Below are 105,924 nucleotides of genomic sequence, written 5' to 3' on the forward strand. Positions count from 1 at the left end.
TTGCCAAGCGCTTGAATCTGTGAATGATGTTTCTTCAAAATCGAAGAAAACTAAAGTTTTTTAATTTCAAATGTGGCGCGTTATAATCGCATCCTACTCTTATAGTACAGTATTCTATATTCAATTCAGTCTGACGGCAAAGAAAATTGTTATATAATCTTTCGAAACATATTTGAATACATAGGTGTTATAGAATATGATATATTCTATACATCGATGCAAGATTTAGAGTGACTTTGAAAACCAGAATGAAATAACATTTATTTTTTAATTATAAGAAGCAAAATGTAAAATATAATTCTTTTTTTCAGAAATCCAAAACTTATGATGTTACAAGAGTTTTTTTTTTTTTTCTTTTCTCAGTAACTGTACAAATTTCTTTACCCGCCGTTATAGATTTAAGGTGTATAAGAGTGGTGTACAAAATTTTTATACACCATTCTTTTGGTATACTCTATAAGGCCAATAGCACGGTTGACGATTGTCTTATGGCTCCCAGCTACAATAGTGCGTCCGCTTGTTAATTTTAAGCAAATAGAATATTGAAAAAATATAGTTTTAGTATTCTAGAACGCACCGCCCCCAGTTCGCTCTGTTCACCTACCCCCGTGGTTGCCATTCATTCCCTAATGTTTTTTTTTCCTTAAAAATCGTTACAAAAAATAGTTACTTAATATAGTTACGACGAGTTTAAAATAGTTATTAAAAAAATAGTTTATAAATTAATTTTTTTTTCTTCTATTTCCTTATCGGGCTTAGTAAAAGTATGTATTTTGTTTCTCCTTTTGGACTAAGTTAAAGTAAGCTTGAATAAAATTCAAATTAAATTTAAACAACATGAAGATTTGCATGTAACTTAATTATGTTTAATATTTGCAAATTAACTATTGACCGATATATATGTTAGACTAAGCTTAATTCTTAGAATAATAATCTCTGTCTGACTTCAATAAAATGGCAGGCAGATTCGAATTTCTTAAAATAGTGCGGCAGAATTCTATTAATTCTGCTGTTGGGTCTGCATCTTTAATTAAGAAGTTTGAGAACCTTTTTCTTAGGATATGTGTATGGTTTCATTTAATTGCAATAGATGGCAACACCATAAGTTTTCCCAGGATGACGTCAGAAAAAGGTTTCAGACGATTGACTCCTGCCACATTTCGGAACCGGCTTCCCGCGTTCGTGTTTCGTTTCATTATCGTGCGCATTTGTTGGAACTATTTGGTGAACTGAGTGCTTGCTGAAAGCTAGCTTCTCTGCTATCTACATTTACCGGTGTTTCTCTGCTCTAAAGAGAGAATTAAAGGTTATCTTTCCATCGCTTGAACATTTTTTGATTCTTTTAAAAAGTGGTAAGTAGAATTTTATCTACCGTAAAATATTTTCTCTTGGTATAAAATGTGTTAGTAAATATGAAGTTAACTGGGAGCGAAGTTAATAATCATCAATATTTACCTTATTTTACCCGGGTATCGATTGCAGCAGTCCTGAATTATTTTCTCATGCCGCACGGAGCTATTTTCTGCAACTCGATGCCACGGAGTTGCAACATTGTATCAATTCGTAAAGATTTATTGTAGGAATAGTATTTATATCGCTCTTGTCAAATTTTTTTTGCAGAAAATTAACTATGGGCTGGTTTTAAAATATTACGTAAGTACGTTTGGTTTTTTTTAGTATGCTTTTTTTAAAAATTTTTAACTGAATTGTTTAAAGCAATAAAAATATTTTTGGATAAAAGGAGAAATTACCTAAAACAATTTTCCTACTCCCATTTTTCTCTAATTATAATTCGCCGTTTTTTCTTCATTTAAGACTCATTGCCTTATTAGTTACATTGTTATATCATTAATTTTAAATGATTTATTTTAAAATTATTGATTTTAAATTTAACCGTTTTGGTGCCACAGGATATAATCATAAGTTACACTATTAAAATATTTATTTTAAATTTAACAGTCTGATTTATATATTTATAAAATTTATGAAAATTTGAATCAACTGTTAAATTATGTTCAATTCCAAAAAAATCTTGATCATTATATTAACATTATGAATTGATATATTTGTTAGATTATCATAAAACTCTTTTGTCAACTCATAATCATTGTAATCTTGTTAATTTATTCATTTGAATTATTTTTAACAAAACTCTCTCGGTAACTCGTCATTAAATGAACTGCATGAAATATTTTATTGTAAATTTTAATAAGTACCATTTTATTGTTAATTTTAATTGAACTTTCTTTATGGCTTATGATTTTTTTTTAGAATTTTTTCCATCTTACATTCTTTTACTTTTCCTATTAAATTAAACGATTGAGTAACACATTTCTAATTGCAATAAAATTTTTCCTATTTGGTCCAAAAAAATCAGAAATCCGCGTAATACTCACTTTCTTATTATTAATTTAAGCTGTGATTGTTTGAATTTAGAAATTTATAAAAAAAATCCCACTAACCTATTGCATCCACACTAAAATATCATTACATTATTATGAAGAAATGCGTAGAAAAGATACTGACAAGATAATAGTAAAAACATGGAGGGCACGGAATTTCGTAAATTTTTACACCCATCGAAATAGTATCTTTTTGTAGAAGGTAGGAATTTTCATACCAAGTTTTGCACAACTTATAAATTATATCATATTTTTACGCAATTTCTATTTTGAAAAAAAGAAAAAAAAACGAACGGTTAAGTATTAATAGTTATTGTTTTGAAACGCGAAAAAAAAGTGCTTAATCATGCAAGGGATTTTATAAAAAGCAAATTTTCGAAATAGTTTTCTATTTAAAACTTTTTTTTTTTTTGAAGTGATAGTTTGTAAAATAATATTTTTTATTCCTATAATAAAGTTTAGAGTAAAAATGAGAAGTTTAACTTAGTTTTCTTATTTCCTAAGAAACTAAATAAGATATAATAGTAAAAAATAGCAAGATGATCCAGGATAAAAAGAGGGAAAGCTATAAAAATCCGAAATTTTTAAATAGTTTAAGAGCTATAGATAATAAACCAAACGATTTTAAATAAGGTGAGTTTTTATAATCGTTTTCTATTTTAAACTCTTGTTTTTGTTTGAAAAAACATTTATACTTCTCAACTCATTAGTTTTAAGTTGCTCTACAACAATCGCTTGCGGAAAAAAAGGAAGATGTATGTAAAAGAGATGGATAGGAAAAGAAGATGAAACCTAATGAAATTCGTAAAAATACGATTCCTCCGTTTTAAGGGCAGTGATCTTCTTATCAATGTGTGAAAAAAATAATTTTTGCGAATTATGTATTTCATATTTATTTTCATCCTTTATATTTTAAAATTATAAATAGGGAAAAAATATTTTTTGTTAAATTTTAAAATTTATTTCTGTGTTTAAAGATTCCATTGAAACTGGGTAGAAATAACTTTGTTTTGTGAAATCGTATGAACTATGAAACTACTTTTGTTTATTCTAAGTTACCAATTGTTAAATTTTAGAAAACTATTGAACTAATAAAATAATTGTTGCAATAATTGCAAAATAAACACATAATAATTATTTTAATAGTGTAATAATTATTGCAACTGTTATTTTATGGCTCATTACGTTTTTAAAATAATTGTTGTAAATTGAAATCAAATACAATTATTTAGTTTATATGATTTTTTTAGTTTTTTCAAGCATTGAGAAAAGTGTGCTTATTATGATCGTGTATTATTGGTTATTACAATGTATGTTACTCGCTTTGTATATTTTTCAAATTAAATAACGCATTTTTCTATGTAACAGAATAATGCTTATATGCATTGTAGCACTTTATGCATAATCAATTCCTACGAATTATATTTTATTGCTTAAATTAGTGTAGAAAATGTCATAATACCTGACTGTATAAGTACTTTTGCTATTAAATTTTAACGCAAAATAGTAATTTAAATATTTTGATGTGTTATAAGTTTTTTATTTTTATTTATAAAATTAAAACGCATTTATAATGCTCCTCACAAAAATAATTTTTTTAATTATTATCACTATTCGTGATTTCAATGGAAAAAAATTGAAATATAAATCATACTTTATTCCTTCGATCATCAGCGGTTCCTAATTTTTTTCAGCCACGGTATCCTTAACGATCAAACTTATTTTGGCTGAACGCTGACTTTTAAAAAACGTTTATTAGCAAGGGTAAAAATTGCGAACGAAAAAAAGAAAAAATACTTTAAACTGTTCAGAAAAATTTAATGCGAATGAAAGTTTTTCATTGTTTTGTCATTAAGTCAAAAAAATAAGAAAGTCTGCAAAGGCTACGTTTTTTTTTTTTTTTTTTTTTTTTTTTTGCTGTATGTAGTAGTTGCTGTAAAATCGAGTAGTTTTTGCCGTTTGAGTTGAAACTTATTAAAATAAGCTGCATTATAATTTTTGAAAAAGAACTGTTATAAATTGTAAGAAAGGGCATCAGAGAAAGATGAATTTGGTTAATTTATTTTGAATTTAAAAGTTCGATGTGAATTACTAATGCAATAATTTATAAATTCATATTGCTTAGTAATTTTGTTCCTTGCATTGTTATTTAAAGTTTCCTATTTCAATTTTATATAAATAGTTTCATAAAAATAACCTCAATAATAATAAAATAATGGAATATTGTTTGGATACAAATCTGTTACAGGTTTCAAAAAATCAGTACTGGTTAAAAAAAATCCTAACTTTACCAGGAACTCTAGGGAACACCATTTGGAATTCGCTGCTATATTAGATCATAATTATCCAAGAGATTATCTAATTATCTTCAATTCATATTTTAAATGTGCATTGTTTCACGCATCTTTTCACTGCGTGCAGATTGCATTTTTAATCATTCCATCACAGTGAATGGAAAGCCGCTGATACCTTAAAAGCAACTTTCGTTTGTGGCAACTGATGTGTAAAAAGGAGAAACACCCGTGATGATATAGGACTATCCTGCCATCAAAAGTCAAGGTTATTGAAGTAAAAGATGAACAGTGGAGCGTTCGACTCACCCACAAAATGGATTAGAGCCGTTTTTGGAGAGAGTCACGCTTCGAGGAACTTCGGATACTTTCTTTTTCCCATAACCAATTGTTTTTTTTTTATATCACCATGAGTCCCGCTCCAAGAATTTTAATAATTAATTAATTGCTAATGGGTGGAAAGGGTTATTCACAATCTGGCTGAAAGGTACTGGTACTGATAGTTAAAGCTGTTATCCCCTAATGCTAAATTTCAGTTAAAATTCTGTATTTGGAGCTATAATATTTCAACAAGAAGTAAATTAAGGTTATTTTAGGTTATTTATTTTATTTATATTATTTTAAGGTTATTTAGTAAATTAAGGCCACAGGATGAAGTTTTGGAAGATTTAGCCTATTTCTATGTTAACATTATTTCTATAGCATATTTCTGTTAAAGGGAAGCTCTATTCCCAATTTTTTTTCTACTATGGAACCCTAAATGATCAATCTTCTTTTGGTGGAACCCCGACTTTATAAATGCAGTATATAAAGGCAATTGTGAGTGTATTGACTAGTAAAAGGCTTTTGTTTTTAAAATACTATACAAAAGTAAGAAAAAAAATCTTCTTTTCATCATTTATAATTCTAATTTTAGTTTTATGTCTGACAATTAAATTCTCAGTCCTGGATATGTATCTAATCTATAGTTATGAATTTATTTTTGGTGCATTTACATAACCTGAAAATGAATAAAATTTGAACTAAAAACTAAAATAAAAACTAAAAAGAACTTCTATAAATCTTTAAAACCGTTATTAAAGATTCTTTATTAACGAACTTAGTTATTTTATTTTGAGTTGAAAAGCGGAATAAAAGATACTAATACATTTTTATTAAATGCATGTCCTTTTTATATTTTTTTTAAATATATTGTTACCAGAAAAATTATAAATTGTTATTTCTTTTTCATTGGCATCTTATTTAAAATAATTTCTTAAAGGCAACCACAATATTAAACAAAGAACGGATTATTAATTGGATCTAAATTTAATTAACAGTTTCAAAACTCATTACTGGCAAATAAACCCGTTTAACTCTTCTCTCTATGGAACCCTAAGGTTCTACAGAATACCATTTGGGAAATACTGCTCTCTATCGTGTTGTCTTATTAAATAATATGATTTTTTTTATTGTTGATGTTTATTCATGACTGTTAGGGTACGTTTTGTCCATCCCTAGACAGCGCCCTCAATGTTAATTATGAAAATGGCGCAAAATGTTTTAACAGTTTTGAGGAAATAAAAAGTGTTTGTGATCGAATTTTTTGATATTAAAAAGTTACTGTATCTCTTAATTGCTCGTAAAAAATAGTCAAAATCCTGGAATTATTCTTCAATCTTTCCCATTTCTAAAACTGACAGTTTTTTTTATTATTATTTATTTATTTATTTATTTATTTATTTATTTTTTTTTTTTGAAAGTTAAATGTTGTCCCGGGAGCATTCTGTCAATTCTGTAAAAATAAGAAGGAAAAAAAATTTTTTTCTTCAAAATTTTACTGTGTTTTTAAGAAATAAACCATAATTATTTCTATTAATTATTTAAAAATATCCAACGACGATTGTGTCAAATATCAGATTATTTGCTTGATATTACCGTTGATTAAATATCAACTATTTTAAAAAGTGAGATTAAAAATTTTTTTTTTACGATTATTTATAATTGGATCGCTGTTACGTTTCAAATAGTGTGTGCTTAAAATTTATTTACATATAAATCTCTAATAACAGGTTACCTATTAATAGCGTTACTTTAAATAATAATACACCTATTAATATTGTTGCCGTTTGGAATACTATTGATAAGAGAAAATATTATTACCATGAAAATGCATATTTGAAAATGTTGTTACCGCTTTGAATACGAGGGGGTGAACGTCAGTATGATAAGTTAGTCAGCAAGAACGGCAGCAAAAAAAAGTAAGTGCCCATTGAGGCCTCAATCACATTATTATGTAAGTGAAATTTATTGCTAAAACGTAATCACTCCTACGCCCCTTTCTATATTGAAGCACTGTCGCTAGTTTTAATATCAAAGCATTCCGATTCTTAAATTGAAAACTAAAAAAACGAAAAGTAAAATCTGATTTATGACAATCATTGAAAATATGTGATCGGTCCCTTTATGATGGGAGGTACCTGATGCATCTAGTGGAGAGGGGAGGTGGTAAGAGGGCGAGGAGCACCCATCGTGACCTTCCGAATGAAAAAAGAAAAAAATAAATAAGAGGGGTGGAAATTTTGTTGGGTCATAATCTCTGCAGTATATCCAAAACGCCTCATCCCCTCTTTCAAAATCTGGGCTTAGAACTTTTTTTTTCTTTTTTACACTGGACGGATTTCACCACAGTGCACGTGTTCTGCTCCTTTCGTTCACTCTGTTCCAATATTCGAAGTTTCCATGTAGAGAGGGGGGAGGATGTGAAAGCAAACGATGATCCTTTTTACAATGAATAAAATGAGTTTTTGCACAAGGAGGCGAATGCGGGGAAGGATGTAGGAGGTAGAAAGTGCATTATTTTCCAATTATTTTTCCCTCGGAAAACCTTTATTTGTACTCTTTTTCTTTTTGTTAATCTTTTTTTTTTTTTTTACATATTTAAATCAGTATTTTCTCTTGGGAAGTCTTAGATGGGTTTAGGAGAAATTAATTTGTGAGTGCTGTATATTTGTATTTTATTAGTTTACGTTTTTATGTTGCAAATCTGTTATAATTAAAAAAAAATGGTTTGCCTCTTTACGCTCTTATTTTTCACTTAAGTATTAAGATAATCATTTTTCTCTAATTAAGATAACATTTTATGATTAGATAAAAAGATAAGGGCGAAATTTTTTAGTGTCAGTTTTTTTTAATGTATTTTCACAGAATATTGTGCATATGTTAGCTTCCTGTTTAAATATGTTTTTAATTAGTCGTGAATAAATTGTAACTGTCGGCCAAAATTTTAGAACTTTCTCTCATTGTTTAATGAACGCTTCTTATAAATGGTAGTCATACTAAAACTCTAAAATAATTATTAAAAAAATAAAAATAAAAAAATAAAAAACTCTTAATCATTGAAAAGCTGTGTGGATGAAAGTTCTAAATGAAGTTTTCGTGAATTTGAGTGAATGAAATTAGAAGTTGATGTGTCGTCAGTAATAAATGAAGATTTTGACAATTATTTCTGTTTCCGATTGCTGAAATCTATAAAATCCTAACAACCATTCAAACGGTTCGCGTCTTAAGAGGACGCCATACTAAGGGAGAAACTTTTCATCCCAAATTCTCTTTCACCTCTTATTACTAATTTAAATGAAGGAAAAAGTGAGTTCCTAGAATAAGTCTTAAAGTTTCATTTGCTGTAAAAAAATAAAAATAAAAATTCAAAATGCAAACAAATTATTGGAAGACAACTTTGCCAATGCGTAATAAGTTATCTTCTCATGATTTATTTTCATTTTGATATTATGCAAATTTCTTTTGAGTACTTGAAACTTACTTTAGGTTTGTCCTGAACTCACTTTTTTTTCATACTTTATGTTTGTCCTGAACTCACTTTTTTTTATACTTTAAATTTTAAATTTGTTATGGTCGTGAAAGAGAAATAGTGACGAAAAGTTTCTCCCGTGGTATAGTGTCCTCTGAATGTTTGCACTCTTTACGTTTTAATTCGCTACCAAAAGAGACGATACTTTCATTCACTGATGTCTGCGAAATTCAAAGGCTTAACTGTTAATTTACAACATATAAATACATGTGTGTTGTACAATCAAATAAAACTTATTAAAAAAAAAGAAAGAAAATAGGTTATAAGTGACTTAAAAAAAAGATTCCACAGGTATAACCACCGTCGTTGAACAGTTGACCCAATTACGGGTTTACGACTACTAAGGCTCAACTCCGTTGCCTTGTGATTTTGAACCAATCCAGAAGACAAGGAAACTCCTGGATCAATACCCACAGAGGTATTGATTTGCTTAGTTATGGAAACATGGAGGACTTTGCAATTCGACAGATTTAACGTGCATCAGTCACTATTTTACTACACGGGGAGTCTTCGGCCGGCGACGAACGAACCCACAAACTCTTGGACATGGGCCCAGTGCCCTACCAACCAGGCTATCCCGGCCCACTTGTAGCCTTTTGCCGCCAAGATCTCCATTTGAAACCTGCACTCAGAATTTTGTAGCATGGAAAAGTTGTCATATAGTTGAATATAATTTTTGTGTTCTGCCGCCATCAGAACTTACTTTATTGCGACGTGTTAATAACAATTTGTTATTCTAAGCAGCCCAAAAGAAAATTCGAACAAAATGTAACACAACTTTTCAAGTTAGGTAACAGTAATTTCTGAGTTAATTGCCTCAACAGTGAAACAGTAAAGCGTGCGAGAGCCTTAAATATGTCCATTAACATTCTGCATTAACGGAACCTCCCTCCCAACCCTTGTTACGAAGCTTTTGTTTTAAGTGCTAAATCGTTTCCCTGGCACTTTAATTCGCTCCTTCGTCAACATGATATAATTTGCACTGCCGACTGATAATATGTCTTCACCCTGGAAAACGGTAATTTGCTTTTCGTTGTTAAGTACTATAAAAGAGATTTGGATTAGATTCTCAACTGGTGGTTTAAAGTTTAATTCTTAACTTAATTAAAGTCGCTCCTCATTTATATCGTTCCTGTCAGGAAACAAGGAAGGAAAATCGCGATATATATCTGATGATTGTTATGAAATAAAACGGAGGCGTATGTTATGGAAAAAAAATTTCATGAAAATAACGATAAGTATTTATTCTTTATCTTATTGTTATTTTCTTCGTTGTGCAATCTTTAAGCTGAGAAAATCTGAAGGGCGGTCATTGGAAAAAACACCTGATTTTTATTAGGCAATCAAACTGGATTTTAAATATTTTCCGTTCGGTCTCCCTCTCTTAAAAAATTCGTCTAATCTAGATAGAGTTTTTATTTCTTCCTTGTTCGAATATTACATAATTTGAAAACCTTAATGTGTGTACTTAATTTTTGGCAAGGATTCTAAAATGTATATTAAGGTTGGTGATTGCGGAACACCATATTTTATGTATGCCTATTATGTAGAACATATGTAAATAAGAAATAGAACATATGTAAATAAGAATGTGAATAAGAAATTTTTTTTCTTCTCTTTTTTCAAAAGCTTTGCGAACTTTAGATTTTATTTTTAATTTTTTCAAAAATTTGAAAGTGAAAAAACTTTTTACATATGTCTCAGACATACAGCTAAAACTCCACGTGATATGCAACAGGATTAGATGGATATACTGTTTCGTAAAGATAATAAAAGAATGAAATCATGAGGGGAATCCAGTGGGCGTGTGGAGGCCCTGGCAAAATTTCTTGACTTCATAACCCCAAAATGAAGAGCGTAGTATAATAATAATTAGAGATGGCTAAAAATCTTACTATTAAAAAAAAAGAAGAAGAAGAAAGTAGCACGTTAGAAGGATATATTCATAAAAATTTAAATCCATATTTTAACTTCATTTTTTATAGGTATGTGGAAATTATTGTTTTTTGAAAATTCATTATTTATAAAATATTCCTAAATATGAAAAAAAAAGTAAAAAAATAATGATCTAAAACTTCAGTATGACATTTGTATTCATAGGAATTTTATTCTTATTTTTTTTAACCCAAGTACATACATTTTATCTATTATTAAAATTAAAAGTAGTAATAAAATAGTTTTGTATCCTTAGTCGTGGATTGTATCGTGGTGGGGCAACGGTACTTAGTTAGTGTAAGCTGGGGCCGTTGCCCCCCTCCCCTGCACTGGTGGAACCATAACATAGAGGAGGGGCGCATTTAGGAGTGTGTTTCCATGAATATATTACAATCCATAGACAAATAGAATTATTGAAGTGGCCAATTGTTCTCTTGAAAAGTGTTGTAAGGACTCAAAGCCCCCCAGGCTCAAGGTAGCTTTTGAAACATCAAACTAGTACTTTTCATTCTTTTATTCTACATTGTAAAACTTCACTAAATTTCGCATTGTTGATAAAATGAAAAATTATAAAAATGGAATATAAAAATTGCGAAATTTGTTGTAATTTAATGATGTATTAGATATAATTATTATTATTTATTCATTTATTTTTTTTAAAATTTGAAACTGTATTTTAACTAACTCAGACACAAAAGATCTGCTAGAGAAAATAACTGCAGATTGTCATATTTCATAAGGGTATTAACATATTAAAACTATAACTTTGTTGCTGCATTATATAATCAAATGTGATGATCACAATCTGGTTTTTTCCGCCAACGATTGTCAGCGATGACTCATAGATCAGACTATAATTTACTCGCATCAGAGATTATGATAATAGCTCCTTTGCCCACAGGTCTCAATCCGTCTTTTCTACCTCCTTTCCTATTCTTTATATGTTCAGTTATTTTTTTAGATAAATTAACTACATATTTTGGCTCGTTATTTATATGTTTAGTTATTTATTGAGATAAATTAACTACATATTTTGACTCGTTATTTATATGTTTAGTTATTTATTGATATAAATTAACTACATATGTTGACTCGTTATTTATATGTTTAGTTATTTATTGAGATAAATTAACTACAGTTAACTCGTTTTTTATATGTTTAGTTATCTATTGAGATAAATTAACGACATATGTTGATTCATTCTTTATATGTTTAGTTATTTATTGAAATAAACTACAGTTGAATCGTTATTTATATATTTAGTTTTTTATTGTTATAAATTAACTACATATGTTTACTCGTTATTTATATGTTTAGTTATTTATTGAGATGAATTAACGACATATGTTAAACTCGTTATTCATATGTTAAGTTATTTATTGAGATAAATAACTGCAGTTGAATCGTTATTTATATATTTAGTTTTTTATTGTTATAAATTAACTACATATGTTTACTCGTTATTTATATGTTTAGTTATTTATTGAGATAAATTAACGACATATGTTAAACTCGCTATTCATATGTTAAGTTATTTATTGATATAAATTAACTACATATGTTTACTCGTTATTTATATGTTTAGTTATTTATTGGGATAAATTAACAACATATGTTGATTCGTTATTTATATGTTTAGTTATTTATTGATATAAATTAACTACATATGTTTACTCGTTATTTATATGTGTAGTGATTTATTGAGGTAAATTAACTACATATGCTGACTCTTTATTTATATGCTTAGTTATTTATTGAGATAAACTAACGACATATGTTAATTCGTTCTTTATATGTTTAGTTATTTATTGAGATAAATTAACTACATATGTTGACTCGTTATTCGTGTGTTAAGTTATTTATTGAGATAAATTAGTTACATATGTTGACTCGCTATTTCAAAACGTAACTTTGGATAGATTTTAAAAATCAATTATATTTTTAATTAAGAAGTTGATTTTTTTTCTTCTTATTTTATGGTTTCCGTAGAATATTAAGTTGTATTTCTGACGCTAAATACCTTGCTTTTTTTTCTTCTTTTAAGGTAATTTGCTATCAAATTAGGATATAAAATTTAATAAAAGGCTTAAAATCAGTTCCTTCCCACCTCTTTAATCATGCTGTTGTTTGGAATTTATTTTTTGTTATAACATCTGCAATTTTAAATTGAGTTTCTTTCACGCTTTGTGTACGTAATATTTAAATTAACTCTTAGTTTTCTAATTAAGCTTTTTGTGCGTTTTAATTGGAGAAGTTCCAATTCAAAATGAAATTATCTTGTTGAAAACGTGAATAATTATATCAACTAATTAAACCTGTGGCTTTTTTAAGGGGTATTTGGTAAATTACGTAATTTGTTATGACTTAGTACTATTTTTATATTTTATTCTGTTTGATGGGTCTATTTATAGTCTCTAATGTATTTGCCAAGAGTTGAGTTTGAGATAAGTTTTTTTCTTTTCTTATTTAGGCCACATTTATGTAGGAAATGAAAAAAATATATATATATCTGCGACAATGCATAATTTCAATCTTTTAGATATTTAATGTTTCATTTATTTATTAACTGGAAATAAAATTATGTTCTGAAATTATTTTGAATTAATTCGACAGTAAAATAGGAAGTTCGTTTTTATTAATTGAAAATTAACTTTTAGTTTATCTGTAATTAATATTAAAAAAAAAACAGTGAAAGACCGACAACTTGCAAATAATGGTGATTCAGTTTGAATTTCTAAATGATTTATTTATATTTAAATTTCCCTTATTCCATATCTATAACAGGACGAATTAGTATAGGACGAATATTATATTATTCTATAACAGGACGAATTAATATAGACTGCAATGTCACAATAAAGCTAAAAACTTCATTCCTTACTGAATCAATTTCATTAATTGATTTTTTTTTATAATATATTTTAAAATAAAATAAAAATTGAACAAATATGCTAACTGTCACTGTAATTCGTGCATTCTAAAAAAATCGTCTGCTAATATACTTAATAAATACAATTAACAGTATTAAAAAATAACTTTACTTTTATGTTATTCACATATTAATTTTTTGTATAACTTTATTTTTAGGTATTAAGTTTAATTTAGTTAAAAGTTATTCTAAATTAAAATAATTCTCCATTAATAGGCTCTTTATGTGTAACCTTATGATCAACCTTTTCTTTCGTTCCTTAAATAATCGAATTATAAATTTTATAATTTTTAAATTTGTCTTTCAAAATTACTCGACATGCTTTTTTATAATAAAATTTTATTTTTTTAAAATTGTATATTCTGTGTAAAATTTACTTGCTAATTTTAGCAGATTCTTATACTGAATGTTGTAGATTTGTCTTATACTTAGCGGTGACCATATCGATCTGCATTTGTAAAATGGTTTCTGAGAGTTAAACAAGTTTTGAATTGTTTCAATTAATGCTGTTTTCTCTCTTACAATCGGACCCTCGTTCATTTTAAAAGGATTGTTGAAATTGTAAGATTGAATTCAAATCCTCCCGATTAGTAACAACGGCGATTAAATTCTTAGCAGAATCAATGAAAGAATAAACAGTATATGAGAATTAACGGGTGGGAGGAATTGTATTGGAAAACTATCTAAGCAAAGATTATTTGCTTGTGCTTTATTGAAAGAATTTCGTATTTTAGAAAATTCAATTAGTTTGCTGGCGAAAAGATGTTGTTTTCCATTAGATATGTCACTAAAAATTTAAGTGATTACTTTGTTTACTCCAAACAATTAGAATAAAATATTTGTAACGTATCAAGGTATATTAAGAAATAGTTCTTTGTTTTATTAAAAAAAAACATTTATTTCACACCACAACAAATATAAAGTACTCGTAACGGGGTAGTTAAATCTTATAAAACAAACTAGAAAAACCCGTAGCGGGTTATAAGAAAACTCAAATTCCAAATCAAACTAATCTCTAAAAAAACAACTCTGTTGTTCTACAAAAAATCTTCTAATTTTATCGTCTGCTTTTATTTTATTGTTTATCTCTTTATGTGTTTAGTTTATTTTATTCATGCTTTTGCTAGCCCGTTATTTTTAATATTTTTGCGTTTATTCGTGCTTTTGCTAACCAATAATTTTTTAAATATTTTTAGACTTTATATATTTATCATTGTCTGTTTCATGTTTTTGGCCTGTATATAATTTGCAAATCTACGAGTCAGTTTTAATATTCATGCATTGTGCATAATATTAATTCAAATGATTAAGTATCTTGTTGAGTCTAAGAACCGCTGATTTAGGTAATCGTCTAATTTGCTGAATGCATTGCTAGTGGATTTAGAAATCCTTTTAGATTTAAAATACCTCAGCTTAAAAGTGAAGTCTCAAAATTTTTCGAAAATTAAAAAATTCTCTTATGGCCAACGAACTGTCGTTAAACAAAAACTTTTTTTTGTCACTGCTGCTAAAGACAAGCGTTCTTTGGCAAATTAAAAATTGTTAAAAACTTGATTCATTCATTCTTCGGAAATGAAAAACTGAACAGTTCACTGCGCATTTCACGAAAAAAAAATTATTTAGAATTTGGTAAAAAAGGAATTTTATTTGGTGAATAAAGAATATTTCCCCCTTCCAAAACATAACCAGGCGGCTCCTTTGATCTCTCCTCAGAATGTGTCCATTGACAGCAAAATATCTCGCTTTTTTCTATAACTTTTTTTTAGCAAAGTTAGGTCTTGGTATCCAATGAAATATTTTGTCGCAGCCTCACGCGTGTCAGTTTTGTTCTAATCTATTTGGGAAAATATTATTTTAGCAACTACTTTCATTATTCGTCACTCATTGAAAATATTTTCGCTAAAATTCTACTAAATAATTAACTCTTTGATGCAAGTGGGCCATCGGTGTCCCTTTCATCTATTTTTTCCTGGCGCTCTAATTACAAGAAAAAATATATTTTGTTATTTTTCAAATATAAAAACAGTCTAACAGTTACTAAAAGAATATGTTAGATTATCGGAATCATGTTTATACCGAAATATAAATACCAAAAAAAGCAGTTTGAAATTTTTTGTCACATTCATTTGAAAAGTTACTGTTTGGAAGTGAGCCGTGTTAGAAAATTTCACCTTTGAAAACACACCGGTGTTTCATGCTATAACCATAAATTATTAAATATAACCATAAAATTTCATAACCATGAATTTTTAAAATGTTAAGTATGATATTTTTCATTGATTTTGACCTAAACTAATACAAAATATTGGAAAATAGGCTTTATTAAAAATTCTGGAACAAAGAGTTAAATAATATTAGATATTTTGAAAATAATTTCATCTGGTAATACCATTATTGCTAATTACAACATAAACCCGTACGTTTAAAACACAAACAACATTGTTGCAAAATTTAATTTTGTAGGGAACAACTTTCCAACTCCGATAAGCCTTGAGTATGAGAGGGAGCAAACTAGTTGAGTGCTAGAAACTCATTTGAAGAAAGAAGTCGCCTCGGGGCTTTGGAACATTAACTTAATGTCTCTTTCTCATATACTCTGCAAAATTCTGAAGGAACATTTCTGTGCGACTTCGACGGCAATAACATGATGCCTGCTTCCCTCACATTTCGAAATGGTTCCCACCTTAATGTCACCGAGGTGAGCCAACTTTGATGAGATGTATATTTTCGACGAAATGGCTCAGAGAGTTGAAATAGCCCTGCGTGTTCTCCAGCAATTTTCAAGAGAAGATTTTTCATTTCATTTGATGACTTCCTCCGGCGAGGGTCGAATAGTAACCCAAAGAGAATAAACACTGCAGGCTAAAGATTAGAACGAGACCAATGTTTGTGGGAAAATTGGTTTTTGATGTCTAATGGTGCATTTTGTTCTGACCCTCAATGTTTCCCTTTTTTTTCCTGAATTATTTTGGGAACATTAAATTTTGAAGTATTTACGAATTAACGAAGTATTTTGTTCTGACCAAATGCTTTACTATTTTGTTCTAAATGATTTTAGAATTATTTTGGGAACATTAAATTTTGAAGTATTTACGAATTAACGAAGTATTTTGTTTCGACCATATGCTTCACTATTTTGTTCTAAATGATTTTAGAATTATTTTGGGAACATTAAATTTTGAAGTATTTACGAATTAACGAAGTATTTTGTTTCGACCATATGCTTCACTATTTTGTTCTAAATGATTTTAGAATTATTTTGGGAACATTAAATTTTGAAGTATTTACGAATTAACGAAGTATTTTGTTTCGACCAAATGCTTCACTATTTTGTTCTAAATGATTTTAGAATTATTTTGGGAACATTAAATTTTGAAGTATTTACGAATTAACGAAGTATTTTGTTTCGACCATATGCTTCACTATTTTGTTCTAAATGATTTTAGAATTATTTTGGGAACATTAAATTTTGAAGTATTTACGAATTAACGAAGTATTTTGTTTCGACCATATGCTTTACTATTTTGTTCTAAATGATTTTAGAATTATTTTGGGAACATTAAATTTTGAAGTATTTACGAATTAACGAAGTATTTTGTTTCGACCATATGCTTCACTATTTTGTTCTAAATGATTTTAGAATTATTTTGGGAACATTAAATTTTGAAGTATTTACGAATTAACGAAGTATTTTGTTTCGACCATATGCTTCACTATTTTGTTCTAAATGATTTTAGAATTATTTGGGGAACATTGAATTTTGAAGTATTTACGAATTAATGAAGTATTTTGTTCCGACCAAATGCTTCACTATTTTGTTCTAAATGATTTTAGAATTATTTTGGGAACATTAAATTTTGAAGTATTTATAAATTAACGAAGTATTTTGTTCTGACCAAATGCTTCACTATTTTGTTTTGAATTATTTTAGAATTATTTTGGGAATTAACGGCTGACTCATCTTCACTTGCTGTTCGGAGAACCGCCTCCTCGATGCGATACTTGTAACGTTTCACTTTCAATTCATCATATTTTAATCGCTTGCCCATGTTTTAACCAACAACGCCTCACCTTTTTTGGAAGCACGATTTTATATATAAAAGACTTGTTAGATAAAAATCACCATCCTAACATCTTTGCAGTCTTACGCGCTATTGGAATTTTAAGTTGTATATAATTGTTTCATACTATTTAGTGTTTTAGTAAATTTACCATGCAGTTTTATTGATTTTAATGTATGTAACTTTATAACATTGTTTTAGAATTTTCACTATCTTATCTGATTTTATACGTGTGCTTTACTTAACCTTTTAATCTGTTTTTAAAACCGTGTGGTTGGCGCAGTATGTCCTTTTTTGGACCATTTGCCACTAAACCCCACATTCAATTCAATTTTTTAAGAATTAACGAAGTATTTGGTTCTGACCAAATGCTTCACTATTTTGTTATAAATTATTGTACTAGAAAGACAGGATTTCGATATCTAATGAAGAATTTTGTTCTGGTTATCTAACCTCAGAATATTGTTAAAGAATATTAGGTATCTAGCGAGAGTTCGAAGTGTAATTAAGGTTGTTTTTTGGAAGGCTCCGTCGTAATATAAAACGACGCTTTTTTGCGAATAATATGCTAGGTACATGTCCAAAGCTTGAAGGAAGGAAAAAAACTACTATGAGTTTGTAACTGTTACTCATGACTGTTAGGTAAAAGTTTAGCCTATCTAAAGCCAGCTCTGTCAATGCTTTTTTTTAAAATGGCGCGAAACGTCAAAATGGTAAAAGCCACAATTTTGTGAAAATGAAAAGCGTTTGTGGTCTACTTTTTTAATACTTAAAAAGTTACTCCAATGCTGCATTACCTGGGATCATAAAAATTTGCAAAAACTGAGAATAAGGCAGTGATTTTGATAATTTTCATCTCAGTGGAAATTAATTGCCAAATTAGCGATTTTTAAAAAAGTTTAATAACTTTTAAAATATTTAAGTTATTTGTCTGTTCTAAAGCCCAGACAATTCTTCACCGTAAGGTGATATATATATATAGTTTATAATCATCACATTCTAGTGTAAGGCACTTAAACTATGGCGGCAGAGCTTCGAAAAGCAGTGTTAAGAGAGAACAACCACTATAACAGATATTAGAACGAGATTAGTGTTTTTTGATAATTTGATTTCGATATCTAATAATACACTTTGTTATGAACAAATATTTAATTTTTTTCCTGTCCAATCTGGGAGCATTAGATTTCGAATATTTCGTTCTGACCAAATGCCTCACTATTTTGAACTAAATTATTTCAGACGAACTAGATTTCGATATCTAATGAACAATTTTGTTCTGATCATCTAACCATAGAATACAGTAAAAGAATATTAAAAATAAAGTTCAATTAAGGGTGAATAAAAGGTCGAAGTTCAATTAAGAGATTACAAGTACTGTAGCAGATATTATAGATTAGTGTTTGTAGGATAATTTGATTTCGATATCCAACAATACACTTTACTGTGAAAAAATATTTAATTTTTTTTTCCTGACTAACTTTGGGAGTTGTAGATTTTTGAAACTTAACAATTTGTTCTAAGTAAATTTAGTAAGACTGGGTACCGATATTTAATGAAGAATTTTGTTTTGATCATATAATCACAGAGTACTGTTAAATAATATCAGATATGTAATGAGGGTAATTCAGAGAGAACAAATACTGCAGAGGAAATTAAAACGAGACTATTTTTTGCAGGAAAATTAAGTTTCTACGGCCTGCGCGGAGGACTTCAAACCACTAGTCAGTAAATTAGCCAAAGTGTTAGCCAAATTTCACACGTCTTAAGGTCTGGTTTCTTAGAACTAGCTCCTTATCTGGGTGTCAGCGGAAAGTTGACGTAGAGCTGACGCCAAAAAAATACTTTTTTGTTAGCTCAGCGTAAGCAGTCGGTCCAACGCAGACATTATCTCTCATTGCGCATGCGTTAATAACGTAAACAAATATTTATTTTGAATTTGTATTGATTTTGTTACTGTCGACCAGTGTTTTAGAGAACAAATAATGACTTTGTCCAAGAAAAAACACATTATAGCTGAGCTAAATGAAGAGTGCTATGTTTAATGAAGAAGCTATGTTTAATGTCAAAATCAAAATCTTGGCTGATTTCAATGTGCTGTTGGATGTTGTCCGCCATTGCTTCTGTGGTTAACGTCACGTTGTAATCCAACTACAGTTGACTTGGACGGCAATTGTAGTTCAAGATGAGCGCTCGATGACGTATACTATCTAAGTCACAAATGGACCAATCAGAGGTTAGCGCTGATTTCCAGCTGACGGCGTCCTGTCCTAAGAAACCAGGCCTTTAGCCAAAGGCAAATGTTATTAAATTTTTATGATTAATTTTTCTCCATAGAAACCTTTAAGTCAAAATTTACTATAAATTGAACTACTAGTTAATTGAACTGGAAATTCAACTATTATTTAAAAATGCAAATACAAATTAAGAGTCATTCTACAGTTGGGAAGGAGTAATGAATGGGGGAGAGAATCAAAAATGTTAATATTTTATCGTCTTTGATGAAAAGAATTAAGAATAGGTAGGGGTTAATTTTTGATAACTTCCAAGAATAGAGCAGTAATATTAAAATAAACCTGAAGCAACATTTGATGTTGTTCTTTTTTCACTGTTTCGCTTATTTTTTTACTGTCGGCGATTGTAATCATTCAGAAAAAGAAAAAACATCGCTGTAGAAGATAAGTTATTTGAATAATTTAATTCAGCTTTATTCTGTTTTATTGGATTTTATACTATTCAAAGATTTTAAAACGAAAATTGGGCGGTAGTTTAACACGTTCGTTTGCCAGCCAAGTGGAAGTGGTTATACTATATCATTGAAAAGTGGTAATCTATAAAGATAAAATCAAAATTAAATTATCTTATTTTAGCAACCATTTTAATTTTTACATTTTTACGATAAAATTATTTTAATAAACAATATGTCATAGTCACGAGAACACATATTTTTTGAGGTCTGTTGTTATATTTAGCTCTGATCAAGAGCTTCACTATTATTTTGTTCGAATTTTTTTTTATAGGTCTTAGAAGTTTAATGAACCCTTTCATTCTAAAGAAACTCCTATTTTGTTCTAGTACGTTTGTTTTAGTAAATTGAATTTCCTTGACTGATGAAGCATTTTGTTCTGGTTCATGTGACCACACAAAAATTAATGAAGCAGTGGAAAAGGGCAATCCTTATATTGAAATTATTAAAGATTTCTTGCGTTTTCCAAATCAACCATTCGATTGTTTCTAACTGCATGAATGAAAGATTATGTCATATGATTTTAAATAGAGTGTTTTTTTCTTTTATATTATTGATTTATATAAGCATTTCTAATTATTATTTACTTTTTTTCCGATCATTTATATGTATGTTAAGCTTGGACAAAGGGTAGAGGTACAAAAAGAATCGGGGCATCGCACATATTGGAGAAAATAAAACCACGAACTCGATGAACGAGCACATATCTTTTTCTTGGCAAGAAAAGTTGTAGTAAATGATTTTGATTTTAAGACTGTGGATATAATTTTTTTTATCTTCGCATGAACTAATATATGACAAATGTTAGGAGATGGCAATTCCATAAAACTAATATTAAGGCTTTAAAAAAAAATTCATTCTTCTAAAAAGTATTTCATGTACATAAAGTATAGATATAATGTGAAATAGAATATTTTAAATTTCAAAACTACAATTTTATTTGCTCCTTTATGTAAATGATTTTATATTATTATATATTAATTATGCTTTTGGTGGTAATCTAATTTTACACAAAATAAATACACAGTATGATAGTTAAGTCATTGAAACACGTAGTTAAAATTTAAAAATAAAATGTACACTATAATCTATAAGGTAGTGTTTTGTTGCTGAACTGTTAGTATATGTTTATGTGATATAGTAGGATATGGGGCTAGGGTGAAGTGTAACACTTTGTTCAAAGAGGAAAATGGATCAAAAATATTTTATTTTATAACCATCGTTGAACAGTCGGTTTACGACTATTAATGTTCAACTCAGTAACCTTGTAATTTTGAACCCAACCCAGGAAACTGCTGGATGAAGCAATGGGACAAACAAGCCTTCGTGGAGGACTTTTTGATGGAATTAACCCGCATTTGCGTTACATAGAGAGGAAAACCACGAAATCTTCACATTGTCGGCAAGGGGATGATCTTAATGAAATAACGAAGTCATTAGGTCCCCTTAATTGGGTGAGAGCACCAGGCTTTCAATAATTTCGCGATTGCAGTTTTTTAAAAAAAGGAGAGAAAAAACAGAACCGAAAATCTTTTGCTAAACACTGGATTTTGTTCTCAGTTACACAATCATATTGAAGTGGGGTTATGGAATAAAATAGTTATAATTTATTTTTATAAGCGAAAAATATATTTATAAGTTATTTATAAATCCTTTTTCGTCAGAGCAAAGAGAAATATTCCGAAACAATTCATAAAAACATGGAGGAGAGCATAACCTAACTCCAATTCTCAGTTAAATTTCATTTTAGATTTTGAAACCATGCTAGCTGTAAATGGTTACAAAACCGTATAACTTTGCATTAATGGTTTTTTTTCCCTCCACCGTACCTGTTGTAAATGGTGTCTTAACCGTAAAGGTAAAGAAATATTCCTAACCGTAACATTTTAGGGTTAATTGTATGGGCATACCGCTGCCGGTTATTTTTCTATTATTGAATGAAAATTCTAACAGTGTGAGTACTGCAAATAACTGAAATACATGCTTTGAAATTATGGGATTCGTATGAATTATGATAATTCTTTGAAATTATGGGATTCTTATGAATTATGATAATTCTTTTAAATTATGGGATTCTTATGAATTGTGATAATTCTTTGAAATTATGGGATTCTTATGAATTATGATAATTCTTTGAAATTATGGGATTAAGTAATTCAAATGGCTTATTACATCAGAATTAAAATAAACACTTTTTTTTGTTTTTAAAAAGTTTTCGACGATCTGACAAATAAATAAATGAAATATCAGAAAATTTGTTCAATTGTTATTCACTTCATCCGTTGATTTTTATCGGTTAAATTAATAAAAATTGATATCACTTAATCGAGGTTTTCTCACATTCGAAAAACGTACTGTCGCCTTCAATCAACGAGCCAGTTCTCGAACGTTATCGCACGCGATCATAAAGATGGCGATCTTCTTTTCCCAAATCTATCCACCCCCACATTGCCAGTTTGTTGCTATGGTGACAGACGGCACCATCCCTGATGTCTGCTGCATCCTCTGTAGCATCCCCATGCTTCCTGCCTCTTATTTTGCCCCTTGTTAAACAGAAGGGGAAAAAATTCATTCGCCAAACATACAGTTGCAAACTGTTTTGGCGAGTTTTATTTCGATAAAAAAGTGTTTGAGTACTTTTTTTTCCTTTCCGTCTTTCCCCCCTTACGTTTGTTCGAAAGTACTCGAATCGGTAGGAAATAAAACTGAATTCAAAAGCAGGAAATTCGATCGATTTAGAAAGGTAAGAGCTAGTGAAAGTGCATTTGAGTAAAGGGTAGATTCCATTTAGCGAAATATAATTTAAAGAGACTGTCTTTTAAGTGCGTTTGATCTAGTCGAAACTTTTCTTTCAAACGTTCAGTTGCTCAGAATTACTTTGTTTTTAAAATTGCTCAGAACTATTTTGTTAATAATATTGTTAAAAAGAACTCGAGGTAGATGGAGGGCCATCATTCTCTTTTTAATAAAAAATAAAATTCTTTTATGTTTAAAATTTCACAAAGTGTCACGTCTTGTAGAAATTTATTTTAATTAATGGGTGCCATATACTCATAAATAAAATAGCCGATTTGCTTCAAAAAAATTTTCTTCATTTATTTTAAAAATTCTCAAGGGATAATACAAGAAATTGAATGATTTTCAGAAGAAGTTGACAGCATTTCCTTTGAAAAGTTTTGTAAATAGTTATTAAAATACACTTTTTGTGACTGATATAACAATTGGGGGCCGAGATAGCTTGGTTGGCAGGGTGCTGGACTCACGTTCGTGGGAATGGGAGTTCGAATCCAACAGGCTGAATACTCTCCGTGTAGTAAATGGTGACTGGTGAATGTTAAATTTATCGGATCACAAAGTCCTCCTTTCCCCCATGACAAATTATACCTCTGGGGGTGCTGAATTGGAGATTAATCGTTCTCTGGTTCAGGTCAAAATTACTGTGGATGAATGAATGGATACGTGAATGGGTCCGCCCTATAAAATGGATGGGACGTATGGGTGTGGCAAATTTTTGGGCATAAATGACTCCACTGAAAAACAGGAACAATCGCACCCTCTCTGCTTTAACGGTCGACGACAACAGCAACTTTCGCTTTTCAACTTAAAGCAATTCTAATAGGGTAAATACACCGAAGATTTATTACTATTTTTAGTGAATATATCCTTTTTCTCGTTTTCTTGATGGCACAGGAAAACTACTCAATAATTACCAAGGGGAAAGTAACAAGAATATATTTAAATCGTTAACATGATTAATACGGTACAATGGTAGGCATTACTACTACTACATTACAATGTAGATGTTCTTGCTTTTTAACTAAATCTTTTTTTGCGGTTACGGTTACAATCTAATGATAAACTCCGCCATCTATCGGTGGTTCAACAACAAGTATTTCTGCAGCAATATCATATAACAATTTGAATAGTTAAAGTTGGCAGAAATGTTGACTATTTTATTTGAATTATTCTATGGACTTATACTGCTTGGAATTTTTTTATTAAAATTTAAGTGTTATAAAACATTATTATTGAGTAAGAGAATTACTAAGTAGTATTTTAAACTGTGATGCTATTTAAGGATGTATTGATATGTTCATGATAGATGTGTTCAGTGTTCAGGCATAACGTTTTAGGACATTTTTATAGTACAAATATATATCAAACAGTCATTCATGAACTGGGGTATCAATTCCAGCTAGATCGCTGTAGATCTTGGGTAATATAGCTCTTAACTAGATCGTCCTAGAACCTCAATGAGTTCCAAGATCTTCGTTCGAGAATCTGGGTTGTTCTAGGTTAGATAGTTTCAAAAACCTGGATAAGTTCTCAGCCCTTACGTGGGCAGTTCCCAGCAAGGTCTGCTAGGGACCTCAACAGTTCCGAGTTAGATCGTTCTATGGTCAGCACTAACCAAAAGGAACATCAAATTAACGACGACCAACTTCGACTTTATTAGGAAATTAAATATTTTAATTGGCAAATATTTCAAGTGAAATTTTTGATAAAGAATAAAATATGATTTTCGAGCAAATTTAATAACGTATTTTTATATTATTACAATAGAAAAATTTGCATTTAAGAAAAAATAGATTAATATTTTGTTGTAAATAATGAATTTTTCCCCTTGAAGTATATTCCACTTGCATTTCATTAATGTAAAAATAATTTAACATAAGTATTTAGACTTTTATTTCCTATATTTCTCGTTTTGAAAAAAAAAAAACTTTTTTCCTTCTGTGAATGTACACCATCCTTTCAGGGGCATCAAACCAGCTAGTTAGCCAATATTTTTCAAGCATCTCTATATGCTACTGTTCTCGGTTAAGTTGTTTTATGACTGGAGTAATTCTAAGCTTGATCTTGGTAAAAAGTTTTTAAATGCTGAAATCTTCACTAAATATAGTTCTTTGCAGCTGATAAAAGCCACTCCTTTTTTATTCGAAATATATATACGGGAGAGTCGGGTAGCCCCTTCCAGCGGGTACCCCCGCCCAATGTCAATTTCATTTGTATAGAATATTTTTTCAAGTCAATGGGCCATCGGACATTAATTGTTATATTAAAAAAAATTGTTTTCGAAGTTTCAACTATTTATGAAACTGTTAACATGATAGACAATAGTTTCGAAAGTATGTTGAATACAGTAGTCATGAAATTAAGAAAAATTGGTTGAATGTTTCGATTAAACTTCATTTTAATACTAAAAAAATAATTTTTTCTATACATACAGCATTAAAGTATGTAGTCTTAAGTTTAATTTGCACAAAGAAAGAAGTTTATATGTGAGAAATTGTTCGAGTAATTACAAATTTACAAAAAAATTGGATTTCGGGTAGCCCCGCTCACATGAATGTCGGGCATCACCGCCCAATTTTATTTCGTCGATAAATGTACGGTTGCAAAGATTATTATTTTATTGCTTCAAATTTGAATGTTATAAGTATTTTTAACAACAAATATTGTTATTAAATGATAGAATTCACTAAAAGTATATAAATATGTAATAAATAAAATAATTTTGTGATAAAAATGATAAACGAGGTTTATCTATTGTCAATACATTGGTCATTTTCATTTACACCTGAAAAAATAGTCAAAAAACATAATTTTTGTAACTGAGCGGGGCTACCCGATACATTTTGAAAAGAGCTGTTTTTTTAAATTTCTATTTTTTTAAGTTAAACTATTCTTTTTTTGGTTTATTCTTTTTGCATTATTTAATTAGATAATAAAACAATAGAAACATACAAAAATATTGATTATTACTCAATATTATTCTGAAATATAAGCAATACTCCTTAAGTGGGCGGGGCTACCCGACTCTCCCCTATTTTTCAAAATTTCTATTTGAAAAGCTGTTCTCAACCCTAACCCTCAAAATTTACATGTAAACAACTCTAATGTTTTACTAGTCACATATGTATTTTTGCAACAGAATAAACATATCATACTTATTTAAATCATTATTCTTTAGCAAGTACTCATAACCACGTTTTGTTAACAGCCTGTTATTTTCATTTCAAATTTTCTTCAGAGCTCGTGCAAACTGTTCTTAAATTTCATTCGTTTTTTTTTATTTTTTTTATCAAAGATACACACCCATAAAATGTTTACCCAATCACAATGAAAAAATTTTTCCAAGGTCAAAATAATCTTTTTCAACTCGGCTTAGGTACTACAAGTAGTAACAACTCAACTCGACTCGATTTAAACTAGAATTATGTTCCTGGCGGAAGGCCTAGCTTCCTTCTTACCTTGCCTTCAGCCATCGAACTTCAAAATATAATTAAGGAATGAGTTGGGGGAGAGAAGGGTGGAAGAACGTGATGGTGTGGATGAGACACGGTCGCAGTTTATAATGACTTTTTATTTGGCCAGTAAATAAAATAAAAATTGACACTTGCAGTTCACTGACCGATGAGAATTGATATAATTATATTTTTGATTAATAGAGTTATTAGCATTTGATGTTAATTTATCTCTTGAGATTAATTTCATTATCCGTTTGATAATTGTTATTAGTTAGCATGTTAAAACAACTTCAATTGTGCCATTATAATACTCATTCTATTGTCTACCAATTGTTCCAGAACACATGCAATTAGTTTTAATAGGTAGTTATAATTAGTTAGAACAGACAACTGCATTTTTTTAATTGTGTTTAAATGACACATGCTTAAGTTTTTAACTGCCTCTTGCTGGTTAGTTTTTTTATCATTTTTTTTAAAAGAATAGGATATACTTTTTTACTTTTTTTTTCCAAATCATTTTTGTATTGTTACATTCACGTCTGTCAAGTCTTGAAAATGGGTGCCTATTTTTGATGCGCTTGAAACTTGTCAACTGTCATTTTGACAGTTTTCAATCGGGTAATATTAAACTATTATGTTCCATGCTTGGAGTTAAGGGAGAGGGTTTGTGGGATTGTGACACTTTGTTGCAAGAGGGAGAAAGGGGAAAGGCATCACGCATTTTGGCTGAATTAAAATAATTCGAAATCAGCAAATTAAATATTTTTATATTATTTGGTTTTATATGTTATTTCATCAAAATAAGTACACATTTAATCAGTATAATTGATATGCTCACTAATACCAGTAAAACACATAAGTGTAAGTTAAAGAATGACATTTGTAACGTAATCTATAATAAATGTTTTGTTTTTTAACTGTCAGTATATGTTTATGCAATATAGCATGATATAGTATGATGTAGATAGAGTATATATAGTAAGAAATATAGCGGGATATATGGTGGGAAGTATATGTTAAAGTGTGAAACGTAGTCGCAAAGGAGAAAAGAAGGGTAAAAATGTTGGGGGGAAATGTGATATCATTTAAGAACGGCCTCTTGGTTATTTTAATGTTCAACTTCAACTAATTTCTAAACAGTTTGCACAAACTTAAACCAATATTTATAGTAATACTATTATTACTATAATAACTATTTTAATAAGGATTAGATTTGCGGTTCCTAATTTTTTTCTGCCTTGCGGAACCCTGACTTCATAAATAAAGTAAATAAAGACAATTGTGTACGTATTAACCATTAAAAGACTATTTTATTTTAACTTTAAGACTTAATTTAATATAGTGAATGTAATTTTTTCATCGTTTTTAATTATCTATTCTTAATCGATTAATTATCTTAAATTTGGTTCGATGTTCGACGGTTGAATTCGCAGTCTTGGAGATGAATCTATCTTAGCTAAAAGTTTGTTTATATATTGTTATAAAAATCTGTTACATATAATTGTTTTAAATGTTGAAAATGGTTATTAGGGAAGCATATTTCTTTATTAAAGAATTCAGTTATTTTATTTTTGAATTGAAAAGCGCAATGACAAATACTATTGCATTATTTTAGAAATGTCTGTTTTTTTACGACTTAGTTTTTCATTACTGTTATTCAAAAAAAAAAAAAAAAAAAAAATAATTTCTTTCATTTTTCTCTTTTTGGCTTTATACTTTAAATATAATTTCATAAGGGCAAGCGAAATAATAAATAAATAATGGATTATTGATTGAACTTAAATATAGGTACAAATTTCAGAAATATTAAATAAAAAAATTCTTGACTATCGGAACCCTTTTTCCATCAAACTCAAGTGTTCCGAGAACACTATTTGGGAACTGCTGCATTAGATTATTCAAATATACACTAAGCTGAATGTAATATGAAACACATGGAATACAGTAGAAAATTATTTCTATTTTTGATGCATCGAAATAAAATCGAAAACATAATCTGTCATCAAAGGAAATTCCATTGGCATTCATGGTGAGGCATCGTTTTATTCCAAAATCGGAAATGTGTAGGAGAAAAGATGCATTTCTGCCACAATGAACATGTAATGGACGCACCTTTCGTGTCTCGAACATTTAATGGCCACAGTATCTTCTCCATGAGAAAAGAAAAGTAGCGTGACCAGCATACTTAGCGGGCGTAAAATTCAACATAAAAGACACAACTTTATTCTCAGGTACAAGTGCACGTAGCGTTTGTTGGATGAAAGATTTGGCCTTCGCCATCTCTTTTATATAAGCCCCGAGGTAATTGTGTGAAATAAAAAAAAAGGAAACATTGCCTCTCCTTTTATATGTGGAGAACACACACCTAGAGATGGAGTTTGTTTTGATGTTAGATTTCATTAATGAAGAATATGTAAATGTAAGTTCGCTGGCTTCAAGAGTTTTGATGAAGTTTGTTTTGTTTGTAGAGTTTTAAAAATAAATTTGTTTACGATTAAAAAATACTTAAGTCACCAATCTTTACAACCTATTCTAGTCTTGTTATCTTAATATTGCCAGGTTGACACAATGTTAATGTGGTTAAGGTACTAAGCGGTGTTACGGACTGGGGTTCTATCCTCGGTATTGGCTTTGAAGTTCACTCATCTTCAAGTCGATGGGTATCAGCGTGTGTAAAGGCAGTCAGTGCTTAAGATTGAACACATCATGTCGTTGGTCTCGGAATTGCAGAGCCCTTGATCTTTATTACCTCTTTCATCTACAACTGCGCTGTACTGTAAAACAGCCTAGGGACTGAAAAGCAGAAAAACTTGGTTGTGTTTAAATATTTCAATAAAAAGAAATAAATAGTGACTTTCTGATATTTTAAATTTAATGAAATTGTCATGACACTTGAGATTAAGTTTGTATATTACATTTTAACAAGTTCCAAAAATATGTTTTATTTCTTTTTGTGAATCTTATTTTTTATGCTGTTTTATTTGGTAAAATTTTGTTGATTACAAAAAAATTGAATCATATAGTGAACATATAATGGAATTATTTATTAGTTGAAAGTCGACACATTTTGTAGATATTGCTTATTCGTGATACGTTTATTCCTACATAATTAATTAAATTTAATGAGCCTTTCCATTAAAATCTTAAATTATATACTTGGAATGCTTGGAAAATTGGATTATATAGTGAACATATAATGATATTATTTATTAATTGAAAGTCAACACATATTGTAGATATTGCTTATTCATGATACGTTTATTCCTATATAATTAATTAAATTTAATGAGCATTTCCATTAAAATCTTAAATTATATACTTGGAATGGTTGGAAAGCAAATGTTTAAAATTTAATAATTTTTTCGTTCATTTCAAAAGCAAAATGTATAATAAAGATACCAGATGATAATTTTTTATATATTGTAAAATCTTTATTGCAAAATGATTCAGTATAGAATGGTGCAATGAATAAAATAGCTCAAAGCTAATGCGAATCAAATTAAACAATTGTAAACAATAAAACAAATTAAACAATTGTAAACAATAAGGCAAATTAAACAATTGTAAACAATGAAACAAATTAAAAAATTGTAAACAATAAAACAAATTAAACAATTGTAAACAATAAAACAAATTAAAAAATTTTAAACAATAAAAAAAATTAAACAATTGTAAACAATAAAACAAATTAAAAAATTGTAAACAATAAAAAAAATTAAACAATAGTAAACAATAAAACAAATCAAAAAATTGTAAACAATGAAACAAATTAAACAATTGTAAACAATAAAAAAACATAATGGTGTGATAATATTAGGCTTCTCTAAAATCATTTCGTACCGATTCTTTGCCTACCTACAAGTGTTTACTTATTCATAATTTTTAATTTTGAATGGTTACAGCGCCCTCTGTTGCGCAGGCAGAAACTCATAATAAAATAAATAATTCTTAAATTGAAAAATACAATTGAACACACCATTGACTACAGAAATGTATTTACTTTTCATTTCTTGAATTTATACGATGCTTTTAGAAGATCCATTCATTAACTTCGTTATTAATTATTTAAAACTAATCTCAGAACATATCGGGTTTTACACTTAACAAATAATCATCATTCAGTAACTTCATCATTATGCTATTTATTTTTACATTAGAAGGCAGAAAAATGACTGAAATAGTTATTCTCATAATAATTTTTTTTATTAATCCCTTCGGTAATAATCAAGCAATATTTTTTCAGTTTCTATACTATATGTTATACTATAGTATACTTATATATAGTATAAAACTATAAGTATGCATGTTTGGAAAAAAAACCAATTATCTTTGGGCAAAACTGGAGTTCTTCATGAAAACTCAGAAAAATTCATTTATCCCCAGGCAAAATTTGTTTTTTTCATCATAAAACCCATGCGGGAATGGTTTTTTTTTTCTTCTTTAAAACCCAGGTTTCGGTGAACCCTGCTAAACAAGTACGTTAATACATTAGTATTACTAAAGAAGAATATTACAAGAACGAACAAACTTAAAACACACAACATAAAAAGAAGCTATATCCTTTTGCGAAATTCTGGATTATAATAAATTTTCTTGTTATAACTGCAGTTTTTTAATTTATTATTTATTTACTCATTTTTTTGCAGTTTACAAAAAAAAAAACTTTTTTACAACCCTAATATATATAATTTTAGAATTTTTGCAACGCTTTAAGTAAAAGACAATATTTTATTCTAAAAAAATTACAAGGCTTTTAAGCATAATAAATTACAGAACTCTTCCACTTTTGGACCGACTGTAACGTCTCTATCATTAAAATAACATGACACATTAAAATAACATTTAATTTACCTGTCATATATATAAAAAAAATTACACCTCGTTAACTTCAAGTCAGATTAATCTTAACTTTCTACGATATGAAATCTATAAATAGAAAAGGATATTTCTTTCAACAAATGAGCTCTTTGGCCGACGACAAGCATCTACAAAACAGTTTTATTGCTTTTATCACATACTGCACATTTCTTAGCTGCTTTTTTGCTCTCATAATCCATGATATACGATTTTTTTCCCCAGATGTCCCCATACACTTCTATGGTTTGGGGAACCCAGACGTTTTTGAGAAACCTATGTCTGTTAAGTACAGAAGATGACAGATATCGACTGTGTCTTCTCTAGTTTCACCAAAAGAGGTGATGGTATGAAAGAAGGGGGTACTTTTTTTTTCTTTCTAAGAGACGAGTAGCACATGGCCCCGACATCTGATATTGCAGATATTTCGCTGAAAAGCTATCACAGACATTGTATACCAAAGAGGGTTGGGCAGAACTGAAAATTCCAGAATTTTCTGTTGTACTCCCTTTTTATACTACACCATTATCTGAATTTTGGTGCATGTTGAGCGAAATTTGCTGCCATCTAATATGGTGTTTGTTTTGCCATATTATCGTGTTTCTTAAATTTGATTAAGTTATACTCTATCTCAGGGGTTTTCAACTTACATGAGGCCGGGGGCCGCCGCAATTAGAAACATCAGTTAAGTGGCCGGCCGCAACTTCTTCAAAATTTTATATAGGACTGAACTCTTTTATGTTTGAAAGAACATTAAATATTACTCTCAGATACGCACATGCTAAATTATGTTCACAAAATTCAAAAAATAAATAAATAAATGAAACGGAATAAAAAAAGAGCAACATACACGATTATTTTTGTATTGGATTAAATATTTTCTTCGATACAAAACCTGAGAAATAATTATTTTTGCACCGTTGGCATGTTAAATTTCACAGAAACGAAGAAATTAGTTTTTTTTTTAATGAAAGAAAAGTATTTTAAATCGACATAGATTTTATACGAAAATGACAACTAATATATTTCAGTTCGCGGGCCGCAAAAAAAGGTTTCGCGGGCCATCAGTTGATAGCCACTGGTCTATCACAATTGAAACTGAAAAATGGTTTGATTTAACACCTTATTAAGATTGCAGCAAACCTACACCGTATTATGAATCCAAGGGCTGATATTATGGAGCAATTTTTAACCTTAATTATTGTGTTTTTAACATTAATTAAACCTTTGGCTCAATTTAAATGGAAAAATAGTTTAATACCTTAATAAAGCTGCAGCAAACTTGCAATGGTTTTTGACTTGCACTGGTTTCAAAGGTATTATGTAAAAAAGTTTAACAATATTATCGTATTTCTTAAATTTGATTACACAACGCTAATGCTGCATTTGTACGGAAATTGTCTTTAAATTTAACATCTTAGTAAAAGTTGCAGCAAATTTGCTTCGTATTATGGTTCAAAAAGCTAATATTGTGGGGCAAAGTTGAACCGAAGTTTATCTCAGTGTATTAAGCACTTATAATAACATCTGTCTGCTGTTGAATATCTTTTTTGTAACATTGTTCCAGTAGATTGAAGGTTGAATTCATAAATATTTTCTCAATAAATCGATTCCACCTTTAAACTAAATATTATGTCAATACTAATTAACAAGTATTAATAGTATTATGTAATTAATAGCGGAATTTAAAGTTATAAGCGAAGATTATTTTACTACGCATTTTTTACTATGTTCATTTGTTGTTAACGGAATTTAAAATTTTTTAGTTTAAATTAGTATTTTTCTTTTCTTTAAAGTTAAGTAATATTGCTATTAAGTTGCTAATTTATTTTCTATTAAATTTTTGGGGAAGGCATACTCTAATATTTATAATAAATGTTGCATATGTTTCTATTAAGAATATTTTTTTCAAAATAATAACAAGAAAATCTTTACTTACGAAGATATCTAAGAAGATATATCCTTCATTAAAATAACTGTAGTAAAGTATTTGTATCTCTCATCTAAGTGATGTTAAAAAACCGTAAATTGTACAAATTGCATAAATGATATATTTTATTGTGAAGTCAATACACTATACCAAGCAAGGACCAAATTTTACTGTTGATGGCCCAAATACTATTTTCAAAATCAATTTTCTTGTTTCTATATATCATTAAATAATATAACTATTTTAGGAGCAACATATTTAAATCGGCTCAAAACAGTGCCTTGAACAAGACCCTAAAATGCATAAAATTAAAAACTAGAAAATAAAGATATCATATAAGTCCAAATGAAAATATGTTCTTGAAAATTCTTGATCCATACCGGAAAAAGACTTACTTTTATTAAACCTGAAACGCAAAATATCCTGCTATATATTTTGTTTTCAAATTTTAAAAAATAATTTCGAGTGTTTCAAATATATTTTTATGTTGCTTCGATCTAAAAAAAAATAATAATTGGTTTATTTACTAAAATTTACCGCATGACAGTGCAAAATGAAATATTTTATTTGTAAGGAGTCTGTTTCTAATGAGCCTGATTAGTAATCAAGCTAATTAATTCAGTTTTTCTCTCAGAACTATAGAATCTCAAGTTATCAGAATTCTATTACTTTTCTAATTGATTTCATGTTTAATTCATTTGAAGAATTAATTACATTTTTTACTATAATACTTGATGCAATGCAAAAAAAAGACTGTTTAGTATGTTCTCCAGTTCGCAGAAATAGTTTTTTTTTTGTTTTTTTCCCCCTATCATTTTGGTCATTGTACAAAAGCTTAAGTGAAACCATCAGATTTCAAATCACTTTTTTATTGCTTTTGTCTTGGATAAAGGTATTGTTTTTCTCAAACTCTTCAAGTTCTGTGTCATGCAAATATTGTAAATTTGCTATTGTAATATTCTTTAGAATTCACTTAATTTTAGTGCAGGTTAAACTAATTTTCTTCGTTTTCCATTGTTCTTTTTTTTCGAATCATAGTAAAATGCTATGCCTCATGTTTCAGTATTTGTTTTATTTTAGTTATTTATTGGAGGAAATGTTTAATTACATAGTGCTCTATATCTTAAAATTATTTTATTTTGATCAATTTAGATTCTTGGTCCCATTGTTTTGAAAAATATTCTTTGGGGAATTAAGTATTTTAGAAGTTGAAATTAAAAAATAATCGCTGAACTTTAATAAGTGTCAGGCTTCATTTTATAACATTGTAACTAAAATACTTTTTTTTTACATGGATAATAATGTTTTGTGGTTTATCATTTATGTCAACATTGTTTTATTATCTGTTTAATGTTAATAAAGAAATAAATTAATAATATAAAACTTATAAAGTGATTAAAAATAACAACTGGCACTTTTTTTCCAAGAAAAAAATTTTTTTTTAATTATTTTTTTTAGAAGAACTAACTTAAAAAAATAAGCTACAAAATATGTTAAAGCAAATAGTTAAGTAAAAATATAAAAAAAGTTATATGTTTGTCAAGACATAATTTAGCAAAGGACAATATGTGTAATTGTATACATAAAATAAATACATTTGTTATTCATTTTATGTATACAATTACACATATGAATACATTTGTTTTTCATTTTATGTATACAATTACGCATATGAATACATTTGTTTTTCATTTTATATATACAATGTGTAATTTTGTAGCGTTTTGATACATAATAATATTTCATATATATGGTAAGCATATATATGGAATGCATTATATACATGGTTGAACCATATAGTTCAAATAGAATGATATGTTGAACTTTAATATGGTTCAAGAAAGCCTAAAATAGTCTTATAGAACTATTATATATCGTTGTGGTGTAAAACAATGTAAAAATACGCATTATGTATGATTTTAAATTAAATTTAAAGTCGCAGATACTGTTTTTGATAAAAAAGAATTTGATTAATATTTTGATTAATTTTCATTAAAAAGAACTATTTAGTTAAAAATTGGAAATTGAAAAATATTTGTTTAAAATAAATTTGGTTGTATTTCATTTTTAAAAATGCTTCTTTACATCGAGGAATCAAATCTGCATTCCAGCAATATTTAAATCCCTATCATTAATTTATAAATAAACGAATTCTTAAAAGAATCGCGTTTAAGAAGTTTGAAAGACCCTCAATTTATCTTAATATCGCATTTGAACAATAAACAAAACTGAACAGCACCGTAAGACCATTTATCAAAAGAAATAGTTGGAAATAATTGAAAACGTTACCATTAAGCTCTTTCATTCTTATTAACTGGGAATGAAAAACTCGAGATAACGAACCTGCTATTCATCATTGAAAACACGCGATGTTTTAAATGAGATTATTTTGAAAGAATAAAATTTTAAACTACCTATTTTGTGAACGATATGCTAATCGTGTGCTTTTTTCTTTCTTTATTTTTAATGAGGCTTTTTTTTTCAATCCTATTCTCTGAGATGTTTATCGTAAAATAAAAATTGTGATTTCTAATATATTAAGTTAAGGAGCATTTCTAAAAAAATTGTATTTGATTATTTTCCATGCATATTTTGAAAGCATGCTTAATTTATTCAAATCAAGAACAAAAAATGAAATTTATAATTTATTACCCTTTTCCGTAAGTTAGTTTTAAAAAAGTTATCAAAAAGTTTAAAGTTTTTATTATTATTATTTTCGGATTTTATAATAGAGAATAATATTATTTACTCGACTCTTGGAAAAAGATACAAAATTATTAAACGAACAATATTCTCTAATTAAATTCTACGAGTTCCGATTAAAAGTTGAATTATCGTTAGGGACTAATGTGGGGGATATCTCTCTCAAAATGTATGGTATCATTTAGCCTAAAATTTATCCCTATTACTCTAGACATATTGCTAACATCCGTTTAAATAAATAGAATTGGATAACAAAATAGTTAAATACATATCTAGTATAGTTAAATACTTAAATGGAGTTGTTGAAAAATAGTTAAATATATATCTGAAGTTGTAAAAAAATGATAAATTATTTGTAATTATGGGATGTGTTTAACATTTGTTTGTGAAAGCTGTTTGAAGCAATAAATTCTTATAAAATAGAATATTTTAAATTCTATTTTATAATGGAATATTATAGAATAGAATTTATAATAGAATATATAATAGAATATTTTGGTGATTTAATCACCAAGGTTTTACCCACTTTGTTGGTTTTATACCCACAATGAATAGAAATAAATTGTAGAGTAAATAAATGTTCCAAAAATTATAAGGTATACTTGGTACTATGTAAGCTAAAGCAAAAAACAAATAATACACAAACGAAAGTACAGAAAAGGACATACTATAGTTTTAGTTTAATAAACAAGAAACCATCTTCATTGTCTACTAAAAAAAAGTAAACACTAAATGATGAAAAGTAAAGAGGAAGAAAAGAAATACGTGCTAAGTTGTTTGTCCACAGGGGTCTGTCTAGATTTTTTTGAGAGGTACATAATTTTTGAAAATTTAGACTTAATTTGTGAAGATTAAAAATTACATTAAAAATCAGCACAAAAGTAAGATAAAGTAAGAAAATATTTTCAAAAATAATTTTGCTATTGTAAAATTTTGGGCTTAGAATTGTATCCAAATTTAAAAATCATTGTCCATAGTTAAATTTCAACTTGAATTTAATAAAAACATGCATTTACAGTACAAACACTAAAAGTTATTTTCATAGGGAGAATATTTTCGACTAGGTCATTGAGAAAAGTTTCACCGTGAAAAAAATTTTTCATAAAAAATAAAGGTTAGTTAGAATAAATTTACAATAGTGTTTAAGATAAGATAATGTTCGAATGTCTAGAATAAATGTTCGAATTTCGACTTCCAGTATAGTTTACACAGGGAGAGCCTCGTTGTTTCATTTAAAAAAAATTCAGCTAAGAAAAAAGTTTGCCTTGATATCGCGTAAGCAAGCAGTTAGTAGGTTTACCCCATTGCACTATCTGATCAAATACGTGCTACCTTTTTCAGCTGGCAGAAAAGCTCCTCTTTTCCATAGATTGCAACGCCAACGGTTTTTTTTAAAAGTATTTTGTGAAACTACCGTTTTTCCTAAGTTGAATTTGAGAAGGTACTGTTAAACGGTAGTAAATTTACTTTGGATAGACCCTTGCTGATAGGGACAGTGGAACAAGTTTGAAGATAGTAAAAACAAATAATTGGGACTGGTTTGGTGGGAACCATGGTGAAAAAGATTAAATTTGAATAGACTTTCAAATATTGGAAAATGGTGAGATACTAAAAAGATAATTAACTACATATTAGCATTAACTAGATAATAACATGAGATCATTTGTGATAACTAAATTTGCAACTTGTAAATTAGGGCCGCGATGGCTCAGGGGATAGAGCGTTTAACTCGCAATGGAATAATGACAGAGGTTCGAATCCCGAAGGCAGATATATGTAACATTAACTAGTTAATGATCTTTCTAGTATCCCACCGACCATTTTGGTAGTCAAACCGTTTGCGCATGCGTTTTACTCTTAACTTACCTCTTATCATTTGGTGTTTAGACACTGAGGAAGGTTGTTGTTTAGAGTACATAAACTATAGTATGTCCATTTCTGTACTTTTATTTGTGCTTTATACACGCTTATTTTTCATTTTATTATTATTTAATTTGTTTTATTGCTTTAAAAATAAGAGTCGTAACATTTAGAGCTGCTAAATAAACTTTTTGTTTAAGCGGTTGTGTTTCAACAAAACTTTTGATGAAACAGCAATGCTAATAAAACAAGTTACAGTTTACCGGGCAGGCAGGGCTTTAATAAATTCAATAGTTTAATTGAAAAAGTTATGTATCTCCGAAGAATAAATTACTTAAGAATAAACATTTTATCTATTGCTTATGATATCTGAAAATAAAACTTTTTTGCGTTGTTATACTTGCAAATATCTTGTTAATTAAGTTAGTTTTGAAAATACTTTTTTAAACCTGCATTTTTTACATTATTTTCAGCTATTAAATAACTTTTCTTTTGATTTTAGATGCATTTTTTCTGAAGAAATACATCGAAAGTTTCTTGTTAATTTTTGGAGAAGAAGCTGAACATATAATACCTACCTGCCTTTGGTTTTTTAACTAATCGGTGAGTAATTTTAAATTCTTTTAATTTGCTTGTTTTTTTATTTTATTTTATAACTGATGTTGAACAGCAGCCCCAGTTCCAAGTTTACGACTGTAGATGTTCAACTATGTAGCTCGCATCGATTTTGAGCTCAACGCAGAATACAAGGGAATTCCTGGATCAAACATTGAGACAAACTAGTCTTTGTAGAGGACTTCTTGATGGAACTAACCCTCATTCGCATTACAATGAGAAAAAAACCACGAAAATCTCCTTCGGTTAGCCCAACGACTAAAGGATCTACCTATCACGAGGATATTTTAGCAGCACTGTTATCAGTGCGAGCCGGAAGCACAGTACGTGTCATCCAGCCACCAGGATTTGAACCTGGGTCGCCTCATTGCGAATCGAACGCTCTATCTCCTGAGCCACCGCGATTCTTAATTTGCAAATATTGTGATCATAGATTAAAATAACGCGAATATAATTGTGGAGGGAGGCAATAGAGGCCCCCGGGCGTAGCCTTAAAGGGTCACCAAATTTATAAAGAATAATTTAAAATAAATAGTTTTTTTCTTTTTTAAATATCACCAATTTTATTTGCAAATTAAGGGCATCATAACTTTTTCAATTTTTATCCGATTTACTGATAAATTGAACAGGATGTCTATTACTATCACTGTAGTTTGCTTCACCTCGAAGTTTATTTTTTTAAAATTTTTTTTTAAAAGTATTTTTAATAAATTGGCAAAAATTGAGTGAAAAATGCCTTTTTAATTAACGCTTAGAACATTAGAAACGTTCTCTCTTAAAATTTAAACTGAATCGAAATTTAAGGTATCTAGTTTCCTCGTTTAAAAAAAAAAAAAAAAAAAATATATATATATATATATATATATATATATATATATATATATATATATATATATATATATATATATATATATATATATATATATATATATATATATATATATATATATATATATATATATATATTTTAAGCTTAAAAAAAAATTCTGTGTAAACTTTAACAATCCAATGCCGAGTGAGGTGGGGTTTACATAATCATTTTAAAGTTGTCCCGAAAAAGTCCCTATAAATTTCACACCATAATGCTAGGGGGCACAGAAACTGAATTTGTCCCCAGACGCTGAAAAATCTAGCCAAAAGGTAGATATACCTCTGAACATTACTCGATTTCTTTTCTCGTAGATGGTTTACAACTTAATTAAATTACCACATAAAAAAATGCCTCGTATTAAACTAAACGTTTTGCTATGTTTAAAAAATTACCTAAAAATAGCAATAATTTTTATTCTTTTAAATTTGTTTTCTTTCCCAGAATTCCAACAATGGCACAAAGCACTTTCTGACGAATAGAAATAAAGAAAGAAATATTCGAAATTATTCACTGAAAGAATTCACCGCATTGTACTACTATAGACACATGTGACATTTCATCTATTTTCGGTGTGCTATCTCGTGGTCACATTTGGTTTCGCTTCCGTGAATCTCAATTGGGGGTAGTAGAGCCTATAATCGAGACGCGGGGGAGCGAATATCGTTCGGACATTCACCTCCATTCTCTCATCCTGCTATCTTTCGGCGCACCCCTCTTTATCGTCTGCTCTCTTTCACCCCACAGCAATATTTGTCACTTCCACAGATTTTACTTCAGGCAGAAATGTATAAATCAGTTAAGAGGGGGAAAAGGTGACATTTTCAAAAATAAAAATTTTATGATCATGTCGGGACATCATAGAAGTGTTGTTTTTATTGTTGTTTACTGAGGGTTTTCGTTGACAGGTGTTAATAAAATGATATTGCAAATGAAGTTAATTTCGAAAAAAAGCTACTGTTTTTAGGCATGTCAAACTCGCCGGTTCATCGGGTGTATTCAAATTTTATGTTTTAGATTAAACTAATAAAAAAGAAAAATCTAATAAACTACGCTTATTATATAAAGTAAGAAGTAAATTTTTTGTTTTGTTATATTTAAAAATGAAGTACATAGGGTGCATCAATATTAAAGAACGTGGGAAATAGAGGTAGATAATCCTTTGACATATATTTAAGAAATTTTATATATTGTTTGTAATCCTCCGAAGAAGATACTAAATAAATATTTTTTTCTTCCAATGCCCACCTGTGTTAACATCCGTCAATTCAGGCTTATACAGGGCGATTTTGTTAGCCTGTCTTTTCAAACAGAAGAACGGGTCATTAAAAGTTGCTAGATTGGAAAATCGAGACCCAGGCATAATTTAAAAAACGAAACACTCCTCTATCTCTAATTAAAAGTTTCGTAAATATAAATTTTTATTCTTTTAAAAAAATACAAATTTTTAATATTTTTTAAATACTATAGATTTTTTCTTTAGTAAAAAAGACCAAAGTTACTGACCTACAAATTGTAGAAATCTTTTATGTCTTTCTTTTCAGACGAATGTGACTTTCTAATTCCTACCACTTTACTTTTCCGCAACTAGCTGACGCATCCTTACACCCTTAGAAAAAACCGTTCAACTTTGAGTCTTGGTAGTTGTACTTGGAACTATAGCTTGGGTTCAAATTTTCTGAAACCTTATTTAAGGTATTAAATTGAACCCTATCGTGTAATCAAATCTTCGAAAGAAGATAATATGAATCAACTAGTACCATATTAAATGTAGCAGCTAATTTGAACCATATGGGTCCAACACGCTCAGAAAATTGTAACAGTGTTTTTCATTGATCATGGCCTCGTCAGTGGAAAAATGAATGCAAATATTTAGGTCTATTTTTTTGTGATTAAAAATTTTGCAAAAATTGCAGATAAAATATTTGCTGATGATTTTAAGTGTGCATTTATATAAACATACATATTTTTCTTAACGAATTATTTTTATTTTTTATGAAGTTTGAGTAATCAAATTATATTTTAGCAGATTATCTATTATTTTAACAGAAATGGTTAAAAAATAAATGGTTAGCTAACATAGTAAAATTCAAATGAAAAAAGAGTTAATCGTAGTTTCAACTTAGCTTTCCTATATTTTTTCCCCGTCTGCGGGAAAGAGGAAAAGCTCATTTGCGAAGTTGATGAAACTTTGATTTCTTTATGTTAATTTAAAACTCTTTACATATTAATAAACATAGCCTACTTGTAGCCGTGGTGGCTCAGGGGACAGAGCGCTCGCAGCCAACCCGGGTTCGAATCCCTGGAATGGCTGGTAGATACGAACTCCGCACCCGGTTCGCACCGACCACAGTGCTAACAAAATATCCTCAGTCGTAGACGGATCATAGGTTAAGAGGGACCATGGGAGGGTTTCGTGATTTCTCTTTTTTCTCCGTGTAACGCAAATACAGGTTAGTTCCATCAAAAATTCCTCTACGAAAGCAAGAATTCCCCCCAATACTTGAACCAGGAGTTCCCTTGTCTTCCGTAATGGGTTCAAAATTACAAGGTTGCGAAGTTGAACATTGGTAATCGTAAACTCAAAATTCGGTCGGTTGTTCAACAATGCTTATAAAATAAAATAAAATTATATACTAGCAGTGTAATTTTTTTTTTTTTTGCGAAGTGAAATGATTTGAACTTTGTTATGTAAAAATGTTTAATATTTGATTTTTACCTGAGGAAATTAAAGTTGCCAATTGCTTATAGCTAACTTAATTTTAACAAAAATAAGTTTATAGAATTTATTAAAACAACACCTTATTTTCCCGAAAAGGTCACCTTACTCATGGTTGAAGAAAACATGTAAGAGGGAGGTCATTTTCGGTCACTAGAGAGTTTATTTCAGGATAATGACTTGAAATGGTGGGAAAAAAGAACAATTGTTTTGAAGGGAGGACATTTACATATGCCCCCCCATCAATCAATCGAATATTTGTTTTTTCCCCTAGATTTTATTTATGCTTTTGTTTGATTTACTTTGCTGTAAATGGTTAAATGATCCTTTTAATTTAAGTTTTACACCTCCTCTATCTCTCTCTTTTTATTTATATAGTGATGGTGGGAAAAATTGACTTTTTCGATTTTGGATGAAATAATAGTATAATAACCTCATAGTATAATAACCTCATAGTATAATAAAAACTAAAGTAAAATCACTTATATTACCTTTGAAAGTTATGCTTAGACACTTTTAATAATATTTCGTCGTTTTTGAAGTAAATTATTTATTTTTAAAATGTCATACTTTCAAAAAAAAAGAAAAATCGAATAAAAAATCTGTAGTTTTTTTTAGTTTGTAGTGTAAAAAAAATTATTAAAAAAATTTGTATGATTTTAGACATCGTAGTATGTTTTCAGTTAAGTTTAAGACCGTTTAATTGAAAATTTTATGGAACTTAAAGAACTAACCGACACCTGTTTTACACAGTGAAAATTTTTGAAAAAATATTTTTGGGGTTATTGAATAAGGCTCTTCTATAAAAGTTCACTTTTTTTTAGTGAATAATATGCTATTTTCGTTACTGGTATTAGTGTGTAACAGGTATTTTAACTGTTGGGTTAATATTTAGGTATTTAATGTTGATATTTAGCCGGCATCCTCTATTGTAATTTTAAGAAAGCAATAACAAATTCAAATCAATCTTTTCAAAATGACAGATTTTCAAGAAAAAATTCTAATTTACATGAAAAACAAAAAAGGTTGAGTTAGTCTGATCTCAGTTAAGTTTAAGACCATTTAACTGAAAGTTTTTATACTTAAAGAACTAAAGCAGACACCTATTTTTACGCAGTGAAAATATTTGAAGAAAAAATTTGGGGTGAGGCTCTTCAACAAAAGTTCTCATTTCTTAAACCTTTTAGTGAAAAATATTCTATTTTTGTAACTGTCCTGAGTCTATAACAGTTATTTTTAACTGTTGGATTAAGTTTTGTCTCTATGCTAATTAGGCGCAACCTCAGGAAAGAAAACCCTCAGTTTTGCGAAAATGAAAAGCGTTTGTGATTTCATTTTTATATATTTGAAAAGTTACTTTAATTCTGTAAACTTTTGGTTTCATATTTTATTTTATAACCGTCATTGAACAGCCGATCGAATTTTCATTTTACGGCTACCAATGTTCAATTCCATAGCCTTGTAATTTTGAACCCAATCCAGAAGACAAGGGAACTCCTGAACCAAGTATTGAGAGAAATTTGCCTTCGCTGAGGACTTTTAGATGGAACTAACCCGCAGTTGCATTACATGGAGTGTTAGACCACGAGAACCTCACACGGTTAGCCTGACGACTAGGGGACTCTTACTCATGATCCGTCTACCACTGAAGATGTGTTAACTCAGCACTGCAGTCGGTGCAAGCCGGGTGCGGAATTCGTATTGGCCAGCTATCGCTGGGATTCGAATCCAGGTCACCTCATTGAAAGGCGAACTCTCTATCCTCTGAGCCATCAAGGCAAACACTTTTGGCTTATAAAAATGCCAAAAAATTAAAAATTATTTATTGATTTTAATCATTTCTATTAAGTGCAAAAGCTTTGTTTTGTTTTTAAGGCGCTCAAAATGTCTTTTTTTTATTTTCCTTTTGCGATTAAGTTACGACTAACAATACTTAACACCATTCATATTCGTAAAAATTTTTATTGGATCACGACTATTTCTTTTATTAAGTGACCTTTGTCAGTTATGAATAGCTTTCATGAATAAAAAACTATTAAATAGATATCTATAATCGCTTACTTCGCAACCCATTAATTTATTAGACAATAGCTCTGATAATGAACTAATACCAAATTGCTAGGTATGTTTGACAGCTATCTTTGACATGATATGTTTCTGAAAATACAAGAAAAGCAAAACGCCTGATAACCTTTTTACCTTTATGGATACAAGCAACCAAAATTTATAATCTCAATCTTAAAGAGGACATTGAATTCCCTGTCGTGATATCAATTACAATAGCCTGATGCCACCGATAGGAAGATAATTTTATTTTTTAACATAGCAACGGCATGACTGGGTTGGAGTGTATTAATAGATGCAATCCACATCATGACTGAAGATTTATCAATGTTTCGACCAGCTTCCTCGTGTTGGTATCCTTGCTTTCATATTTGTGTTTAATTGAGCATGAAAAAATGGCGAATGTATGGAACATTTTTCGTGGGTACCGGGATTTGTAGGAGGGTAATGGCTTTGGCATTTTATTTTTTTGTGTCTCGATTGATCCATTTGAGGAGTCATTAGGTTTGGCTACTGGTTCTGGAATATTTGCTTCTTCTTTTTCTTATTGTTATGGTTCTGATCTAAAATAGATATGACCTCAGCTCTTTTAAATTTTTTTTTCTTCTTTTCTCTGTTAAGTTGAAATGAGGACTAAAAAACAGATTTCAAAATGAAAATTAATAGCTACTATAAATATTTAAAATTCGTTATTTAAAGTTCACGAAAGCTTATTTCACGCACATGCGACTATGTGCCAAAAAAGAAAAAGTTCTTTCTTACTCTTTTATACGAGTTTTACTTATGAATTTAATTTAATACTTTTGAGCCGCGATGGTCCAGGGGATGGAGCGTTCGCCTTCCAATGAGGCGAACCGGGTCCGAATCCCAATCGATACGAATTCCGCATCCAGCTTCCACCGACCACAGTGCTGACATGAAGTATTCTCAGTGGTAAACGGATGATGGGTTAGAGTCCCCTTGCCGCCAGGCTAACCGTGGGAGGTTCTCGTGGTCTTCCTCCCCATGTAACGCAAATCCGGGTAAGCTCCATTAAAAAGTCCTCCACAAAGGCAAATTTCTCGCAATACTCGATCCAGGAGTTCCCTTGTCTTCTGGATTGGGCTCAAAATTACAGGGCTACAGAGTTGAACATTAGTAGTCGTAAACCCATAAAGATTGGGTTAGCTGTTCAACGACGGTTATGAAATATAAAATAAAATTTAATACTTTAAAAAAGGCGACGGTGGCTCAGGGAATAGAGCGTTCGCCTCTCAATGAATGAAGTGAACCAGGTTCAAATTCCAGCGGTACGAATTCTGGTCCCAGCTCGCACCGACCACAGTGCTGACGTGAAATATTCTCCGTGGTAAAAGGATCATGGGTTAGAATTTCCTTGCCATTGGACTAATCATTGAAGGTTTTTTGGATTTTTTCTCTCCATGTGGGTTAGTTTCATCAAAATGTTCACTTTGAAGGCTAGTTTGTCCCAATACTTGATCCAAGAGAACTTGATCCATCCCTTGTTTTCTGGTTTAGATTCAGAATTGCAAGGCTACTGAGTTGAATTTTGATAGTCGTAAACTCAGATTTTTGTCGGCTGCTCAGCAGGGGTTAAATTATATTATATAACATAATGCTTATAAAGCATTATCTTACTCTCTTATATCAGCTTTATTTATGTAAGTCTCACTTACATAAGTTTCGCTTATATAAGTTTCACTTTATACTTCTAGAACAAAGTTCTCAAATACTATACTGACAAATTTTCTAACAATAAAATATTTGATTTTTTTTTTTAAATTGAATTTCTTCTATTTGCTGCAATTTTAATTGCAGCAAATATTAGCGATACATAAGAAAACGGTATAAGAGATATGCTTCAACTTCTTAAAAAGAGAGATCTTTCGAGTTTAACTATTAAAAGCAAAGATAGAGACAGAGACTCTTTACTTATTTAAATAAATTTACTCTTCATACGCTACGCGAAAAGTTACGGGGCCGTAAAAAATGTTTTTCTAGAAAAATCACGGGGCCGTAAAAAGTGGAAGTTTTATGGCTTCAGTCTGTAATAATGCTGAACTGGAGGCTGAAATGAAGTTATGTATTAAGGTTGCATCTTCTTACAAAGAAAAAGTCACTAAATGGAAAATGGAAACTTAGGGCTTGTTTTATTGTATCGTAAATATGCACGATGACCCCTTAATGAGAAATTCTCCTTGTGAAAAGAAGCAATAAATTTTCGATTATGACTTCATGTTAACAGTTCTTTGTACAATTTTGACGAGAATTTGAAAATTAAATATGATTTAACAGAAGTTTCTGTTACCATGACATGTGGTAGACCAATGGTACCCAAATGGTGTTCTGTGGAACCCCAGGGTTCTACGGCAGAGGTTCCTAGAATTATGAGTTTTATTTTTATGTAATTGAAACTCTTATGAAGAAGGAAATTTCGAAACAATGTTTTTTATAATAACAATATAATGAATGGTTTATGAAAAGTATATATGAATTTATGAAAAACTCCAGTCGCATCGAATAAAAATAACCCAATTCAACAATGCAAAAGTATATTTGTCTGATAACAATTTTCAACTAATTTCTTTTCTTCTTTTTCATTTTTATTTCAATGAAAACAATATTTCATCTCATGCATTTTCTATTTATGTATGCACACAAAACCCATTTTTGAAAACCGATATTGATGAAACAAAGTGAGGAAAAAAATTCATTCTTCATTCATTCACAAAATATTTTTAAAATAATTAATAAAATTTAGATCATTAAATTTTTTTCAAAATAACAGTATTTCGTTAATTAATATGTTCACAATTGCTAATGAAACTTACTCATAAAAACTCTGGGTTTCGCCAAAAGAAGTCCGATCATTAAGGGTTCCACAGCCGAAAAAACATAGAGAACCGCTGTTAGACTATTAAATAAATAAATAAAAAATTTAAAAATTCAGTTTTGAACCAAAAGCATTAATGAAATGTTAATTTGAACAATGTTTCCTTTTGTATTAAATCTAATTACAGTATCATGTGTTTACGTGTAAGAGTAATTTACATGTATACGTGTAATTACGTGTATAGAATCTTCGATAAAATTATGCAAATTTGTACTGTAGTAAGATTGTAGTAAATTTCTATGTTGTATTGGAAAATGCTAGATCTTGCACGTTTTTGCTGCTACCTTAATACAGTGTCTTACATTAGATTACAAGAATCTGTTGTTCATTTTGGACTTGAAGCAAACGTCCACTTTACACCACCCTTCTGATTGATTTACTTTACATTATTAGATTAAGCAAAACACTTTTTTATAAGTTCAAATCGTCAAAAAAGAAGAAGAAAAAAAGATTAACTGCATTTTATATCAGACAACTCCTAAAACAATGCTATTGATTGGATCCAACACATGAAATTCAAAATTTACCACAACCAAGAAATTTTTATCGATGAATTGGCACTTTTATATTTTATTTATAGCCGTCTTAGAACAGCCGACTGAATTTTCTGTTTACGACTACCAATGTTCAACTCCGTAGCCTTGTAATTTAAACCCTAACCAGAAGACAAGGGAATTCCTGGATCAAGTACTGAGAGAAATTTGCCTTCGTGGAGGACTTTTTGGTGGAACTAACACGCATTTGCGTTACATGGAGAAGAAAACCATGAAAACCTCCCTCGTTTAGCCTAACGGCAAGGGGACTCTTAACCCACAATCTGTCTACCACTGAGGATAGTTTTTGTCAGCACTGTGGTCGGTGCGAGCCAGGTGCGGAATTTAAATCAACCAGCCATCGCTTGCATTCGAACCCGGTTCACCTCATTGGGAGGCGAGTGCTCTATCCCCTGAACCACCACGGCTCTTTAGTATTTTATACGTACAAAATACGTAGTGTTATAAAATTAGTGATGTTTCATTGAATTTGATGCATAGAGCCACGATGGCTTTGGGAATAGAGAGTTCGCCTTCCAATGAGGTAAACCGGGTTCGAATCCCATCGATGGCTAGTCGATACGAATTTCGCACCTAGCTCGCACCGACCACAGTGCAGATGAAAAAATATCTTTAATGGTAGACGGATCATGGGTTAGAGTCCCCTTGTCGGCAGGTTAACCGTGGGAGGTTCTTGTGGTCTTCATGTGCTCTCAATGTAACGAAAATGCGGGTTAGTTCCATCAAAATGTCCTCCATGAAGGCAAATTTCTCCCAATACTTGATCCAGAAGCTCATTTGTCTTTTGGATTAGGTTCAAAATTTCAAGGCTGCGGAGTTGAACCTTGTTGTAAGCCCCAAAATTGGGTCGGCTGTTCAACGATGGTTATAAAATGAAATAAAATTTGAATGCATAGAAACATTAAGTTTTTTTTTTTACTTTTCCAGCCACCTTATAAAATGAGTATCCTTTTATGCAGATGTGAAAATTATATGATTTTAAACCTTAAAAAAATGGAAGTTTTTAGAACGATCGTTCAACAGGATTTTTCCCTGAGCTCTTCATTTGTGAAATATTCCAACAAATATCTGCAAATCCAAATCGGTTTTATCTGTTATTTATTTATACCAGATCAATCACAGTGTTTTGCATCAAGTGACGACCAAAACAGATCCTCAATAACATCGCAAATCTGTATATTTCAAAATTTCCAAATTGATCTAACTTTTTATTTTAAACAATCCTCGAAAAAGTAACAAGCAATGAAATCGAAGATTTTATTGCTAACATCACATCCACAGAGCAATAGTTCGAAACATCGAAAGAAGTTTTTCCTACTTCCCAATCGATGTCGAAGGAAACCGACGGTATATAAAGTGCTTCTCAAATTCTATTTCTAGATATTCCCATCCTCACAATCCCTTTTCGAACAAAAGGCATAAAAACGAAGAAGAAAAAAAAAGAAAATATTACGCATGGCTGTGCGAAGTATTGAGCAACAGAGGGTACTAAACAACCCTCCTCCAACCGAACATTCCTAACATACTCTGTTGCTTAGCAACAATATATAGAGAAAAATAATATCGGCATCTGGCAACAAGCTTGAGTTTTTTTTCCCTTGTGCACCCCTAAGAATTTTTCTTTTGAAATATTTTTTTGGCGACTTCTCATTTTTAGTTGCAAACCGAAGATTATGTTTACTTAGTACACAGAGAACGGCAGGAAAAGGAAATTTTCTAAGCATATATAATAACGTGTCTGTCGCCAAGACGTGGAAAATTGAAAGTCTATGCTTTTTTTTATGACTTAATTACACCTCTGAATTAGTATTTTCGGCTAATTTGAATTATAGACTAAAGGTATTTTCAGCTTGGAAATATAATGTCTTTTTCTTTTTTTGCCTACAATTTTGTTAGATATCGATTTCCTTTAAAACTGAAAATGATTCAAATAAAGAAAATTATTTTAATTTGTTTATTTATTTATTTATTTTTTTAACCTAAGTCGGTACAGTTGACAAGTTTGATTCCGACTTCGGACTTTTCTGTGACCCAGACTATGATTCCAACATTTATTTGGTAAAAATTTAAAAAATTCCGAATCCTAGGGAAGTGTTAATAATATTAGGAAGTGAATGTTAACACGTTGAAAGCTATGGGTGTCACCGGTGATCGGCACTGAGTTTGTACGTAGCACCACGGAGGTCACCGGTGTCCGACGAAGCCAAGATTATTAGAAACACATAATTTCAGTAAATTTTTAATATTATTATCATTACTAAAATGGTTTGAGGAAATTAATGCAACAAAGAACACACAAAAGTAGTTTTATTTATATACACAGAGATGCTAACTTGCTCCGGACAGCGAATAAATATTTTCAAGTGGTAGTTTATTAATTGTGATTCTTAGTTTAATAAATTCGATTTGGTAGATTTTTATCTATCACTATTTCTAAACAATTCGTAGGCTTTTATATAATTCACCACTTTTATCAGATATGTCATGCTAAACCTTTTAAAAAACTAGCAAAATCTGTTTAATATTAAAAATATTAGTTTGTAGTCATTTACCGTTTGGCCAGACGGGCAAGCCATGTAAAATTAGCGTGGCATTCAACGTGTTAATTATGCGCTATATTTTTTATGTACAGTTAGAGTGAAGGGTATTTTAGTTAGAATTACTCTTCATGTTATAAAATAATGTTATAAAATAATAGTTGTAGAAATAAAAAAAGAGTGGAAAAACAAAATTAGTTTGTACGAATTATTAAAATTGTGCTAAACCATTAAAAGAAAAAAGCAAGATATCAATGTCTCATCTACCCACTCTCCCACACATGTAAGCTTTCTATTACAAGGGGATTTTTAAATGAAATTCATGAACTAGAAAACTACTTCTTCTTTGTCAGCGCAACAGCCCCTTGCAGGCCTTGGCTCCCTCAACAGCTGACAAACGCCAGCGCCTCCTATCCATGGCAACTCCCTTCCAATTTCTAATCTAGAAAACTACAACAATGATATATAAATTCGAAGGTGGATAAAGAGCACTAGAAGAAAATACTCGGAAAAATCACCTCCTTAGTAAATATACGAATTTAACAACCAATTCAACGCTGACCGTTGAGCCAAAATTCAAACTAATTATTTCGAAAGAAATTAGATATTTTTAAAGCCCCTTCCCCTTAAGATATGCTCCCCTATTTAACAAATTAATTAGGACTCTTGCGTAATTCTAAAAGTGTTCCAAATATCAATGTTTGCACTTATTGTGTTGTGATGCCATAGTAAGACACAAATAATATTTTTTAAACCTGTGTTCTTTTTCATTGGTTTAAAAAAAAATACAGGCTAAAATACGCTCAATTGTGATAATTTAGAATTTAAACACACTTACTAGCAAATGAATTAAAAACTTAAAAAATTTTCCTCTTGCCTTGTTTTGCACTGCACAATGGTCTGACAAGAATTATATGGTGTAAAACATGTTTTCTTGGTATGGAAGTGGTGCCCTGCTATTTCTATGGGTAAGAAAAAGGACATGCAACACCCGGACACAGTGGCAAATCAAATTCATCCTAGAGTGCTGTTTATTTGCTCCGGAGGTGACGGGTGCTGCGTGGACAATAATGCAATCAGATATGTGCTAGAAGCGTACAAAATTGGCTCATTGCATATCAATCTGACTTCCAATGGCACCTTCCTTGTCTGGCAAATTTCGGATCTTGACCTTAAAAAAATTTTGGGACATGTTGGAAAGTTTATGCTTTGTTTATGTTTAGTTTGACAGTTTATGGACGACCTTTCCATTTAATTTATGGGATCTGTTAAGTCTGTGTAGCGAAATGCTGGATATTCTCTGGACATAAATGCACTCCCAGAAATGTGTGGAATCGATGATCTCACGAATACGGGCTGTTGTTCGCGCAAAAGAAGAACAAAAAAAAATTAATCTAAGATTGTTTAACTCATTGGCCGATGTGTGTAATTTTCATAATATTCTTGAGTAATGTTTTTGTGCACTTTATTAAAAATATTTGTCAATATAGTTTTTTTATAGCATCAAAAACTCCTTTTTTTTTTATTGTATCTAACTATTAATTAACTAGAGTCGGAATCAACCATGACCTGAAGGTTTTATCAGCTCAAAACTTGCACTTAAAGGTGCTTGAAAGAACTAACGGGAAAATTTTTTTCTTTAAATCAATTATTTTTAAATTGATTAATGCTTAGGAACTCACAATAAACTGGTGTTTGAAATCCCAGTCATTGTTGTAAAATGATTATCCATACACATAAGACAAAAATCTAAACTTTTACTGTTCTTTTTTAACCCTAGAACTTTTGCCAAGAAGAAAATAACTCTAACTTGTATTTTTATTTCGTTTTCCTGTTTATGAATCAAAAAACAAGTTCTAAAAATAAAACTTTAAAAGCAATGATTCTCATATATAAAAAACTAGCCGTGAAACTAGATTAATTGCTCATTTTTAAAAGGGTTTTTTTTTTTTTTTCTTTTTAAATTTTTTTTTCGAGATTTAAAGCGTCGCAGTGCCTTTAGGACATTTTTTAAATTGAAATAAAACAAATACTTTTTAAGTTACTTTACATGCACATTTAAATGACAATTAATAAATAATTTTCAAAAATTAGAAACATAACTCAATTCCTTTTTGAAAACTGAAAAATTTTTAAGCATTTTCCGATTTTTAAGTTTTAAGGGTTTTTTATTTACGCATATTTATAAAAAAAAAAAAAAAAAAAAAAAAAAAAACATTTTTGCCAGTATAAAATACTAAAAATCTATACATTCGTTTGCTTAAATATGAATTAGAGCATTTTCTATTGTTAGTAACGTGTAAATAAATCTAAGAAAAACATTAAAATAAAAAAAATTTCGTGCACACAAAAATAATATGTTGTAAAAATTTAAATAATTTTTTAACACTTATTCAATGCATAGTTTTATTTAGAAAAATTGCTTATGAATTCAATCCATAAGGAGTAACACTGAAAAAAAAACATCCATGTGATAAACACTTAAAGTTATGTTTTTGAGGGGGGAAATCACAGCCTCTTTTGCCTAAAATCACTCGTAACTTCATTAATAATGCAGATAAATAAAGAAAAATTCCGTGTGTAAGTAATAAAATCTTTTTCAAAAATTAACTCGTTAATTTTTATCTTATTACTGGTCATTCTTATAGGTGCATTGTAAATTGGTAGACTGTCCCTTGTTGAAGATGTTGACCTGCATTCGACTGAGTCACTCTTTCAAGCATCCCCTCCACTTTCTTCACCCCTCATTTTCACCCCGTTCCGCTTGTTAATATTCTTCTCCCCTCCCTTCATCAGTTGTCTTCTTTCCAGAACACCCAAACATAAACATATCATATACTTGTAGAGGGAAAGCTTTTTGAAGGGAAAATAACGTGTTAGCTTGTTGCTTTCTTCCATCTTTGTATACCCAAAAATGGAATTTTCAGAAAATCTTTTTTTCTTCTCTTTTTCTTTTAAAGGTTCCGCCATATTAAATAACATCCTGAACTAAAAATAACGTGTTTTCTTTTTGATATCTTCGACTTTGTGTTCCTAAAAATGGAATTTTCCAATATATATATATATATATATATATATATATATATATACTTCCAAGGTGTTAATAGAAATATATATATATATATATATATATATATATATATATATATATATATATATATATATATATATATATATATATATATATATATCCTTTAAGCAAGAAGCTATTTCCAAAAGCTTCTTAAAAAAATCGTTTTCGTTCTAAATTATTTATTTAATTTTTTTTTTAAGCCTTTTTGAAGAGAATTTTGCTGTTTTTTTAATTTTCGCCACATTAAATAACAACTATTAACACCTTGGAAGGGGTCAATTTTGTGTTCCCAAAAGTGGAATTTTTCGAAAATTGCTCCCTCCGCTTTAAATTCTTTTTTTCTACGATTTTCCCGACATATTCTTCTGACACCTTGAAAGTAAAATAATGTGTTTGCTTCTTACTTTCTACGATTTTGTGCTTCTAAAAATAAAATTTTCTAAAAAAAGTTTTTTTTTTTATGGCTGTTTTAAAATTCTACCGCCATATTAAATAACAACTTTCAACAGTATTATGCTATTTTTCTATTTTTGTCCAATTTAGTATGGTCAAGTTAAGTTTTGTTTAACTCTACCAACATTCTGTAGGATGGTGATAATGAAAATGGCGCATTATATCAGTATGTAAAAAAAATTAATTCTTGCCACCACTTGCCCCCATTCTTACCCCCCCTCTCAAGAAAGAAATTGAAATACTTAATATTTATTTATTTAATATTTAAAAATGTACGCTATTACGGCATTATTTTTTGCGCAAATGAGCAAAAATTGAGAATTTTTCTTTGTTGTATAATTTTTTTTTTATCTGGGTTAAAAAAATGGTGATTTTTAAAAATAAACGGAGTTTATAACGGAGTAAATTGTAATTAAAAATAATAAGTATATTTTTGAAATAACTATTATATCTTATTAAAATTATTATCATATATATTTATAATTATTTTACAATATTAAAATAATGAGTAATAATAATAATAATTATAACTTATAGTTTGATGGCTTACGAATACATTTTTTTTAATAAGCGATGCATTAAGATCAAAAAAAAAAAACATTTAACTATTTACTTTGTGATTTCTATACATTATGTAATTATCCTTTCATAAAATTTTTGTCTTGCCTAACAGAATAAGAAATATATTATAATTTTTTTATTTAAAAAAAAACGAATATATATAAAAATATTTTTGAACTTCTTATTAGGAAATATTTAGAGGTCAGCTCATTCCTGACTACAATTTATACCGATATATTATTCCGGAAAATCCCCTTAAAGCAAACATCACGTATTTGACAGAGAGTGAGGGATAATATGTTTGTAGACAGTCACATAGGAAGTCATTGATTGATTGATTTTCTGACCACATCTGTTTTGGATAAGTACCCCAGCAGGAAAATTATTATGGATTGATGGAGATATAGAAATGTATTTACGGACTGAGGAGATTTGATGGTCCATTTTCTCCCAGTGTTTGGTCAACTTCCACTTATCCGTTTGTCTGGCGGAAATAAAATGGTGGACAGTCTGGAATTCCATGTTAGTGGGAATAACTAAAATATGTGAGGATAGAAAAAATACCGAAGGAAAATATAAGTATTTTGATTTGGAATAACTTGTTTTGTTGGTGAAACTTGATGGTTGATAACTTTATCTGTCATTAGAATAAACAACTAAAAAAATCAATTTTAATAGGTGTTTGCATTTTCACAAAGGTTAACAGTTTCTATTGGTGTAAAAGACTTACTTCTTTTCACTTGCTATCGCATGAACAGTTTTTATTTAAAATTTATTATATTTTTTATGTCATAATAGTATTTCAAAATTATTTCATCGCGATTAAAATAATTCAAAAATTCTGTTTAGGATTAAAATGATTCTGAAATCCTACTTCTGAATAAAAATAACTTTGAAAAGTCTGAAATGAAATAATTTTAATCGTGATAAAATAATTCAGAAATTCTATTTAGGATTAAAATGATACTGAAATCCTATTTCTGAATAAAAATAAAAGTCTGAAATGAAATAATTTTAATCGTGATAAAACAATTCAGAAATTCTATTTAGGATTAAAATGGTTCTGAAATCCTATTTCTGAATAAAAAATAACTTTGTAAAGTCTGAAATGAAATAATTTTATTCGTGATAAAACAATTCAGAAATTCTATTTAGGATTAAAATGATTCTGAAATCCTATTTCTGAATAAAAATAACTCTGAAATGTCTGAAATGAAGTAATTTTAATCGTGATAAAACAATTCAGAATACCTATTCAGGATTAAAATGATTCTGAAATCCTATTTCTGAATAAAATAATTTTGAAAAGTCTGAAATGAAATAATTGTAGAATTGTTTTATCACGATTAAAATAATTCAGAAATTCTATTTAGGATTAAAATGATTCTGAAATCCTATCTCTGAATAAAAATAACTTTGAAAAGTCTGAAATGAAATAATTTTTATCGTGATAAAACAATTCAGAAATTCTATTCAGGATTAAAATGATTCTGAAATCCTATTTCTGAATAAAATAATTTAGAAAAGTCTGAAATGAAATAATTGTAGAATTGTTTTATCGCGATTAAAATAATTCAGAAATTCTATTAAGGATTAAAATGATTCTTAAATCCTATTTCTGAATAAAAAATACCTTTGAAAAGTCTGAAATGAAATAGTTTTAATCGTGATAAAACAATTCTGAAATCCTATTTCTGAATAAAAAATACCTTTGAAAAGTCTGAAATGAAATAGTTTTAATCGTGATAAAACAATTCTGAAATCCTATTTCTGAAGAAAAAATAACTTTGAAAAGTCTGAAATGAAATAATTTTAATCGTGATAAGACAATTCAGAAATTCTATTCAGGATTAAAATGATTCTGAAATCCTATTTCTGAATAAAAATAACTTTGAAAAGTCTGAAATGAAATAATTTTAATCATGATAAAGCAATTCAGAAATTCTATTCAGGATTAAAATGATTCTGAAATCCTATTTCTGAATAAAATAATTTTGAAAAGTCTAAAATGAAATAATTGTAGAATTGTTTTATCACGATTAAAATAGTTCAGAAATTCTATTTAGGATTAATATGATTCGGAAATCCTATTTCTGAATAAAAATAACTTTGAAAAGTCTGAAATGATATAATTTTAATCGTGATAAAACAATTCAGAAATTCTATTTAGGATTAAAATGATTTTGAAATCCTATTTCTGAATAAAAATAACTTTGAAAAGTCTGAAATGAAATAATTTTAATCGTGATAAAACAATTCAGAAATTCTATTCAGGATTAAAATGGTTCTGAAATCCTATTTCTGAATAAAATAATTTTGAAAAATCTAAAATGAAATAATTGTAGAATTGTTTTATCACGATTAAAATAATTCAGAAATTCTATTTAGGATTAAAATGATTCGGAAATCCTATTTCTGAATAAAAATAACTTTGAAAAGTCTGAAATGAAATAATTTTAATCGTGATAAAACAATTCAGAAATTCTATTTAGAATTAAAATGATTCTGAAATCCTATTTCTGAATAAAATAATTTTGAAAAGTCTGAAATGAAATAATTGTAGAATTGTTTTATCACGATTAAAATAATTCAGAAATTCCATTTAGGATTAAAATGATTCTGAAATCCTATTTCTGAATGAAAAATAACTTTGAAAAGTCTGAAATGAAATAATTTTAATCGTGATAAAACAATTCAGAAATTCTATTTAGGATTAAAATGATTCTGAAATCCTATTTCTGAATAAAATAATTTTGAAAAGTCTGAAATGAAGTAATTGTAGAATTGTTTTATCACGATTAAAATAATTCAGAGATTCTATTTAGGATTAAAATGATTCTGAAATCGTATTTACGAATAGAATAATTCTGTAAAATCTGAATTGAAGTAATTTCGTTCAGGAGAACTACATTGATTCCATAAATTGATTAAATACAGATTTTGATGATAATAAATCATTCTTAAAAATTTTGTTAATTTTGAATGCAAAATGTCAATTTTTTAAAACAAATTTTTTTTAATTTTTTAAGTATAAAAATATTTTTTCTGCTCGAAATTACTGTTAAATATTTATACTTCTATCTCTGTCCAATTTAAAAAAATTCTTTTCATTGCGAACAATTTTTAAAAATCAAATATAAATGAAATAATAAAAACAAATAGTTTTTTTCACCCAATACATAGAAACAGGTGGAAGTTATATTCAACAAATTATGTTGCCAATTATTCATATCAGAAATTGTGATCTTTAACTAAGAAAAAAACATGTCTGTCGATCATTCACTGCTTCGACAAACGCTTTTTTTTTCTTGCAAAGTGTTTGCAAATTTGCGTATCTCTTTTACATTTTTTCAGATGAAACATAGTTTTGAATTTTTATATGTTTTAAAATGGTTAGTCTGTTAGTAGCTGTTTTTTTCTTCTTTTTTTCTTTTATTTATTAAAGTAACATTAAAATTGCTGTATTTCTGCCACCTTATAGGTTCTTACTTGTTCCTTAATTAGAAAAATATGTATGGAAGTATAATGAACATTTTAAGATTACGATCTTAAACTCCGCAGTTTTTAATAGATTTTTAATTTGATAATTTAAAATGAAGTTTTAAGTTGTATGTGCACCAAAAAAAAATAATTGATCATGGCGCATAATTTATTTTAATAAATAAAAAATTAAAAAAAAAAAAGAAAAAAAAAGAGCCACGGACCACCCTGATAATTTTTGATCTGATAATCGGATTTTCACGTTCTGGGAATCAATTTTAATGGTTCGAGGGGGTAACCTTAAATATACTAATTAATTAGTGCAGACAATATTTCAAGTTATGAAAACAGACACAAAAACGTACTTTCTGTGAATAAGCATACATTACTTTCGACGGATTCCGATTTTTGACTTCCAAATCGTAGGGGGTAACCGCAATACGGAAAATAGGGTCACCAATAGTTTGGTAGGAGAGCGGTCCGAAGTATGAACTCCATCATGTTAATTTTATTTTTTGCACATTTCGACATATCTCGAGAATTTTTTAAAAGAATTGAAATTTTTTTCCACACAATTATAAATCGAGTTGTAAATAAATATAAATTGTAAATATGCTTTTTAAAAATTCGCAGGAACTATTCAACCGATTTTGCTCAAATTTTGTATTTTGCCTTGTAAAATTAGATACTTTAAAATTATATCAAAAATTGTATACCTTACAATTCAAAATTTTTTCGACTGTTACTAAATAAAATAATATTTATTAACTTTTATTTTTTGCGTGATTTTATCTTTGGATAAATGAATTTTATATAATTGTGAGCAAAGATTTTTCAATTCATATAAAAAGTTCTCGAGATATGGCGAAATACGCAAAAAATAAAATTACCATTAGGGTGTCCAAACTTTATCGCTCTCTACTAAACTATAGAGACTGCGGGTACCTCCAATATTTTGGGGGTCAAAAATTTCGAATCCGTTGAAAAAGGTCCTCGAACCATAAGATGGAGTCCTGGAATGTAAAGAACCGATCAATAAATCAAAAGTTATTCAAAGCAATCCGTTTTGAATAACTTTTAAATTTATCTTTGGATAAATGAATTTTATATAATTGTGAGCAAAGATTTTTCAATTCATTTTAAAAGTTCTCGAGATATGGCGAAATACGCAAAAAATAAAATTACCATTAGGGTGTCCAAACTTTATCGCTCTCTACTAAACTATAGAGACTGCGGGTACCTCCAATATTTTGGGGGTCAAAAATTTCGAATCCGTTGAAAAAGGTCCTCGAACCATAAGATGGAGTCCTAGAATGTAAAGAACTGATCAATAAATCAAAAGTTATTCAAAGCAATCCGTTTTTTTTTTTTTTTTTTTTTTTTTTTAAAGCATTGTACAACCATTTCAGTACAGATGGAGTACTGTTATACATAGATAATGGTTTGATAAAAAATAAAACAACTTAAAATTTCTACTTCGTTTTCGTTTGAACCCTAATTTTATACACTGTCAACAAAATAAAATCTCGAGAATAAAAAAAAAAATTATTTATAGAAAATAACCATCAGCATGCAATACAATAGATAGAACATATGACAAGAAAAGTTTTTATCCTAAAAATATTTTATGCAAATAAATGCAATTAATATATCTTTTAGCCAATCGTAAAAAGCATCCTAAAATTCAACATTTTTAAAATAACTTAATTATTTTTACTCCTTATGACATACATAATTAACTTATAATTACCACCACCAAAATGTGTCGAAAAATATTCTAATGTTTCATTTTCAGAATAAAAATTCGAAATTTCTTTCTTAAATTAAATCAAATGACTTATTTATTTTATAAATTGAAATGCATTCATTAACTTGCATTTTTATTTATTTTTTTCTTCTCGAAAACAAACAGCTGTAAATGCAAATATTTATTTTAAGAACGTATCTTCAATTACTTGAATATGAAGTTTTCCGAACGATCTTTAAAAAAGAAGCGACAAGCAATCGTTTTCTGCTTGGAAGAACATTTTAACTTAAAGCAATTTTCGTCTGCTCCAAAGTTAATGCGTTTTGAAGTATGTCATTAGAATTTAATGAAATAAAGCGTAAAAAAGTTAGTGAACGCTTGTTTATCGATATTATTTTCGATTTTACTTTTGTTAATTAAAAGCACTTTATTCTTCATTTGTGATTGTCTGCAGTGAAGGATCCTCTTTTGAAATATCGTTTTAAATTTAATGAGCCTTTCTGTTGCAGACGATAAATCTATATTGATTTAAAGAAAAAAAATTTTTGTTTTATATATTTTAGTTGTTAACATAAAATAGGATGTCTTTAATTTGTCTTGAAATTTATCTAAGCTATGTTTAAAGTTTTTCAATGTGAAGTGTTTCAATTTAATCTTTGTTCCCTTTTTTTTTTAAGAAAAAAAAAAGGATAATTTGTATTTATTTTGTATAAATTTTATTATAAAAATGCAAGGAGTATCTTTATAATTTCTTATATTTATACATTTATCTTTTTTCGCATTTACCTATATAATATGCATATTAACGGATTCCGTATTCGTTAAAGTTTAAAAGTCTGTACTTGATTGTATTTACTTAATTCTTTAGACATCGAAAGATAAATTAATGATATTATGGTAATTTCCGTAACTGTAACAATATTGCAGTATAATTCTATAATTGATTATAAAGATTGATTCTATCAACTAATATGTTGATTGTTTGATTGTAATAACTTTATTCTTTGGACAGCGAAAAATAATAACATAATGTTAATTTAAGCGTACAGAAAGGTTGCTGATCTTTGAAAGGAAAAGATCTTTGCTGTTGTCCCAGCAAAGATCTTTTTTTCACTTTAATGATCGCCTAGTAGGTAAAGTGCGGCTTATCTAAGTAATGTTCAGATTATCTAGGTAATTCGCAGCTTATCTAATTAATGTTCAGATTATCTAAGTAATGTGCAGCTTATCTAAGTAATATTCAGATTATCTAGGTAATTTGCAGCTAAGTAATGTTCAGATTATCTAGGTAATGTTCAGATTGTCTAGGTAATGCGCAGCTTATCTAAGTTATGTTCAGATTATCTAGGTAATTTGCAGCTTAATCTAAGTAATGTTCAGATTTTCTAGGTAATTTGCAGCTTATCTACGTATTGTTCAGATTATCTAGGTAATGTTCAGATTGTCTAGGTATTGTGCATCTTATCTAAGTAATGTTCAGATTATCTAGGTAATTTGAAAAATGAAACTATTTTTTTTAGCACCCTAGAAAATCTGCAGCGTAACTCATTTCTGCACTTAAACTGTAACATGTAAGAGGGAAACTGTAGGCCTCAATTAGTAAAGTAAAAAAATACTCTTATTTCTTTCAAACTATTTAGTTATCTATAAAATGCATGCAAATCTTGTGTGGAATTGAATAGTTTTAGTCAATAAACCATAGTAAATATATTAAAAATTTTAAACGTACAAACACTATATAGCTTAAAAAGAGTCCTCTTTCGAATTCTACCCACAATGTTAAAGCCAGTAGGAAAATTCCCTAAACGAAAATAAAATTCTTCTCAGAAAGAGGTTTTACTTAAACACCTCCATTCCTTTCTCTGTGCAACATTTTTTTTTATTTTTACTTTTTAGGGCATGGGTGGGGAGTAAAAGGTCAGGGGTTCTCCTGGGTCTGTATTTTCCATCCTTCACCTTGACATTCTGTTCCAAGTATTTTTATTATATATTTTTTTACTCCTCCATAAAATGTGTGATTTTGCTGCAGCTCTGGGGCCTCTTCGAGATACAGATAGACGACTTTCTAACGGTTTTTTTTATCCCTGAAAAAAACTTTAAAATGGGACCTATTTCTTTGTTACGTAAGAAAGTACTTTTGCTATCTATGCAAGTTTTAACAGTAGAGGAAAATAAACAGAGAACGAATATTTTCATACGTAAACTATATCTAGATAACGTGAATATTTTTATATAGGATGATGGATTCCTTTCTCTGATAAGAGTAGATTTTGCCTAAATTCAAGATTTTTGCATAGAGTGGTACATTGCGTTGAGTCTACTCCATTTTGCAAATTTTGTTTTAAGATTTTTCTATTGAGTAGTGCATTCATCCTAATATATATATATATCGTTGCCGAGTGGAAGGATTAAAACAGGTCTTAGGCAGAGAAGGAGGGTACAAAATTTATTTATTAATTATTAGACATAGCAGTCATGAAAAGTGTACACGAAAAATTGCACTCCTCGGTTATATGTTAGGGAAACTCTTGCAAAGTAAAATCCGTAAATGTCTCTATTTAGGGAAAAGATGGAAATCTTAGAAATTACTATTGGTTTATGGAATAGGTTGAGTGATTCCCACGAAGATTAAAGGGGAAAATGTCCTGCTTTTAATTAATGCATAGTTGAGCCAAAAAATGAATTTAAGGACAGGATGTGAATTTAATAGTGTGAGATAGCATTTCGATTAGATTAATAAAATAAAATAAAAGGATATTCAGAAAAGAACTAACATAAAAAGATTAATTGAAGTTTTTTATGTTATATATATATATATATATATATATATATATATATATATATATATATATATATATATATATATATATATATATATATATATATATATATATATATATATGCTGACAGCTTCATATTAATCCTTTAATTATTCTTTGAAATCCTGTCGTAAAATCATTATCGGTTTGTAAAATCTGCAGGATTTTTGCCTATCCATGTTGGCAGCTATGCAATAATTTGATCCTTTCATTGATTTGGATAATTTAACCCTTTCAGATCCATCCGTTAATTATTTTTTGAAGTCCTTTCTTAAAATCATTATCGGTTTGTTATTATATGATTATGAAAGATCATAATTTTTCGCTACTCTCTCATTGCAAACACTGGTAGGCAATGCTTGCATTACCATAACAGCAAATACGCCCAGCACAATGCCAGTTTCCTATTCATTAAGAACAAACTACACACGGAAGTAGTTGTGTCAAGAATTCATTCAAAAATCTTGCAAGAGTGTTGTAGCACCTCCATTGTTTCAGGTTCGTTATGCTACAATATTTGTCCGGACACCTTATTCCAACGACTTTCTGTGATAAACAAGCGTACGAAAGTGAATTGTATTGCGTGTACAGGAAGGATACGTGTAGGTTACGGTCGAGGGCACAGTTTCAAGGTTTTGCAAGGCTGGGTCGTATAACCAGCGTTGTGTTTATACTGGCTGAGTGTATGTAGTTGCGTGAGTTGATAGAGGTTATCCACTTTTGGAGCTTTCTGATACATTTTCACTTTTAAATAAAGGGTGATTAGCAAAGCATATTTTGTGACAGCTGCAATATGTAACATATTTGTTAGCAGATGGAGTATTAATACTGATACGTTGTTAATTGGTATTTATTGATAACCGCACGTGAGGATTTTGTATCTTATTTTTTGGATTCGATGTGGTAATAATAAGGAAAATTAATGATACACGCGATAGCTATTTACATTGTATTGGGAAAGAGAGAAAAAAGAACACTGTTCATACAATGAATTTCACTTTATTTTGATAACCTTTTAAACTGTATTTTACCGACTAGAAACAGTGTCTGTATTCAACTTTGCGTGTTAATAATCAGTTGCATTTTTTTTTTTGAAAACCATGATGTGGCATTGTATGTTGCTATTTTTTTCATTTAAGTGTATCTAAATACATTTCGAGTTACAAATAGGAAAGAACTTTTGTGCAGTACGAATTTAAAAAAATTAAATTTGAATAAAAAATAAAATACTGCTCTTAGGAAGTTTGCTATGGGATATATAAACGGAAATTGAAGAAAAAAATAAATCTCTACGAAGTTTAAAATCAGTTTTTTTTTTTCTTTCAGTTTTTAGAAATTGAAATATAATTTTTGCTAGTTACTCCTTAACTTACGAATTTCTTGTATTTTTTGTTACAATTACATTTATATTGATGATTTTTATCAACGAAATGGTCTTGATCAATGATCGATTTTATCATAAAAACGTTCTTGCTAATGATAATTTTTATCTGTAAAATTATCTTGCCAGTGATAATACATTTTATCCTTAAAATTATTTGGCTTCTGATAATTTATCGGTAACTAGATTTTTATCCTTGCAATTACTAGGTGATAAATTTATCCCCCCTCCCTCCCAAAAAAAAATTCTTCTTTTTATTTTTATTCATTTCTAATTTCATTTTATTGATTTCTTTTTATTGACAGATATAATCTTTTCATAAGTTTATGGAAATACTAGACTTGATAAAAAAAATTAAAATCAAAAAAATAAATGATAAAATTATGTAAATATATACATATTTTAATTTCGTATTTTTCTCGTTAAAACTATTTTATACAAATATATATATATCTGTGAAACGATCTGTTCATGATTGTTTTTATCATCAAAGCTATTTTTAATGGTTATTTTTATCTATGAAGCTGTTTTGTTAGTGATAATTTTTATCATTGAAATCATCTATTCTTTCTGATAAATTTTCCACTTAACCTTTTATTTATTTATTTTAATCCTATTAATTTCTTTTTATCATCAGTTCTAATATCTTTATAATTTAATAATTATTATCATTTAAAAGAAAATAAAAATGAAAAAAACTTTACTTGTTTTTGAACATTTATGCCTAAGAAAGTAATAGTTTTTATCTAGTTTTTACGTACTTCCAGACGTAAAAACGGTGTAGTTTCTTAATTCTTTTGTAAGCTTTCACATTAATCTTTATTATTTCCAACTCTAAAGTGGCATAATTAAGTTTGTTGTTCTGCGGAGAGCAATATAAGTGAGGAAATCAATAAGCTGGCAGTTAACAGCAGCAAGAAAGTCCTTTTACCGAGGAATTTTGCCTCAACCAATAAAAGAAATGATCCTAAATTATCCCACATGGTTCCAAAGTGCGAATTTTATGGTTTTTTTTCTCGCGGTGTGTTAGGAAACATAAAAGGAGCAGTAGGGTATTAAATAGATCCACCAATTACTGGTCTTTTCTTAGTCTTTGCGCCGCTTTTTAATTAAAAGGTGAATTAAATTAGAAAGAAAATTTAACTTATTCTAGATTTTATAACGGCAATTTTAAGCACCAAAACAAAATTAATTTGAATTTCTTTTTTTAAAAAAAAAGCGAATTTTGATTATTAGCGCTGTCAATGCGACCATCTCAGAAGATGTCCTACAATTTGAAATGATCAATTAAAAAGAATATAGAATTATACTTTCTGCAGCTTAGGAAACCCTTTTCTTTGTTATCATTAATTTACAATATTAGTTACAAACTTTTTCTACAGATGGCATTGTTAACTGAAACTAAACTATAAAACAACTCTTACAAAATAATCACGATTTACAGAAACAATGTGATGCTGTTAAAATTTGTAAAATAGGAAACATTTGTCTGATAACCGTACAATTATTAGTAGTTGGGATGTTCTGGCATGCAGCAAAAACCATGATTTAATAGCTTTCTCAAAATTAGTTAACATGTTTTTCAACAGATGGCCCTGTTACCTCTGAAAAGCTTCGAAGCAATGATTCGCATTAAGTATGTGACTATGATTCTATGTAACTATGATTCGCATTAAGGATGTGTCGCAGTCTGAGGACAAAATTGACAATCTTCCGATGTAATATTTCAACTGGAATAATCTAGTATAGAACAGAAAGCATTATAGCTTTTTGTTATCAGAAGCTCCATCTGTTGTTGAACTTTGTAACTAATTTTGAAATTTTGTGAGAATAAATCTTCTAGTTTCTTAAGCAGAATACACCCCTACACTTTTATATCTTTCCTTCACTTTTAAAAGGATTTTTCAAATTGTCGTTCTTTTTTAGAACAATCGGCGGCTAAAAAAAATGGCTAAATCGCATTTCCCCTCTATCTTTTTCAGATTATTATTTTCCTGTTGTTTTAAGCAATATGGCGAAATGAATTCTGAAATAACTTTTTCGAAAAGAAGAAATAAAGAAGATAAATCACGATTCTGCCATAAAATGACAGAATGAGTCATTTTACGACTGTTCTTCCGGTAGTTGTGAGGGTGGGAAAAATTAGTCTCAGTTGAGTTGTAATGGATAGGGAATTGTCACCCCCTAAAATTGATAAGATTGCTGGAACATCCCTCTTGGGCGATTGAAATGCTATCTCCCCTAATGGTTATTATCGTCTCTGATTGCTACAGTAATGATAAGAGTGTTTCTCCAAAAAAATGCATTGCAATTTATTCTTACTTCCATTGCTGCGGAATCAACCCAACCTAATCTGGGGGAATTGGACCTTTGTGATTATCTTAATACATTTCTATATTTTTAACCCTTAAAATAATGTATTTTTATTTTTAATAAATAATGTTTGAAATCAACCGAGAAAAAGCTGTATTTAATGGGAAAAATGCAACAACAAAAAATCAATTTTCAAAAAAACATTTTGACGTATTTTTACATACGTGAATAATTCCTCCTTGAGTTTAAAAAATCTACTGAATATTATACTTTGAAAATATTTACTTTTTATCTAAATAATCGTTTTCAATTATAATTACTTTTTATATAAATAATCGTTTTCAATTATAATTACTTTCTGTATAAATAATCGTTTTCAATTATAATTACTTTTTATATAAATAATCGTTTTCAATTATAATTGCTTCCTATGCAAATAATCGTTTTCAATCATAATTGGGTACTTGTGCTTCAAGAAGAAGAAAACAGTGATACCCCAATGTGTGGTCTATGACGTCAGCGCCAGCTGATCGTTTATAAGCGAAATGACGTGTTAAAAGTTAAGTTTCTCCACATAGCTATAGAATGCTAATTAACGAGAAGTTAATTAGCATTCAATATAGCGTTTTATCGGCGAATTTGTTGAAATATAATTCTCGTCTACGTCTTTTACCTAACTTAGATCTATTATTTGGTTACATAATTTATTTTAACCGTTATAGATTTTTGTTTTGTGTACCTGGCAAATTCGATGCGTAATCAGTTTGTTTTTGTTCTACATAGCATGAAGGGCCTCCCTGTTCAAGCGGTATGGCCAGCCAAACGCTGTGCAAAGCGTGGAGGTAGCGGGTTCGAATCCCGCTGTTACCCTGGGTGCATATTCGTGCTCTTTTTCACTGTATTGTGCTATCTGTCCTGCTATTTGGCAAAGATTTATAAGCCTAAATTGAGCACAGCACACAATCCTGCAAATGTATCTAAATCCAATAAACCACTAAACTACATTCCTTCGTGCCTGTCTTTGTGTTAAGTAAGAAATATGTAGTGAATGAATTCATATCTTTATGAAAGAATCTTTGTGTAAAAATATAGAAGGTGTCACTAATGTGACTGGATTCGAACTCCCGTTTCATGAACGTGAGTCCAGCTCCCTGCGAATCCCGACCCTGAATTAATGTATTGATACTATTTATAGTCTTTTCAATTAATGATTTTATCTAATATTTTTATTTAAACATATTAAAATTTTCTACTTACATTTCTGTAAGGAAAAAAAATTATGTTTTCCAGTAATATTGTGGTTTAAAATAACTTTTATACTTACTTATTTAATATTTATATACAAATAAAATTGCTTAACACCACTTCTGTCTCACAAACTGCAATTTTTCACAGCAATATCGCTAAGTTTCGCAAACTGGATTTTTCTTTCTTCTTTTTTTTTAACGAGTAAGTCATGAAAATTAGATGCAATATTACAAAAATACTTTTCTCCTTGAATTGTATTTGAATAATTTCTTGTTCCATCTCGAGAACAATACAACGAGACATAATTTTTACTAACGTGATTCAAGATCGACAGATATTTCCACAAATTTTTCGCTCGCAAGTTTAGAGTGCAATTTGTTTAAATACAAATCGTGACTATTTGCACGGAATTTGCCATGAAAAATAACGGTGTCGGTGATGTTGTAAGTGGTGAATTACACAAAAAACCTTTTTTGCAAGACGGCAAATTTATAAATGTTGCCATTAGAATTGTTTGAAGAAATATTTACTAAGCAGAGATAAAAGAACTCAGTGCGATTAATTAAGCTAATTAAAAAGTGCTAATTAATAATTTCAAGACGATGTTTTAAGTTGCGAAAAAAATATGACTTTTTTTTAAAAAAATTTCTCAGAAACTATTTTACCAATTTCGCTCAAATTTCGTATTTTGCCATGTAAAAATACATTCTTTAAAATTATAAAAAATTTTATACCTTAAAATTCAAAATTTTTTCGACTATTAATAAATAAAATAACATAAATACTAACCATAATTTATTTTTTGCATGGATTTATTGTCTAAACAAATTTTATAACTGTGTGCAAAAAGTTTTCAGTTCGCTTTAAGCTATATCGAGATGGAGAGGAAAACCACCCACGGTTGGCCTAACGGCAAGGGGACTCTAACCCATGATCCGTCTACCACTGAGGATATTTTAAGTCAGCACTGTGGTCGGTGCAAGCCGGATGCGAAATTCATATCGACCAGCCATCGTTTTGATTCGAACCCGGTTCACCTCATTGAAATGCGTAGGCTCTATCCCCTCAGCCATCACGGCTTAACTATAGTTGTGGAATATATGGAATATATTTTATGACCGTCGTTGAACAACCGACCCAATTTTATGGGTTTACGACTACTAATGTTCAACTCCGTAGCCTTGTAATTTTGAACCCAATCCAGAAGACCAGGGAACTCCTGGATCGAGTATTGGGAGAAATTTGCCTTCGCTGAGGAACGTTTTGATGGAGCTAACCCACATTTGCAATGCATGGAGAGGAAGACCACGAGAAACTCCCACGGTCAGCCTGGCGGCAAGGGGACCCGCCATGATCCGTCTAACACTGAGGATATTTCACGTCAGCATTGTGGTCGGCGCAAGCTGGATGCGGAATTCGCATCGACTGGGATTCGAACCCGGTTCGCCGCATTGGAAGGCGAACGCTCTATCCTCTGAGCCATCGCGGCTCATGGAATATATTTGTAACATATAGGAGGGCAGAGAAATGTGGGGTCCTTAGACCAGAGCCTCTCAGGCCTTATGATAAATCAGGCCTTGGCTTGGGGCGCTTCTCTGTTATGACCTGTTCCGAAACGCCCTAAGAAAAACTTCATAAAAGGAAAGTGCCCCTAGCGGCGCATAACAGCATTTTGGAGCAATATTTCCTATACAATTTTAACCCTAATGATGTGCCCTAACTCCCCTAGTAGTTAGTCAAAACATTTACGTGAATCCCTGATAAATTTACTGTTTTTAAACCTGTGTATTTTGATAACAAATGAACTAAAAATTTCATTTTTAGAAAAAACTATACCTAGGAAAAAGAAACCGATTGCAGTTTTTTAAAATCAGCGATACGAAAGTTTTAAGATCTACTAAAAAAATCTCACTAAACAAACAAGTTTGTTCCCCAGTGTTATCTCCGTTACAGCAAAAAACAATACGAAAAATTATCTCAATCATTGCGGAAAAACAATTTACGACTATGAAAGAGCATTGACTGGAAAACCAAGTTGAGTTTGAAAAAAAAAAAAAAAAAAAAAGAAAAACTAGTTTGTATCTCTAACAAACGTTTTAATTGTAAAATTGATTCTCTACGCGGAGTCAAGGGAAATAAACTCGCTAAATAATCCCCGTTTTTTCCTCTTGTAATGACAAACTTGAAGTTTATTTCTTTTTGGGTTTCCAGATGGGCACAGGTGCTCACAGCATCGTTCTTCCCTTGATACCCTACGTGAAAGATTTCTTAATGAGTACCATTAAGTCAACTAAGGCGTTGCCATAGTAACGGCTTTTTCTTTCCCCCTTTCCTGGATTTCAACAATACTTATTTTTGAATTTCACCAATGAAGATTAATCAGGCAGCGAGTTCATTATTATAATGAATCGTTGAGCTTCCTGCGCCTGATGAAAGCACTCATCAGCTTCTAGAATTTAGAAATTTTTCTGGGTTATTCGGAATTCGATGTTTTGATTTATGATGGTGTGAAACAACCCATTAATTATGAAATCCCCCATTAGGATTTTAAAAGTCTGTAAATAACGAAAAGTTTTGTATAAAATGAAATTTATTTTATTAATAATCTTACTTTTTTTTTTTTACAAAAGAAAAAAGGTTTAAAAAAATAAGATTACAGTTTGAAACTTTATAGCTTTTACTCACTTGAATTACAACTTTCATTTGCTACTCAAAAATACGTTATATGCCTTATTTTATTATGAAATCATTAATTGATTGTGTGAAATTGATATTTTTTACGCAAAAGATTTTATAAAATTAATTTTCAGTTTAACCTCTCTTAAAATTCCAATTTTCATTTGTTACCCGAATTGTATTTATTTATTTATTGTTATGACATACATTTGCAGGTTTGTTTATTCATTATAAATATGACTTCCCATAAAATACTTTTATATGCTTTATTTTATTAATAAAAACTTGCTTTAATAAGTGAAAGTAACAAATTCAAAAAATGATTCTTGAGATTTCATATATTTTAGCACGAAATAGTTTTCAATAATTATTGAATAAACCCATGATGAAGACTAAATTAAGTTGAAAATGCATTGTAGCTAATTTTAGTTTATTTTAGTTAATTTTTAAACTATTAAATTGCTGTAATTAGAAACTAGTTTTACAATATTTCGAATGGAAAAAGTAATGATAGAAATTTGTTTTGTTTTCATAATGTTTCATGATCACTATTAATATATATTCCAAGAATTCTTATTGAAAATTAATTTAAAGAACACACACATTGGGGTAAATATATGAGCGATAATACGCATTAATATTTAAGCAGTAGAAAAACACTATCTTAATTAGAAGTGTTTCTTACAATTCCGTTCAGTTACCTTCGTCAATCAAACTGGTTTTGATGTTTTCAGTACTACCTTTCTCTGAAGTGACTCGTTTGGTTTTGATTCCTTTTTTGCCTTTTTCACACATTTTATATGCTACTCCTATTGACGTATATATTTTTTCTTTTTTTAATATATATTTTACAATGATCCTTTAAGAGGCTGGGATAGTTGGTAGGGCACTGGGCCCATGTCCAAGAGTCCGAGGGTTCGATCCCAGCCTGCCGAAGACTCCGCGTGTAGTAAATGGTGACTGATGCACGTTAAATCTGTCGAGTCGCAAATTCCCCCATGTTCCCATAACAAATCAAAAACCACTGGGGGTAGTGATCCAGGAGTTTTCTTCTTGTCTACTGGATTGGTTCAAAATTACAAGGTTACGGAGTTGAACATTAATAGTCGTAAACCCATAAAATTGGGTTGGCTGTTCAACGACGGATATGAAGTAAAAATGAAATAAAATGATCCTTTAAGAGCAGCGGTGGCTCAGGGGATAGAGCGTTTGCTTTCGAATGAGATGACCCAACTTTGAATCCCAGCAGTGGCTGGTCTATACAAATTCTGCCCCCGGCTCGCACCAACCACAATTCTGACATAAAAATATCCTCAGTAGTAGACGAATTTTGTGATAGAATCCCCTTGCCGTCAGGCAAACCGTGGGAAGTTTCGCAGTTTTCCAAATGTGGATTAATTCCATTACAAAGTGCTAGTTTCTCCCAATGCTTTTAAGCAGGAACTCCCTTCTCTTCTAGGTTAGGTTCAAAATTACAAGGCTACGGAGTTGAGCATTGATAGTTGTAAACTCAGAATTGGGTCTGTTCAATGTTACGGAGTCCCGCAGTGGACTGATCGTTAAGACACGGTTCCCAGAAGATCACCGAAGTCAAGCATCACTGGCTGCGGTCAGTGTGCGGGTGGGTGACCCACTTGGATCAGTCTGTGTAGGGACCGAGGATGTGCGGTATGGGTCCTCGTTAAACTGTGCTACCGTAAAGTGCTCGACTTCGCGTGTAGGTCGTTGGGCTACCGAAGTGGGTGTGCCATCCCCTCTGTTGAGGATCAAAATTGTGATGGCATGTCCTCTGATCATCCTCAGGGATGTTTCTCAGACCGTCGCCAATAGCCCATTGCGCAGCTCTAGTGCGACGTAAATAAACTACAACAACAAATCAATGTTACGGAATATAAAATAAAATGATCCTAAAATATATATATATAAGAAGTGTATAAACCGGTTATTACTGGTGTTTAAGGGCAACGGCCTTAGTAATATTGATCATTCCTGTATTAGAGAGGCAGACATGGAATTATTTTTTTCCTTCTTAAGAAACGAAAGATTTAAATGCAACTTTGCCCTTTTAAGTACACATCCTATTAAACCTAAATCTTCTTTTCTCCGCAGGTGAGAAGATGACTGCTGAACTGGAAGAGCAAGAAAAGAAGGGAGAAAAGGAGATGGAAGTGGAGAAGACCCCATCTCCAAAGGATGAGGATGCACCTAAGAATGGAGGAGGGGACGTGAAGAAGGAAGAGGTGGAAGAAGAAAAAGAAGAGGAAAAGAAAGAGGTCGAAGAGGAGAAGAAAGCAGAGACAGACACTGAAGAGCAACAGCAAGAGGAGGAGGAGATAGCACCGTCCCGTGCTAGACCTCTCCCCTTCTGGAAAAGGTTAATGATCTTTGAAATATTTAAATGGGGTTTATTGATTATCGTTCGGGGATCTTCAGTTTAATCGAGATTTATTCACTCGTGTACTGTTCATAGACATACAATAATGGTATTTATAATCAGTTAATAATAATCAATGTTGAATATTTAAATAATAATTAATGTTAAACTTAATCTGAATCTCTCTCTTGCTATAAAAAGTGTAAAACGCCTCGTGTTGGTATGCAAATGCTTAGGTTTTGTTTGTGAAGCATCGTTATCTGATAATGCATAAATAAACTGATCATTCCTGTATACATTATGATTCCGAAAATATGTATTAATGTATTTCCAGAATTATCCTTTATATTTGGCACTACAGGTAAAGGGCAAGAAGTTGTTGTTTTTTTTCTCCAACGAAGTCTAGTTTTGTTTTTCCGATGATGCTTGATTTTTTTCAACAGCTTCAACAGCTATTTTATTTTCGATCAACAGTGCCCGCTAATGTTTACCTATTTTATATCGATCGGAGGTGCTTGGCTTGTTGCACAGAAACTCCGTTGCTCATAAGCAACACCTCTTGCCCTTGATTTTTTCCAATTAGTTTCTTTTAATGTTTTTAAATTTGTTCGATGTCATCAAAATGAAAGTAACCTGTTTCTGGGTATTCCTGTATTAGTACTTATTACAGGAATACTGTTTTGGGTATTGCTGCATTAGCAGGGGCCTGTCGAGACATTTTGTAAAAGGTCCGGTTTTCGTGAAATTGTGAAAAAATTACTCGCATTCTTTCAACCAGGGTCCGCTTTTATGAATTTGTGCAAATAGGGTCCGGTTATTGCAGAAAACTTTTTCCAAGGAGTTTTTAAACTGTAAATAGATACAAGATTATGCTCGGCACTGTAAAATTATAATTAAAAAAATTTAAATTTTCAAAAATAAACAGCAATTTCTACTTCTAAATTAGAGATGCAACATGCAAATATTTGGTATTTAGCCTATACTGCTGAACTCAGATTATTCATTTCGGACGAATAATGGAAGAATCGTCTCCCGAAGACAAAACTTAATTCGTTTACATCCATCTTTCTTGTTTTCTGCCCTGGAAAGGGTTTATTCGATTAACAAAACAATCATGAAGATAAACAAATTTGTGAAGGGTCCGATTAAAAGAAAAATTACTTTGTGAAGGGTCCGTTTTTATGAAAAGATATTTTGTGAAGGGTCCGTTAACGGACCCAAATTTCTTCTTAACAGACCCCTGATTAGTGACCTGTTTTTGGTTCATTCAATCTCAGCCTTTCGCTGACATAGTGTTTCATGCATACTGAGTCTCGTTCTATTGCAATTGAGTCGTAATCTTTGTTGGTTTCTTAAACCAGAGTAGCATCTGTTCACCCGCATCAACTTCTTTATTCGTTAGTAACAGTTCATTTTTATTAGTTTTCAATTAAATAACTCAACAGTTTTTCATTTCATTTTCGTTCATTTTTGTTAAATTCAGTGACTTTCTCAGTGGTGTGACCGTTCACCCTCAATGGTTCACTACCAGACTAGATTGGTCACGTCCATACATTTTGTTTTCTTTTCGTTGATGCGTAGGCCCATTTATTTTAGCCTCTGTCAGAAGAGCTACAAACGCCTCATTAAAAGTCCGCCTTGATCTGCCTGTATTATCAAGATCGTCCGCGCATGCATTTAAATGATTTGTTGTATTAAGTTCTATTATTTGTTTGTCTTTACATCTCTGATGATCTTATCTAATGCATAATGTCAATAATTTATAAAGCAGGCGTGATAGGGCATCACTTTGTTCAAAACCTTTATCAGTAAAAAAAAGGGCGTCAAGAAACTCATTCTGTGTTTTGATGTAACATCAAACGCTTGAAAGAGCTGCTTTGAAAAGACTGATAAGTTTTGTTGGGAATTTAAATTTAGTCATTGCTTCATTTAACTTTTTCTGCTTTATGCTATCATACGCTGTCTTAAAATGAAAAATTAAAGAAGATGATCTGTATCGACATTATATCTTTTGCTTCTTTAATACCTATTTCAATGCATAGATATATATATAATATATTAGAGGAGATTTTAAAAATAGTATTCATCAAGGTTATTCCTCTGTAGTTGCAGCGCTTAATTTTTTTTCCTCCCCTTTTTATATATTGGGCAGATATTAGCCCATTAAGTTTCCTTTTTAGCCAAACATTATATATAATTGCATGGATGGCATCAGATCATTGATCTTTATAAGTTCAAGTTTTATCCTATCTGGTCCAGCTGATTTATAGCGGTTTAACTTTTTAACAGTTTGTTTCACTAATGGAGCCATAATATTCAATTCCATCATCAATTCCTCTAATTATTCCCATTTGGTTTTCTTTTTGTGTTATGAATATTTTTTCCTACAAGTAGTTCCATGAAATACTCTGCATCTCTTTATCACTTCATTTTTATCACTTGTGAATTTTCCATCTTTTTTCTGTAAGTATTTACTTACTTTAAGGTCGACCTCAGAAAGCCTGTGTTCTCTACTTTTGCGTAAAAGTCTCAAATTATCATTTTTATATCACTGCGAGAGCAGCAATTGCATATAGATTACAGAGAAAGTTTTCTTTTCATCTTCAGGCTTATCTTCAGTAGTAGCATGGTCATGAATAATATGCTTAAGTTGAATTCAATAACTTAACTTTTTATTCTTTTGTTGGCAATAGAGTCAATGCCAAAGTAGTACGAGTTTTTACTAGCAGCTATTATAGACAATATGTTTTTTTCTTATCTAGGGTTCCCTAACCCAGCCATCCAATTTCTTTTATGGTCAGAGTATCAATTCGATACTCTGTCAGCCTTGTCCAATAAATTTCTCAATGTTCCACTTCCGTGCATGTGCATACCTTATGTTCATGCAAAAGTGTGAACATATATATATGATAGTGAAGTGTGAATATATATATGGGTCATTCTCACGAAAACTGTCATTTTTCAGTTCATAAAATCCCAAAAAAGTAAAGTGAATAAAAAGCTCTGAAACTTTTTATATTAATAGAAATATGTAATGGCATTATAAAGAAAGTATATATCCTATAAATTATACTTAATATTTAAATTAATTAATTTTTTAAATAATTAATTTATAATTAATTAATTTATAATAATTAATAATTAATTAATTAATTTAATAAATTAATTAATTTAATAAATTAATTTATTAATTTAATAAATTAATTTATTAATTTTTTAATTTATTTTTCAAATTAATTAATAAGTAAATTAATTATTTTCACTATTTAAAAAGTGAGGGAATGACACTAATAGTGAGGGAATGATATTTTATTTTAATACATGTTTTTATCTAAGTTACATCTACCTAAAGTTTTGAAAATGATAACAAAATAAGTATATCTAATATTTATTATAATTTAGTCTTATATATTTAATAGTTTTTACAGGTTTGGGAAATAAAATTGGCTGGCACGATTGAACAAAAAAAAATTTGATAGTATGCTCATCTTGAATCATTCCCTTACTTCAGCGTCATTCCCTCACTTTATACACTAGTGAGGGAATGACGAATTCAATAAAATTTAAAAATAACAGTTAGGCCTAATTAATTTCTGAAGTTAATCACATACAATTATATTCATACAAGAAAGCAACATATAATTATCCACTTTCTCGATGAAGTTGTATTTTATTTTACTCTAAAAAGTGACATGAGGGAATGACAAACGTAAAAAATTTTACCTGGTTTGATTCATTCAAATTTATTCCACAGCAAAGCTTCTTTAAGTTGAAGATGGAAACATACTGCAATTTTGTTCTATGATGCCAGTTGTTAACTTCTGAAGTTTTTATTAAAATATTTTTATTCTAAGAAGATTGCAGGTGATAAGAACATTGTTGTGAGGGAATGACGCGAAACACTGGGGACAAAGTTTAAAATAGTGCTGTGTTAATATTTTTATCAGAAATTAAAATTAAAATTGATTTTCTGAATTCTATATTTCAGTATTCTGAAATAAAAAACACGAATTTGTAAAAAAAAATTTTTATTTCAGAAATTTTTTTTTCTTTTTTTAAATCAGCAGTGGGGACAAGTGAGGGAATGACATAATGGTATATTTTAATTACCTAAAATAAATAAAAAATAAAAATTGATACTTTTATTTTTATTCTTTTGTTAGCTTGCATTCTGAAGGACACTTTCCCTGAATTTTTTTTTTTTCGTACGCTGTAAAACAAGCATAAAATATACTGGGGACATGAAAATGACTGTTTTTGTGAGAATGACCCATATATATATATATATATATATATATATATATATATATATATATATATATACACCGAAGATCCATTACATTATGACCATCCTGCTAATAACATGTAGGACCACCTTAAGCCCTCAAAACTGCTAGCACCCGCCGTAGCATTGATTCCACAATGTGCTGATAGGTAGTCTGAGGTATCTGGTACCAAGCGCTCACCAACTGGTCCTGAAATTCCCTCACATTACGAGGGGGTAGCGTGGCAGCACGAATTTGGTTTTCCAAGTAGGACCACAAATGCTCTATTGAATTAAGGTCAAGTGAATTTGGGGGCCAAAACATGACTTGAAAGTCACTGGAATGTTCCTCAACGATTCGACCCTTATGACATGGTGCATTATCCTGTTGATAAACACTATCCCCAGCAGGAAAAACTGTTACCATGAATGGGTGAACCTGGTCTGCTACTATGTTCAAGTAGCTTACAGACGTCAGGGATTGTTCTAAGAGGATTATGGGTCCTAATGTGCCCATGAAAACATTATTCCTGGGCAAGAAACCATGAAAACCTGGGCGAGCCCATTGTTATAGATGGAGGGTGGTCATAATGTAATGGCTCTTCGGTGTATATATTACACTTGTGTAAGGGTGCTTAAAACTAAACTTTTTCGTGTGATGTTTTAATTTTGTTTTCAAGAGCTGGTTAGCTCTTGTTTTCGAGTCTTATTCATAATTTAAACACCATTAGGACCAATAATAACAGTAGGAAAGTGTTTCAATATTTAAAATTTGCATGAATAATTATTCTTATGTTTGAATTTATTTGGTTTCCGTATCTTTTGACTGATTAGAAAAATTTCTTTGCAGACTTTTTAAAAGAGGTCCAGAGAACAAACAAGATGTTGAAGCAGGTACTGAACTCCTATCAAAAGATGGAAAAGCAGAGATTAAGGCTGGAGAAGAAGGCAAGAACGGCAAAGCCGGAAGTAATACTGACGTCGCAGTTGTCGTAACAGATGGCAAAGAAGAAGAAGGAGAAGAGGCCAAAGCAGCCAAAAGCAAGGAAGCCGACCAAAAACGTGGATACTGGCAAAAAGTAGCCATCAGTCTCGTCTGCATCGTAATTGTCTTAGTTATCGTTAGCGTGGTATCGGTCATCACCAGCTCAGGTCATTCCAACAGAGGACCCCTTGGAGAACCCGTTGCTGTCACTGAATGTGGACCTGTCAGAGGATATAAACAAGATGATATGTATATCTTCAAAGGTGTTCCATACGCTTTACCACCAATTGGAGAACTTCGGTGGAAGCCACCCATGAAAGCCTCTACTCTGAACGAATGTTGGACCGGAACATATGAAGCATACAATTCAAGCGCAATATGCTACCAGAAACCGATTCCCGGACTTAATTTGGAAATGAGCGAAGACTGCCTTTATTTAGATATCATTACACCGAGTTTATCCCCCCCTATCTTGAGGCCAGTGGTCGTTTACATTCCGGGTGACCATCCAGTAAAGGGCTTCACAGCTGATGATATCAAATGGCGACCAACGACATCCGTTGCTGATTCTAAAGATGTCACATTCGTCACTCTGAATTACCGTACGAATGTGTTCGGATTTTTGGTATCGGATCTGTTAACGAATAGAATGCGACCCCCTACATCCGGGAACTATGGAATTATGGACATGATTGCAGCTTTGAAATGGGTGCAGAGGAATATTCGAAGTTTTGGTGGCGATCCTAATAGGGTAAGCATTTTATTTTAATTTGATATATTCTACACTCTCATGAAAATTAGTTCAACATTTAAGTTTAATATCGGTATCTTGAGCAATAAGCAATGATGCAGTGCAAATTTTCTACTATCTTAATACGGCGAATTGTCCCGCAGTGGACTGATCGTAAAGACACGGTTCCCAGTAGAACACCGAAGTGAAGCATCACTGGCTGCGGTCAGTTGGGCGGGTGGGTGATCACTTCGATCAACCTGCGTAGGGACCAGAGGTGCACGGTATTGGTCCTCGTTAAACTGTTCTACCGTAAAATGCTCGACTTCGCGAGCAGGTCGTTGGGTTGCCAAGGAAGTGAAACCATCCCCTCTGCAGAGGATCAAAATTGTGATGACTTGTCTTCGAATCATCCTCGGGGATGCTTCCCAGACAGTTGCCAATAGCCCATTGTGCAGCTCTAGAGCGACGTAAATTGAATACCTACCATAAGACGGATTCCGTCAATAAAATTTTCTAAAATAAGGCGTAATTTTCACATTAATTTATAATTAATTTAGTTAGTTAGTTATGTGGTTTGACTTCACGTCGTATTAAGGTAAAGATATATGAATTTTGCATAGAGTTTGTCTTACGTAACCGTAGCGCTAACCATATTTTCTACCCTATAGCGACATTGTGATTTGTAGGGAGAGTTTCGCACATGCGCTGTGAAGCTCAATTTGCACTAACATTCGAGTAGCGGATAACTTTAACCCTTTGTAAAATATCTCTTTCCGAGAGGCTTTGCCTAGCTTTGTTTTACGCTAACCTAATTTTCCTACCTCTTAGCGATATTGCGAAGTTGAGAAAAAATGTCATTCACACGCTGCATTAGTGGAAAACCGTAACGCTATGCAAAATCTCTCTATTTTTGTTTAACAAGATCCGAAATTTCTAATCTTCGTATTGCTGAAAGAAATCTTTCAACCACTATAGAATAAAGTAACAAAAATTGACATGTTATGGCATAATACTCATAGCCAATAGTATTTGTATTATTAGAAAATTGGTCGAGTCGCAAAAAATTAAATTAAGCCATTAAATGAAGTCATCTCTGCTTTAAATTTTGCTTAAAATAGATGGTTTCGTTGCTGCACTTCTTCTTAAGCATGATTTTTACTCAAGTGTGATTTTAAATTTTCTTTTTTTCTGATTTGGATTCAAAGTTACAAAAATAAATATTTTGTTTTATAACCCCAATAATACCCCCAGTATAAGTGTTGAACAGCTGCGCCATTTTTGGTTTGCTACTATCAATGTTCAACTCTGTAGTTTTGAGCCCAACCCAGAAGGCAAGGGAGCTCCTGGATCAAAGATTGGGATAGCATTGCCAGATTTCGTAGAGGGATTTTTGAGGGAACTACGTCTCATTTACGTAACATGTAAATGTCCTAAGCTGATCCTGAGGATTCTAACCCATAATCCGTCTACCACTAAGAATATTTTACGTCACTGTAAATACTATGACGTAACTGTGGTCAGTGCTAAGTTCGGAAGCAGAATTGGTATTTATACCAGCATTCTGAATTCAAAACTGGGTCGATTGAGAGGTGAGTGCTCTATCTCCGAGCCACCGCAACTCAAATTAATAAATTACATTCTTTATCATGGGTATTACGAATCTCGCTCATTTGGGCTTCATCAAAAACAGTTTCAAAGAAAATAATAAAAGTCTCATTCATATCTTATGATGAGAAAAAAATTTAATGGATTTTTTGTATACAGTTAGTATGATTTCTAGATCATTGGTTCCCCAAATTTTTTTTTTCAATTCAACCTTCTTTCGACGGAACCTCGACTTCGTAAATAAAGTTTATTAAGGTAATTGTGAACTTCATAACCTGCAGAAGACTATTTTTTAAATATTTAATTAGATGGATAAAGATTTGTCATTGTTTTACCGTTAATAATCTTAAACTAACGCATGTGAGACCTGGACAATGACCCGTGGAGATGAAAATATGATAGCTAGATTTGAGAGAAAAATAGTGCGAAGCATTTTTGGTGGAATAAGTAAGAACGGTACCTGGTTTAGAAGATCAAACACGGATCTTTACAAAGCATATAAAGAACCTGATGTCATTAAATTTATCAAAATTCAAAGAATTAAATGGGCAGGCCACATTATAAGAATGGAGGATAGCAGGACAACCAAAAAAGTTTTCTGTACCAGGCCAACAGGTACAAGAAAAAGAGGACGATCAAACCTAAGATTATTAGACTGCCTTGAATAAACTGGAGAACCTTGGCTAAGGGAAGAATGTCTTGGCATAGGCTTGTTGAGAAGGCCAAGGCCCATCCTGGGCTGTCGTGCCAATGAGAGGAAGAAGAATCTTAAACTAGGTTGTATAACCACAGTTAAATTTGTAGTCCTTATTCTCTATCTAGTAAATTTATTATGATTTGAAAAGCTGGATAGGAAATACTAAATGCAATATTTTATAAATGCTTGCTCTTTTTTTATAAGTTGTTCAATATGTTATTAGAAATTTTATATGTTCATCTAAAAAATGCTATTTCTGTTTCATAGGCATTTTACTTGAAATAATTTTACAAAGGCAACCGGAAGTCGAATAATCGAAGATTATATCGAAGTATCGATATATATAATCGAAGGTTTAACAACTCATCATAAAAAGTCATGGAACCCCTTTTAGACTTCCACGTAACCTTAGGGCCCCGCGGAACACCATTTGGGAACCGCTACTCTAAATGACTTGAAAAATTTTATTGTTTTTTATCATATTAATATCATCAAATTCGCTTAATAGTATTACTTATTAAATAGTTCTAATGTATTTAAACTGCAATTGGTCTGAAATATTTTAGGTAACTGTATTGGCTCATGGTGGTGGTGCTACTGCTGGCTTAGCTCTTTTATCATCAAAGAAAACCTCAGGTCTTTTCCACCAAATGTGGCTTACTGCTCCATCAGCCAAGTTTAGCAATAAGACACTGACAGACATTTCTTCCGATAACTCGGCTCTTCTAACGTAAGTCGTATTTTGTGTTAAATTCTGCAAAATTTAAGAAATCATTATGAGAAAAATGGAAGGAGATAGAAATGTACGATCCGCTGCATTATGCTTAGGAAACCAACTTTGTTTTTCGAAATTAATTACAAATTTCGTCAACAATGACGCTGTTGACAATATATAAAACGAAATTTTCAGCTATTTGTCAGACGATTCCAACAGAAAAATATTTGCACATACATCTATGTGTCTTTAGATGGCCTCATATTGTTGATTTTTTTTTAAAGAAATGGTTTTTAGCAGCGCCATCTGATAATGAACTTTGTAACTGATTTCAAAACCTAGTGAGAAGATATCGCTTCCTGAGTAGAACATTGCAAGCTGTACATTTCTATATTGTTCTGTTTAAGCGTTATTTATTCACATTCTGTATATTCATTTGAAGAATCTGTGTGACATTTAAACAACTTGTTCAATCATATACGATAGTATTTAAACTGTGTAAATGAATCTTCTGTCAGCACTGCTGCCAGTTGCTATCCTTGGCTGTCTCAAGCAATCTACATTTTCTTTTTATATTTTAATCGCTTTTTTTTAATGTTTTTGTTTAAAAAAGGAGATTAAAAATTTTTTAAAAGCTCAGCGAAAGTAAAGAAATTTTATAAATTGGTTCATTTCGCACATTTTAACGAAATTAATAAAAATAATTATTTTGCTGAATATTTTGATATCTTCTCATATAATTATGCGAATTCATTAAATATATTCATATGCATTAAGTATCTAAAAAAAAAATTATAGAGTACAAGAGTAAAATCAGAGGACGTTCGAATTTTTGCTTATCATAAAAATAAACCTATAAATAAATGATCGAAATAAGAATCCGGTAACTAACTTTTTTTTTTAAATAAAATAATTCCTGAATAGTAATCAATATTTTATGTCCGGTTTTGATTGACTATTAATATAATTTGAAAGAAATTAAAGGATATTTCATATTTTTACAGGAAATTAAAATGTGATTCCCTGTCATGTTTATATAATAAAACTGCTGATGAAATCCTAGCAGCAGTTCCTGGCTTTTGGGCAGCTGATTGGTCCCATGATTTACCAAGCTCCGAAGAGGAACTCAGTCCTGAAATGGTTGTTGTTGATGGTGAGTAGCATGTGTTTACAATTATTACATAGAATGCCCTGTAATAATTATCACCCTTGTTGCGCAGTTTATATAATCTTCCTCAATAGGTCAGAAATATTATAGTGGTGGCAAATCAATATTTAAATGAGAAAAAGTAAAATATAATGAAAATCCAACAAATCATTTTAAAGGTGGGATTACCTTCAAAGTTGACATGAAAAAAGCTTTATACTATAAAGCTGTTTAATTTGCTACGGAATTTCTTTTTCAGATTGGAAAGAAAAGGTTTTACTTTGCAAGCATTTGTTTGATTGACAAACTTTTTCAAAATTATGTTATTATTTTAAATTTCAGAAGAGTAATTTTAAACTAATAAAATATCTGAAATATTATGCTTTATTTTTCAGGTGATGTCCTTTACAATACACCTTTCCATATGTGGAAGGAAGGCGATATTCTTCAAGTACCTGTTGTAATTGGTAAGAAATTTAAAATATCTTAGTTGTCATTTCACTTAAAGTTGATTTATCCTACATTATATTCTTATCATTTATTTATTTTCTGTTATTTACTTATCTTATTTATTCCGAAACTTTATTTAATTTTGAAACTTAAAGAGTTTTGAAATTTTTTATTGATTTTATTTTATTTAAAATCGTTTCAATTATGCATGCTCATTGTAATAAAATGCATATTCTGGCTTGCATGTCTTAAAAAAGTTGTAAGCTGAATTATGCAGGGTGTTCTGCAATGATCACCCTTGATATATAAGTAATAGTACTTTATTTATATTGCACTAGACCTGAATTGTGGGGTATTGGCGACAGTTAGAAGACATAACAGCACAATTTCGATAATCCGAGGGGGCTTTTCCACTTTGGTAGCCCAATGACCTTTCGTGCGAAGTCGAACACTACGTTGGAACAGTTTAACAAGGATTTATACCTTCGGTTTCTTTGCAGGCTGATCAAATAGATCACCTACCCACTCACTGACCTATGCCAGTGCTCGACCTTGATGTTCTTCTGCCAACCGTGTCTTTACAATCAGTCCATTATAAGACCCCCTAAAAACTAAACCTAGTGGCATGACAGCCCATAGAAGGCCAAAGCCTATTGTGCCCATTGCAGTTTTCTTGACCTTTGGGTCTGGGTTGCTGTAGCAGATGTTTCAGTAGCAGAAGTAGTCAGCCAAGCGCGGAACGTCCGGTGTTTAGTCCCCAAGCATGCTTGGTACTCATTTTATCGACCCATTGAAAGGCTGACTCAACCTTGCCCGGCACAAGAATAGAACCCAGGTATAAGATCCCCTCTTAATATATATATTTTTAGAATCCTTTTCAATAATGATGTCAAAAAAATATACATTAAGCAAGTTTAAAAAAAAATATACATACTATTAAATTTTTATGAATCTCTACGGGGGAAGGCAGACCTAAAACCTGTTTGATTGTCTTTGGAAACACAGAGGATTTAAAAGATGACTGTTAGAAAAGAAATACCCCAACTTGACAATCGAACTAGATCAGTTTTTTTTCATCCTATCAACAGATATCCCTCGTTTAAATATTAATGTGTGATCCCTTTTGTGTTTACCTTTTTTTTAAATTATATATTAAGAGAGGTAATTACAAAACACCTTGTACATAAGCATATTGGTATTATGCATGATATTTGGATGTTATTTTTGAAAAGAATTGTTTTAATCATTGCTCTTTTGTTGTATCTTGTTCTTGTATTCGTCATTGTTCATTTGTGTTAATTTGTACTTGTATGTAATTATCATTGTCCTTTTGTATTATCTTGTTCTTGTATATATTTATCATTGTTTTTCTGTGTTTTCTTGTTTTTGTTTATATTTACCATTGTTTTTATGGATTATCTTATTCTTGTATATATTTTTCATTTTTTTCTTGTGTATTATTTTGTTCTTCTATGCATTTATCATTGTTTTTGTATGTTACTAATAGGAGCTACTGCACAAGAGTCTGGATCTTCAAAAATGATTCACGATTTAGACAGATGGACGTGGACTGACTTTAGCGATTATGTCAGTGAGAAATTGGAGACAATCAGTGATAACAGAACTGTAACTGCTTTACAGTACTACATTCAAAATGATACAACTCCTCAGCAACAATTCCATTCCATGGTAAGTAAAAATATCTCCCAGTATCTGTTTTAAAATAAACAGCGTGGAATGTATGCACCAAAAAGTATAAACTTCTATCATTCACAAAAAGTTCAATCGTTACAAAAACAAGGATTGAAGTCTGTAGCTTAAAAAGTCCAGTATGCACACTGTAAGAAATTTTGAGATGAGAATCTCTTGAAAATCATGCATCATGAGTTCCTGACAGGATTTCATGTAAAATTGCGCAGAATTAAAAATTGAATAAACTTACTTAATTACTTCCTGGCTCTTTGACTTTAAAGTCTTTTACAGTTCTGAAGCTCCATCATTCTGGGGCCCTTTTCATCTTCACGGGAGTGTTATTTATGCCGCCAATAACACTTATATTTTAACTTTAAAATTAGGCTTAAACTTTAAAATCAGGCAAGAACTTTTGCAACCACCTGATGTTTGGACCCATGCCCAAAAATTTGTGGGTTTGATCCCTGCCGGCTGAAGACTCCTCGTTTAGTAAATGGTGACTGATGCACATTAGATCTGTCGAGTCGCAATGTCCTCCATGTTCCTATAGCAAATCAATGCCCCTGGGGGTACTGATCCCAGAGTTTCCTTGTCTTCTGGATTGGTTTGAAATTACAGGGCTACCGAGTTGAACATTAGTAGTCGTAAACCCATAAAATTTGGTCGGCTGTGCAACGACGGATATAATACAAAATAAAAAACATTAACAAAGTAATTTTGCCTAATATATTTATTTATTCTGTAAACCTGTTACAGGTCTCTGATGTCAGAACAATTTGCCCGCTTGAGAGGTTAAATGAAGCTCTCGATGACGCCTTGGATACAGATTCCTATTGGTACTTAGTGGATTACATACCCAGTTCCCCAATCCAATTCTCCAATGAGAGCGCCGCTGTTCGACTCGCCGTTCATGGCTTAGACATCGCTGCCATATTTGGTATTATGGATAACTACATTGACACTATGTCACCTTCAGATCTCACTTTCCAGAAAAATATGCAAGACTTATTCTACAGTTTCATTTCCACTACTAAACCTGAGATTAAAGGTGAACGTCTTATGGCGTCTAATTTTATTAACATGATTGGAGAAGCTGTTCGCAGCCGGATGACACCATATGACAATTGCTATGTTTGGAATAATGATATATTTTACCCTACCTACGCAAAAATGAACTAATTCGATTGGATGAAATAAAAGATCTGTAAACGGTAGTGCAAGCTTTATTGAATCAATTAAGCACTACATGGTGAATGTTTACTAGAAAAAAAAACTGATGTTTCAAATTCCATTGTTTTTTATTTTTAAGGATCATTTATGATCGAAATGACAAGGTTTGAAATAGAAACAGCTTTGGTGTGGAATATTATAAAATTATTTTCGCTTAAGTTGGAACATTTAATCCTCATAAATTTAAATATTTCCGATTTTTTTATCAATAATGAGAAGTTTTGTTTCAAGCTGATTTATGCTTTAATTGATATTTCCTATTTTTAAAAAAGGATATGTCTAACAAGCATTACAAATTATACTTAAATCAAATCATTTAATGCAAGAAAATGGAATCAAGTCTAATTTTCATCTATGTATTTAGTCAAGGTATAAAACTAAAATAAAAGCTATAGCACAAGGTAATTAATTTAAAAAAAATTTATTAAATGTATTTAACGTTGCAGTTTTGTTTCAAGTAATCCAGGAAAAAATTCACTGGGATTTAATAACTTGATTCCTTAAAGATGAAACAGGAAAACTGTGATAACACTTTTCAACTATTGGTATTATGAAGTATTGCTCAGATGTTATTCATGTTTCAGTTTCATTTAAATGATGTAATGTGTATTGATGTTTGTCTTTTTTTTTCCTAAATCATATTCACCATTTTCCCTAATTCATATTCACCAGTGTTTTCAACTGAGAGAACCAAATATTTTTCATTGTATAAATAAAACAAATATTAAAAAGTATTTATTATTTAAGGCGCTTACTAAATTGCTTTTACTCAAGACTGAATTTGCATTTATATACAAAAAGTACTTATGTTTATTAGATTTATGTATCATCAAATATTTTTTGTATATAATTTCTTTGTAACATTGTTTTTTTTATATAATTATTTTAGTATATGATTTATTTTTAAATTTTGTATTTTATCTCATATTTTATTATACTAGGAACTTGTTGTGATTAATACATATCAGAATTGATGTTTTTAAAGCTTAATTCATTTTATCATTCTATATTTCTTTTTTTTTAATTATCATTGCTTGTATAAGATTTATTTTTATTTTTTGCTTCTCAAATTAAATTATGATTAGTGATTTTAAGATTTGTAAATTAAACAGGAACAAGCATTTAAAATCAATCTTTCAAAATCTATTTTTCAAAAAAAAAAAATTATTGCAGTTTTCTATACAAAATGTAAAATAAACTACAATTTTTAATGAGACTGATATTTACAATTTGTATGTGACACGTTTGTAAAATTTTACTACGACCAATATTCATTGAAATTATTCATCAGTTATTTAATTCACTGTTGATCAAAAACATATTTTATATTATTGCAAATTTCATATGCAATTAAATATTTATGCTGTTTTTAAACCGTTTTAAAGTAATAGGTTTCTGTGCTTGAAATAACTTCTACCTTGCGAAATTTTCTTATAACAAAGTCGATTAGTAATCCAAGCTAAATTATGAGTGATTTAATGCTAATTACTCTGCATTAATTATTAAAGAAACGTGTACTTTGTGCTGCCCAGTTCTTATAGCAAAGTGCACGCTGGATCTAATAAATTTAATGTTTCAATACAAAATATATTGCTTGTATCTGAAGTAAAAAATAAATAAATATAACCCAAAAAAGTCCAAGAAATAAAAAGTCCAAATTATATAGTTGTAAGAAAACACAAAAAATTTCTTATTACTTGTATGGATCCATAGGCAAGATTACATAGTTGTATGAAAATCCATAAATGAATTCATAGTTAAACTTTTAAGACTACTTAAATTGGTACATACATAAATGACCATTGGAATTCATAGTTTAAACAAGTTTAAACAAAATGAAGAAAGTATCGCAAGTTCCAATCCTCATCTTAATTCTAAATTTTATGAATCATCATATCATAATCTAAAATTAATAGTGTATCTTATACTTCTCTGGGACCAACCAGAATCGATTAGATAATGTTAATCTAAACAAAGGTTTAAACATAAATAACCTGTTTTAAAATGAATATGCTTAATTTATATGAGTTCCTTTTCTTTACAAGCGCATCTAAGTTTATGAGCGTCTTTTTCATTAGCCTGCACTATTAGCTGACCATGTTTAGGTCTATACTTATTATACATAATCAAACATGGCAAATAAAATAAAAATCTGAAAGCAAGAGTGTAAATATATATTGGATTTGAGTGCATTAAATTAAAGACGAAGACACGTTGTAGAGTAGCGAATAACGATGATGCTGTGATCTCAAAAGTGCTAGTTCATCGGTAAAGAGAATTCTGCAACATCCTGCTATAATTAGATGCAGTCTGGGAGATTTTTCATCTCGTTAAAAAATTTAATTTCTGAAAACTTTTTAAGCTGTCGCACTTGTAAATTTAGGTTTCAATGCCCTTTGCTATGAAAGTGTTGACATTTAAAAAGTGGATTAATGTACTTTCTATTTGCTCTTACAAGGCTTAATAAGGGTTGTAAATAATTGACACCGATTCCATTAAAAAAAATTGCTGCGCTTTTTAGCTAATTAAACAAAAACTGTTTATACGAAAGGTTATTCAACCGCTGCTATTAATATATATTCTTAGAATTTTTATCATAAATGATAGCGAAAAAATTAACATGTTGGATATGGCAAATTAATATTTAACATAGGAAGAAAACAAATAAAAATGTGACAAATCACTGTTGAAGAATAAAAAATTAAAAGTATCAAAACCTGTTTAATTGTTGGTTCAAACTTGTTTTGATACTTGTTTCGAGTAATTGGCATGTTTTGATATTTTTAATCCATCGGTTCTTTAATAGTGATTCTTTAGATTTCGCCATCATTTTCGTTTTTCTAGCTTAAATATTCATTTGTGGCCCATAATGTCAATATTTGTTTTACTTAACTTTGACAGGGGCTCTATAAATATGTATAAATATTATTACATCAGGCACATTATGAGATAATGTGCATTAGTTCCACTTCCTTCTGGGTTTTTTTCATCCTTAAAATGTGCAAATTCAAATAAAGGAAATAACTTATTAACCTTTTCGGCAGAGAATCATAGCAATTCATCTCTAACTAACCCTAAAATTATGTTAATTTTTCCTATATACAATCACTTGTTAGCATAGCATAATGTTGACAATTATTCGTTTTTAGTTTTTCTTTTGTTAATGAAAAGAACAAATTCTTTACCAAACAGTCTGTATCTAATTCACAGGAGAGGCTAATACTAGAATCCTGCACTGTAAAGAATGTTCCGTTAAATGCCAGAAAAAGTGTGCACGTTATGATTTTTGTTTTCTAAACACTGTTTATCTTATAGTATAAGTGTTATAATGTTTAGTGTACGTGTTTAGTAATGCATATTTCTCTATGTGTATTTTTAAAGTTATCGTTGCAGTTTTTGTAGACTTTTTGTCTGCAAAATAATTTGTTTCATATATCAAGGGTAAGATTTATATTTATCACCGATTCGCAGACTAATGATCTGAAGTCAACAATTTTTGGATGATGATACTTTTATAAAATAAGACTTAGTTGCACCCAGTATTAGTATTTTATATTGTTCTTTAATTTTTTAAAGGCCACAATTCGGGCAATTTTTAACTTAAATGGTACATGCGTGTAGAACCGCTGTTAATAGCCTGTTATATATTACTCTAGCCATTGTTGGTATTTTATAGATTTGTGTTTCTAATTTTGTGTTATTTTGGAAATTTTTATTTAAGGCTGTTGTCTACTAATTTCAAATTTAAAGAAAAAAATGAAAGAAATACGGTAGTTTCTGTAAGAAATATGTTTAAATTAATTTTCATTTTGTGACAGTTTTTTATTTCATTCAAAACCTGAAGTTAAAATTGGAAATTAGCTGTTTATAAATTCGTTTGTTTAAAGAAAAATATGTTATTTTTCTTAATTTCAAAGATTATTTTATTTAAAGTAAGGCACTAGAAAGCATTTTTAGAAGCTTAACATTTGAAAATATATCGAAATTCGAAAACGATTCTTATTTTATAAACGTTTATTGGAAAAAAAAGTGTGTTATTTTCCTTGATTTAAAATATTATATTTGTTTAAGATAAGGTATATTGAAAAATGTGAATTTTTTTTTCACTTTAAAAGATAACTTTTGAATAAAATTAAGAAGTCATTTTTGAAAAAATAATCTATATTAATGCAAACTAAAGTTTGGCAGCCAAAGATAGAAAACTACTCTGAAAGTCTGCTGTATTTAAATAAAAATTAATTGTTGTGAAAAATGTGTTATTTTTCTCAATTCAAAATATTCTAAAATAAAACAAAGCCTAATAATTTCTTACTCCAACAATTATTAAACTATTCAAAATTTAAAAGCCAAGATAATATTTTCTTATAGAAATTGTTGGTTAATTTCAAAATATCGAAATGTTTTTTCTATAATTTAAAATTAATAAGCAACAGCTTTAAATCTGGTAGAGAAATTTGCTTAAGACTTTTCATTTATAAAAAAAAATTCACCGCATATGGTGCTGTTTTGAAGAAAAAAACGTTTTACTTTTCTGCTGCATGGGTGCTTGTTTATACTAGTGTGAAACGTTTTTAATTCATCGCATTTTGTACTAGATTTCATAAAAAAGTGCTCAATTTTTACTCACTTTTAAATTGTTTGTTTTCTTTTTAGATATCAAAATACCTTTGTTGCTTGTAATATTCATCTCAGCTGAAATGAGATGTTTTACATAACACTTGTTACCCTTTTACAACTTTGTATTTTGACATTTATTGTGAAAACTGTTCATATCACTTTTTACAATCTCAAAAATGCAACAAAGTAGTATTTATTTAAAATTAAAGTTTCTTTTTAAATTAAAAATGTTTTGGTTACAAGAATTTAGTGTGAATTTTTGTTATAAATTAAAATGTATCTAAAAATTAAGATCATCGATCTATTCTTGTTCCATATTGGTTTTTAATTATTCAAGTATTATATGAAAGAGTTTAAGTTCGAGAATTTTCTGATAAGCTATGCATAGCCTACAGATAACTTGTTAATTAACTGGGTTTCTGGCCGATTTTTACAGACCAAATACTCATGGGTGTGTTTTAAATCCTTTTAAACTAAATTAGTTTCCTTAAACGTTATTCAAGTAAAAATATTGGTATTTTTAATGTTAACTATTTCATACTGATTAACATTTAAAAGCTTTTGTTTCTAATCTTATTTCTAATTAATATTCAAAATATTTTTAAATTTTTTTTATTAATTATAAAAATTAATAATTTGAATCTGATTCCTAACACACCTATGTATATGTTATGAATTTTGAGTTTCTCTGTTAATAGTTTTATTAATTTTTTCTCCTCATGACTATAACAATCAATTTGTGATTACAATCCCAACTGCTAACACAATCGGAATTCAATTAACACGAAGTTCTTATTTATAAAATTGGTGTTTAAATCTGATTGATTTTTAAAAAAAATTTCTACATCTCATTTATTAGTACTTCATTGCATAGTTAGTTTTATGTAAATTTTCTAGACATAATTTTTTTTACGCAATCATACAAGCAAAAAATAACAATTTAACACTAATCTGTTTTACGAAATTAAGTTAGTTTAAAGTTCGAAATATTGATAACTTTTAATTTTAGTTTACACGAAAACAGTGAACTTCCAAAACTGGATTCTCAAAGTATATTAAAACCTGAAATTTGTGCTGACTGACTTTACTAAAGCTTTATACTTGTATTTTACTATTTACATTAACCTATAATGTGGTTCCATTGTGATTGTTTAGTGTTATTTACTTTTATGTTTTATTATCTGCCTCTTGATTCAAGGGGAGCATCATTGTTCAGAGTAATGTCATTCATAACTTAATCGATTAGTATCATTTTGTATTTGTAGTTCTTGAAACGATTACATGCGTTTATTTTTTATTCTTCATCCATGAAGGAATTTGTGCTTTGTGTCCGACATAAACAAAATAAACGTTTAAAACCCAGAGTGTTTGGTTTGTTTATTATCCATAGCTGAATTCCCTCTCTTTTCGTACAGAGTGAAACAAAACGGGGAAACTTTTGCATTCACTTTCAATTCTGCAATCGGCTTTTCTCAACTAGGTAGTTTTCTTAAACAGTTTTATCGAAGTTTTAAAAAGTTATATATAACAGCGGGTCGCATATATGTTGCGATAAATTCCTAGGATTAGATTCATCAAGATTAAAACTGCATGGGAACCCATATTCGAGAATGTCGTCATACGCCGCAAGGGGAGCTTCACGTATTATGAACTGTTTCTTCATGTACTTATGTACAGGTCATAATAGGAGAGCACCTCTAGCAGTGTACGACAGCATTTCCGGGCAATTTTAATCCTTACATGTGCTCTAACTCCCTTAGAAGTGTGTAGCAACATTTCATTGATCCAGTACCCTCAGAGGTCTTTGTTTTGGGAACATGGAGGATTTTGTGTCCCAACAGAATCAACATGCCCCAATCACCATTTACTACACGGGGGAGTTTTCGGCTAACTGGATTCGAACTCCCGTCCTCAGGGTCGTGAGTGCAACGCCCTGCCACCCCAGGCTATCCCGATCCGGAAAAACTTTTTGTACCAGTTTAATACATTTTTACTTTTTTACATTATCTTGATCTTGATTCAAATTGAATTTTAAAAAGAAGGCATATTAAATATAACACATTTCTTGAATACATTTCTTTTTAATTCTAAAGCTTTGAGTATTTATTACAGTTACATATATTTTTTCCAGTAAGTTAATGTCAGAAAATACTCTTAAGTTTGAACTTCAGTGATGCTAGAAAATCGTCTTATAAGTTTATACATGAATGAAATTATCTTTTATCTCATTATAAATTTCTTCGTCCCAAGGAATCGCTGGAAAAGTTTTGCCTCCGAAAAATTCCACAGGTTGCTGTATTAATTCTGATAGCTTTTCAACACGTATCTCTTCCATTTTAGGTATATCTTCACCTTCTGATACCATTACTTCACGGTGAACATGGAAGGGGCTGTATTTTAAACTCTGAGGATAATTTTCAAGAACATTCGAAAAAGATACAGGTGTTGGCGAATCCACATATCCATTGTCACTAAATTTGATCGCGTTATCGTTGAAAGGAATTCTTTTAGTTTTTATAATTCCATTAAAACCCACATTCAAAGCTTTGATTTTATCTGGCATATTATTATTAGCCAAAGATGTGGTTAGTAGACTCCTGAAAAGATTGGGGTGTTCTTCCGGATTAAGGTTTACCGGTTTTAAAGGGTTTTTTTCGTTAAATTTTGGAAACAAACGTAGGAATACAACATTATTTTTAATTCTTGAACCGCTCTCGTGAGTCATTTCTTCCTCTGGCGTATTTTTATCGGGATTGTCATCAGGCCATTGGACAACTCTGTCATTTTCAGTAGAATCAATATCATCAAATAACTTGAAGATAATTCCGAATTTGCTTTCGTTGCCAGAGTTTTCCTCAGATAATGTTCTGTGAATGTTGACATCGATTGGTGCTTTTTTATCGATCTTATTGGCAGATGAATGGTCGACTATTTCAACATCGATATCATCCAAGAACGAGTCGATTTCTTTCTCCAACTCAACATTTTCTAATTCACCGAGAGCTGTGTTTAGAATGGATTCTGTTTTTACGGTTGATACTGTGGCACTGGTTTTAGGTGATACGGCTTCTATATGGCTTTCAGTAGTTGAGGGTTGACTGGGCCTGGTTAGGATGTATTTTCTAAATACAGGTGCGGCTAAATATTTCTCGCTCGAAGATTCTGTTGTTTTTACGGAATGTTCATCGTTTGTAAAGTTTAATTTTGTTGTACTGACAAGATTTTGAGGACTGTTCTTGGTTCTTGGCACAAATCTTGACTCCCTATAAGGCATTTTAACTGGCATGATTCTTATAATCTCTGGAATCCCTTCCAGTTTAGGCATAGCCATCTCTTCTGGAAATAAAGAAGATTCATTTCGGCTTTTTATTATGTGGGCTAATGACTTTAAAGACTTTACAGAATTCGCCATTGGTATGACTACAAATTTGTGCGAAGCCTCGGATTTCCGGATTGTCTTTCTTAATCCATGATTATCTTGAATCTTAACATATGAATCTTTATTCACTAAGTTGTCTTTAATTATTGAGGAAAATTCGGATTCCCAATTACTGTTGGGTTCTACTGGTTTAATTAGTAACACTGCGCTGTAAGCTTTAGTTTTCTTCTTGGCATTCATTTTTGGCGGAAAAGAATCAATAGGCTGGCTTTTTTGGTGATTTTTGTCTGCAGTTGGATCATCAGCTAATGGAGGGGATTTGTGATTTAAGGCAATGTCATGTGGAACATCGATTGTGAAACTCATAGTAAAATCCGACTCAGCAAAGATGTTTGGCATAATAAAAAAGATTGTCCACAAAAGCGCAGCAAAAGATGATTTGACCTAGACAAAAATGAACAATAAGGTAATGTAAAAATGAATAAAGTTCGGAAAATCAAATTCGTTAGGCAAAAGCGTTACGTATGCGCTACGAAGCTTAAATTGCGTTAACGTTAAAGTTACTGGGAATCGTAACGCTTTGCGAAATTACTCTATTATCAACAAAGGAAACTGATGTGCATAATATTTTTTTCTTTCAGGTGTGACATAAACTAAATTATATTCTCCTTTTTATTATTCTTGAAAAACTCAGTTTAATCAAGATTATTTTTTCATTTCATTATAATTATTAATCGATTATGATCAAAATTAACCTTTTCCATCGTACCGAAGGTGTATTCTAAATCTTCAGCGGAGATTTCGGTTGTAATTGAACCAATTTTGGTCATTTCAAAATTCTGTGAATGCTAAGAGGTGGTCCCACGTTAGATTGGCGGTTTTCAAATATTTATAACAGTAAAACGGGTAGAGTTAAACGAATCTAGTTGCGAATTCACGTGACAAGGTATAAACTTTATTTCTAGAGTTTTTAATTTTAGTACTTAAAGTTTGGGATAGATGGCACTTTCAGTTCCTTCTAGTGTTCTTTCCGTTATGATTGCTAATTTATTCCTTCGATTACAAGTGAATGCAGTTGATGATGGATATTTTGAAAGTATTTTAATTTTCTTTTCTTTCATAAAAGATTTCGCAACGTTTTGATGCGATTTTCAATTAATTTTCTAAATTTAAAGGACTTACTTTTTGTTGTGACATCTTACGGGAAAATTATTTAATCCAAAATCAATAACTTCAGAAATAAAATATAACCTTGTTACATGAATTTTGTTTTAACCTTAATTTATGAAAACTGTCAGACTATTGAAGGACATTCAACTCTCAACACACGGGCAAATCCCTTATTTAAGCCACTCTAACTCTCGGAACCTCGTAACACTTCCACGGATTGTTAAGATTCTGCAGAACACCATTTCGTGAAAGGTTTAAAAAGGTTCATTCACGATTTGAATTGAATAATGATGATGTTTCTGATCAATAAATCATTCGGAACCACTGATTTTATAGAAAATACAAAATGTCTACATTTGGTTAATCAAAAAAAAAAAAACAATTTTTTTCGCCACACATAGATCAGAGAAAGTAAAAAGTTAGGACGTTAAAAGAAAATTCCTTTGTTACTCCGTCGTTTCAGATGATACTGCTCTTTGAAAAATAATTTTAACTGTAAAGAATAAAAATGAATATTAATAATAATTTAGCGGAAGAAATCGGTACCGTTCTTACAAGACTTTCTTTGACAAAAAAAAAAAAAAAAAAAAAAAAAAAAAAACAAGCTCATTTTACAAAAAAATAAATAAATTCGCAAAATGTTGAAATAGGGGGAAAAATCGATTTATAAGTGTATGCACCATGGATGCTGAAGCTAGTCTCCATGGCATACACTTAAGTGCAGAAATAATTTATTCAACAGATTATAGGTATTGTGCAAATTAAAAGGAGTAATCTGTAGAAGTGCAAAAATAATTTCATTCCTCAAATTACCTAGATAATTTGCACATTCCCTATTCTTCAAGAGCACGACTGCCTTTTACCGCTTTATCATGATTAGCTACTGTGATTTTTCAATTACTTTTCTTGATTTAAAGGTTCTACTATTCGCAGCGCCATCTCTTGGTAACGAATAAATTAAATTAAATTGCATTTACGTCGCAATTTCAAAGTTTCCAATTTATGGCGACTTCTTTCCAATTGCTTGTTTTCAAGACACCTGAGCTGGTCTTGAAACTACCTACAGTAGAGACCGTCAAGTTGGAGGTTTTCCTCTGGCCTGAAATCCCATCGAATATTTAAAAGAGGTGATTTTAACAGCATAACTTTCTGGGTTTCACCAGACATTTTCAAGTCATCTTAATCTATTGCTCGGGATGACCTGTGTTATCTGTGGCTACATTTAGAGCTTTTACATAACTCAAAGTTATATCTAGTTCGCCAACAGCCTCTCTCTTGCGCTGAGGCAATAATAGGCCTGAACATTCCCTATTATTATTCATTCGTTAAAAAGAAAACACGATATCTGCTAAAATAACAGCTACGTTTCAAATACTAAATGTGTGTTATTTATTAATTTGCGATATCTAAATAATACGGAACTAACAGGGCCGGATTAAGACCTCTTGAGGCCCTAAGCACTGAAAATACTTTGGTGCCCCCCTCTAACAATTAAAAATACATCTGCTATTAAGTCACGTGTTAACTCTAAATATAAAATCAAAATTTTCTTTAAAAGAAAATATTTTTTCAAATAAAAAAAATTAAAATATGATCAATTGAAAACTTTTCAATTAATATAAAAAAAACTTCTGTTTGTGCACATAATATATTAATAATGATTGGAAGAGAAATGAGGGGAAAAAATTGTGATGAGTAAATTTATAAATGCAACAATTATCATCAATGATCCTATAAAATCTGGATTAAAAATCATAAATGAACTTATTTCATAATAACAACTCCCTCTAGATTGCATCTGTGGAAAACAGAACTAATTACCTAATTAAATTATTACTATTTTGTTTAATATTTTGGACATTCTCTTAATTAGGTAACCTGTCAAAGGTACAGAAGAGTTTAGGAGCAAAAAATAACTATCAATTAAATCTTAATTTGACTAGTAAAAAAATAACCTTTTAGAAAAAATGATAGAAATCACTTAAAACTACTCCATTAAACCTGTACATAAAATTCTCATAAGTGATAGCAGTAACTTTAGTCTGAAAAAGCTGTCTCAGTAAATAAACACTCTATCCTCAATAAGTAAATAAATGCAAAAACAAAATACTTTAAACAACTATAAATTCAATTATCAGATTTTCGTTTACAAATTTAGAACATTCGTATTTTTATAATACAAAGCAAAAACATAAATAGAGCAACAATGAATATAATATAAAAACTAAACTTAATTAATAATCAGTAGAACATAACAAACCATCATTTTTAATTTATTCACTTTTTTTTTGGTGTGTGTTAACGATATTTTTTATTCCTGTATGCATACGCGTACATAATACCACATAAGTTTTATAGAAAATAATTTTAGGTTTGGAAAAATACAATCCTTAGAAACATAAACAGAAGTATTGTATGTAATTTTATTGAACCAACATTTATCTTAAACCAAGCGAAATCTACTTTGCCTACTCAAATTTTATGTACTAAATATTTCACATATTCTTTACAACATTTAAAGACAAATTCATAAAATAAATCGAAATAAAATTTGTGTATTGTTACTTAAAATTTTTATTTAAAATCGAATAAATATTTAAATTATAACGTCATAGAATAAAGTGTATTTCAATAAGATCAATTATTTAAAAAAATTTAATTACTTCTTAAAACTTATAATACGGCATCCCCTCCTAAGAAATATGTCACATTGTATTTTTAACAAAAACTTGAAATTTTTTTTTATTACTTTTGAGTATTATTATGTAATAGAATGCTTAAAATGTAAAAAAAAATTATATAATTTTTAAAAATTGTAATTTTATTTTTTCATTTAGGTTTAATAAATTTTTTATAATTAAAATATTATAATGCTTTAGAAAAATTAAACTCTTTACTTATATTTATTTAGACATAATCAATATTGATCGATAAATAATAATTATTGATAAAATTATTTGAGGGGTTTAGCTACTACCTGAAGCAATATAAGCTGTACACTATTACAGCATGCTTTCAAAAGCATGAATAATGTTGATATAATGTTTATATTTAGAATAATGTTTGAGTACAATAAACTTTTTCTGTGCATTCACGTATAATTTTACCACTTTTTTTTTTCCTTTTAAGAAATTTTTTTTTTCTTCTCATATTTCCGTAAAAATATCATAATAATTTTTAGAGTCACAAACAAAAGTTTTATTTGTTCCTTATAATTTTTATATACAAGAAATGACTTTGTTAAAATAAGGAAAAACTATCGATACTATAATTTCAATAGCCTATTGAAATATTAACTATTTTAAAGATTAAAATGATAAAATTTAATTACGAATTGCAAATAAACTTTTAAGTTTTTAAGAAAAGATGGTTAGTTATTTTACATATTATACATTAAATGTTACATTATATGTTAAAATAACCAACTTTGAAATATCTTCTACTAGATCTTAGTACACATTTTAACACAAAAAAGAAAAGAAAAGGAACTTTTGAATTTAAAATTTCGGTACAGGCAAAGATGATAAAAGAAAAATTTTGAAAATAAATATTTTCGAAGTGGAGAAACATCAAAGTTAACCATTTTAACAAGGCTATTTATCAAACACCTTAGCTTTTCCTAAAAATAAATTAGTGATTTCGTTTGAACAAAATTAAAGTTATATTTCATTAATCTGCCTTTAAAAACCTGTTCAAAATTTAATAATTAAAATTATTTGCCCAATGAAATGGAAGATTCCTCAAGCATTGTTTATAAAAACATTTTCATTTTTCATAAACATTGGGAACAAGGAAGGGGAACCAATTTAAGTAGAATAAATGGTTACTTACGTCAACTCTAAAATTTCTGCAAGAATCATGTTTGTCTTTATATGATCGTTGCCCGAAACTTTTCTCTTAAAATAGTCACAAAAATCAAATAGTAAAATAATCGATAAAGTTAAATAAAAATTAAACAATGCGAAAAAGTAAAATAATCTAAACACGAACCAAGTTGAAACAAAATCCTGTAAACTAAGGTGTAAAGTGTTTACCAAAATGTTTAATTTGTGTGTATATACGGGGGGGGGGGTGTAAATACGGGAAATTAGTTACTGATTGCAGTTTAAATAAAGTTATTGGTTGAAAATTATGTCAATCAAGAAACTTTTCTTTTCCTAGACCTCCCACTTTCTTCAATCTTAAGTCATCATTTATTTGTATCTGTACCCCTCGAATGGAAGACAATTTGAATTTTCTGAGATATGGCCCTTTCCTCTAAAAAAAAAGGAAGGGGGAAGTAAATCAATTGGTTACACTTGTCTTGTCCTTAAAGTGGTTCTTCTCAGAAAATTTAGCTTTGTATTCTAATGCATATGTTGGGGACAATCACGGTGGTCCTTTTCAAGAGGTATTGCAAGAGCCTTTGAATTCATGAAATCGAATGCTGGCAATAAACAGCTTTTGTTGTTTTACGACGGGATTGTTTGTTACATGCAGAAAGCAAGATCAGATTAAATTGAACCCGTTTCCCAGCAGCCTGGTGCTTATAATAAAATAACAGGAACAACAATATTTTCCCCACTCGTTTATGCAGAATGACCAATTTTTATTTTAAGAAAAAGTTAAATGGACAATGGAAATACCTTAATTAGTTATTTATTTATTTCAATCTGATGTACACACGAGCTGCAAGTAAAAATTAAAAGCAACGATTAAATTTATTTTTAGTGACAGAAATAATATTATTTTCAAAATATTTACATGTTCAAATTATCATCTTAGTAAAAGTTGATGAAATTACATATATATATATATATATATATATATATATATATATATATATATATATATATATATATATATATATATATATATATATTTATATATTCTCAATAATAATTTTGATTGGCTCTAACTTTAATCATTATCATTAAGGAATTTCTTTATTAGTTAGTATTAAACATATTTTTAAATTCAATTAATAAAAATATCTTTATATCTTTCTTAAATTTGTTATTTACTTTTGATTGCAAATTTTCAGAACTTTTCTTATTTCTTAATTGTAATTTTTACAAATTTCGTTATAAGATGCACAAAATATAGTTTACTTGCACTAAACCCAATTCAATGATCGAAAATTTGATTTTATTGATACTTATTTCTTATATTTGATTTTAATATTAAATTAGTTTTAATGGATACTCTTTTTAACGTATTTTTCACCGTCAAAACATCCGATTCACATTGTGAATTTACACATCTTTTGTGCTTAACTTTTATAACATTTGTATTTATACAAGACTCTAAGGACTAAGGAACCTGTAATTCTTTCCTTATTAAAAGACTAGCTGCTTGCATTCATATTACATAGTATATATTTTAAGTTTTAAAATCTAATTTCAACATTCGCTATATATAGATAAAAAAAATTATAAGTAATGCGAAGTGTGTGGTCATATTTTTGCAAATTTAACCTCTCCTCCACAAAGAAATTTCGAAAAATGATACTTAAACACAGCTTCTTTTTCTTAATTTAGTGAATAGAAAAAATATTTGACGTAAAATTTTGAAATAAATTTTTGTAACACAACCTTTACGTAATTTGATGACTTCTTTTTCCAGTTGCAATGAGAATATAATTAAAAATATAGTGTAAGCAAATATTTTTGAAAAATGTGCAGCACATAAAAGCAAAAACATGCATAATACAGTTTTTTTTTTCACATCACAAATCACATATTTTACATAATCAAATCATTGCATCAAAATGTTGTAAAAAAAAATTTTTTTACATAAAAAAATCAAATTGACGAAGTATTAACTTTGCTACAACTGCGAAAAATATTATGTAAACATGAATCGTAGCAGTATGTTATAGAATCATTGTAATGGATAAATAAGTAGATCTTTTATCGCATAGAAATTCGCTACCTAATTTAATTATAAGACGAAAAATTTTTGATACATAACATCTTTTTTTTTTTTTTTCTTTTATTATGTAAAATTTCGTACTTAGAAAAGCTTGTTATCTACTCTTGAAATGGAAGCTCAAAATAATAAATTTTTTAAGTAATGTTTCAAAAAAAATTTAATTATGTACTCCTAACATTTAGTCAAACTTTGTGGTGCCCCCCTTTCCCCTGGTGCCCTAAGCACGTGCTTAGTGTGCTTAATGGTTAATCCGGCCTTGGGAACTAAATAATACTAAACTATACGGAAGCCGTTAATGTGCATATCACTTAGGTAAATCTCGAAAAACTATTGTTTCTACACTTTATCTGCTGATTAGCTATTTACTGTGCACAATACTTAGGTAAATCTTGAAAAACTATTGTTTCTACACTTTATCTGCTGATTAGCTATTTACTGTGCACAATACTTAGGTAAATCTCGAAAAACTATTGTTTCTACACTTTATCTGCTGATTAGCTATTTACTGTGCACATTAAACGGCTTTCGAGCTTGAACAGGAACATAAATACTTCATTATACAAAAACGCTTTGCAGTTTATAAGGTTTTAATTGAGCACTAATTTTTCCTATCACCTGATAAACAGGGATGCTCATCCTTAATCAGTATTTTTAAAACTCTTAACAAAAATATATAAACATTAAGGATAACAAATTAACAATGTCGAAATCTGTCTGAGTAAAGCTAGATTGAAAGCATCAAAACATGTTTGATTGCCGAGGAACACAGAGGAGTTGAAATGCAATAACACCTCCAAATTTTATGAGACAAGCAAACCGAATTTGATATTTTTCATATCACCGTCGCCGTCTTCACTAGTGATTCGACAGTTTTCGTTTCTTCCTAACTCTACATATTAATTAGAGACCATTAATCCGTATGGTTTTTCGCCATTTTCATAAGTATTCAAAAAATATATAACCAGGAAGGTGATTACGGAGTACCCTACACAAAGAAATGAAAAAAAAATCAATATTTACGTTTTTTTTTGTACTATTACCGAGACTAAAGATACTGATTTTCAGTTTAAAATAAATAAATAAATCGAGTTATTATACGTACCTTCATATTGTTTGTTTGCAAAACTTAATAACGAACAAGAACTAAGTTCACGTCAACAACCAAGTCCACATTAAATTTAGAATGCTTATATCGATTCGCAAAACAAAACAGATATTTATTTAACCAAAATATTCTATGAATTCTTTCGAAATTGCAGAGGAATTTTGTTTTATTTTCAAATCGTGGAACAAAGAACAATCGAAAAATTAATGAATCACGATATTAAATTTTCTCAGAATTGATTGATTAACAAACGAAAAAATAGATAAAAAATTAAAACATTATCTTTAATTCTATCTGCATCACAGCTGTTCTGGAGGAAGTTATTTACAGAATAATGATTGGATTTTAAAATTTGTGCCCAAGTACAATTCTTTTTTTTTTCAATTTCAGAAACAGCACATTAAAATATGTTGTTCCCAAGGAAAATGAAAGATAATTTATCATTCAATATATAGCTGTTTTCGACAGCTCCATCGTCATATGAAGTGGTGCTTTTTTGTGAATAATATACTATTTTTACAACTGCTATGATTTTGCATCAGCTACTCATGATTGTTAGGTCAAGTTTAGCCTATCTAAACTCTAAGCTGTCCATGCTTAGTTTGAAAATGGCGCAAAACGTCAATGTTAAAGAGACAGTTTTGAGAAAATAAAAAGCGTTTGTGGATTAATTTTTTAATATTTAAAAACTTACTACGATGCTGCATTAATTACCTGGACTCGTAAAATTTAGCAAAAACTGAGAATATGGCGGAGATTTTAATCTAGCTGGAAACATGTCGCCAAATTCGCGATTTTTTAAAAAGTTTAATAACTATTAAATTCTTTCCTTCAAGATGATATATACAGTTTAAAATCGTCGTACTGCTTCAAAAAAGAAAAAAAAAAGCACTTATATCGTGGTTTTTTTAATTTACTTTAGCGACAGAGCTTCAAAAAAACAATGTCAAGTTATTTTATATGAATCTATTACGTTTAGTATAGCTCAAAATCGCCACCAGGCACAGGGAGATAAAAATTGTTTGACAGTCGCAATCTTTTAAGTTATCATTATTTTTTTTCACAAAAAATGTACTTCCTGTGCAATTTTTAATAATAAATATAGAGCCATGGTGGCTCAGGGGATAGAGCGCTCGCCTTCCAGACTCGGGTTCGATCTCAGCGATGACTGGTCGATACGAATTTTTCTCCCGGCTCGCACCGACCACAGTGCTGACGAAAAATATGCTCAGTGGTAGACGGATCATTGGTTAGAGTCACCTTGCCGCCAGGCTGACCATGGAGGTTTTCCTGGTTTCACTCTCCATGTAAAGCGAATGCGGGCTAATGCCATCAGAAAGTCTTCCACAAAGGCAAATTTATCCCCATACTTGTTTCAGGAGTTCCCATGTCTTCTGAATTGGGTTCGAAATTACAAGGGTACGGTGCTGAACCTTTGGAAATTGTAAACTCAAAATTGGGTGGGCTGTTGTTGTTGTTAATTTACGTCGCACTAGAGCTGCACAATGGGCTGTTGGCGACGGTCTGGGAAACATCCCTGAGGATGATCCGAAGACATGCCATCACAATTTTGATCCTCTGCGGAGGGGATGGCACCCCTGCTTCGGTAGCCCGACGACCTGCGCGCGAAGTCGAGCACTTTACGGTAGCACAGTTTAACGAGGACCAATACCGCACATCCTCGGTCCCTACGCAGACTGATCCAAGTGGTCACCCACCCGCACACTGACCGTAGCCCGTGTCTTAACGATCAGTCCACTGCGGGACGGGTGGGCTGTTGATATAAAATGATAAATATGGAGCTGTGGTGGCTCAGGTGACAGAAAGTTCCCCTCCCAATAAGGTGAGCCGGGCTCGAATCCCAGCGATGGCTGTTCGTTACGAACTTTGCTCCCGGCTCGCACCGACCACAGTGCTGACATGAAATATCCTTAGTGGTAGACGGATCATGCGTTAGAATTCCCCTGCCATCGGGCTAACCGCGGAAGATTTTGTGATTTTCCTCTCCATGTAATACAAAATGCAGGTTAGTTTCATCAAAATGTCCTCTTCAAAGGCTAGTTTTTCCCAATGCGTGATCCTCGAGTTTCCTTGTCTTCTGGGTAGGGTACAAAATTACAGAGTTGAACCCTGGTAATCATAAACTCCAAATTAAGTCTGCTGTACAACAGCGGTTGGTTATAAAATAATAAATATGAAATTACTATGAATATCTCATAATATTCTTAATATTACTTTTGGCCCCACATGTTTTGTAAACTTTTACATTTGAGATGAACTTTGTTTACCATAATTTCAGGAAAGCTACAAAAGAGATGCCTAACATATCATTGATATTAAAAGATTTGTTAACGTTTAATTGAAGTGGCTTTTTTTTAAAGAAGCATGAAATGGTTACTTAGGCGGTTTTTGTCGTATACAGCGCAGTCAACTCTCGATATAACATCTTTCTTCCAAGCAAAAATGTGTGTAATAACGTGTAGTTAAAATGTGAAATCACAAAGCTACCATAAATATTTACTCATAAACTAAACTCAGTGGCGCGACAGCCCATAGAGGGCCAAGGCCAACTGTGCCCATCTCAGTTTTCTGGACCTTGGGCTCTGGGGTGCAGGAGCAGATGTTCCGGCCAGGTGGTCAGTCGAACGCGGAACCCCCAGTGTTTAGTTCCAAAACATGCTTGGTACTCATTTATCGACCCATCGAAGGGAGGAAAGGCTGAGTCAACCTTGCCCGGCCCGAGGATCGAACCTAGGACCTGTGGCACGGGAGCGCGAAGCGCTACCACTCAGCCACCGGGCGTCAATATTTACTCATAACTCAGATAATAATGTCACCTAGTATGGTCGTTCACCTCTTTCTTCATTTCAGAAGAATTCAAAAAGTATCACACTTAATACGTGATAACTTTAAAAAAATACAGGCTAAAAAAAAATTTTTTTTTTTTACTTTTGCTAAATCAAACGAAGTAATTGTTTTATGGAAACTTTTCGTTTTGAAAACAAAAGAAATTTTGACACTTTCAAAATAGTTTTCACAGGAATAATAAAGTAGATCTAAAATTAGGCTGCTATACTGGAATGAAATGGTTCAGTGCGGACGTTTTAAAAGGCGTTAAAATAAAAGTGCGGTCCTACGCTATTTTATGTATAGCTAGAATTTATGTATAGGTCGATATAATGGAGCGATCGTTATAATGGGAGGCTGTACTAAAGACTGTATTAATACACATATTTAAGTCCTAATTACATAAAAAGTAATGTGTATAATATATATTGAAACAGAGAACAATTTTAAAAAAATAGTGCGTGGAGTCCCTCCGCGCGGAAGAAGTTAAACTTCGCAACCTGCGACGTTAATTGTAGAAGAATCAGCAGTGGTCGAAGGATCACTAGTTCTATTCAACGACTCTTTTTCCTGCTCCGCTCGCTTCCGTGCTCTGTAATCACGGTAATATTGTGCATTTTTGCCTCGTGGACCTCTTGAACCAGTGGAAGTGCTTGTGGTTGCCTCATCGTCTCGCCCTGGAAAATGTATTTGTATTAATGATGTTATGTGAATGCGTCATAATGTAATTTCAGAAGAGAACACCTAACAATTAATTGATATTCACAAGAAACGTACCTTGACATAACCTTATAAATCCGTCGCATTGTTTTCACTCATTTTTTACAATTGTTATCCACTAAATTTGAAAATAAAAAATACTACCCTATTAAATTATATGTGTATCAAAACAAACTAAAAAAAAATTTATAGAAAAACAATACTTTTATTATTTTTATGCTTGTGATAACCAAAACAATATGGAAATGAATAAGGGAAAACTGGATCCTACAACGTGATTTCCTGGCCAATAAAAATGTAGCGTTAAACGTTTAACGCAACCTTGTTGGAAGTCGCATAAGAAGTATAATTTCAAAAAGGTTATAATATGCTAAAATATTGAGCAACAGCTACAATACTCAAAGCGACATGATGACAGGAATTTTTCAACTGTTGACAGCAGCAATTTGGAATTTTATTATTTGATATCTT

The 105,924-nt window shown here is 30.1% G+C and overlaps 2 protein-coding genes across 2 annotated transcripts; one reads left to right on the plus strand and one right to left on the minus strand.

Annotated features, from left to right (window-relative positions):
- Positions 1-1,147: 1,147 nt before the first annotated feature.
- LOC107441543 (neurotactin) lies at positions 1,148-91,683 on the plus strand. The gene is made up of 9 exons (XM_087161509.1): positions 1,148-1,352; positions 38,312-38,412; positions 71,920-72,184; positions 77,299-78,184; positions 81,035-81,198; positions 82,188-82,336; positions 82,726-82,797; positions 84,288-84,469; positions 85,229-91,683. Exons 3-9 carry the CDS (start codon positions 71,928-71,930, stop codon positions 85,649-85,651), a joined length of 2,133 nt encoding a protein of 710 aa, XP_087017635.1. The 5' UTR covers positions 1,148-1,352; positions 38,312-38,412; positions 71,920-71,927; the 3' UTR covers positions 85,652-91,683.
- A 697-nt stretch (positions 91,684-92,380) lies between these two features.
- On the minus strand, positions 92,381-102,026 carry LOC107441542 (uncharacterized). The gene is made up of 2 exons (XM_016054849.4): positions 101,884-102,026; positions 92,381-94,142 (listed from the first exon to the last, which is right to left on the minus strand). Exons 1-2 carry the CDS (start codon positions 101,887-101,889, stop codon positions 92,517-92,519), a joined length of 1,632 nt encoding a protein of 543 aa, XP_015910335.3. The 5' UTR covers positions 101,890-102,026; the 3' UTR covers positions 92,381-92,516.
- Between the last annotated feature and the right edge of the window lie 3,898 nt (positions 102,027-105,924).

Source organism: Parasteatoda tepidariorum, chromosome 4 (assembly GCF_982258835.1).
Source record: "Parasteatoda tepidariorum strain Cologne lab strain chromosome 4, Ptep-v5.0, whole genome shotgun sequence".
Taxonomy (NCBI): domain Eukaryota; kingdom Metazoa; phylum Arthropoda; class Arachnida; order Araneae; family Theridiidae; genus Parasteatoda; species Parasteatoda tepidariorum.

Bases quoted from the DNA above. Each gene is read 5' to 3' on its own strand.
- LOC107441543 (XM_087161509.1), top strand. From the start codon at position 71,928: ATGACTGCTGAACTGGAAGAGCAAGAAAAGAAGGGAGAAAAGGAGATG. The intron at 72,185-77,298 runs GTTAATGATCTT...ATTTCTTTGCAG, and splicing joins CCTCTCCCCTTCTGGAAAAG to ACTTTTTAAAAGAGGTCCAG. The intron at 81,199-82,187 runs GTAAGTCGTATT...ATATTTTTACAG, and splicing joins GATAACTCGGCTCTTCTAAC to GAAATTAAAATGTGATTCCC.